General features: G+C 42.6%; 1 protein-coding gene across 3 annotated transcripts; it reads right to left on the bottom strand.

Annotated features, from left to right (window-relative positions):
• Positions 1-18,023: 18,023 nt before the first annotated feature.
• On the bottom strand, positions 18,024-87,311 carry nfatc2a (nuclear factor of activated T cells 2a). 3 transcript variants are annotated; one of them, XM_035382683.1, is made up of 11 exons: positions 86,821-87,311; positions 84,009-84,996; positions 80,323-80,491; positions 73,045-73,247; positions 72,382-72,554; positions 67,737-67,877; positions 56,185-56,240; positions 55,462-55,594; positions 54,351-55,007; positions 26,744-26,874; positions 18,024-18,120 (listed from the first exon to the last, which is right to left on the bottom strand). In XM_035382683.1, exons 1-10 carry the CDS (start codon positions 86,963-86,965, stop codon positions 26,744-26,746), a joined length of 2,796 nt encoding a protein of 931 aa, XP_035238574.1. In that variant the 5' UTR covers positions 86,966-87,311; the 3' UTR covers positions 18,024-18,120. The 3 variants fall into 3 exon arrangements, with proteins under 3 accessions (XP_035238574.1, XP_035238575.1, XP_035238576.1); XM_035382684.1 differs by lacking the exons at positions 18,024-18,120; positions 26,744-26,874 and adding an exon at positions 29,665-29,773; XM_035382685.1 differs by lacking the exons at positions 18,024-18,120; positions 26,744-26,874 and adding an exon at positions 39,090-44,001 and having other exon boundaries at positions 86,821-87,310.
• Between the last annotated feature and the right edge of the window lie 14,084 nt (positions 87,312-101,395).

Raw genomic sequence — 101,395 nt, forward strand, 5'->3', positions numbered from 1 at the left:
GTGTACAGAAGGGACAACTTGTACCAGAATGATTTTTCCATTGCATGTGATGACCTGCTTTACTGGCATTGACACTTCTCCTTGTCCTCATGTTGAGAGACAGCAACAACAGACTCCAAATGGAAATGCAACACCTAGAATCAACTGGAACCTTTTGTTAGCTTTCTTGTGCATGAACTAATGATGAAATTCTCCAATTACTTTTGGTCCCCCCAAAATGGGGGTACAACGAATAAAAAGAGTTGTAATTCCTACATGTTTCACCTGATATTACATTACATTAAAGCCATTGAGCAGACACTCAAAAGCAACATACACAACATTCTATAAATAACATGTACATTAGATTATTTTACACTGCTGGATATATACTGAAGCAATGCAGGTTAAGTACCATGCTCAAGGGTACAACGGCAGAACAAAATGCACTCAGACTTGATGCAGAAAACAACAGGTCACCATTTCTGAAGGTAGACATTGGAAAGTGTGTGAATGAAACCTGAAATAAAATCCAGGAAGTTTAGTTTGGTGCCATTAATTCATATTTGGGGCCTCCAATATTGATATTACTTTGTGTCATTTTGATTGTTTCCATCTATCCGGAGGAGAAACTGCCAGGCAGAAACTTATTTTTCCAGCATAACCAGGTATTTTCTTTATGAATATGCTCATGGAGGAGAGTAGAGGACCATCTGTGGAAGTGAACAGAATCGTCTGCTACCACTGTCACGGCTAAGCTACATGCTTTTGATAGACATAAACTTTCGCCCTTTCCATCTCTGTAGACACATGCAGTCAGTGGTGTTAATTATGCCATGCGCCAATTAGAAGCTTGTTTACACATTATTTAATAGTGTGCAAACAGTTCGCTTAGTCCTGCTACAGTCTTGTGCGTCAATACATTAATATGCATGCCGACCGGTTGGTTTGAGACCGTTCCAGTTCCATTGTTAGTTATTGTTAGCTGGACTCACCTCTGTCATTGAGTCCACGTACTGTACTGTATCAGGGTTCATTTAAGACAAAACATTTCTGGTGTTCACTTGCTTAAAACTTTAGGTTTTGATGACTTACAGCTTATAAAACTGTGATTAATACCAGGAGATTCTGTTATTACTTAGAAGTACTACTGTGCAAATGTTTGCCACAGTGACCACACAAAAACAGGAGCATGGTACTCAACTGTTTCCTCAAAAAACAAAGACCTAGGCCTAAACGGAATCAACATTTGTCTTAAACCTTGACTTACAAATAAACTTGACAAACAAAAAAATTATTTTTTTTCCTCTTTATGAAAAAAAAAAACTTTTACTGACAGGTCAATTCAAGAGTTCAAGCTCTCATTAAAATTAGCTTGCTGAATTATGGTGACAGCTTGAACTCTTGAATTGACCTGTCAGTAAAAGTTTTCCACCTCATGGGGATGAGCATGTCCAATTTCTGCCCCAGTCTGGAACAGCCAATCATCTGCGGCAGCAGCTGCATTCATGGGCGAATCACACTGCGGGAGAGTTGAGACATCCACGGTTTCCTCCGAAACACTGCTGTGGCGACAGCAGACCTCACACAGAGCGGAGTGCGAGAAAGACCTTTCATGTGTGGCTTTAGCATGCAGTCCAAGGGTACCGCATCGATCAGGCACCTAAACACAGACCCCTAACTGACCAGACCCTCCCGTACTCTGGGCAATCGCCAATTTCACGTTGTCCTATGGAGCTACCAGCCACAGTCGGCACTGGCATGGTCCGGATTTGATCCAAGACCGTGAAGCTCATCAACCGCATGAGCTATCGAGCAACCCCTGTCAGTCAAAGTTAAAGGCAAATGTCAACAAGATGTGTGGCGCTGTCTGTAGGACAGCTGACACTTAAGCAATGTATCAAAACCACCTCCCCCCTAACTGACTAACGCAAAAAATAAAAAGAGAGGACAGACTGTCCGCACTCCTTTCAAAAAAGTTTAAAAAGGGTCCTGAGACTGCGGTTTGGGGCAACGGCTGACGGCAGCGCTCGGTGTCTCGGACTGGTCCGGCGCGCCGATAATTGCCCGCCCGAGCGGGTGACCGCGTGGCTCTAAGGTCTGTTTTCCGAACCGCCTCCTCCCGGAGAGGCTGCTCCCCGCGGGCGAGACAGAAGCGGGTTCCTTATTCTCTGGCGGATAAGACCGGCGCCGGGCGACCCCAGTAGATGGGTTCGCTCGGGGAAAACACGTCAAAGAGTGTCCCTTTGAAGGATGTCATCCTTTGTGGTTCAAAGGGGGAGCGTCTGGGGCTGACAATTGCACGGATTTTATCTGCGCTTCACAGAAGCGCCTGCCATACAAAGGAAGCAGTGGCACAGGCTTTTTATACTAGCCTATGGTAGACATGCCGTCATGAAACTATTACAACTGATAATAGACTCAGATACATACAGTGAGCATTTCATTTGAATAATCACACAAATGTAAGTACTGTCATTACAGAAAAGATTGTTCAAAGGAAAAAAGTTCTTGAAAAAATCCTTGTTTTATAAAAACTTGAATTTTAAAAGTCTTACCTCCTAGAAACACGTGAAAATGTTTACATAATAGATTGCTTTTTTTATTACGCATGGAATTTTTTTTACGGTGCATATTTTAGAAATCCCCGAGAGTCCAGGCATTCTTGTGAGGGAGAGGAAAACGTGATCCGTTTATAACCGAAATTAATTATCCCTGCTATGCATGTGCGTTTGGAGAATTGACACAATTAAACGGATTATGCCTTTGTGCTGTATATTTTCAGTAGCTAAATGTGAAAGCATACCTTTCAATGGGACAATAATTAACAAGTCACTGTATAAAGTAGGTATGGCCACATGGGGATGCGTCACAGCAGGCTGTAATCATTTTCCGATGCTCATAATGAGTTGGATACTTCCTAAATACTCCCCAAGGTTCCTCTCATATTCCCTTACGCCCTCTAAACAAACAGACCAAGCAAATCCAAATCAAACCGACATTTGCAATTCAAATGCCGCCTCATCTACGGTGTCTCTGTTGTTGATGGAGGGGAGGGGGCCGTTTCTGACAGCCGTGTCATTCAGGTGTAGCATTTGGTTAATTAGGCATCTGCCTTTTGAGGAATTAGGAAAAACAAAGCCGTAATAAAATCACAGTAGAGAGGGTGAGCACGCTTTGGACTCGACTGCAGAATGATAACCGTAGGGCTGACAATGAGGCACACGGCGCATTTTGCCTTTTAAATAAGATATACTTTCTGAATGACACAACCGGATGAAGTCGGCACTTACCCTGAAGACACGAACACAAAATGAATAATTCAAAAAGCAGGGTTTATTCACACCTCAATATTAAACAGCATGGTTTACATTCAGAACGCATACTGGACAAACGCCCATTTTTTACTCGACTTGGATATACAATGGATATTACTCTTGCAATGTCCATATATTTCCAGGTTAATCTAACAATCCAGAAGGCCAAGACTTGAGAAAAAATATGTTTTCAGAATTCAGTATTATTTTTTATTTTGCTCATGTCTCTTGCTTGTGACTCCAGCTGAAAGGTTCAGCCTCATTTAGTTCATGTAATAGACTGAATCTGAGGCAGCAGGAAATGAATTTGACAGAGAGGACAAAGTGGACATTAAATATTCTAGTCATGCCTCCACTGAAGCCATCAACGAAAACAGGAAATGGGGATAAACGGATTACAACTTGAGGGGGCTTTGTGATATTTAGATAACCTGCAGTTCCATGCTCCCAAAAATAACTGCACAGACTTCTCTTATGTACTGTGATGAGGAGTGAAATTGTGGATAGGGGCTGCCACCCACACCGGCCACTCCTCAGGCTACTTCCTGTCTCACTCAACAGCTTCCTGCTCAAACACAACTGACAGTGCTTTGGCTCATGAGAATCTGATTAAAGCACTATCTGTGAGAACAGTACATTTTTTTGTGCAAGAACCTGTTTTGGATATTGATCTTAATCAGTGCAACTTCCTGATGTTAAGACCAACTTGCAGATCCACTCTTTTTGCTGTACCCAGCCAGAGCTGCAGTCCAACAGATTAGAGAGAGACCCCGACAGTTCATAATCTGCAAAGAGCTGGCTTTCATTTTCCAATTAAATGCCAAGGGCATCTACAGAGGGAACCATGTTTGCCGTCTGTGTGACACTATTGTTAATATGTCCCTATCCCAAGCAACTGCTAACACAGAAAATAACATAATGACATGAACAGGCTATTCAGACCAACAATGCCTGCCATTAAAGGGAACCTAGTGCTCACAGTTTACCTACAAACTAGATAGCATCCAGCACTGTATCATGTCTGGTCTTGAAAACCCCTAGAGTTTCTGCTTCTAGTATTTGACCTGGCAAGTTCTTCCACACAGTGACTACTCTCTGAGAAGAAATACCTCCTGATGTCTGTGCAGAACCTACCTTTTGCTAATTTACATTTATGCCTCCTCATTCTAAAGACAGATCTCAACCTGATGAACCTCTTGTAGTTTATTTTTTTAATCCCTTTTATGAATTTAAAAGCTTCAATCAAATCGCCCCTAAGTCTCCTTTTACTGAGCTTGAAGAGATCTTAGTATCTTAAGACTTTACTCATAACTAAATTTGCTGCTGTCCCATTTGGTCAGAATGTATTTTCCTTTGCCTTGCTGTTTATACACATCACAAGTTTTTCACACTTTTTATCAGTGAAGACTAGTATTTAGTATTAGTATTCCTACTTGCTACGTTTAAAATTGCATGTCTCAGTCTGTCCTGGATCAGAAGCGTCAACAGCCATATTTACTAAGGATTTGCAGGACTTTTATAGACACTAACGAGACAAATAATGTTTTTCCATATTTACTAAGGTGCTGCACCAGAGGTTTGCACTGGTAAAGCAAGAGAAATGTGGCTTCCTTAAAATTTGTGTGTTTAGGTTAATGCATATTTATTTTAGGGCATTCTGATGTTGGACCACAAAAATAATATGGAAGGAGAGAATGGAAATGTATAAATATGACCTTTGACGGCTGATTTATCATGGGTGATGGTCATTGTGGCAAAGGTAGGCCTAATTGGATCTGTTACTTAACATCTGGGAAAAGCGGGTGTTAAATTTCCAGCACAAGATCAGCATGGCCATTCTTCACATTACCATTTCCATTGTACAGGATGCCTGGGTTGCCATTTGGTTTTTAGAAAAGAAAAATTTACATTTTTGGCTCTACTAGAACTAGTTGTTTCAGTTTAATTCTACAAACTTTTCCGGTGCTGTGCTGTTATGGCTTGGCTTCAGATGAAGCCACCATATGGGGCAGTGTTTGAACAAAGAAGCACCCAAACTGGATGAAAGCAATGACTTAAGGCCATTTATTTCTAACACAAAATACACAGGACACAGTCAACCACACAGTACATCCCTAAATTGAGGACTAGAAATAACAAAAATGACAAAAATGAGCCAGAGAGGTCCTGCAAGATCTCTGCTGAAGACACAGGGGCCTCTGCCTATATATCAGGCCTGCATCAGGAAATGGGAAAGAGCTAAGTTGCATGCCAAGCCACTGAACCTTAAAGGTGCTTGTTGCATGAGTGCTAGGAGCAGGATAACACAGCCCACGCATGCACGCGTGCACGCACACACATACACACACACTGCACAGGCCAGGGCTCTGTGCTGAGAAGGCAAACTTTGTGGAGTCTGATGGGAAATACTCTAATTACCTGAGTTAATGTGATGAATTTTGATGAGGATGAAAATCTTAAATTAGCAGGGAAAGTATATAATTTTATAAGTGTATAATTTCCCCATATTTATAACATACCTACGCCAGTAACTCTCCAAAGCACATAGGAAACCTTTTGACTTTATGCAAATGGATTTCAATATCCCATGTTCCACTCTCCCTGCAGCTTTGCTTTATATTATATTAATATTATAATATTATTTCCTATGATGAGCAGACATGCACATATATATATGCGAGTATGTCACACACACACACACACACACACACACACACACACATATATACACAGATTGTGAGCGTGTGTATAAGTATACACATTTATACATAATGCTTATGTACATGTCCATTAACAATTATTTTCACGGTATACTTCATAAAAACTTTCTAATTATCATGTAGATTTATGGCTTCCTGTTGAGGACTTAATGCTGAATGGACACAGTAATTTCACCATTAATCAGGGCCTGAAGTTTCAAAAATGTATGTTTAACATTGCAATCAGGCAAGCGATGAAATCATGAGGTAACCATAACAACAATGTAGTGTATGCAATGAGTTACTTGTGTTGTGCAGGTTGGAGGAAGGTTTAGATATGTATTGAACATACACACACACACACATACACGCAAAACAATTAGTATGTTAAACATAGGTAAATACCACCATACAGACAACACAGCTATACCTACAACTATACCCCAAAACGAAATACAAAAACAAAGAAGATGGCTAATGAGGCTCAGAGGGCTATTGTGCAGTCTGACCGCAGTGGGAAGCTCATTCCATCAACAGTGAGACAGAACAGACAAGGAGGCGTCCCCTAACAGTGCACGCACATGGGGGGTGGGGGGATGGCATGCGTCCAGATGTAGCGGAACAGAGGTCCGGATGGATTGTAGGGTCTGATGATCTTTAGAAGATATAACAGACCAGTTCCCTTCGCTGCTTGAGAGGCTAACACCAAGGTTTTCAATTTGATATGATCCGAGTGTGAGGATTTGACAACAATATTTATGAAAAAAAAAAAAAAACTTGACGTGAGAATGTGCATACTCTCCTCATACTTTACCGTTTCAGAGAGATTGAGTCTAGTTGGGGACTAGTACTGGTGACGGAAAAAATCAGGCATAAGAGAATTCAACATTTGATTATTTTGCTCTTCTTACTGTGTGATGGCCTAATGTTTGACTCCAATGAAGCAAATTATTGTTTGTCTGTTTTAATTGTCCACATTTAATTAATTCTTTCCTCACTGCGTGGCGCAGCTATGAAATTACTGCAGATCATTCCTCCACAAAATATAGACAGATAATTATGCCAGCTAACTTGATGGACAGATAATTATGTCAGCCCCCCGATCTATGCTGATTTCATCTGGATGCTGTGATTTATCATGAGAAACAGGTGTACATGGTATTCGGTACAGTAAATCTGAGAACCGAATTCTGTATGGAGAAAAGCAGAAACATGTGAACGCATATGTTTAGTGCGGATTCTACACAAACTTGAGACATGCGGCCCCAGATCTCTTTTTATTCACTATATTCCGGAAGAAAAGACGTGTTCCAATTGCACCGAGGAACCAGGAATTAAAAGTCTAGCATGATAGCAACGATAACCGTATATAACCCAGCAGAGAGGTCTTAAACAGAGGAGGCGCTAAAATTCAATAATTATTTTTAACACAACCAAAGTTGAAAGGAAGACAGCTGCAATTTTTTCCTTTTGTATTTGAAAATTAATTTTTATTCTCGAATGCCTTCTATTTTTTTTACAATTCAAATAACATTCAAATGTCCAATCGTTTCTCAGCCCTAGTGCAGAGTGGAAGTGCCTACAGTGCAATGTACAATTTGCGCCTATGTCACCCAGGGTAAGGCAGGGTTCAGTTGGACAGGGATCCGCGTATCGTCACTCTTGGATGACTCCTGGTGGCTGATAAGGGCATTCATTGACTGCATGTCCAAGCCTCATATGGCGCAAAAAGAAGTAGCCGTCTGTCGGACAGCACGTGTTTTGGAGGAGAACCGTGGATGTCCAGCTCTCCTGAGTTGGCAGGGTGCTCTGCGCATGGAATGCGGCTGCAGTTGCAGGCAGTTGGACCTTCCAGATCTGAGTGGGAATTGGACATATGCAGCCCAGAGCTGGGTGGCAAATTCAATTTAGAAAATAATAGGCTAATAATGAATAAAAAATGATTGAAATAAATAAGTCCTTTCCCCTTCAGTTGGTTGAGCGGGAATTGGATATATACAGCCCTGAATTGGGTGGCAAATTTAATTTCAAAAATAATATGCTGATAATAAATAAGAAATGATTCAAATAAATAAGTCCTTTCCTCGTCAGTTGGGGAGCTCACAGAGACTGATGCCCTGAACCTTCCTTCTCCACTACCCACCGGGTCCTGCTTTGCCAGTTGGCTCTGCATTTCTTCTTTGAGTTTGTATTGTCCTCACTGCTCCCCTGCAGAGACCACGTCACCTCATTTAAGACACTCCCAATGACTTTGTTGTGCCGCTTTCCTCATGTCATTTAGGCCTACATGACAACTATATTTGAAATGTTTACCTATGAACGTGTGTGCGTGTGTGTGTGTGTAACCGGATTTAACACAGAGCATAGAATGCAGTCAGAAAAAGTGTGTTCTTGTGTAGGTTCAGTAAAAGCCAGCCTGGTCTCTGCCATGCTACAGTCACCATGATTAATTCCCAGTCAGACCAATAAAAACTGTCTTTAATTTCCCAGGATGGCTTTGTCCCAGGTGTGTCAGTCACTTTTCATCCCAAAGCACTAATGACTGGTTTGGGACTTGGCCATAGATTACCCCCTTGACTTTATATGACATGTAGCAGATAAGTGAGATGAAGTAAGTCCGTTTAAATTTCATTTCATTTTCAGTGTCACACACCTTGGTGCAGTCTAAACGTTTTCACTAATTGGAACAAAATCAGTTTCACAAGCACAATACAAGCGGCGCACAAGGCCTTATAAAATAAATTATACTACTGCATAGTTAAACATGAAATCATATTTGAAAATTAGAAATGTTTTGTGACATGAATCCTAATTAATTGTCCAGTATGGTCTCGTTACATAAAAAACCCCTGAAGATCCTGCTTTTCTTATAGAAACTGCTGCAATGCCTGCAAATGTGTGTGTTAATTGAGGAGGCTTTGATCTAAAAATGGAAAACGGTATCTTTGAATCTGGAACACTATGGTCATTGTAAACTGGATCAAAGGCTACACAGACAGCCGCTAATGGGAATATTTGACTGTTGAACATTAAAGCCAGTATCCCGTACTTCACAGAAAAATGCACGATGATTAACAACCCTGGCCTCAATACTCTCCTAATCACAGTACACTTTTCACTTTATCTACGGTAAGCTCAAGCCAAGAAAGGAAGCAGCTCCCGTTTTCATGAGCTGAAGGCCAGCAAATTCAGCAAGGGCTTACCAACCAACAACCAGTTCACACCTGTGCTAGCAGGTGAGGTGACAACCTGGAATCAAAGGTTGCCATTTAATTAGACAATCAGCCGCAAGGTTGCGCGAGAGTCAGTGCCTTCCAGGACCGGTACTGCCCGTCCGCCATTCGGAGCTATAAATAAATGAAATTCTAAGTTTAAACCGTTTCTATGGACACGGCTTTGTTGCCATGTGAAGGAGCTGAAAGAACTGTTGGGAGGAGCTGCTGCATGTGACAATAATGTGCAGTACAAGCAGGGACAAACAGCTGTGCGCGTTTGGCTGTCCTAGCCCTACTCCGCCAACCACACGCTGGTTAAAGAGCTCTTCTTGAAAACAGGGCCGATGATAGATAATTAGCCACCATTTCAGTGGTAAAAAGAATAACTAATTTTAAAAAAGACAATGAGCAGATACAGCCTAGCCAGTATCTGTAAAACTTTAATGAGGAAAAATGTGTTTTAACAGTTGCATGAAGCTGTGACTTGGAAGTCAAAATCTTTCATTTCCTTATTCTCTTTTTTCTTTGCAAAGACCAATTAAGTGTTTCCAGTCATCTGAGAATCCCAACATTAACATGAGCTTGGGAAAAAAGATATTAAAAAAGAATCGACTTAATTTACCGTGTGAATGACTGCACCACCCAACGCAAGTCTGTCAACCAATCAATATGACCCGGGCGCTAAGGGCTTGGTCAATTGATTTAACATTCAATTTCCATTGATGTGGATCCTTTTGCTTTCTACTTATCCTATGATTAACACCTGTGCCCTGTTCAGAGAGGGCTATTGATTCCATCAAATGAAGTTTTCCCCCAGGAACCAGTCATGAGTTGAAATCAAGGGCACAGTTCTTCCACATGCAGCCCAGCACGCAGTGCAGTCTTTAGTTACAGGGACAGTACACAATGCAGTCTCTTCCGAAAATTCAAAGGTACACTTTTCATTGATCTTGGAATTACCCTACTGATGATCTGTTAAGTTGTGTCTGCCCTCAAATACCTGCTCTTATTTCACCAATAGACCACTTTCAGTCAAATATGTGTATAATCGCATAACCAGACATTTTAGTCTTTCAAAAATAATAAATAATAAATATGCAAACTTATCACCATTTAACGTTGTACTGCAGTCATTCCTTTTCACTCCAGTCCCTGTCAGGAAAGATCCAGTAAATTGCAAACACTAGGCCTACATGCAGGCCAGCTGAACTGAATACATATTCAACTGAGAAATACTGATAAGGTAGGTAAGATCCTTGATAAATAATGGATCTGTTATCTCACTCATAATTATATGTCATTCCAATTAACCCTTTTGAAAGATAAAGGTAACATGTGAATTAGTGAAACAGGTCTGTTCTATGCATGAGATTTTCCAAACCATTTAGATTACAGTTAGCTTCTATAATGAGTTTTAAATTGGAGTGTTCCATTTCCTATGCATATAAATTTAGAAGGAGAACACCTGACAATTATGACAACTATGCACTGACTGAGAAGCTATTATGCACTGACACAGGCTATTAAGCAATAGACTTCTGCTATTATGCGCCCTTAACTAAATTATAGTCATGAAATCTGCTTCAAATAAATATATCCATCCATCCATCCATTATCTATACCCGCTTATCCTGGTCAGGGTCACGGGGGGTGCTGGAGCCTATCCCAGTGTGTACTGGGCGAGAGGCAGGAAGACACCCTGGACAGGTCTGCCAATCTATCGCAGGGCACACACACCATTCACTCACACACTCCTACCTATGGGCAATTCAGAGTCTCCAATCGGCCTACCTGCATGTCTTTGGACTGTGGGAGGAAACCGAAGTACCTGGAGGAAACCCGCGCGGACACGGGGAGAACACGCAAACTCCACACAGAAAGGCCCCAAGCCGAGATTCGAACCCACGACCTTCCTGCTGTGAGGCAACAGTGCTATCAACTGCACCACCGTGCTGCTCAAATAAATATAAAAATTACCAATTAATTTATAATTCAGAGGTAAATTAAAACTAAATTAAATTTAAACTATGGGGGAAATATTAAACAATTGATAAACAATTAAAAAATACACTGATCAAATTCAGGATCAACTCTTTGAGCCCGAAGGTGATTTTGATGTTTTTCACCATCCACAGGTTTTACAAATGAAACACAGGTTTATGCAACAGATAACCCTTCAGGTAGCCCCTTATTTTGTTCACAAGACTTGTCCCTATCAATAAATGTCAAGCTTAGCCTGGATATTATATAGATTAGTTGGTAGGCCCTATTATTTGAGAAAAAAAAAAACATTTTTTCTTACTAAAAATGTGTTTACTGGAGTATATCCCCAAAACTAGAAGTATCAGTTCAGGTATATCATCTTACATTATAAAAATAGGTTTATTGGAGTAACAATATCATAGAGCCGTGTCAATAGGACATACCATTGCTTTATAATGTATAGAAATATCAGCATAGTTCCTGGTGGAAATATGCTCAGAGAATTGAAATAAAAAAATAATCAATAACTATACTTTCAAACAATAACTATGTTTAACAATAATAAATTATAAAATAAAAATAAATTACCATTACAGACAACCATATGATAAAAACAAAAAAACAAACAAAAAAAAGAATAATTATTCATATAACTACTAATTATTATTTTTCCATAAACTGAATGATCAGACTAAAAGCTATTGAAGCAGGTGATAAACTACAAAAGTGAGGGGTGGGGACAGGTTGTCAATTCATCGCAGTTTATCTAGCATTTCATGGGGAAAATGTGGCATGTTCTGCCATAGGCTGTCTGTTTGCAGTGAGGTCTCCACAATTATGGCAACTGTCAGATTTTCAATGATTAACGATCTGAGCTATTCATCCCCTACTGCAGGCTAGCCTGCCGCATGCACAGATTCAAATCAGTCTGGCAGGTGGGATGCTTCTGTGCAATTTACTGCTTCTGTACACATTAGAAAACCAGTTTACTCTGAGAGGGGCATTAATCTAGGTGCTTGCCAGAGTGTGAAAAGAAAGCCTCAGTTCAGTGTGCTAGTTTCAAACACATTCGTTCCAGATTGAAGTCTGGCTGTTGCAAGTACTGATTCATCCTTGAACATGGTACTTATGTAACTCAAAAAGGTAACACCTCAGTGCCAGTTGTTTCAGTGACTGATAAATGACAATGGCACAGTGAATAAAGTTCAATGTGCCAAATCCTCGCTGTTTTCTGGCAATGGACTCAACACCTGATATGAGTGTTCTCTGTTCTCTTTCATCAGTGCAAACCAGTGCCAGTGGAAACCAGTGTCACACAAAAAATAAAGTTCATAATGGATTTTTAAAAAACCATATCGCAACAAGATTTGAAAGGGTCTCATTTGGTAGCCAGGTGTGCTTGGTAGACTTGTGGAATGTCTGTGGAGTAGTTTCCATAGCCACAAACATAATTGTTGAGTTGAGCTCTTATAGTGTGTTTTGGATTTTCTGACAGATTTATTTTCTCCCCCAGGTTAGAATGCTTAATTGTAACTGCAGTCCCATCCCATTGGAGCATCATGGTCAATTCGAAGGGGTACCCATTCAACAGAGGTGATGCATTTGAGTGACACGGTGGTGAGTACCATGCAGACTAAAGGTGAGAGTATGCATGATAAGGTGACCTCAGCTGAAATTGAACCATAGCCGAACATGGCGCAGCATACAAATGTGTGCATACACACTGCAGCTCTGAACTGTTTGCTTAGTGACACTCGATGCCAGTGGGTGGCACAGATTTGGTCGTGATAACCATGGGAAACACGGAAGTGACAACACTTGCCACACCCAAACAGAAAACAAAAATGGCCATGGAGCAGACACTTTGACAGATGGACGTTGACAATTTCAAAGTCCCTTTAGTTTATTCAGCGCTGCTGAAAGAGCAAGAAAGAAAGAGGAAATGGTATGTTCGTCAGCTCAGGCAGACGAGGAGGTGGGATGCAGCCAACACAGCCACCCATGTGACATTTTTACATCTCATTTACGCTGGCCACAGCAGGGATGTGCACAATGCAGTGGCCAAAGTCAACATGGAGTTTCTGCATCTTTCATTTTGTAAGAGCTAGCCATATTTATTTATTCAGCAAGTATATTCCCCACTTAACCTTCCCTTCCTGGATCACAATTTTGAATTCAATTCAATTTCACTTGTATAGCGCTTCTTACAGAGTATTGTTACAAAGACGCTTTACAGAGTAGCAAAAAGAAAAAAGGAAAGAAAGAGCAAAAAGACCAAACAGAGCAAAACACCAGGCCTGAACCCCCAAACAGCAAACACAAGAGGTAAAAGAACTCCCAGTGGAGAGAGATATTGATTGATATTAAGGTGAGAAACCTGCAGACCTTGCTGCTTTCCAGAAGAAGGACTAAACATCATTGTGCGATCTCCTTAGAGAATGGAGTATCTTCTGAAAGTTGTACCACCATCTAACCAACGTAATCTAACCAACATTTCTTTTAGTTTTTTTGTGATTGTGCATGGTCTAAATATTTTTTTTTCCTCTAAGTGTTTAAGAGAAGGATCCTAATGACTACTAATGGACAAATAAGACCGGAATCTCTTAACAAAGAGATGCAGAAACCACTAATGGGTGGGGTGGCGCTCAGCGGTTATGGGTCATCAGTATGCGAAACGGCACGCTGTCCCTCAAAGCAATCTGCGCAAGGCAGGAATAGGTACAGGGAAATTTCCCATTGCTCTCAATGCTTTCCTTCTTGGCTGCCCATGTCATCGATGCCTAAGCGGATTGGTTAATTTACAAATGAAATTACAACCAGCACTCAAATCGGTTTAGTCACAAAGCGGATGATTTGCAAGTTGAGGAATCAACGCAATGTCATGTGTAGTTTTCCTTTGATACATATAGACTGGCTTCCCTTTTGCTTGCATTCAATTGACAGATATTTCTTTGTAAGAAATGTTGTATTTTGTGAAGATAATATTTATCAAAAACCAGAGGGCACACATGAAGAAGTCACCGAAAAGAAGCTTCAGAAAAGGGAAAAACAAGCCTGGGCACCGTTTCCTGTGGTACCCAGATATTTTAACACAATAAAGATCTAACTTCTGTGGCTTGTCTGCATGAGCGAAGACACAATCTGGGCACAGATGTTTTGGGCTGACAAACAAAAACAACCAATTTCATCCCCATTAATACATCTGGCATGATCTAGCTAGTTTTTTTTTTTTTTGGCTTAAATCTCCCAGCCAGAGGCACAACATAATAGCACTTAATAATATGCTATTTTTCCCATCAGCAAGGAAAGACTATCGCATGTCCATGGCGGATCCCGGATCAGAAAGGCCATCATTATGGCCCGGTGCCTCCCCACGAGCGTGGTTCTCCTCATGGCATGAGCGGATCTTCACCGTGTGTGCGGCTCCTCACCGTGTGTACGCTAAGGGCTGTGCGATATGGCGATCTTAGATCACGAACAGTTACAATTTCTCCCTTGTCTGCCTTTAAAGAGATCCACAAAATATACTTTCAACTTGTGTCTTCTTAATTGTCATTTAAATGCATGTGCACTGATTTATACATGTATCCATAGTTGTGGATACATATTTTCCCTTCTGCAAAAATATCTCATACTTTGTATATAAAAACCAAATAATGCACAATTTCCGTGCATATCTTTTACAATAAGACATTCTCAAATGTAAAACTGGCTTGTGAAGTGTTGAAACAGCATTTGTGGATCGAGAGACACGTGTGGATTCAGTGGCGTAAGTTTGTGAGTTTCCTTTGTTGATTTTGAAACTTTTTTTCTCAGTTTCCTCACACTCCAATTCACACACAAATATCTACCAATCAACACACAAATAGCTGGCTGTCATTTCAATGACAATTTACAAGACACAAGCTGAAATATTTGTTTGGTGATAGTAAAACACATTTGTGACTTGTCTGTTATTTATGGATCACGCAATATTGAGACTCATCTCTCTTCATAGAAATGGGTCGTTTCGAACAAAACGTTCCGTTTTGATTGGAGTACACTGGTGCTTATACAGTCAAAGGTTTGCAGAAGGCTACTTAGTTCATTATTATGATTATTATTATGATTCCTATTTGCCATGACAAGCGATTTAGGGCCTAGTCATATTTCAGAGCCCTATTAGTCTCACTACTGATTTCATTCTCGACTGGAAGCTGCACTTTTTGAAACTGGTTAATTTATTAAATCTCTGACTCCTGAATTCCTGCCATTTCAGACTTTTCTGTTGTTTTTCACTGGTGCCAGCAACTTTTGCCGAAGCTCCACCACATTTACTATTTAGTCACGGCACACGCAAATAACTGCTAAAGCGGGAATAACGGTTAACCCTCATCTGACTCCAGTGTTCCCGCAGGTTTGGGAGACACAGGTGGAGCATCATAGGCCTAAATTAAACATGTTTATAGCAGCTTAATATTTTTTGGAAGCTCATTTATATTTCATTCAAATGCAGTCGCTCATTTCACATGCAAGCCCCACATAATAAACATTAATGAAAGTTACCCTGAACACCCCCCCCCCCCCCCCCCCCCCCCCCCCGCAGGGCTGCCATCCGCAGCCAGCACTGCCTCTGTTCAGATTCCATATCAGACCATGGGGCCCATCTACATACTGGAACCTAGTGTTTCAGCTGGCTGAACTGCTGTACCCATCAACCCCTGCAGTTAGCATTTTGAGATCATTAGAAAAATACTGCTGTTGTAATTTTAGGGAGATCGGTAGATTTGGACTGAAGAGAAAGGCATTACAACGCAGACGACGGAATGTTGTAAATGACTACATTAGCAGCCAGATCAGGTGGCATGTAATGAAAGTTCCCACGCAGTAGTCAGAGCGAGTCGCAGAACCAGCCCTGGGAGCTCGCGCTGGTAGATGAAGGTTTGCCGGCACTGCGGGGGTTTGAGGGCACTGCGATAATTCAGCGGCATGAAAACAAAGTGATGGAGGCGCTGCCAAGTCTTCAAAAAAAGCTGTAATCACACAGCACTGTGCTCATTACGCAGTCTGAGCAAACAAGCCAAAACCAAACTCCAGGGAAACCACTTCCCATCTAAGCCTTGTTCTGGCCATCCGAGTGTGATGCTTTGCATTATAACAGCACTGTACATTAATTTTTGAATAAATAGCCCTAACAAATCTTTTTAAATGGCATGTCTTGGTATTGAGCTTTTTTTTTTTTTTTTTAAATAAACCCAAAAAATCCAGTCAAATGTTCAAGATATACTGTATACACATTTCAAAACAATTGTGTCTGTTTTATCTTTGCACATTGAATACGCCATCACCATACTGCTATGATATCGTTTTGGTGACCTGCGTTGCGGTATATCACTAAAAATTCATAAATGAAGACTGAAGAGAAAGCAACCCTTGGACACAGTTGGACATTTTCTTCCTCCACGTCTTCCTCTGTGCGTCTTGCTATTCAAGATCCAGAGGCTCCTGAATGAAGGGCAGTCTGCTTTATAATTATGACTGCATGGCTTCACTAATAGCTAATGTCATCGCGGTGCTAATGACTACGTGCCGGTGGTTTCTGGGCGCTCTCCGATCATTACCGCGGTAATGAACGCGCCGGGCTTCCGCCGCGCTCCCCCCCGGCTGCCGGCGCGGACGCACAGGTGGCCGAGCGCCCGTGGAGGGGACGGAGCGGGGCGGGAGCGCGGCTCGCGTTCTCCCATCTATTTTCCCGTCAGGAGTCCGCAGTGTGGACAAAGGCCCGTAATCCAGCGGAAGGGAAGGCATTGCATTACAGCTCAACGCTCTCAGTCCCCGCAGTTTGCACCACTCCTCCGATTCATCCCAGTTTCCACAACGCGGGCGCTGGTGACCTTCAGCGTTCGCACAGAACAGGGAAAAATGCCCCTTCCGGGACACACAGAGGTGGCCAGCTCTTCAAATATACACACTTCCACTTTTTAAAAAAAAATCTCTATACCACCTGCAAATCAACCAAAGCCTCCACCATTTTGATTGTAGTTCACAGATACCATTCATTTTGGAGTTACTTGGGATTTTAAAAAGACACAATTTACATTTGCCCATCCCTGAACACACATGTGTCTGGGTGCGACTGAATCTTGAGTACAGCTGGTGAAACATTAAATCTGTAAGTCTGTAGGTCTCATTGCAGGCCAGACTCACACCGCAAAGTCTTTGGCTGCATGTACAGAATTTTGAATCACATGCTGGATCGATTCAGCCCGGTTTGTTGTTGGTTGGTGAGGGAGACGCAGGGAAGTACGCGCTTTCTGAAGATGATCCAGGTGTGAGGGAGAGGTTGTTAGCGGGAAATTGATGTCTTACAGCCACACGTTCGTTTTCTGAGACACAGATTCATCAGTGCTTAATTAAGCGGCTGACGAGTCCCTCAGCATTACGAAGATGGGCTCCCCGGTCAATAAGTCACTTCGCCCGTCTTTTCAACGCCAGGTGATCCCTGGGAAATTCTGGCCTTGGAGGTGGGGCAGACGTCACAATCTGTGACAGCAGCTACAAAAGGTCACATTTCCATGATGGAGCATTGCAATGTGAGGTGAAACTCAAACCTGTATTGTCATGAATCGTACAAGACTGAAATGGTTCAAATAGAAAACTTTAAAGGGATATGCACTTTTTCCAAGTGACATCATCAACGCATCGCCATTTTGCTTAATTTTTGCAGTCACCTTGCACTTGGGACATGTGTTTTGTGAAAAATGTGGTTTGTGTTTACTCAGTTTCCCTGTCTTATGTTACAAAATTATTTCAGATCTTTACAGAAAATGTAAGACAAATATGCATTAATAGGGGAAATCAGGAAGGGAGAAAGTACTTGTCCATGGTACTGTAGCCTGGAAACATTAGGGAGGCTGTTGGCAGAGGCAGTTGGTAGAGTTGGTAGTGCTGTTAACAAATTCAGATAGGTGGCTTTATTATTATTATTTTATCCAATGTATGTTAGTATTAATATAGCTGAATAGCTAGCTAGTTGATCTACTGGTGTGTTTGCTATGTCTTATATTAACTACCTAACAAATAAGCTATCTAGCTAACATTATATTCACAATCAAAATTAGGTCTAAAAAAAAAAAATTCTTCATGTTTTGCAAGGAGCAAGGCTCCTCTGAAAGAGACCTGCTCTGAGTGGGACTTCCCTGCATAGTTAATAAAGGGAGGTTTAGGTCAGTGGACGGTGGAATGATATTAAAATCTGTCAACAGTCCAATTAGCCTTACTATATTATGAATATGCAACGAAAGACAGTTGACCAGGCAGAATCCAGAACCAGAACTAACAACTTTATGAGAGAATACATGATGATACATGATTGCCAATTAGTGAGCTCCAGTCAGGACAGCCAAGTCACTATCTATCTTCACACACAGTGAAAACTCACCTGTTTACACTGCATATTGGTTCAACAAATCCTGAACCTTGATAGCTGAGGATGTATTATGGATAGGCACCATCTTTGCTCTTAGCCTAACCTTGTATCCCGTTTTTGGAAATTTATCTGATTAGAGATCAACAGCATCTGCTAAATGACAATGCAAATACATGAGTGGTTTTATGTGGCTTGCTAGACACTGTTTTGAGCATTTTAATATTATCAATCTGCAGCATTGACAAAAATACATAATTGCATCTGATGCAGATACGTTCATGTCAAGTTACAGAATACATCAAGGCTTTCCTTTTCGTTAATGCTATGAACCTTTCAAGGCCAGAGTTTCAAGGCCGGCCATTGCCTAGATCGATCCCCTTTCTCTGAATGGGAATTCTTCTCCTCCATATTGTCCCTGTCTGTATCACACAGGCAGCAGCCCAACACTAATGAATCAGGGCTTTCAGATATCTGTGGGCCCCCACATATGGCTCTTGGTTCCTGCAAGGGAAGCTCACGTCGCTAAGCAACAGCAATGTAATCAGTTGAGTCTGTTAGTACCTGATCCAAACCATTGGAGCCATGCATAGTCTTTCATCAACAGAGGTACCATATATTCCAGTGTTTCTTGTGTTTTTTCCAAAATATAGCAGTGGATATTACAACCATTGTCCATCACTAAAATGTCAAATTCAGTGAAAAATACTTCTGCATGAATGAATGTAATCCAACTGAGGACTGGGGTGGGGAAAAGTACATTTTAAGTGGAAATGTGACACCTGTGCTTTGGTAGAACGTTTTGGAAGTACATATATACTGGAGAAAGCAAAAAATGATGAGACAGTCATAACACAGACGGGGGTGAGAATATCCCCCAAATCATTTGCGGGAACATCATTCAGCTACACTACACTTTTTACACAACAGGACCCTCTTTATATTTAAGACCTACAGTATGTCAATAGATAAGCACACTGACATTTGGAAGGAAACTGAATGAGTCAGTGTCCTTTACTTGAAATGAAAGAGCAAGACCAGAAACAGCAAGATATTAAATACATGTATACAGTATGACTTTTTCTCTTTTAAAAATGGGTTACTGCCATTTTCGGTATTATTCAAATTGATTTCTTAACCTTAAACATCTTCATAAGGTTCAAAACTACAGTTAGAGTGTGTTTTGAAATGAACTAAATCAAATATCTTCCGAATGGAATTCAATTATACTGTTCCCCCACTTACGATTTATACAGCTCACATTTTTACATATTATCAATTTATACAGCTGGATCTTTACTAAACCAATTCAACTTAGATGCCATGGTTTTCCCATCAGGGATGTGAAGTGTCAGCCTCTACATTAGAAGCCAAGTTCCTCGGACACGCCACACTGCTGCCCAGTGAACGGAAAGCAGAATTTAATGATGCGACTCTCCCTGAATATTAGCTACTTACTGTGATGCCTGGATGAGGTTTCATGTCTGGAGGCAAAGAGCTTGATTACGCATTCAAAATGGAATGATGAAATGGGACAGCCTGCCTTGTTCATCATAAACAGGAGGAAAATCTGTCAATTTTGTTTTGTTTCTTTTTTCTAATCAAAGACATTGGAGATTTCAAAGGGATGATTCCAGTGCATAGCAATTTTACTAGTCTTACTAGTACCACAATAGTGTTCTAAGGGCAGGGGTAAATTTGGGATTTTGGAGGTGGGGGAGGCCTAACTCTACAGTACGTATATATAACATTAAATATTTTGTTGCATGTGGATGGGACGACATTTTACAAATGCTACTAGTTACGATTACTCCAAGAGAAATGTATACATTTATCTCCACATCGTAAATTTGAATATTTTCCATGCAAATATGCAGAATGTGTGATATTATCCCATTTTATGTACAATAAGATTACAATAAAGCATTCCACCATCAGAAAAATGTTGCCAATGTTCTAGCTTCATGGTATACCAGGGAAACAAACATAACATGACTGAGCTCATGCTACAGTATGTTAAATGTCCACATTAGAGAACAGCGCAAACCTCTTGAAAGACACTCAATTTAATTGTGAGTGGTATGAATTATAACAAAGGCCACTATGAGCCACTACGCTAACACCGTCCAGAGTACATGAACAACTGGCCTTATACTAACTATTTAGGGCCCAATACAAATATACTGAGCATTATTATCAAAGGCTAACAGTTGTCTCTAACAACCAATGTGAATACAACCATATCAAAAATATGACAACGCAAATAATTAAAACGTTACAAGCAGTAATATGCATCTTCGCTGTGTTCGTGTGTATTCTGGCTAGACTTCATCATTTAAGCATTTTAGCTAGGTTATTGACAAAACATTCAAATTTTATGGGTGCTTGTGTGACATTTCTCATCTAAAAATAAAAGATTATAACCGGTGAGCTGGGTTGGGATATCAGCAGTAAGGGCAAAGAGAAGAACCCAGCTGCAGCCTAGAGCTCCTGAATTTTACTGCCACAACCCATAGCACATGCCTTCATTACAGGGCAGAGAGACCTAATAAATATTAGTGTTTCAGCATGGTAATACTGGGAGCATCCTCTTGCTATGGGAGGCTGGCAGATCTGTGGTTGAGGGTGTCCAAGCCTGCAGTAACTCCTACTTCCTTTTGTGTGTGTGTTGCACATTGAGGAGAAGGGAATACTGGTGCGCAGAGTCGGGTGGCAAGTATCTTCAAAATAATTTGGTCTCGTCAAGATTGAGGACGACCCCAACGCTGGAAGAAATTGAACCGTACTTCTGGTCTAGGTAGCCATTTTGTGAAATAGGCCCATTCAAGGCAAAGAAAGAACAGAGGCATTCCGTGTGGTTTAAGCCATTGTTGCTACAGTGACAAACACAAGGTACCTTCAGGTATTTGAGTCACAAACTGGAGGGTAAAGGTATTGCAGATTTCAAGAAGTTCTCTAGTTGTTTCCTACCCAGTTTTGCATGTTAGAAGAGTTGGTCAGTCCTCTGATACAACAGCAGAAAACAAACTACAGATACCGCAGACATCATGGTTGGGAAAACGGCTACTGATAATTCTGATATTTTTAATTCTGCCATTCATAGGTAAACAAACGTTTGTCAAACTGGGGAAGTAGCTAGTGAAATGTAATAGCAGATACATGCATAATGATGCAAAATCATAATCAATGAGCAGGGCTTGTCATAACAACAAGTTTAATTATAATGTTGTGTGTGTGTTTTCAAAGTGCCGCTGCATAGACCCCAACCTTTTGTTGTTGTCTTCCACTTCAGCCCAACATCAAAGCTCTACTGCACTTCTACAAGGGCCCACCACAGCCGACAACACGCACACACCAGGCAGACTGTACCCCACAACACGCACACACCAGGCAGACTGTACCCCACAACACGCACACACCAGGCAGACTGTACCCCACAACACGCACACACCAGGCAGACTGTACCCCACAACACGCACACACCAGGCAGACTGTACCCCACAACACGCACACACCAGGCAGACTGTACCCCACAACACGCACACACCAGGCAGACTGTACCCCACAACACGCACACACCAGGCAGACTGTACCCCACAACACGCACACACCAGGCAGACTGTACCCCACAACACGCACACACCAGGCAGACTGTACCCCACAACACGCACACACCAGGCAGACTGTACCCCAATGCACCGCCCCCCACTGTAGTCGGCCGATGGTCACCTCAGTGTATTTCCAGCTTTAAATCCAATAAAGCCATGTAACTGTTATGCACATTTAATTTCAGCTTGTGTAAACAATGCGTCAAACAATAAAACTGCGACGGGTCATGTCCACATTGTTAATATTGGCCTTTTCTTTGGTGCTTAATCTCATGGTCCAGGAATTTCAGTTCCATAATAATTTTTTTCCATGAAGAAAATAAGCTTGACATTCCTGTTGAAATCCTTGAAGCATCCTGAGAATACAAGTAGTCAATCAGCCTTATTCTTTGTCGTCTGCTCATAAATGGTATATGCTTGTGGGCTGAGAAAATCAATAAATTATTATTCTGTAAGAGTGCATCTGGCGCAGATTCAATAAACATTTGTCCTTAAGTTGTTTTTTCCTCTTCAGCTTGAGCTCATTTTTATGATTGCAGAGGTCGTCAAACTGTACATTTAAAGTAAAACCTACTGCTTAAAATTTCTGTATGAAAACATAAAAATTCAAAACAAATACAGATTCAGTCTATGCCCTATTGACCTGCCTTCTGCACAATCTGTGGATGTCTAAGCAGGTTTTAAATCAGAAGTACAAATTACCAATGAGAAGTTGGAGGTTACTTAATTAGCTTAATAATGTCTTGATCTGACATTTGCCATCCAGGTCCAGAGTTATGCACCCCTGGCCTAGATCTAAGATGCAAAGCAGTTACACACCCACACGCAATCACTAAGGATCCTGACGTCGCCAATCACCACGGATGCGTGGTTAACAAATGTTTCAGTTTAGTACAATTACAAATGATTTTCACAGTACTCAAGTATCATTACAGCCAACTGACATATTATGAATGGACCAAACAAAGTGCTGTGCAATCAATCACCAGAAGGAAACAGACGTCAATACACTCCTCGGCTACCACCTGCTAATCATATAACACTAATATCTTTCTTTTTCTTTTTAATTGCCCAGGCAATTGTATATAAACAAATCTGATTAAAGATTTACATAAAGCATTCTGCAAGCAAAACCTGGACCTGTAATTCTCCTATCCAAAAATGGTATGAATAGGATGAAATTTTATCTAAACCGTATGAACAATAAAGCTTACTGAAACAACCAGGATGACCCAGTTCAGCTCACAAAGTGATTCCAGATCTGGGTCTTAAATTCAACATTTAGAAATACTGAACATAATTAGAAAAGTTCACAGACCAACATTATCATGCATTTCTTGAGCGCACCAGAGTTAGTGTCAATCCCAACAGGGTAGTCAGGAGATTAACTAAGTGCAACTGTGATACCATGCAAGGTTGAGATGCATGTCTCTCGCACAACCATTTCACAGGCCAGAATACATCGCAAAATCACTATCTGGTCAAAATTGAGCCTATATCTAAATCACATTTCAGTAGATCAAATCAGCCACTCACCTAAATTTCAAAATTCAAATCGTTGCATAAATGACATTTTGTTAAATATTGGTACTAGTTGTTCTTCTACTGACTGAAATGTGTCTTTTCTTCTTCTGTGGTTGATGCCTCTGGTCACTGGTCAGTGTGACCATCTGATGTAGTATTGCTTTAGTTTTGTACTGCTTCCTGAAACAGATGGCTCCAAAGATCCATTGATACATGTTAATGTTAATTTGGGCTTTCAATCAATAAATTTAATCAAATTTGTTAACAAAAAATCGGGTAGCACACCAATTAAAACTAAATATAATTTATTACCTAGAAATGATGGTGTCCTGTGATTGACAGACTTTAATTAATTCCCTGGGATTGATGGTCAGTGACCAGCGGTGGGTGCCTGTGACTGATGCCCTGTTACTTATGGTCTGTGATTGATACCGTTACTGACTGATGAGTGCTTGATGTCCTATTACTGACAGTCTATGACTGATGCCGTTTCTGATTGGTGTGTGATTGATGCCCAGTTACTGACAGGTGTGGGACTGACACCCTACTGATAGGTGAGTGACTGGTGCCATGTTGATGGGTGTGTGATTGACACCCTGTGTTAACGCAGACCCATCTTTGCCTGGTTTTCACAGATGCCCTGCTGCCGTAAACACATATTTCCAGGATAACTGTGGAAATCATTCCCTGCTTCTTTCTCACCGAAACAAGGGAAGGCATTTATTCAGCTCCGCCTCTTTGAAAGTTTCCATTAGCGTGTATCCAAGCAACTCCGCTCGACTGCTTCCGACCACCTAAGAACAGATGTTTGACTTCAGTCGCTCCGTTTCTCCGTGACCGCTCTGCTCGTCGTTAAGACCCGTGGCGCCGATCCAGAGGCTTCAAAGCGGCGGGAACCTTCTTGCCGCGTGTTTTCCCAGAGAAGTGAAGGCGCTGAGCCTCCCACACTCCCCTTCATCTCCGTCCTGTTTGCCTGCGCGCAGAGCTACTTCGCATTCTGCTGATCTGCCGTCCTTCCTCGGCCGTGGCCCGGCTTCGGCGTATTTTGCTAATTATAAAATGGAAAAGTGTGGAAAAACCCACACACCGGCGTAAAAGGGAAAACAATCCAAAGAGGAGGCTGCAGCAGAATTTTAATTTATTATAAATTCAAACAGCGAGCGTTTTGGTCTTAGACCTTCATCAACGTCTAAATGTGGAAAGAAGATTCAAATTATAAAATGTAAAGCACACACTCAGATAGTATTTTCACAAGCTCCCCTGAAGCTAATGAATTAGTGACAGCTAATTACAGAAAAAAGCCACAGTGTCTTCTTTTGGCCCATGACTCCATTTGACCAGTAAAGGCAGTTTAATTAGGTTTCAGTGTTTTTTTTTTTTTTTTGGATGATCACTAATTGAAAATGAAATTAATTTGCACTCATCTTCTAATTAACCCATGCCAATCATTACGAGGGCCAGGTTTACATTTAAAGGAGGCATAACAGTAGGCTAATCATGTTAAGGTGATTGTAAAGTGGCTGAAAATAGTTGAAATAAACATTAATTGATCATTACACATCAACCAAATATTCATTTAAAATAATGTCAATAACTGTAATAACACACATTCGAAATTCTTATCAGGCATAAAATCTGTATTGAAAAAAAATATCAAGACTGTACTGGCGTGGTGGGAAGCGCCCTGCACCCCCCCCCACCCCACCCCACCCCACCCCGACCCCAACTCCTCCCAAACTGTACCACCCACAAGTAATCGAACACACAAGGCTAGCCTGGCTACATCTTTCTATCGAGAATGGAGGAGGGCTTCATGGCCGCAGTAAGTGTATCAGATAACAAAACAAATTCTTATTGCGAAAAATAGCTACCTAGCATAATAGCTACAGAGAATAACAGATTTACTGGAGTTGGAGGTAGAAATTCTACTATCGCCATCTACAGTAACCAACCTGTAATTTCACTTCACTCAGCTTGGCACTCAATATCAGCCTGTCATCAAGCATTGATGAACTAGTGTTGATCACTCACCTCAGATCCGTGCTACCCCAGCCCAAACCCCCATGCCCCCTCACCGAAACTAAGCTAGCTATCCAGAAAAGGCAGCTCAGGTTGTCCATAAAAATCTGATGAAAAGAGATACAGTACAGTGGAAGCTACATCAAACATATACAGCAGAATCCACTTAATTGCATAACGGATTACCGCATAATCTGGGTATCCTCACAGAATTGCCAAATCCCAAACCATTTCCCATTCATTCCATTGTAAAGAGATTGTACATTTGCAGAAACCATTAAAACCATAAACCATATTTTGGATATTTGCATTGAATTATGCAGCACGTGTGTCCATATATAGGCTAGCACAATGCTGAGTATGCTAATGGCCAGGTCTAGGTCTGGTGGAAGTGGTAGTGGCAGAGAAAGAAGACCAGAGACACAATAAAGCTGGCACTTAAGCAAAATAAATGTAGAAATAAACACTCAGTAATATTGTCAATTACACAGTATATTGGTACATCAATTCTATCAGTGGGTCAGTTAGTCAAGTTAATTAGTCAGTCATGTTAGTAAGAGGTTCTATCTGATATTTGTGTTAAATAGCTAAATAAGGATTTCTATTTTATTAGATCAGTCAATGTCTTTTACTTTAACAGCCTATTTTAAACTTGTTTTTCTCCTAGATTTATTTCCTTTTTCAGGTGATCAGTTAAGTACTTTTTCTTTTCTTTCAGGTGAATAGGTAAGTAACTTTTTAACACTTAAACACATGTAAATGAATCCTTCTGATTAACCTTTTTCTTCCCTTAAATGTAAGATAAATATGGGACTGAAAATTCACCTCACTAATCAATACACATCGAACAAACATTTAACAATCAACAATAAAATAATTTCATCATAAAAAAAATAAAAGGAAAAATGTCATTTCAGTGGTGTATCCTTACGTTTCTGTTAACTCCGTTCAATGTACAGTCCTGTGTACAGATCTGTAGATACTGTTTACTTACCTACCGCACTGGCAGTGAGGTATCAGGTTCAAGCAGTTTAGCCTTGGGTTCCTGGGTGTAGCTCGCCATCTTGCCTTCCTCTGCTGTCGTGTCGGTCTTATCCAGCGCGCCATTTAGAGGCCGAACAACGTCTGGTTCCAGAAAAAGTTTGATCAACTCTAATATCAGCAACCATAACCTCACCTGCATAACAGGTCATACACAAATATAAACAACCATATCAATATGCAACTAAAATATCGGTATTCAGTAAAACCATACATTATGTAGATCGGAATGGCGTCATGACGGTATCGATAACTCTTCCTAGCCGTACCATGTCATTGAGGCTATAGCACAACATAACACGATAGAAATAAATTACGCCGTGAAATTATTTTCATTTATAAACGTAACCATTAACCGTTTATTTCGTGTTCTATATTCTTTTAGGCTACATATTGACCGTCTTCGTCGCCACCCATGCGGTCAACTAATTAAAAGAAATAAAATCAAAACTCACAGATTCGTCTTGTGTGTTCTATGGTGTTTCATTGTTGTTTGGTTCAATGTTGTAGTCACTTCTATTACTTATTTTAGAATATATTGTTTTTTCGATCGCTTCAAAGTTTTTCATGCCGCTTGTCTTCAATACCATTACGTCTGATCTACATCCATCACGTTCAGAACTGAGAAGATGCGTCTTAAAGGGATATATTCAACTTTAGTTTTTTTTTCTTCATTGAACTGAATGAATGAATTTATATGGGCATAATTTTAATAATAGTCCAAATAATTTACTATCAGTGTTACAGTAATTGTATATATTTAACCTATATATTTATTTCCTCAATATAATATTTTAACATGGGTTACACTCTGGTTAGCTATAATTCTGAAAGTTTCATGGTTTTGTGAAATGGTCAGCACTGGGTGTTTGCACTGATTGTCCCAGTGTAGCCATAGCTTTTCAAAAACGCCACCCATTTCTTCTGAATTGCATAATTTTTAGGAAACTGCAAAAATAACACCATAACTTTACCCTCAACCTCATCCTGTATGTTTCTGCTACCAGGGTGCTCTGTAGTAATTGAACTCCACCCATTCAATCTGCACATAGGAACAGATGGAAATGTGTTGACTGATATAAGTTGATATTGCTATGCAATTGATTTCCTGTTCTGTTGTTGATGCTTAATACATACCATAATAACCCCATACAGTGTAGTCTGAAGCCATTTCACGTATTTACTTTTACAGTCACTTTAACTTTTGAGCTGAATTCATAAGGTCACCAGATGGAGGGGTGCTGATAGCTTTCACAATGGGAACTTTGTGGCAGTGGAGCTGTAATCAGCCCTGCTCAGCTAGCCTAAAATTAATAAATAAAGTTTAACACTCCAATTTAACCTTGCATTTATCAAATAAGTTTGCACTGATAATGCCAACAATATAAAAAAAGTTAACATGAGGATTGAAACTTTCCTTCTTACATGAGGTGTGCACCGTTAGTCAGAAACCCATTACATCCCAATGTGAGTTTTCTCTATCCTACAATCTTCAGTAAAAGGCAGGCATCAGTATGGTGAAGTGGATTAGTGGATAGTCTTGTAAATAGAAAGGTGAGATCTTGAATCCCAAGTTTTGCAATGCCATTGCATCTTTAAGCAAGACAGTTTAACTGAAGTTGCCAGTAAAATTCCCAGCTGTAATGGTAGGCAGTGCAAATGCAATGGATGAGATTGACCACTCAGCAGATAATACTTCACACATTTCACACATATTACTGAAATTATGGAGTGATATATTCGGTCAGGTGGCTCACCCTGTTAAAACAAAGGACTCCAATAACCCTTATGGTCACTTACCTCCCTCTCTCCTTCAGCTGATGTGTGGTTAGCATTCTGGCGCAAAAAATGGCTGCCATGCATCACCCAGGTGGGTGCTACACATTGGTGGTGGCTGAGGAGAGTTTTCCCTCTCATCACTGTGAAGCGCTTTGAGTGGCATCGATTGGCCGTGATGATTCGCAGGCAGGAGAGGAGAAATTTAGGTGTGGGCAGTGCGCTTGTGCTGATGGCCCACGCACTGTGCTCCTCGGGCGCATTGACTGCGCAGCTCAGCCGGTCGACTGCAAAGCTGAGAGAGGCAGCGGCTGGCAGCGCACTCACTCTCCTTCTGGCCCTCTCCCAAACAGAGGGAGTGCGTTGCAACAAAGACGCGATGCACCCTTAAATACCCTGAAATGTTTCCTCCATTTCTTACCTTGTTTCTATTCCTTGATTCCTTCTGAACACATCACAAGGAAACCAGGAAGAGAAGGAGGGAAGGAGACAATGAAACGAGAACAGAGTAAAGTTTTCATAGGAATTCAGGAATATTTGCTCACTCCATTATCATTTTGAGCTGACATTACTCATTTGTGGATTTGAAATTGAAACCCACAGCACATATGCTTCCTAAGTCCATTACACTTGACCCCAAATTAAACTGCAAACATCGCTTTGTAGCAATTCCATGATATGGCCTAAACAATACTTAAAATGTGCTATGACAAATCAGATTTTGTTCAGAGCAGCGGTGGAGCTCTGAATCAGCTGGTGCAACACATTTCCTCCATCCAAGCTCCAGTCAGCAGATAGTTAGCAAGATAACATTGGTGTTCCAATGCTTTTAAAAGCTTACACTTGCACCCTTTTACAGCACTGATAAGTAGGCTTATGGCAAACTGTACGGTGATGTTACTCTCATGTTGTAGTTGTGCTGCGAGGTAGACAAATGAATTAGAAGTTGTACAGCACAGCTTCATAATAATTTGCTCTATAGATACTTTCTGGAATCAGAAAGCTAGTTTTAGGAGGAATTTCTTTTCCCAAAACTGGGAAACCGGCTGTAACAAGTCCCAATGAACCACACAGGCACGGAGGTATATGCTGCACATGGTTTATTACATGCACAGACCACAATACTGTCACTGTCGTTGTTGTTGCTGTTGTCGTTGTTGTCGTTGATGCTGTCCGTGTCCGTGTGCATCTGTCCTCCCCAGTCTCACTGCAGGCAGCACATATAAATGTTAGAACTAGTCACGTAACTGCCCACAGCTGCGACTGCCGGCTGGCTAAACCACTCCCCCATCTCTCCGCCTGCAGCCGGCACCACAACCATGCTGCCCCCTCATACCGCCATTGTTGAAGAAACTTACAATTCTTCCCATTTTTGTATCTTTTTCATAAATCATTGAAGTTTGCACAATCCCAGGTTGCACAAATCTACCTAATCATAACAATCAGATTAATTTGGTTGTTTTTGGATTTTTTTCCTTTGCCATCACTATTCTGTAGCCTGTAACTGCATATGTGCAAAGCGGTCAGTTGATAGATTTTCAGCAATCTCAGACAAGCTTTCACACAAGGATGAATGTCGCAAACAAAAAAAGGAACAATGGTCATTAATTTGTCACTGGGAGACAGTTAGATTGAAAGCAGGAGACGGAGAAGAGTGGCACCCTTGTCAGTTTCCGTTTGTCTGCGGCTGAAGACTTCTGCTGTGCTAAGTGCAACTGAAATATGAGCGATTGTCTGTGCCTCGAGGGCATCTCCTTTAATGTGGGCTACTTAGTTCTTGCGGCTTATCCCTGTTGACACTACTTGTCTGTTAGCTGAGATTTCTCAGAAGAGAAGTCGGGTAGCCCCTGGCAAGCACAATAAAGGTGCGATCAACGCCTGGAGATTGATTAGACGGGAGCAAAAGAACAAAAGAGACCACTCTGAATAACAGGCAGGGAGTAACGGGCGTCGTGATGGTAACCACACGACAACCGCTGCTGTTCCTTCCCCGTGTACGCGCGCACCAAGAACCAGAGGCTCTGTGGCAGTTGTAAGTTTAGGCTGCGTACTTCCGATGGCGCTTAAGAGGGTCTCATGGTGTCTCAGAGTCTGCAGGGGTGACCAAACTGACAGTCGCAATGACGTGTCACAATTTTCTCACTATGAGCCATTTCAAGAGCATGGGAGCTGTCACGTCACCCAGTAAGAGCGAACACTAGGCCTATTAATAAGATACCTATCTTAAAATATCCACGTTTGTATTATGCTGTACACAAAGTTATTTTTTAGATGCGTATGGGGGTTCATGGGGACAGTAATTAATTTGTTTGAGACAGAGAGGAGAAAAAAAGTTTTTGAAAAGGTGAAAATGTTACGTACACCCTTTGAGTCATGAGCTCAGATTTTATTTTTTTTAAAAGCCCCAAAATAAATCTAAAGTGTTTTGCTGGATTTATGGTAGATAGAGCCATATAAACACAAATTTATGTCAATAAACTTTATAGTTAAGTGAAAATATTATTTGTTGTTCATTTTAGTGCCATTTACTAGTTTGCATTCACAGTGACAGCTAGCTATTATTATCCAGAATTTACCATTCACCATTAGCCAGCAAGTTATTGTAGTTCTTGCTAGCTTTTAGCGTGAAATCCTAAAGTGAAATTTTGAAAGAATGGAGCATAAGCAAGGTATAACCCCCTTAAAATACCATAAGTTTTAGGGCAAGGGTACAACGGATGCAAGTATAGCCTCATGACATGTGGACACATCTGTATGAAATTACAGTTTAGGTTAATGGTTCTGGACTAGGATTTAGGATTAAGATTAGGGTTATGGTTAAAATTTTGGGTTATGGTTTAGAGCCGTGGGAATTATAGTTTAATTATTGGTAGTGCCACCTACCACAAAGGCTTAAGAAGATATTGATGCAGTTGTCTTGAGTTTCATAGAGTATCGATAACGCATTGATAAAAGAACACACATTTAAACTCAGAAATTGCAGTGCAAGGACACTAGAGGCCATTTTGCTGCAATTACAATTACTTGTTGCACACCTGATCTGGATAGCATTATAATGAAATTACATAACGCTGTTAATTTAATGAATAAACAAAGTTGTCCACTGTTACAATTTATTTCCCTGGAAAGTGTATTGGTTTAAACAAAGACACCATGTACTATAATCACCATACTGGTATCCAAATATGTTCCAATTTACCAGTAAACACTGTTCTTATGGAGGGATGTCTTCCCCCATCTTACCCTAACAATAATAACAAACATTATTATGAATGGTAATACATTATTATTATTATTATTGTTGTTGTTGTTGTTGTTGTTGTTGTATGGTGTTGGTTAACATGTTTAAAAAGGCAAAACTGAGCAGGATATGGCTCTCCCTCTTGTCTGTCGGCTTGTCAGCTCAAAAATGGTGCGTTGTAGCTCAACGGTTTAGAATATCTGCTTCTGTGAGAAGCAAAAGGTCACTCGACTGCAATGCCTAACCACATTATTATTCAAACGATGAGAGCAGAATGCATTATGTAAAATGAAAAATGCTATAACGGCATACCGTGTGAGGTGGGGGTTGAAACATTTTAAGTGGGAGTTCCGCTCTCGAACTCCCATTACGAGGAAAGCACGGCGGTGAGTAGGAGCAACTTCAGAAGCAGATGCGAACTTTAACCTCACAGGAAATAGGACTTGATTTAACTTTAACGGGTCCAGGTTTAAGCAGATCCAGCATCATTTATTTACAGGAATAATCGATATACAGTACGGTTCCAAGCCCTGAAAGAAGAGGCATCGCTTCGATGTAACCATCTATACTTTTTGTTTATTAACATAAACTTATTAATAGCCTACTGTCAACAGAACGCTGAAAAGATGCCCCATTGATCGCATCCATTTGGGGTTTTTTAATCGTGTTATTAGTGCATATTATAATTTTATCTTTAACCACATTGAATAATTTATGATGTAATACATGAATAGTCCAATTATTTTACACTGATATATGCCATATACTGCCAGCTGCCACTATGTATGTTTGTTCCACGGATTTAAATGAGTAGGCCATGACAACATCTCCCTCTAGTGGACACCCAGGGAGCAAAAGCCCAAATCTAGACGTCAAGAGGTGTGTAAATCTAGTTCAGAAATGTTTTGACATTAAACGGACAATTCATCTCAGGTTTTACCCGGATATAGCCAGGTTACGTACTAGTCAGATCGAAAACGTTCACTTTCCAACCAAATGTGTTTGGGTTTTAACCTGAACGATGATACATGAACGGCGTACCAGTAACGTAGTATTTGGTCAATGCCTTTTACTTGTGGTAGTGATACAATGCCACTACAATTAATTATATATTTATTGGAAGCGTAACATAATATGCATTGGCCAATTCATTGTGCATGGAATAACTACACATTGTTATAATGCTCATTTCTGTAGAGCAGTGGTTCTTAACCTGGGTTCGGTCGAACCCTAGGGGTTCGGTGAGTCGGTCTCAGGGGTTCGGTGGAGCCTCCGCCGCAGAGGTCCACCCCTCAGTCTAGTCTGCAGTTAGTTAGTTTTTTTACTAAAGAAGGGTTCGGTGAATGAGCATATGAAACTGGTGGGGTTCGGTGCCTCCAACAAGGTTAAGAACCACTGCTATAGAGTATTCTCGTTTGCTCCTGGGGAGCCTATAGCTTTCACAATATTGCCAAATTCTGGGAGAAACAAAATACAACAGATTCTAGAATGTGCTGGGATCAAGATTCCAGTCCTTGTCAGTTGTTGTAATGAAATATTTCCCGGCCCCTGTCAACAGAGTTGTTGATCACTCTCCTTCCCCCATTCATTTAAAAAACATTTTTTCTAAATTTTTCCCCAATAAATGTTTTTTCTTCTTTTTTCTTTTTTTCACCTGTGCTTGCTATTTGGGGGTTCAGTCCTGGCTTTTTTTCTCTTTCTGCTTCTCCGTAAAGCATCTTCATGACAGTTTTCCTTAAAAAGTGCTATACAAATAAATTTGACTAAATTCCCATTATCAAAATCAAGTACAATGGAAACAATAGAAGCTGGTTCCAGCTAGATGCTATCTTAAGCTGTTAGCTAGAATTACCACCAATGATTCCACTACCCATATTATCTTGGTTCTTCTAGGTTGCAGCTGATTCTTGCCATAAAGAAATAGCCTCTGTGAACGAAGTACCACGAGCAATATCATTTGGCTTAGGCATGTTCAGTATGGATAAACAAAGCAAGCCACACTAAAACAAACAAGGATTTTTGTTGCAGGTTGCAGAAAGGGCATGGTTGCAGAAATGGCAGAGAAAACTATTCCATGAATGCAGAGGCCCACAGAACGCAAATCTTGATTTACCTAAATGGGATTGTTACCTCACATGGCCAGAAGATGGCACACTACAACAACGTTAGCAAATACATATTAGCCAGCTGCTGGAAGCAGGAGCAGCGGGCTGTTCCGTCAGCGCACTTGTTAGCTCTTCTGCTTCCAAGTTTCCTGGAAGTCTGAGTGAAGGCTGTGAAAAGTGATGATATTTTAGGCGTCTTAAATTAATCACAACTTAAGACAATAGTGACTAAGTCCAAGTTTGGCTTCAGTAAGTAGCATAGCAGTTTGTGTGTTTATCCAATGATAAGTTATGGAAGGGTTGAAATCGCTTTTTTTGTGATAATGGCCTTGTTGATAAAGGCTCTGTGTTAAAGATGTAAAAAAAAAAAAATTCCCAGACAAAGTGCCACATGTATTTAACTGATGTCACCAACATATTCACTTATAGATATCATTCATAGAAATTTCCATGCATTCCATGCAATGCAACAAGTAAAATTATTTTGCGAAGACACGGACATGATGTATTTTTTTAACGAAGGTAAATGCGAGGATCATAAAAAAAAAAAAAATTTCAACATTTGAACAATGGTGCCTATTCAGTAGCACCTGTGGTCAATGAATGAAATATCTGTGACATCTGGGTTGCCAATAAATATGATTAGTCTTGTATAGTGATAGACCACCATCTTATAGTTCTTTACAAAAGCCAGTTGTCATGGATACATCAGCATGTGTACGTACACACACACTTTGTTGTTTTTGGAAACGAAAGGCTCAGTCAGCTCTACAGATTCACAGTCACCATAGCATGTGAGAAATATGGCTTTGGAACGGCCCATTCCTTTTAGATAAAAGCGGGCATGGTGATTCAAATGAGGTCATTTAACCTCTTAGCTCATTTAAACACTCATTTAAACTGTCAATTAAAATGCAACTTCCTCCATTTTATGCCCTGGGACCTTATCTGTTTTAATGCCATACCTCCTCCCGAAGATGCCCCGGACATTTTTGATCAGGCATCCAGAACAGACTGGGTGGCAGCCGGCACTGGAAGATCTAAAGCTATGACCACTCTACCCACATCCTCTGAAGACTGATGAGCAGTGAGTCATGGATTAGCTTCTGTGGCTTTTCACAATTTATGAAAGGCAGTGAGGAGATGAATAAAGCTTGACAACTGTTATTTTACTTTTACTAAAGTAACAGAAATCCAATTTTTCGTGTTTTCATTTTCTGAAGCTGAGTCGTAAAAGGCTACTTTTCAATAGAAAAATAATGTACAGGTTACTCTTCAGTTACTTGTTTCTATAATACAAGTAAAAACAAAATAACAGTGAAACAATATTATGGGTGGAGATTATACTGATTATACTACAAATAGTTTATCTCAATCTTGGTGGAAAACATTCTCACACAATTTGACTTCAGTGACATAAATAATTGACTTTACACGACACGTCAAGTGTGTACCTCTGCTGAAGAAAGTCTGCCCAGAAAATGCTCAGGAAACTGACTAACGTCTCTGAGAGACTGATGTTGTTCTTTCGACGCCGTGTCTGCTCACAAACAATCGCAACGTTATTCAACACCAACAAACCATTACTGTTGCATTTTTTTCCCCTGAGTAGTATTCGCAAGAAACCAGTGGCAATCTCGGGTTATGCTTCAGATGGCAAGCAGCAAACACTCAAATGAGACGCTTAAGCAACGGGTTGTAGCTCGAAAAAGTGTTTCCCCAGCAAAGTCCGGAGCGCGGTTAAGTGGAAGCTCTCCTCTTTCGCACAGTGTCCGTTTCACCAGCTCTCCATCGAGTTTGGCCTCAGTGTAAACAGTTTCTCTAGACATCCTGTGGAAACCAGAGCCACTTCACTCATGTCTGACAGCGGGTTGCCAGCACCTCTGAAACCCTCTTTTCCACCTTATTACCGTACAACTACTGGCTATACAGGATTATTAAAAAGGCAATTAACTCATGCAGTCATGCAGAATAAAGAATCGGCGCACTCAAACACCCATTATGGACAAACACATGGCTAGCTCATTGTGCATTTAGCATCCACTTCTCTTTGTCAAAGCTAATCTGAAGCAGATTTCTCACTGACACAGTGAATGAACCACTCTGGAGTTTTACTGAAATCGGTTTTGCACAGAGATGGATTGTCACAGTATTACACATATTTACACTTGACGCTTGTTTAAAATATCATTGTCCCTGCAGCACTCCCAAAATATTTGCAGATTTTGGAAAGGAGATTTCTCAGTCAGGCTTCTCATTTGCTATTAAGCAAACGCATGTTTTAGAAAGTGAGATAAGCAGAAAGAAAAGAGGAGGGAGAAATTAAATGATTGCAGAGACGATTTGTACTGAGCAGTAATTCTCCACTCTGATTTATAAAATATAATGTGGGCATTCATGGGAGTATGACTAAGCATAAAAGTTTGGCAGAAAGTACAGTCTCAAAGCAACATGTCTCATAGTTTGGATATTGTTGAAGGAACTAAGAATTGCCTGGAATGGGAAAACAGCATAGATGTTATTTAAAATAAATTAAATCTGTACCAGAATTCTGGGTCAGAGATGGAAGGGAGTTCTATGTTCTGTTACCATAGCAGATTTGCGTCAAGAATTTTACCCTGGTGGTGCCAATGTAGTAAAAACAGCTTTGTCTATGAAAAACAGCCTATTTCCTCTTTGTGAGAATTGTCAAGTGAATAAAACCTCCAAAGGGAATACACACCAAATATTATATAGACTGCTTTATTTGCATTTGTTGCAGCTTTTGTTTGTGTTGATCAGATTAACCTACAGGGTCCAAGTTAAACTGTGCGGTCCCTCCCTTCACTTGGGACTGTACTTCCCTCTAGGGTTTTCAACACACTTGTTCCTGGTTATGGTTATACACTTTGTTGTACGTCGCTCTGGATAAGAGCATCTGCCAAATGCCTGTAATGTAATGTAATGCAATGACCGATTGTTTGTCACCCTGCAGAGCTACAGCGCACAGGTAGTATACCTATGAACAAGTGCTTTGGCCATTTGCGAGGCTAAAAAGTACATAATTCATGTTCTTTACAGTTAAACTGCTATTGTTGTGCATGCTGGGCTGTAACATTAGTGTTAAATGCCCAGTTCCTTCTATTCAGCCCCCAGGCCCCAAATGCATATCTTGGATTATGTTGGTCAGGGAAGACACGGTGATGATTTATGGACCTGGGACCTATATTCCATTGATGGGAGGAACAGTAATGTACAACAGTGTATTGTACTTGGGGAAAAAACACACATTTTACAATAAAACACCTAACCTCAACACCATCAAACACCTTAGAGATGAAATGGAATGCTAACCGTGAGCCAGGCATTACCACCCAACATCAGTGCCCAACCTCACTAATGCTCTTGTGGCTGAATGAAGGTGAATCCACAGCCATGGTCCAAATTCTAGTGAAAAGCCTTCCCAGAAGAGTGGGGGCTGTTATAGCAGCAGAGGGGGGACCAACTCCATATTAATGCCCATGGTTTTGGAATGAGATGTTCAACAAGCACACATGGGTGTGTTATACGTTCAAATTAAACATTTTTTCCACCAAAGACATGTTGCACAGAGATTAATAATATTCCAATCAATGATCAAAGTTTTAAACACTACCATCTTTGTTCTTTGGCTTCAGTGGGCAGCCTGTGTGCCACATACGATTTGACTTTATTGCCCTCCCAGGAATAAAGGTCACGTGACTCACTGCATATCTGCGCAATGAGGGAGAAAAATCTTCATGTGACCAGCTTTTTCTCTCTTTTTTATAAACAGTGATGTAATATCTGAAGACTTCCTGAACACAGAGCTCATTCACAAAGTCCTCCTGCAGCCACTAAAGTTAGGCTCTAAACAAGCCATCTCCTAGCAACCGGGATTCATGACAGCCTCGTTGTTGTTATTTGTTTGAGGGAGGGGGAGGGGCAGGAGAGTGAAAGGAGCCTATGGCTTTGGCTAAAACTGATGACATTTGCTTTCTATCAGTTCTTTTATGCAACCCAGAAAGGGAAAGATATAGAAAGCAAATGTCTCTATCTGCAACCTCGCCCCCCAACCAAGGCACAGGGGAGAGCAATGACTCACTAATTGCTGACGTATGCCAAGGTCTGTTTTCTTAAACACGAAAGCCATGTGCGGTCCAAACAGTGAACGGACTCCGCTGTATGAACGACATGCTGCGTGCCAATGCAGGGGTCAGTGCACCAAGTCAACGCCCCAAAGTCTGACCATCACAAACAGCAGTTGGCATGGAAACATGGCACATATAGCATGCTAAACACTGCATTAGCCACACGCTGAAAGCTAATTGCTGTGTTGTTTCCCAAGGAGAGAGGACTCAGCGGACTCAGGCTACACAGATCAGGGGTTCAATCTAATCACTTATTTTATCCATCCATGTCTCCTCCATCCTCACCTGACCTGGAAATCGATCGAGATCCACCATCTTTAAGGACATTCCAGTATGTTAAATGCTCCTTGCAGGAGTGGGTCAGGCCACCGGAGAATGCTTCAGCAAGGATCCACAAGTGCATCCTTTGTTTTTTTTATTATGTAGCTCATCTGATCCTTCTAATTTACAGGAAAATGGGTGGAATAAGGCCAAACATGGGAAAATATCCCTATATATTTGCTTCAACATGGCATAATATAATTTGCCTAGATGGAAATGCATATTTTCTTTTCGGAAATAACCATTTTTTGGATCAGTATTTATTTGTGACTTTCAATCATAATGCAAACATGCAGGATAAAAATGTAATGAAACTGGACTAGGCAATCAAGCAACTTGCTGCGAAATATCCGAGATGCAAAAACAGCATGCTGGACCAGTGCTTGCCTTGCATTTTAACAGGTGCAATATTTATGAATGACAGAGACCATTTTGTTTATAATGTAATGCAACAAAAATAAATCAATAATCCACATTTTTGATTTTTTCCAATTTATTGCTAAATTTATAGATACAAGTTTTGTTTCTGGAAAAACAGCAACATAGCAACAAGAACAATGGTAAGTGTAAAAAGCAATACATAAACTTTGAAGAAAATAATGAGTTAAGATCCTTGCATGTTATTTGGTAAAAAAAAAAAAAAAACTAAAACAAAAAGCATGATCCCTTTTCATTTGAGCAACATATCACTAATACTTTCATAATATATTAATATTACAGTAGTAGAGTACAATGTTTCTACAGATTTATAGCTTTGGCTTTTTAATATATTAATATGGCCTTGGGTTATCAAAAGGATGGCAGATAACAACTGATGCAGTTCATAATATCAAAATCAAATAATATCGAATATTTCTTCTACTTTTAAAAAAGGGACAGGAATGTTTTTATTTTTTATTTTTTACAAGATTAAGCAGTTGTCTATTTACAGTAAGGGGAAATACATTTTGAAAACGGTCTACATTCAGCCTGGGGTTGAAATATTAAAGTCAATGCTGTATACATTGTGGCAGTAACTCAAAGGAAAGACACTATTTGTTTTTAATCAAGGACTTTGAGATGCACATGTATTTTTCAAACTGCCAGTTTACAATGCACTTCCAAATATAAAAAACCATTAATGCAGGAGATTGAAAAATTGGAATCCTTGACTTCAGTCTCTTGATATAGGCGAGAGCTTGATAATAATCAATCTAATAAACAAAGGTACAGCCACACTTAAAAAGGAAAAAAAATGTTTCTCAGATAAGATTAAAAATGATATATATAATTTATATACAACCAATATATTATAGAAAGTGTACTTTAGAAAGAATGAAAATACCTGCTTCCAAACAATTTCAGCAGATTTTAAAACCTTATTCAAATTTACTTGTGTTCTACCAACCAAAAGTCTCGGACCTCATTGCATAAGGCTATAGTATCATGAAGGCGTTAACATTGTATCCATATATCAAAATCAACTGACAGTGCAAAGGACATCATTACCTGGAAATATGGTGGTAATAACACCATATATTCAGAACAGCAAACTAATTGGCACAGGAAATTTAGAAAGTATTAGCATACAAATGCATTTATTACACACAGGCAACACTGTACATATTTAGACGAATTAAATTTAATCGGTTAAAGGCAAAGAGTCAGCGGAAACTAGGCTACCAGTTATCACTATTATTCCAGTTATGATTGTCATCGGGGTAAAATATTTATGTTTTTATAGAAAACCGCACGTCTTCCTCTGGGCCGTTTTCAAGAGTCATTTTTGGGTGCAAAGCTGTTTCACTGGTAAGCTAAACCATCTCAACTTAAACCTGGTCAAGGCGGATCTCGCTGGCTTTTGTTCTAGCCAGGCTGAACACCCAATTAAACGGACCATCAGAGCCGGCCCTAGGGTTTCGGTGGCCCTAAACAAGAAAACTGTTGTGGTCCCAAAGTGCCCCAACAGAAATCAATAAATCACATTTATTTAAAAAATTGAAATGTGTGGCCCAGGGATGTTCGTGGCCCTAAACGACTGCATAGTGTCTATGCCAGCGAGCGGCTCCGCTGACCATAGCCTTGATTGAGCCAATGTAGGATTCACTCCTAGTGGTTTACAGAGAGCCGACAAACCTGCTGCTGAGCACCACCAAGAAAAGGAAAGGAAATCAGATATTCACCGAGCGCAAAAAGGGCCAATACCCATGCTTCGTAAAAACACACTTATGAATTTGGGTTACAAACTGAGAATTAGCAGTCAGATTTTTTTTTTCTACGATCACCTAATAAAAGCAAAGGACGGATAAAGTTGTCCTGAACATTGATATGAGGCCTTAGCGAGCCAAACTGCAGCACGTAAGAATTTTATGATACACATCGCACTAGTTACAAGAAGGCAAAACAGCCACGCACAGACTTGAGAAAGACATTATTCAGGAGCAATGTTTGAAACAATATTAAAAAATAAATTAAGATTTTTTTTTATAAAAACGTATTACAATCTTTGGTAGTCCTCTTTCTTCAAAACTAATCTTCAACAGCTCATCATAAATGTTCTTAAAATCTAAATAAAAAGTAATGCATTCAATGCATGATAAGGAAAAAATTCAAAAGCCATTCAAAAGAGCAAACATGGTAGATATTCACGATAAAGCAATTTAACAAAATATGGTTCCGTCTTATTAAAGCACTATATATTTTTGGTATTCATTTTGCACTTGTTAGAAACGATATATAATTTGTCATGATATAACATGACCACAAGGTAGCAGGATTGCTGCTAGATACTGTACAACCAACACAACATATTTAACAATTCTCAGCATCAATTTGCCGTTAGAAACAGGAATGTGGAGTGTGATTAGGAAATGAGCTAATCTACGTTGGAAAGTTTGGTTATCTAATTCCCGCGACAGTTCTGTGTCGCTCCAGTTAATTGGAAAGGTAGGTCTCCAAACAGAAGGATCTGGCGAGCCAATCAGAAGCATCTTCAGATCCAACTGCATACCCTGCCAAACCGTAGTCCTCTCCTACTGCCAGTGCAACATTGCAATCAATACACAACAGCGTCGCAGTGACACCGAAAGAATGCTGCGCTTTAGCTGGGGAGACCGACTACAATCACAATGTCTAAGATGTCAAAGCTGAGGCAACTGAGATAATCCAAGGACACTGGACGTTTCATTTAAGCATAAATCAAATGTACACCTGAGCTTAAAACTATTTGTGGGCCATGGAACACTCTCCTCGTAACAGATATCTACAGGGACAGGTTTCATACGTTGAATCTGAATTATTGCAGTTCAATGGTGCAATTGTAATGAGCTAACCCCTTAAGAACCTCATGCCAATTTAGCGCACGTCTGCAATTCAATACCCTACATATAATGCTAAAGTGTAAACAAAAAATGGCAAAGGTTTACTCCTGCCATCTCTCCTTGCTGAATGTTGCTGAAGAAAAGCTTGAAGTATTTATTTTTTTCTGCTTGTCAGAGCGCTTTATGAAAACATAATAGGAAAAACAAAATCAGCTTGACCCTTTCACACGCCATAAATGTCCCAGAGTATTTAGCAAGCACTAAACGAGGCATAACCAAACTAAATCCCATACAATGCGAAGCCACATCAATTCCATGGCAGGGACAAAAAACCATCAATAGGCCTACACCTGCAGTAACTTGACTTGCTCAGCGATAAAAGAATTTTGACCTTTATGACAGTCAATTCGCTGAGTAATATGCAGCGTGCGGAGTACGATGGCGAAGCTTTTCCCCTCAACAATTCCCCTAGCCTGCATTTCCGAGCTGGTAATCAGGGCCCTGAGTGGGTCGATTATCTACTTAGCTCTTCTTCACTCAGTCCATTAACAACAGTGTTCATCCGCACGTCAGATTCTTTTAACTCCATTTCACAAAAGTTATGGCTGAGGTCTCTGACATTTCAGCCAGGCCACGATTCAGTGTTTATTTTTCATCATGTCATCGTGTCATGCTCCCTTAACAGTAAGCTCAACTGGATAGCTTCTTGTGTCAGAATCATTATTCTCTCAACTAGCTGATGAATTTGAAAAGTTAAGAACTATAGCAGGACAAAAGTATGCATCTCAAGTCATTTTAATAGTGAATATTAATGAAACTGCATTATGATATAGCTGAGGGGGCCATGAGCATTTGACAAAAACAATGGGAGTGGAATCATCATGATCAGAAAATTGTATGTCATGTCTTAAAGGGGAGGGTTGGTGATTAAATGGGTAATAAACACTAAATCCCATTTTGTTGAGTATCACATCTGCATTTGATACATCACATTAGTCCGACTGTAAAAAAAACTAAAAATAAAAAATAAAATAAAAACTAATTAAGCCCTGCCACTGCATTTAGTGCAAAACAAGAGTCATGCACTGCCACCCAAAGGGTGAAGAGTTTCGTTTGGTATCGCCTGGAGCCGAACACACATCCGTGATGTAGAAGCATGTGTGTATCTACTTAAGCAATCTAACAGCCCATCTCCACCCCTCTTCTTGACTGGTGGGTAAGTATTATGCATTCAAGTCGACTGCAAAAATTACCCAGCTGATTTCAAACCGCCTGCGGTTGAGTGACAGAGAGGACGTGCGACGATTAAAAGTAACTTGCTTTTCTTTTTTTGACAGGCCTGTTTATGATACATTCTGGTTCTATTGCCCCTCCCACCTTCCCCCTCCCCTCTGTGCTCTTAATCTTGACCAAGTGGCCAAAATTGGGTTTCGTTTCTGAAGCTCATTTCCTGGTTCAGTGACGTTGCTCACTAGCTCACTAGCACCAGTGCGGCTGGCTCTAGTATAGGTGTCTCAGCCACCTGTTTCAATGTAAGGCAATGGTAATAATACGTAAGATTTTGTGGACAAATCAGGGCCAGGTTGTGTCACTGCATCTTGCAGTGACATAAGGGTCCCCCTTTTACTGCACAGTCTCTGGCTCCAATTTGTACAACATGGTGCCGCCAAAAACTGCACTTCCACAGTTTTCACAAAGCCCATGGAAAGTCAATGGGTGATGTCACAGTGACTTGGTCCATTTTTTTTCCTTTGGTCTCAACCCCAATTAGAATCTTTTAAAACAGCGAAGTGGGCGGAGACAGGCCATGAGCTGGTGTGGCTATACACAATACACGCTGAATTCTGTTAAGCTGGCCGATGCTGTACACTTTCTTGTTTACCCCAGATAGCATGGCTTAACTGCCAAGATGGTTTTAATGAGTGATTCACCCTAAGCTCTTTCCTTTAACAAGGTAAGAAGCTTGAGAACACAGCAGTCCGACTTACAAATTCATTTCACTTGTCTGTGGCCCGCGAGTCTATTGAACAAGGCATCTTTGTGTTTGTTTTCATCACAGTTTAAAAACGGCATAAAGGCTTTGGTCCACGAGGCATCGAGGCAGAGGGGGCGTGGCTATAAAGCGAGGCAGGTGCCGAGGGGCTAGCAGGTCTTTGGCGCTTGCGGCGGAAGCTCGGGCCAAGCTGAGCGCGGCCGGAGCTGAAGAAGAGGAGGGGGCGGGTCGGGGCGGGCGGGGCGGGCGTGGCGGCTCCGAGGCTCGTCCCTTTATGTCTGGCCCTGGACGTGAACTCCGGTCAAATCCTGCCGTATGATTTCGTTAACTGTGGAACCAAAGAGAAGATACGACAGGCGTCAGAACAGGACAACGGCACGCGGCGGCAAACTGACCAGCCAGCGAAGTCGTCAACTGTCATCACACAAATGACATCCAATCATCTGGCAGATGCTCTTGTTTGCAAAACAAAATAGCCAACATAAGCCAGATCTCATTTTCCTCTTTAAATGCCCCCAGGGCATCATCTCATATATAGGCTTTTATTAATTTTTTAAATACATTTAAACACTGTGTTGATTTCAGTGCACACAGTGGCATTAAGTTCTGCCAGTAAGTGTGAGTCCAATTACTGCAGTGTGTTCCTCACTTAAGACTGAATGTATTCAGATCTTGTTCAGCGCAAACAAATAACACGCTTCTTCCATAACTTGTCAATTCAAGCAGACATGAACATCATAAGTTTTGATACTAATGTACTTTTATGTGGACTGTTGAACCATTAATAGTAATTCTGTTTAGTGTCATCCCGTTTGTTTCCCTGGTTTCAAGTTGGTAAGAAGTTGCATAACTGAATGGTGACTGGCCTCTTGTGACGGCACGTTGCCCTGATGCCAACCATCCACCAGGGGGCAGAGCACTGTCACTCTGTTCGCTTGTCGTAGCTGCCAAATCATTAGGTAGCACTTCCTGTTGTTCTGTGCCAGGAGTGACAGAAAGGTATAAATGGAAACTTTTATGGCCACATCGTTCTTTAAATAGAAGCAGGAGTGGGGGGCGGGGGCACTCGGATTAAAAAGGTCTTAAACGTTTGCCTATTTACGTACCAGACTAAACACAGATGAATCACTGTGTCTTTAAGTCGTCTAAAGTGAAAAACTGTATGAATGCCCCACTTGACACACGGTAGGGAAAGACAGCACCATCTGGACCCACAATGTTTGTAGAATCTTAGCAAATAAATGAGTTTTGTTTTTTTTTTTTTTTGTTTTTTTTTACATTTTTATTATTTAATGCAACATGTGATTTGATATTTCCTTGTTTGGCTCATCAAGTAGCAAATACTTCTTTGTGAAGGTTTGCTAAGAAATAAACTTAGCAAACTGGTTAAACCTGGATTGTAGAACCAGGATTTCCTCCATACATGATGCATTTCAAGTGTCACAGTATTCCAACCACCAACAGTGAAGTCATGATTTTGGCTATTGAAATGTAATTTCTTTCCAACACACTTCATGGGGCCAGCCCATTAAAGAGCAAATATGATTGGTTATACTGCAATGAACTGTATATGGAGACTGAAACAAAGGCAAGAGAGACCAATAGCTGCTATTAAATTAAATGTAATTCCACATAATTTTTTTTGAAAGGTTATTATTTTAAGAATGGGTCTGGTAAAAGTGTTCGGAGGACGGCCTTTCATATGTGGCTTTGACATTCAGTCCACTGGCACCCGATCGACCAGCGGGGGGCGCTAGGAGTGTCGAAACGTAGACCTCTAACCGACTGAACCGTTCCGTATCCTGGGTGATGCAATCAACAACTGCGCATCGCCCTATGGAGCTACTGGCCACAGGCGGCACTGGCACGACCATGTGATTCATCCTTACACCACAGCGCGGCGTGAATTTACAGCACGCCCTTTACTGAATGAGCCCCCCTCCCCAGCAGCCCTGGCAAGGATCAGCCTCCAGCCCCTCTGGGGCGCGCGCTCCGATGCCATCCTGTTCTGGGCCGCTTTGGGAAGAGCGATGACCTCAGCGGAACGGAATGCCCAGAATGTGGAACATGTCACAGGTCCAAGTACTGCCCCCCCCCTCCCCCAACCCCTCCCCAGCTCCGCTTCCTCTGAGAGACTGTTTATCAGCATACACTGGCACTGGGAAGCGGGCGAGGGCACGCTGGCGCCAACGATGCGCTGTACCCGGAGCGATCTTAGTTTGGGGAGGGGGAGGGGGGTGACGCCACCCACCGACTCTTTTGGATGTTCTAAGCTTTGCAAAAAGTGGGGATACCCCGAACACAGGGGAACTGTGTGCCCTGTGCAAATATGAATTAGGCAGACGTGTTCCATACTCTCATACATGTCACTATAGCACATGCTTGGGCAGGAAGTTCAGTTTTATGAACTTTAGGGGGAACCACCTTGCCTTAGCCCAGGTGACTAATCAAAACTGGGCTTGTAACTGTGAGGTTGCAGGTTCTATTCCCACATGGGGCACTGCTGTGACACCTTTGAGCAAGGTACTCAACCTGAAAAGCTTCAGTAAAATATCCAGCTTTTTAATGGAATATACAAGTATGTTAAAAAAATGTACAGTGAGGAAAGGAGTGAGAGCTTAATACTCAATGGAACCGGGTGGAGATGATACTGTATTTTTCTAAGGTCTTATAATGTTCCAATTCAACAACGACCTGATGAATACATAGAAACAGCCCTCCACCGTTTAATTACACTGTATTATTAACAGCACTTCCATAGTCTCACTATGGGTCGGACCTTTTAAGGTTTCCCTGATAAGATGCATATATTAACCACCAAGTTAACTAACTACATTATAATACATGAGCATAATGATTCACTGTGGTCTGATTTACAGCAGAGCTTTGGTAGCAACAAACTGGGTTTCATCCAAAGAACCAAATTTGTTGTCACACAAAATCACAACTTCGATATCTGGGCTTGAAACATGAAAAGTTTGAAGGATTGAGAGATGAATTATGCATCATTATTTGGTTTTATGTTAAATATGTCATGGATTTATTCATCACATGAGCATTGTGATGACATTATAGAACATTGTTATATGTTATATTGTTATTTTTGTTTACATGCTATATTTGTACTGTATATGCATACCCTGTTTATTGACAAAGGAAGTAAGCTATGTATCCATCAATACATACATGTTAATACAGACGTACTGATTGCATAACGTTTCTGCTTGACTTTTTCAGGTGAGCGATCGCAACATGCGACCGACTGCCCGGGAGGCTATTTAAAGCTCTGACCTACATACTGTGACAAAGGAAAGGGTGCTGCCGCGTTCAAAGCGCGCTACGCGAAAACAGGCCGACAAGCGCACATGCTGTCCAGGCCCTCTCTCGTCTCAAAACAAGCGAAGCCGCGACTGTCGCGGATCGCCCGTGGAACTGCGCCCGTCTGACGAGCGTCAGTCACGCTGTAAAAATGCCCGATGAGCGTCTTTGACATGCCAAGGGCTGCGCTTTTACCCAGCCGCTTGGGGTCAGTGCAATTTTTCCGTTCTGAACCGAGCCGGTTAATGGTGAAATTCGCATTCGTGTTTTGTAAAATGTCACACCTTCGTTTCACAGAGGTGTGGCTGTCCCCTTTCAATGATTTTCTAGTGAATGTAACATGCTTTTTCATGCTACCGTTCAGGACTGGGAAAATCGCTATTTAACCACAATATCGATAAGATACTATTTAATTTAGTGAAGGACCCTCAATGAAGGCAAATTTGTACAGATTTTTTTAACCCAAGAACCTTACGAGGAGAACCTTCGAAGGTTCGACATGTCTCTTCGAATAAAGAGAGATGCCGGAGATGAAGGCTGTAGTTCAGTTTTCGAACACTCTTCCAAACGCATGCGGATGTGAGTGGCTATGGGCCCTCGGCTCAGGACTCCCTCTGACTCAGCACTTGCTTGATCGGAAGCAGATGGCTGAGGTAAATTAACCCTGGAAAGTTCCTTGCCCAAAAAAGGGAAAATGGAATGACCTGAAAAGGCTCACCAGGACACTTCTAAATTTCTATGGTGCACACAAACATTTCGGCAAGTGCCTTCATCCTGTGTGTGCTGGGTATTTTTGGGATTCAGCAGCAAATATTGCCGATTGTTTCTTGAGCTGAATGCGTTTCTTGCCACTATTCAGTTTACACCCAGGCACCCTGCTAAAGGGGTTTGGACTGAGCCCAGCGATATCTATCAGGCAGCCAATGCCCAAGGATTTCCCTTTGCAATTAAAATACAAATATGGTACCGTGAGTCACCAACAAACGTTGTGAGCTTGTATAGGAGATGCTCCTGCTGGAGCTGGCAATTCAACCCAATTCATCCACTGGCCTGACCAAAACTTCATAGAACCAGTATCTTTGCAGATAGCAGGAAGCCAAAACTGAGAAACTGTGAAAATTTAGATGCTTTGGAGAGCGTGCAGGATTTTAAACTACTGCCTTAGCAACAGATAAAAGCATGCCCAATGTGTCGTTCGGGGTTTTAGGGCTCAATCAAGGCCTTATCGGCTATAGAACATTCAGTTTCACTGGGGTGTCTGCCCTGTTGCCGTAGCGCCCGGCCAGTGAAGGGTTGGCAAGAGAGTCGGCCCAGGAAACAGTCTGCACAATAGGCGCGTGTCTCGCACTCTTGTCCTCGTACCAGGGGGAGTCTGTTGCTTGGCTACAACCACGGCATTGGGGGGGGGGGGGGGGGGCTGCCTACCCCCAGGAAGAGTGCCCTCAGCTGACTGCCAAAGGGGAATGAAATAAAACCCACAAGGAGAGCGGCTGTGTCAAACAGGAAGTGGACCGCGCCGCAAGTCTGGCGGGGTGGTCTCAGCAAGCCCTCCTCAGCTCACACACAGATGAGGGGTGCTCAGACCCAATCTCCGCATTTTCTCACGTCTTATTCCTGAGCAGCGTTTTCACATCAGAAGCCAAGGCTGGGAGAGCTCTTCAAAGAGCTCAGCCCAATGAAACGACGCGCGCGATCACGCGAGAGCACGGCCTCGCCGCGCGCCGCGACCAAAGACGCCCGGCGGCCTGCCGCTGGATGAGCTGCTGTTGCACTTTTGCGATCTGCTCGGCAAATAGAATTTTAAAAAAAAAAAGAAAAGAAAAGAAAAACCGCAAGTGACCCAGGACTAATGTAAGCGCGAACGCCGTTTCCCCGCAGCTGCGTGCCTTATCCGACCCGATCTCTCGCCTGCCCACTGGAATAATCTCGCTTTCTGCACAGCCCCCGGGTTTCAACTGAGCATCGCCGAAGCACGAACTCGCAAGCGCGGGGCGGAGGGCTGAGGCGCCTGCGCTTCACCTGAATTCTTAACTCTCATCGTGAAAGCTCTGAGATCAATCTGGTTGGTTTGAAACTCGTTCACTGAGGTGAAACGGTTAGCGACAACGTGACTCGCAAAGTAAAACCACGTTCGAAATTAGCAGGTTTTGGATTCGTCGGAATTTACTCATCTGCCCTTATCGTGTTTCCTTGAAAATTCTCCTTATTGCTTGACTTCTGTCAGCTTCTGTGGGCGTAACTTTAACACTGCAAAAGAAAGAAACAAAATGGGGAATTTTCTAAAATTTCTTCCTAAATTTGAATTGAAAGCTTTGAAACTGGTAGCCCTTGTCAGCCTGTGAGAGAAGCAGGTTTCAGAAACCCCACACCAGATCTGTTCACAGTTCACAGATCCTTTAGATCACTTGGCAGACTGGCTTGCCTTCCCTGTTACACAAATGCATATCATATAAAAGTCATATCTCCACTCTACCTGCAACAATTTTCTTTGGTTTTACAAACCTATGCGACGTCAACACAGAGTTGATTGTTGATTAGCTGAAAACTTTGAAATTCATCGTCTATCAATAAATTAATTGACATTTTAGAAAAAAGCTTGGTAAGGTAACAAAAGATGCATCGTATTGACAGTTTAAAACTGAAAATCTTGGCAAAAAAAAAAAGTTGGCATCCCTGGACAAGCTAAAAAAAAAAATGCTACTACAAACTAAAATACCGTCACAAACATCCAGCTTACAGCATATTATCAGTGCTTAAAATTGCCTTAGTGGTTAGAGTGCTTATCTCTGTTGTTGGTACAGTAATGAAGTTGCAGCAACTGTTTACAAACCCCAACAAAATATGTAGGCTAATGATATGTGTGGCACCATATTTACAGACGGACTGGCCTGGCAATGTTCAGGCTGAGAGGAGTGTAAGAGCTTCAGTGTCAATCAGAAAAAGTGCCGCCTTATTGGAGATTTCATTCCACCAGTATTTAAAAAGAAAGCAAGTTGCCGTGATAGAGTGGTATCACTCCCGATTGCCCTGCTCTTGCATCTCACTTTTCCCCCTTACTGAAATTTTATGCAATATGTTGTAAATATGTGGTACTTTTTGGAAGATGACATACTATATATTTTCAGAGCAATGCATTTTTATAAAAATATACTGCAGTACCTGAAAGTGGCAATAATTTGCATATTTGTTCATACGCTGTGAAGTGTTTCGTTATTTTAATTAATTTCTGTTTTAATGATTCGTTCCCCTTCTTTTCCCAAATTTGGAATGCCAAATCACGCCCTCACTGCAGAAACGATCTGGGGGAGAGAAGACAAGCACGTGCTCCTAAGCACCATTATTATTACCCTGCAGTGTGCAAGCTGGGCTCGTGCGGGCGTCAGTTGAAGGAAGATGCTTCACGTGCAGCTAGGCAGATAAACTTGCAGGTTCCTTAATCAACCTGCAGGAGTCGCTAGTGAGCGATGAGACTGTCATCCCCACCGGCTGGCTATAAACCTCCCATCCCTGAGTGATGATAGAGCCAACGGTACATTGTCCTGTGGGGGTGCTGTCACAGTCGGCACTGATGCCTAGACCATGGGTATAGAATGGTGCAGTAATAGGGTGTGTCATACAGCAGCTAGTGCATCCATAGGCACTTTTAATTCAAGGGAGGTTTATGCTCTTATAATGGAAACAGTATTGCTTTATAATGAAATTATTCTTTAAAAAAAATTTTTTTAAAAAGCTTACTGAAGATAACTTAAGCAATATCACATGAGAGGGTGTGCTGTTATACCAAAATCTAGCTAGCTAATGAAGTAATCTTTTTCAAATTCAAGGGACTTATCTAATATAAATGATATGAACTGATCGTGGTCAGTGATGTGGTCCTAATGATGCTATACTGTGTCATCAGCACAATATATTGAATACTATATTGATATAATTATAATATTATATCTGTTGTTTTTCATAAAGCAACCAGCACTTGTGTTTTTCTCAAGTTGGAAGGTACTCCAAGTTTGTCTTACTGAACCTGAATGGCCAAAGCAAAGGGAATACCCCAATTAAGGTATCAAATCAAATCTTTATTAGATTTTCCAGAAGCGCATGAAAATGTAGTTGGTGTACAAAAAGGGAACAAGTAGCCCACCAATCAGGAAAAGGCAACACAGCAGAGGCCCCATGGGGGCCTAAAGGATCTAGAGTTTTAGAGGGGGGATGAAAGGGGCCCCACACAGCGTGGTTCCCCCGGTAACTGGACATTAATTCAGCAACGGCAACACTGTTGCTGTTTATCGAGGGAAACCCCGTTAGGCAATCCACAAGAAATTCATCTCGGCTCTGTTTCTACGACTCGGATTCACTTTTTCCACTGAATACCGCCCCCTCCGCATCCCCCGCACCCCCGCCCCTGCTGCTATCTACAGGAGATCAGACAGGGCTTGGAGGAGAACAGCTGCAAGCAGAAGGAATTTCTGCTGCCAGATTGGCAGAATCCTCGGCATGGAAAAACAAATTCTATCGCGGGTTCCCCCCACAGAATCGAGGGGCTCAAGGCCAAGGGGAGATCCCGGAGCCAAGGATAACAAACAAAAAGGCTTTCCCCGACTCTCCCAGGCAGACTGTTCCACTCTTTGACAATGGTTGCCATAGAACTTGTTTTGAGACCATAACAGTGTCAACATATCCAGGCAGTCAGGAGAGCTGCTGCTTTCTGCAGACAAGAAGGCCTCATTTCCTGCCCTGTCACCAGGCCAAGAACCCACCCCCTCTCACCAACCCTGCACCCCCCACACCCAAAACCCCTGTCCCTCCCTCCTTCCATCTGGGTGTACCAAGAAGGTGGTCCCAAACCCTCTGCCCAAGACATTTTTCTCGCGTTCAGCAGGCCGGGGTTTTGTCAACAGACATGCCCCCGCCCCTGGGCCACGCCCTGGTCTGATTTGACGCTGGCCGTCATGTGACAGCCAAGGTGCCACCGTACGAGGCTCCCTGAAATGCGCACCATCTCAGAACAACAAAGCCGCCTTCAGCAGTTCCAGGATAAGGAAGCGGGGTTAGCGGTATTGCGGCTCGCGGGTCCAGCCCGGGCTGTAATCCGCACCGGAAACCCCGGATCGACGGTGCAAAGAGCAAATGCTTCAGCGCTGACCGATTTCCTGCGATGTTTGCCTTGAGTGGGGCGCACAGGGCCAGCACCCCCCCACCCCCCCCGGCACCGCCCGGCGCTCAGATCCTTGGTCTCATGTGCGTCCTGAGGTCTTCACAGAGAGCGAAAGGGAGCGTGCGACGCTTCCTGGTATTGTTGTTTCGCATGAAGCCTTCATCCTCTGCTGCGGCATCGTCCCAAAGCGACATGTCTGCCATTAACACGTCTCAGCTAGAAGAAAGCTCGGAGTGTTCCGGAACTCACAGGACACAGCTGCCTTCTGTGACACCACAGACTGAGTGTTTACCAAATGCCTGACCCCCCCCCCCCCCCCCCCCCCCTCCCCCATCGCACCGACAATTATTTCTCCTTTGAAACATGCCGTAATAGCACTGTCTTGAGATTGGCAGAATAAAGAATGGCTTTTTATTTAGTTATGATAATCAGATTGGGAGAATCTCATATGGTCTATGCTCTCCAAGAAGCACAAGGGTTACATCAAGAAGGATGTGATGATGAACCTACAAAGCCAACGCACGTCAGGTAAAGAACAGAACCCTATGCTGACACACTGCTTCAGCTTTAGTATAGTGCCACAGGGTGACATCTATTAAGCCCACACACATGGGCTCATTGGGGTAAATCCATCCTGGGAATTAAATTAAAGCCTGAATTCTATCACATAATGCGGTTTCAGATGAGCCAAGAAGGAAGAGATTCAAAAATGACTTCCTTCCTTTTTTTGAGTGCTGCAGCAGCAGATTGTCAAAAACTGTACCTGAGTTTCTCGCCCACATTGAAAAAAACACATCCTCAAAACAAACAGTGAAATATGACATTGTATAGGCATATTTGTTTTCGTAAAATAATTAAATGAATCCTTCAGGGGTAATTCTACGCCAAAAAGAGCAATTTTCTGTCTAGACAGCAATTTTCTCATTTCTCAACCAGTCTGCTGCCATTTTTAGGAGAGAGTGTATTTTCTAATACCAAAGGGACAATCTGTTTTCTGAATAGACTTTTTAAACAGTTTTATGAATGAACTTACATGTTTTTCAACCCAGAGCTGTGGTTTAAAGCATTTTAAAACATTGCAATAAAAAAAGCGCGTAAGGACATAGCAAATCTTGAGGCAAATTTTGTTGTTCCAAATCAACAGTTCATCCCTGGACTTCAAATGGACAAACTAAGTGAAATCTAATTTGTGTTCATTCTCTGCTATTTGAGTCAAATTAAGAGCAAAGCAAGGGATATTAGCGGAAACCTCCGGAAACAGTGATCACTGTTAATCTGGTTCTAACAGCGGCAGATTGCTGTCCATCAGCCTGCTCATATGAACGAGCAGCTGGACGAACTGAAATTACGACATGTGATTTAACGGGGTACACAACTGAGCTGACTGCAGAACAGGATGTTTAAATCAAGCGCTCTGCCCGTCGTGGAGGACCAATCAGGACGGATCTGAGAACGCAACGAGCAACAATATGGGTAAACAAGGCCAAACATCTTCTTAGCCATTCAGGTTTTCAAAAAGGACCTCATGAAAATACCGCCTGCATGTCTAGACAATGTTCACAAAAAATACCTTGCAATTATTTTTTTTTTCACATGTAACATAAAGTTTTAATTTTGCCATTTTCTAGAGTTACGTATACTCGCCTTCTGAAATTTCACAATATAAAAATAGGAAATATAGGCTAGGGTGGTTTATGCTTAAAGCTGTAGCTGACTTAACATTCACCCTAATGTGTGACTGATCACTGTCAATACGTAGCTCTCCAGTGAATACATGTTCCACCAGGTTTGAAAAACATCCTATGAGGAACCAGTTCTTTTTAATTTAAATTGAGATCTACATAACATTGAGTACCTGAGACCTAACACTGTCAGTAGGTCACCTAAAATTACCATTTAACATGTTCATCTGATCTAACCTGAAGTTGCTGAGGATTATTATTAGAAAAACCAAAATAGGAAAATAAATAGGAAAAACTTAATGAGTGTTTGCAAAGAAAATTGCTCAGTTATATAAATAATTTTACTTCAGCTACTGCACTGTATTTACCAGACAAGAAAAAAAGTTGTATTTTTGCTTCACAACTGATTCAGCACCTGTTTTTCTGCATGTTAAACATGCCAAACACTGATGCGATACAAAAAGCTATGAGACTTGTTGTATATAAATGAGATGCATGAGATGGAGGCACAGAGGCTTCACTCACCATCATCCAGGTAGGCCTGGTCCAGGTTCTCCTGCTTCACTGTGACCCGGGCAGGCACCCCGCCCACCCTCTGGTCCTCCGGGGGCGGAGACCGGCTCTTGGCCCCCTTTTGGGCGTAGGGCTGCTGCTGGATGACAGTGGGGTAGTGCTGGGCAGGGGCCGGGGAGCGGGCGGAGGGCGCCCCCTGCTGGGGGTAGTACATATGGTGGTCAGACATGGGAGGGGGGGCGGCGCCCCGGAGGAGGTGGTTGGTGGGGGAGAACTGGATGATGGAGGGGTGGCCCCCGGGGGAGGAGGTGGGCGGCCCCGCGGGGGACCCTGTGTGGACCAGCACGGAGCGGTGGGGGTCGGGCACGGGGATGGCCCCGCTCGGCTGGGGGTAGAGCGCGGGGCTGGCGCTCGGGCCCCGGGGGCCCCGGGGGTACACGATGGCGGGGCTCTGCTGCTGGAAGCGAGGTTCGGGGCCCACCAGGCCCGGGAGCGCCTGCTGACAGGGCGCCATGGCGCCCACCAGGCAGCTGTCGGGGTTCAGCAGGGCGCGGGGGCCGTGGGGGGCGTGGTAGTACTGCTGGGGCGACACCCCCAGGACCTGGGGCATGGGGAAGCCCATCTGGCCCGCCTCGTAGTCGTCCACGGGTTCAGTTTTAATGGAAGGAACTGGGGAAAATGCAAAAAAGCATCCAGGATTAGCAGCCATGCCACAGTCTAGCATAACACACAGAATGGGGCAATAGTGTCATGTAACCACACAGAAGGTGGGACTGTAAATACGACACTGCAGATTTGACTCCCAAGGGGAACATTATACTGCTTAGGCAGAACTTCTTCAGCATGTATCCAGCTCCACAGATGGCACAAATGCAGTGATTGCTAGTGTAGCTGCATTAAAACGTCATTTATTTGTCTTATGCTTTTTGAGTTACATACAGATCTGTATGTGTGTTTGTATGTGTGTGTGTGACTGTTTGTGTGTGAGTGCTTTTGTGGGGTCATGGACTTATATGCACACGAGCGGGTGAGTGAGTGAGTGAGTGAGTGATAGTGATAGTGAGAGTGAGAGTGAGAGTGAGAGTGAGAGTAAGAGTGTGTGTGTGTGTGTGTGTGTCTGTACCTGCCAGAGGAGTGTAGGTGAAGTGTTGGGGTTGGCTGCGCTTCCTCTTCCCGTTGATCACATAGAAGTTAACTTTGGCCGAGTGGCAGATGGAGGGGTCTCGATACGATGGGATCTCCACAAACAACATGCTCTGAAAGGCACAGTCTTCACATCAGTGCTTCACATCACACATGTTGCCATGTTCTTTGCCAGGCTGATGTTCCCATTTAGTTACTGCAACTAACAGAGTTCAGTCTGTTACAGTAACTGAATACAATAAATACAGCTGGTAATACTCAATTCAAATTCATTTAAAAGACAACACATGAATATTCATGCAAATCAGGGATATAAAAATCTAAAAAGACACTGCAACTCACTCCAGGACTGGAAATAAAGATCCATGATGTCAATTATTATTTGTAAGGCAAATTATTGGTAATATTATTTGAGAGCAGCCTTAGGCGAAACTTTTGAAACAGGGGGCACCAGTCACACATCGACTACTGGTCCAACGGATCACATATAGGCAATGAACATGCTCCATATATCCAAAACAAACAGGATCAGAGGTTTTATCTTGTCACAAAAAAAAACCAACAAAACAAAAACAATGCCAAGGCGTATGCTAGCACCATCGGCAGCACAATCAGCACAGTGTAGTGAACACAACAAGCACAGTGATTAATCCGGGGGCCTCCTTATTCATGAATGGGCTGCAGGCATCGCAGCAACACTTACAGATTGGCTTTTGTCTTTGTCAACCGTAGCCTCCGCCTCCCAGATCTGCTGTCCATCTGTGAACACAAAGAGGGCCGGGTTTCGATAAGGGTTAATTATTCACATCGGACAATAATGTCTGTGTTTGTACCCCACCCCCCTCCAAAAAGGGCCGTGGACGGAGCGGACGTCCTCTCTCGGTCGAGTAACCGATGCGAGGGGAATTACCGGCCACCGAGAGCACACAGCGTAAAAATAGAGTGAGCATTCTTGGGAGATGTAGAAAAGAAAAAAAACCTTGGGTGCATGTGGAAAGGCGCAGTTTCAGATTTCTTATTTACAAATTCCTGAATGTACTCCGGCCTGAGAGGGGATTTGCGACCATGTGTCTCTTTCTTAGCAACTTTAAATGCTTCTCATGGAGGCTGCTATAATTGCGCTCTGGCTTTCTTTAACTTCACTGGCGAGCTGCAGCTGTGCCGTTTGAAGGCACGCATACACGCAGATTCGCTTTTCCCCATCTGACTGGACAGGGTTGCGGCATGAATTCTAAGCGAAGCTCGAGGGACTGTGGTTTGTTGCATGTCCGACAGCAGCCCTTGATATACACCCGTAATTCATTGCGTTCTCCTCGACACATTGTCATTGTTATGATGTTTATATATGATTATTGGTTGCACATGCACTGTTTTTTTTTTTTTTTTGACCGCTGACTTTTGCCCCACCCACTCTTTAGTGCCAATAAAGCAGTGGTTGCTAGGCAGCTGGTGTAAAAGGAAGTGCACCCCAGCTGTGATTATTTGACAGCCAGGATATTAAAGGTTTTTAAAAAGGTCATTATTATAAATACAGAATTCTACTACAGACTCCATGAAATTTATTTTGGCTGAATTTTGGAAGGTGAATTTTAGTTACTATATTCCACGGTGTGGAAACTTCATGGTGTTCTTGCCTTGCCAAATAAGGTGCCACTGACCCTAGTGAACTCAAACTCATGTTTTTGTTGCTTTTTTATAGAACTGTGCTGTACATGCCTCGAGGATAGGGATTCCTTGAAAAATAGATTTGTATCTCGATGGGATCGCCTGGATAAATTAAACTGTTTTCTGTTTGAGGCAAATGTTGCGCAGGTGAAAAATGCATGTGAGTTTGTAAATCAGGTTGTATTTAAGCTTGTGGTGGCTTAAACAGATAGTTTGCATGGCCAAGATGGTATGCAAATGCCACATTCGGGTCTAGGAGTCTAATGAGAATTATGGAGCAGTATTCACAAGGATTCTGAGAGTGTTTTTAAAGCATGGATTCATGTCAGATTGAAAACCTAAAATCTTGCCCTTTTGGAACATTCAGGCATATTCATAAGGACCTTAGTAACTTCAAGTGAATTAAGAGTGAGCAAGAAATGAGACTTAAGAAGGAGCATGCTTTATGTAGTTACCAGAACAGCCATCTGCTGTTCTCAAACACACAATAAATGTTTTTTTATTTTCCATTAAAGTATACTCTCAACCAGATTCCTAAACTTAAGAGGAATCTGCACAATATTCTTAGATATTTGAAACTTAAGAGTTACTTTGAAGGCTAAGAGGACTTTTATGAGTACAATGCAGGAACTGAAACAAAGAACACAGTCCCTTCCATTAAATATCATGCCATGTGTGGGGCAGATGAAGAAAGTTTTCAGTTGGACTTCAAACTACTTCGGAAAAGTAACGGACAAACATTTCAACAGTTTCCTACGAAAATCAAGCCATGCCCCACACATTGATTGAAAAAAAGCATTGTGGGTAAAAAAAAACAGGATCAAGTAAAAGCTGTTGAAAAATGCATCCATTTTAAGCCAACACAACCACAGCCATTTTTCAACAGACTTTAATATTCAGATTCAAAAGGCTACTGAGCTCTGATGTCTGACATGCTTCTGGCTTAAGTGAAAACGTCACTTTGATGAGAAAAATCCCCTCAGGCTCCACCTAATCACGACTAGCGTGTGTAGGGCCTTGTTTGACTGGTAATGAATGACTGGGGCTTTTGAGGCAAAGAGGTGACTGAGAGCCCCAATTCAGTCTTGGGATGCTGCCAGAGGCGGGGCTGATGACAAAATTTATTCCAATGTGTATTTATTCCAACATTTTTTTTCTTTCTGTTTTTTTTTTTTTTTTTTTTAAACAAGCGCTTCTGTCTCAGAACTTCAGCAAACGGAGCCAGTTTGGAATGGCCTGACGTTAACAGCAAGCGGCTTCAGCCATAATTTGCCTCTGGCACTATAAACTAGGAAAACGAAGTCCTTGAAAATGACGTCAGACTGACAGGACAGGGCAGTTGTGTCACATGTCATGTGTGGTTGGCCACAAAACAACCCCCCTAAGCAACAGCGAAACGCGTACCATTGGCACCGGCTTCTGCTTTAACCCTCTAAAGTCCCTTCCAGGTCAGGACACATTTGGCTAAGTGCATCTCATTTGCATCCCCCAAACAATCATGTTCCAATAATACTCATGCGTGTTCACTGCGTTATGTAGTCCTGCTTCACATAAGCAGAGTTATTTCTGCTGCAGTTTGGCGTGTGGGCAGAGAGTCTGGTTCTTCGCGATTAGGGCACGGCGTGAACCCTCCCCTCGCTTATAACCTAAACTCTGTACCGACACAGGAGAGTCTATCTGTACTTGAAGATTTTATCTGCGCTCTGAGACCACATCCTCTTTACTGACGCCCTCCAGTACACCTACACTGGAGAACCTTCCAGGCCCTGGTCTCTCTGAGCTCAGCTCGGGGCTGAGAGTGAGGCTCCCCAATATATCAGCAGGTGTAAATTTAGTTCATTGGTCCTCTCGTCTGTCACTTACACCTTTCTCTGAGGTGCTATATGGATGCCAGTTTACAAAGAAACGTGGCACCCGACTGATGGTGGCAGATAAAGTGGAGCAAGTTTTAAGTTGTAACAGCTGCAGCACAAAGCAAAGAGAGAGAAAGTCCTGTGTGTGGGTGTGTGTGTATTGAACAATATGTGGAGTTGGTGATTTGGTTTTGATTGAAGGCATCCCAAATGCTGACAAACACAAACAAATCTTAACATCATGCAGTACCCTCTGGACAATCTTTGATTGGGAGCAAATTCATTCCACAGCAAGATAATGACCCCCAAGCACACTGCTAAGACGATCAAGCTGGTGTTCTCAGAACAATGGACTGGCCACTCCAATGGACTGGAGTCCAGCCCTCAATATCACTGATTGTGATTGGGATCACTTTGATCAAGAGAAGCAGAACATGTAACCAACTTCTAAGACTGAACTTTGGAGGTGTTTACACAAGAAGCATACTCCTGCACATGTCTTAGAAAAATCAAAGCAATGCCCCTGAAAAGAAAGGAAGCTGTAATAAAGGCAAAGAGTGGACACTAAATGCTGAAAGATTTGAGATCGTACACAGTTGTGGAGGTCTTTGTGTAATTTTGTGTTAAATATGTAAATATAAATATGCTGCATTATTTTCTGACACTGAAATATAAACTGCTTGCACTTAATAGCTGTTTTCACTGGAAAGTAAATAAAAGAAAGGGTGGGCTCTGACTTTTGTATAGTCCTGTATATAGAGAGACAGAGACAGAGAGAGAGAATTGAATGTACCAGACAATATTTGCTTTGCATGGTATTTGTAAGAAAATGTATTTAAGTAAAATGTGTGGAATAGCATATGTTACAGATGTGTTCATATATGTGTGGGTGGATTTACTGTATACAGCCCAACAGCGCAGCATTCTAACATCAAGGTGTGCAAACATAAGTGACCTTTCTCCCTCACGTGCTCTTATAGCAGCTCCAGGGAATGTTTCCCCCATTTCAAAACAGTGCCTGCAATAGAGTACGTTTCCCGGGGAACGGAGTAGTCAGTCAGCATGCGGCACTGACAGCACAAGAGCGGCCCGCTTCTGAATCAGGCTAGCATGCTCGCTGCTGACTGAGGAAAACTGGGTCTTGATGGGTCTCCTATCGATACTGGCCAAGGTCCAATGTTAGAGGACAGTGCACGGATCAGAGAAGGAGTTCTCTTTCCTGGCCACAGACTCAGGAGAGACTCAGGAAAACCCCAGGGCTACAGGGCAGGACTGTTTCAGAAAATACAATTGTAAACATTTTTATTTAAAAGCATACATTGCTTTACACTGGTCGCCAGCAGGAGGCACTTTAAATGCGCCCATCCATTTTTGGTGAAGAAAACTATATTGTTTGGATGATGGTTACTGGTGTGTGTGTATGCATAAAGGGTTCAAACACACAATGCTGGAATAGGCATTTTAAAGAAGAGATAGTTCACACTTTTTGGATGTGTAGGTTTCAATTGGCTTACATACCGCACACAAAAAATTGTCTGAGTCAATTGAAAATGGACGCTAAAACTGCCAAAGAGGGTCAAAGAAGCTCCAGAAAGTGAATGTTCCCACGAAGTTTACACAAAGTGCCATTCTGTTTCTCCCTCCTTCCCCTTCCCCGCCTCCCCCCCACAAGTTCATTTTGAAGAAAGGCATTAACTGAAGAATAAGATTTCCTTTCCGCACAAGATACGTACACATTTTTCTCTGGCATCTAAAAATACCCACACAAAACTATGCGCCATGCATTTTCCATTACAACATGCTGCCCAATTGTGTACAGACGTAATACAAGAAGGTTAGAGCATTTTTTTTAAACTGTCATTTTCTGACTGCAATCAGACAGGAAGGTGCCTGGTGTGCTTAAGTGTGGGCGTGTGTCGGGGGCAGCGCGGTGTGTCGGTTTCGGGCGACTAGATCTAAAATCCTGTCGCTGATCCAGACCTTCGTGCTGATCTATGAATTGTTGATTACTGTAAAAAAAATGGGGTTGTCGGGGGAGTTGTGGGATGTTATGTTTTGAAATGAAGGGGTAGATTTTGACTTAAAACTATGTTTTGCTTTTGACAACACTAGCCCAACTGAGTGTGCCTCAGCGCAGTACGTGTTTTATTTCACCTTCTCTACAGGCTGGCATACGGCTGTTCTGGTTTATTGTTGGATATGTCACTTACTATAAACGATAATCAACAGCAACGAGGGCCTTTCAGCTCTGGAGCCAGCCTGGAGCCGGGGCTCACCCCTGGAGCTGTTTTGGATCTGGGCCCAGAAATCCCACTACACTGGTAGGCAAAATGACCACAAACTATTCCACAGTGTACTATTATATACCTCTGTTTTACACAAACTACTGTACCACAGTGTACTACTATATACCTCTATTTTACACAAACTACTGTACCACAGTGTACTACTATATACCTCTATTTTACACAAACTACTATTCCACAGTGTACTACTATATACCTCTGTTTTACACAAACTACTGTACCACAGTGTACTACTATATACCTCTATTTTACACAAACTACTGTACCACAGTGTACTACTATATACCTCTATTTTACACAAACTACTGTACCACAGTGTACTACTATACACCTCTATTTTACACACACTGTACCATGGTCTACTACAATATACCTCTATTTTACACACACTGTACCATGGTCTACTACTACATACCTCTATTTTACTAACACTACTGTATCAGTCTACTACTATGTACCTCTATTTTACACACACTACTGTACCACAGTCTACTACTATATACCTATATTTTACACACACGATTGCATCACAAGTCAAATACTATATGCCTCTCTTTTACAAACAGTACTGTATCACAGTCAGCTATTATATACCTCTATTTTACACACACTAGCTATTAATTTAATTAATTTAAACCCGCTTGCTATTAATTGAAAGCATGCATTTTTTTCCAGACACAGTTCAGAGAGTTGACAATCAATGAGTTGACAATAAATAAAAAATGGAAATCAAGTATATTTGCATTTTTTAAAAAAGTTACATTTGTATTTATTTGCAGTACAAGCAAGGTTAAGGACAAAGCTTGACTGAATAAAGGCCAAGCCAATCTCTCAGTCAGTTTAATGTACATTTGATGAAGGGCTGGTGTAGTGGCTTTAACTGACTGTCAACACCAACTCTGCCCACTGATCTAAGTTTTTGTGCAGTGTTAAATTTCAGCAGCACACCCATGTGCTGCTTGTGAAAGGGCTTCCCAGAAAAATGCTTGTGTGTCAACCTGAAACCACGCATGGTAAAAGCACCACTTTTTTTTTTTTTTTTTTTTTTGCATTCGATCAACTGGAGAACAAAGAGACAATAACCGCCCACAGTTCAGCCTGCACCAGGGTGTCGTTCAGGGGAGGACGTCAAACGAAATCCGCCGCTTGCGTCGGTCGCAAGGCCCCTGTTTTTGTTTTTGTTTTTTGGACGCTAATGTGTGCGGGGAAACCCCTCTCCAGCTGAAAGTGGAGCGCGCCCGGCTGAAATGAGTCAGCCAAGGAGGGGGATTCCATAACCCTCGCCAGGATAAAGGGGGCTTTTTTTCCCCTGGCGAGTATTTCATGATGGGCTAGCTCTACCGACAGGTGGCTGCCGTTTCTTTGTTGGCGCCGGTGGCTGTTTTCGCTTTTTTATTCCCAAACGAATCCGGAGGGGCCTCTCTTTTCTCGCACCTTTAGCGCTGGTGCAGCGGAGGACCCCGAGCCCCGGGCTGGCCCCGGCTCCGGTCTCCGGGGTTCCGAGCTCCGGCGCGCGTAGAGCCACTTTCCAGGAAAGCGGGAGAACTCCGGCCAAAGGCAGCTGTGTCCCATTCAGAAGATTTCACAGCCGTGCCGTTCCAGAACTCTGTGTCATGCAGGGAAACCTTCCAAAACAATGGAAATCCCTTCTCTCTCTCTCTCGCCCTCTTTTTCCCCCGTTCGAACGGCCCCTAATTACCCAGCGACGTAACACAACAGTAGGGATATCCCAGATGCGGGAACGCGTCTACCTGCCTGGGGTTGGATGCAAGCCGGGGGGGCGGGGGGGAGGAGGGGGGTGCGCCCATCTGCCCCCCTGAAACAGCTGCACCTAGCGGCTAACGCCGCACGGCAGCGGAGACCAAAACCCCAGGGAACCCGGAGGGCTAGGGCGAGCAAACCAAGGAGGATCGCAAATATGCGACGTGCGAGAAATGCGCCCGTCCTAATGCCGACCGCTTCCAAGACCCGCCGAGGCACGAGCTCGAACCCGAGAGAAGACGCCAGGTCACTGCTGGTTCACCGTTGGAGAAGCAGTGTTGGAAAAAAAAAAACCGGAGGAAAAGGCTCCAAACCTGGGCCCGCGGAGACAAAGCAGGATTTATAAGACCGATAAATCACAAGTTTCTTCACAATGACGGGAACACATTCGACCTGTGGAACAATTTAGTGAGTCAGCGACGGGAAGCGGTCTCCCCTGTCTCATTCAGGTGTTTGGGACCGATCGCCTTTGTAATTGTGAATGCCGGCTCATAGAACTCGACGAAGTTTCCATACACAAGTGTTCCCAAATCCTTATAAACCAGGGCCCGTCTCCTCTTCCTTAAACACACATTACAGGCCTCCCACCCTTGCCAGCTCTTCAGAGTGGCTGACACTCTAAGAGTTAGGGGAGTCCAATCGTACCCAAAAAAGGCCAGTGCTTTTGTTGTGAGCCCAGCTCTAGAACACCCAATTCAACTCATGAATGACTGTGTTCAAGCAAGGCCTTGATTAGCTGAAAGATGTTTTGGTGCTGGGTAAGAAGGTAATTCTCAGATAAGACTGGATACCCCAGTTCTAATGGTCCGATGATCATTTTCTCATCTTGGTTTTTAAAAGAAATTACTGTCAGAAACTTAGCTCACACCATGTCCTCAAAATGCCACTTCCTGTCACCCCGGCAAAGAGGCCTCATCAATCAGACATTTCAGAACTCCCCTGCTTTTCTTCACCACTTCATTACGCTTTGCCACTTGGAGACGAGTGCTGTAGGCTCAAAGCTTCTCAGATTTACTCTAGTTCACTTCCTGGTGATATTATTTCAGTATTAGTGTTCATTTTTTTATACTGCCACAGATAGATTTAATGTGCAGTAAAGGATATTCCAGATGGAGAGGTTTCTGAGGACCAGCCAGATTTACAATGGATGGTAAAGGGGCATTTGGGGGTTTGTGGTCTAAAGCAAGAAAATACACTTCAAGTACCTCCAAAGAAGCCATACCATGTTTTCAGAGGCTGCACATATGAATAGATTAATCTTATAGTTCATTCACAATTACATAGACAAATATCAGGTTTTATACAGTGATGTATGGGCACAAGCCCATACACCAGCATACACCAAGAAAATCGTAACTGAAAATATTTTTTTTTTTAATTTTGAGGAATAATCCATTAATATATATACACATACAACCTCTGGAGGCATAATGTCACTGTGCAAGCTGCTTTAGAGTTACTTGAAGTTTATTTTATTTGTTTAAACCACAAACCCCAAAATTGTCTTCATGTATATACAGTACAATATCCTTCATAACAGACAAAACTCTTAACTAAACAAAAAAATATACCCTGACTGAAATACCATTTTTAAAACCCTAGAAATGGAACCATCCGTTTAAGTGAGCAGAAATTCTGAGAATTGCGGAAATGCACTCCTATTCCAAGTAAGAATGAGAGCTATGTATCAATATTATTTATCCTTAAAAGTACTCCTACCTTGCCTTGTATCTGAGACCTCACAAGCTCTTAACCATTTAAGAGTAGCCGGAATGCCTGTATCTCCAAGGCAACAGTGCGAGGAACCCTTTCTGAAAGATGTACTATTGTTATTGGATGAGTTCATTAGAATTAAAACAAACAAACAAACAAACACACACACACACACACACACAGTTGATATACATCTACTTAAGGTATGGATATTTGCTAAATGGCACCAAACATATGGCAAATGAGGAAGCTGTAAGAGACTGAGAAATAGAATCACAGGGCTGGAAATTAAGAAAAGGGGGCAAAGAGGAGGGAGGGTTGTTGGGGCAGTAGGATATTAACACCCACAATGCTCTTTGAACCCCAGGGTTGCTTAATCTCCATCTTTAGATTAAACCAATCCTAAAGCACGCTCTACCAGGCCAGACACACCCCTGCCGGGACACGGATCTCAAGGGCAGATGCTTGGGCTAAACACTGATCTAGTGGTGAAGGGTATACTATGAGCAATTATTGGGGCAACGGCTGCAAAAATGGGGGAGGGGGACAGAACCATCCCAGGACTGTCCCATTGGGGAGCTGCCCAGAAGTTGGATGGCGTGGGGCGAAATGACGTGTATCACCCACTTTTGCAAAACCAACAACCTTCCTGTGTACCACCTCTCCCTAGAACAGCAAATTGTGGCTACAGGTATGACTCAAGCTTTCAAACAGCCCGGAGGATAGCAGCACCATCAACGGAAGTTCAGGCGACTGCTATCATGCTGTAAGCCATGTCTGTGAAGAAGGTGACTAAAATGTCAAATGATTTCTAGCTGTGAACAGGGTGATGGATGGTAAACCACCACATAACAGCCTACCTACATGCCAGTGAGACCCCTCCGTTCCGCTACCTCAGGACACCTGGCACCTCCCCCTCTTCGCACCTGCGCTTCCCGATCACGTCTCCTGTCTGTTCTGGCCCCACGATGGTGGAATGACCTTCCCGTGGAGGTCAGAACAGCTGAGACCCTGACCACCTTCAAGCGACAACTGAAGACTCACCTCTTCAGGCTGCACCTCTCCCCATCCCTCCCTACCACCCTGTAATCTCTAAATTGACTGTAAGCTTAGGGTTGTAACTAGGTAGCTGTTTCTTAGTTGACTTAGTTAATGCACTCGTGTCTTAACTACTGCTTGTATTTTTTGCATAGACTGCGTTGCTGCTGTTCTTGTTTGTGTTAGTGTTAATCAGATTAACCTACATGGTCCAAGTTGAACTATGCGGTTGTTCCCTGCACTTGGAATGGTACTTCTCTCTAGTACCATTTCGACACGCTTGTTCCTGGTTATGGTTATACACTTTGTTGTACGTCGCTCTGGATAAGAGCATCTGCCAAATGCCTGTAATGTAATGTAACATAAATCCCTGACTGTGCCACTTTACCTTTAATGAGTGAAACATTTCAAACGGGACAAAAAAGTATGTTTATCCAGTCATTTTACCCTCAGAGACTAACAATATCAACCATCCATCCATCCATAATCTACACCCGCTTATCCTGGGCAGGGTCACAGGAGGTGCTGGAGAGGCAGGAATACCTTGGACAGCCTCCTAATCTATCGCAGTGTGTGACAATATCATAATTTCACATAAAAAACTGAATTTTCCACTCCAGTCATGGACAAAGAGTACTACAGCTGGACTAAAGATAAAATATGTATGTTTTTTACACAGTATTTAGGAGCTATGATTAGAGGTATCTCTGCATGTGACACTCATGTGAGCTACATGTTTTTTTAGTTCAACCAAATCTGCCCTCCCACAACAAATGCAAATTTACTCTAAACGAACATGCAAATGCACCTCAAACAGATCCTAGAGCAGGAGATAGCAAATGTGCAAAAGTACAGACAGGGAACATTTCAGTTCAGCTTAATCATGTTGGCAGATATCGCACTCATTTCACTGCACCCACAGCATTTGTACCACAGGCAGGCATCTGCTATTGGTCACTTAAGAGACTGAGGTTGCCAAGACACCTTTAAGAGAGAGAGAGTGGCAATGAAAAAACAGGGAACTAAATAAGATGGAAAACAACCACTGGAAGATCTGAGATGGATACAAATCACAAAGATATGTCTGAGGAGAATGAGGCAAGTGTATGGATCTTCTGTTAAAAAAGGTCATGCAAAAAAAATGTATGAGAAAGCTGCATATATAAACCTGTATTTATGTCCTATTTATTACAGCACATTTGCTGTAGTGTATATATTACAGATTTGGGGGGGGGGGGGAGACTATATATACCAATGACATCAAACTTGCTGACTTCCTACATCTGATTTGCATAAGGTTTTTAAAGTGACAGCCCTTTCTCAAACACATCTTTTGGGACACACAGCAAAGGGTTCATTGTGCTCCCAATTTTGAAAAATTGAGAAGAAACAAACTTTAAAAAAACAGCCACGTTTTAAAATCTGGGATATGCCACAGCTGCTCTCCTACACATACAAAAGCAAATCTTAGCAACACAGTTTCAAGGCTGTTTCACATTACTGATACAGTCAGCTGCCAAGTATCCCACTGCTCTGCTACAAAGCTCTTTATGCCTTGTAGGCCGTCAGATTCGGCAACTAAAACCCACTCCTTTAATCCCAGTTGTCTCTAGTCAGGAACGCTTCGGGGAAAAACAAATCTAAAAAGTTTATAATATATTTGGGCTTCAGAGTTCTGAAAAAAGACATTGTATGCTCAGTGGCTGTGGTCATTTGGGGTGTGGTCTTGAGGACGGGGGATGACCACCCTGTGGTTGTAACTGAGATACAACGTGCTTAGATAGTGACACAATCATTAGGCCTCAGAGAAACGCACTTTTGACCCCCGTCTAGTTTGCTGCGGATACAGGGCACATATCTCTATGGAACGCTAAAGCGAAGACGATCCAAGTAGCTTGGTAGGGAGAAGGAGAACTCACCGTGCGTCTTCTCGGTGAAGACAACCTTGGAGTCGGACGTGAAGTTCTGGCCCGTGAGGATCATCTGTTGCCCACCCAGCGCTGAACAGCTGTCCACGTCCTGCTTCTCCACCATTGGGAGCTCATGTGCTGATCTCTGGGCTGTGGGTTTGGAAACAGGAATGGTTAGAAACGTCAAAATCCACAGAAACCAAGCACAGCTCTACGGGAACCAAAACACCCAGAGAAAACATTTAGCTGTACCAGCCATAACATTTGTGCACTGGGTTTGTGATTTTAATGGAAGACCACTGAATTGGTGTGCATTTAGTGTGTCCAAAAAAGACAATGTCTGGGGTTCACAAATACACAATCACACCAAGATCCCAGTTGTTCTTAACTGACACAATGAACTCTCCCGCTTCTCTACCAAAGTGCAACCGTCAACTCAGTGTCTTTCTACACTGAAATTTTTGGTTGGCTCTGCCATGCATTTATGAATTACATGAATGGGTCCTTGGACTGGCCTGGGATTGCTATGTCCAATCAAATGCTCTCCCTTGGTTTTATTCCTTAACCAAATTCAAAATTCCATTTGGATGTCATTGTGAACCAAAAACTGTTCTACCAACCAACTGCACCAATTACCCAATTAACTCATAGTTCCCACAGATGGTCCAGGTCAAACATTTGTGGTGTAGATTCATTTGGCGATGCTGACCTAGCTAAATGGAAGGTCAGTGCAGTTCTTAGTCAGAGGCCTAATGTGATAAATCAAAGTACGTGCACGGCTGTCCGGGGTTTTCCAGTCAGCTTCAGCTGTCCTGACAGCTTACGCTGCGCTTTCTGTCAATTCTGGGCTTCTCAGAAACCTTCTGCCAATGGAATCTCCGCAACACAAACTGCGCACATTCAGAGCCATTCTTTCAGACTGTCAGCACTGTGAAAACCGAACTTACAGGGAAATATGAATTTTTACATGTGATTAACTCACATATGGCAATGTTTCAGGCAATTAAATCCAAATGAACACATTTTTACAGCATGATTCTATTAAAGCAACTCCGACAGTTACAGTCTGATCCTGGAGTAAAATTCAGCTTTCCACAAAAGAAATGGCAGTATTAGACTGTGCCGAAGACCTTTGTGCCATTCTGACTTAGACGATCACATCCTGCAGTTGCACGGTTGCAGTTCTAAAAGTTGGTACTTTCACGATCCATCCAACCAGTGATCTTGATATAGCCTTTGTGAAACCTACGCTTAGGTGATAAAGATGTGCTTTTTTCTGAACTTTTATTTACCACTGCAATTTATGTTTGGTTTAACACTTTGAAGCAACCATATCAAGATTTCTGAGATCAAAGCACTGAGCATGTCAGAATACCGCCCCAAAAATGTGTCTTAAGTAGGCCACACGATCAGCAACAAGCCTGCAGTGAGCAGCATTAGCAGTAAGACGAGCCACAGTGGCTTGCAGCTTGTCTCACAGTGTGGACAAAATGTATCACAATTTATGGCTTGTATGAAGCGATAAAGACATAGATTCCTTTTGAGGTACAAACTGTTCAAACATTTTGTGAAAAAGATAAAAACATTTGGTTGTCCACAACATACCAGTCAAAAAACACAAAACAAGTTTACAGAGAAATAATTCAATTCAAGGAAAAACTGTCGCTATGCCACACAACACTGGCATGTATATGCAGTGTAATTGCCTTATACCTCAATTCAGAACTACTGTACATAACATTTATGAGCACACTGGCCACAGAGGAGACCAGAGAACGTGTAATTCGTGTAACGGAAATGAGCGAAAGCAACCTTTTCCCAGTCGCGCAACACTAGTAGCGCTGAGCAAAAACAAGAGCAGGCTGGCTTTCTCCTAATTTATGGTGATTATGCGAAGGCGCACGGCATACATTACATGTACAACAAACTCTATGGCCTCTCCGCGGAGTAGATACCGCTATGTTCGCCAAGCTACAGATTTCCTGAACAGACAGGTTTGGTTAGGAGCTTGCACAAAGGAATTAAAATTGATCAAACTAATTTCACCTCATATTCCTGTCGTGTTTTCAAAACGGCGGCACATATACGGAAAAAGATACTTCAAGGCATCTGAAAAGACCTTTCTCATCAAATAAAACAAAACAAAAAGGATGAAAATATCACCTAGTCATAAAATGAAAACTCTCATCTGCGGTAATGCTCTACAGCATCACGCAGTCCATATGGCATCATCGGCCAATGAAAACCTCCCAGAGCCGGCACATCCTCAAGAGTCACAGCATCGCAGCGTTCAATCCACCTCCGCCAGGGCGAACAGAACGCAGGCAAAACACGCGTGACCTTTGCGCAGGTTTCTTTTTTTGAAGCCCACGGCGGTCTGAGCCAGCAGAGCCGGCCCCTCGGTGAGCGCCGCGCCGGCGCAGCCGCGCCGCCTCTGCTTATCTCCCGCTTCGGCGCGCTCCGCCGCAGATGGTGCGGCGAGATTACCCCAACACAGGCCGCATTCATAACCGCGAACGAAAGTGACCCGGCCGAAAGGAGGCCCTGCCGTTCGGGCGGAGAGGGTGGCGCTACAGCCTCAAACTGCAGAAGGCGCGCCGGCAACGGGGGGGGGGGCGGCCTCCCAGTGCGGAAGGGCCACCATCCCACACCTCACAAACATGAAAGATACAGGCCGCCTGTCAAAGGTTGGGAGAGGTTCTGCCGTATGTTTACTTCACACCCTTTTTAAAGACTGAAGCGTCCCGACCAATATTTTTTGAAATGAGAGGTCGCCCCTGTCAATATCACAAACCTGCGTATTTACACAGGATCAAATACCGGGCTCCACTCTGTATAAGAAGCGCACAGGAAAGCCTGTGATGACACACCTAAAAACAAGTAAAGCACCTCCGGCAGTCTGTGCACACATAAAGAGGAGTCTGTGCGCATCTGAGAGGCCCGACTGTACCGCAGAAGGGTGCCCCCGCGCCTCCCACTGAATTTGAATATTGTTCCTTTTTTATTTATTTATTTTTATTTTTTTAACAGTGTTTGCCCTGTGAGTGACGTCAGGCTGACACCACACAGACGAAGCGCTGGCTGATAAAAAACCCATCCGGGAGACCGGTAAGCGCCGCGTTTCCCCACCGCGTCTAATCTGCTACAAAGAAAACACACGCACACGAGCCACGGGCCACGGGCCACGGCTATGGACTTTCCCCAGGAAGCTAGGATATTTCTCACTCTGCACACAGTCCTAAACCACCACGTATATATTTTGAAGCGGGGATATGGGAACTGTGTACCTTTCTTCAGACGTTACGCAACACTTATTACGGGACGGGAAAATATGCTTTCAAGCTGTACGCTAGGGTCAGTGATTAGATTAGAGCTCACTTTTCTCAGGTAGTGTTTTCATAAAACCCAGGGAACATGCTCGATCGGACATAAAACGTCTTTTAAAATCAAAAGCAGATCCAAAGGCCGCTGATGTGGTGTTTACCATGGCATGCCCAACTGAAGGTTTTACCTAAGATTCATTTACGCGGGGCCTCCAGTGGCGCAGCCCATACAGCGCTTTCCACATGCTCATCGCGAGCCGCGACGTTGGCAGTTCGAGCCCAACCGCCGACATTTGTCGCATGTCTCTCCCTCTCCCTCGTCCTAGTTCTTCCTGTCTCTCTACACTATCCTGTCTAATAAAAAAGCCCAAAACAAATATTAAAAAAAAAAAAGATTAAAAAAAGATTCATTTACAAACATGAACTGGCTTTTTACAGAAAGCTTAATTTTTTTCTTGCTGCAGTTAAATGGTAAAAATGATAAATTCTACCGAAATGTACAGGATGCTCTCACTAAAACCATAGAAACTACCCAGAAAATGACCTTGGAATGAACGGGGAGAGTTAGACTCATTGCCATCTTCAGCACAAAAGAGAAATAGTCAACTGTACTCCATAACTTCAATCACAGTGGTTTAATTACTCTTTTTACTTCTAATGTACTGATTTCCCCATTTCCTGTTTCACTTATTTCTATTTGTATTATTTTGTAAATGCAAGAGCGCATTAGTCATTAGCAAAGCACTTCTGGTTGCAAACCATTTCTGAGAAGTGCTACATGAATAATCATTATGACTTTTTTTTGTTTTTAATTCGGCATCTCCAATCCCACCTGAATTTGCCATGTTCAATTCGCAAACTATGTACAAGCTTGCTCAAAAACACGCCCCCCTCCCCCCACCCCCCGCCCCCCGCCCCCCGCCCCCCCAAAAGCTGGCATGGGAGAGTTGGTGGTCCTCCTCCAAAGCACACGGTGTCAGCTACCTGCTTGTGCTTCTCGAGCGATGAACACCACTATCCCTGCTGACGGAACCCCGCCTGTATATCCCCTGGGTGACCAGAAGCCAATTGTGCGCCGCCCCTGTGCTGCAGCCAGTCACCATCAACACTGGAGCGGGCCGGATTCGACCCAAGAGCACGTTTACCGATTGAGCCACCCAGCAGCCCCCTTCATTACTCTAACATTAATTCTTATTTTATTTTTACTATTATTATTAAGAACAGCATGCACTCCAGAGGAAAGAATACAAAGACATGCGCAGCACTTGGTAGGATTTGAAGCTCAATAGGTCAGTGCCATTTTGGGTGGGGTGGGAGGGGTAGTAACTTACAGCACTCAATGGGATGAGAGGCCACCTGCAGGGAAACGTGCTGCCCTCCAGGCTGGGGTATGTGAACACGGAACACCAGGCGCACACGCGTGTTCTTGCGCCCGATGTCCGTCTCCCCTTTCCTCAGCTCGATGTCAGCGTTGCGCAGCTTCAGAATCCCTGCGCAGTCAATCCTGCGAAGACACGCCCCACAGAGCACTCAACGTTTGATCAATTAACGCAATGCTTCTCCAGAGAAACGCTGTCGTCTGTTATTGGAAACATTACATACCATGCCACAGGTGTACAAGTTAATCAGTAAAATGGTAAAAATCCCTTTTAATAACATCTTGTTTATATATCAATACTTAGTAAGTTATATTTAATATATTCAGATCAAACAAACCATGCCAACCTTTTCTAATATTGCGCTTATTGTATTATTAAATATTTGTAAGGGATGAAATAAGTACAGCTCCTATAGATCTGCAATACCATACGGACATGTTCCTATCCTATTCACTAATGTGTTAAGCAGAAATTAATTTTAGGTGTTCGGTAAGGACATCAAATGTTAAGCAAATTGTTGAGCTGATACCCATTTGAGGAGGGGCCATGAAATGAATTGCTATGAGGTAAAGAGGTGTAAGAGGCTCAGAGGGCTTGTTAGCCCTGCTTCCTTACATGGCTTTCATGTTGTTCTTGGGCTCCAGGGGAATCTCCAGGACTTTGGTGCTGTTGATGATCTTCTCGTAGCTGGTGGTGGTGACGGTCTTGCCGGTGATGCGGTGGACCTGGTAGAAGGCGTGGGGCTTGAGGATCCTCTCGTCGGCCGTGCCGATGAAAATCTGAAGGCCCAGCGGCTCCTTGCCCCTGTAGCCATGCAGCTGGGGGGAGATTTGGAGAAAAGCCTCAATTGTAACATTTTTTAAAAAATTAAAAAATACTGTGTTCAGTGCAGTAACCAGCCAGCCAACCAACCCATTTTTTTCACTTCCCAATGTCACTGAAATAACAGAAGCCTCATCATTGGCCTATGCCTTTATACTCACACACTCTACTGTAGACATGCCTAAATGTAACTTCACAATCTAGTGAGGATTTATGCATAAAATGCAAGGGCGCTGCATAATGTTGCATTGCTGTTGTCAAGCATGACGTAACTCTCTACCACCTACGCTTGCACTGTGCTTGGCGAGGCTCTGTTTCAGGATTTGCATATTGGTTTTTGCTTAGCATAGTTCATTTTCATTACTGCTTTAGTGATGTCATAAATGTATATACACTCGCTGGTCTGGGAATGTTGTTCACCAGATCTGGCAATATTGCACATATAAATCATGTGAATTATGTTCTCCTGCATTGTAAGCAGTCCTGGATAAGGCGTCATGCACTGTAAATGAAATAACGATAAAACTATATACAGATATTTCCCCACAAATCAGGCTACAGTCAGGCCACAGTCACAAACTGGTTTTATGTGCAGTGAGAGAAAGCAATATTTTATGCATTTTTGCATTTAGTATAGAGGCAAATAGCAAGGTACTGGTTAAACCAATCATTGCTGCTCGGGCCTTTTGAAAGAAAAAAAAGAAAAAATCGATTCCCCAGTTTAGAGTCGTGATTGCATTGTCTAGTTGCGAGGCGAGAGGCGGGTTTATTTATGGCAGCATGCAGAAGTAAAAGCAATTATTTCTATAGCTGCACCCGACCATCAGCGACTCCCAAGGGAAGCCAGGTAGGATGGGCTGGAGGGGAACAGAAAGTGAATGTTCCCCACGCACACTAAGGGCGAGGTAAACATTAACAGCTGTGATGTGAGGGCAACTAGCACGTCAGTAGACCACTTTGGCGGAACAACGCAGGCAAACCTCCATCGTGTCCTTTCAAAATGCAGTGCCTTTAAAGAGGGCTGATTCAAACTAATGAGATCAGAGGATATTAACCACCAGAGAGTGGTTTCCTGTCGTAGATTCTGCTACAGCAGTTTTCAGTTTTCACTGCGATCGCCCATGCGATCGCTATCGCATAAATGGATGCAGTTTTGGGTGGCGCATATCTGCATATGGATATCTGTAGCAGTGGCAGCAATATAATAAACACAGTCGCATAACACACATGTACACTCGCATACACACACACACACACAGTTCAAAGCCTCCATCAGAAGGAAGTATGCAAAAGCCACAAGGCTTCGCAACAGAAAAGAGTTTGCACGAGCGTGTGGCTCAAAAAACAAGACAAAAGGGAAAAAAGGCCACCGAACTCATCAATTTTCAGAAAAACGTGGGAGTTTTCTTCTTTTTTTTTTTAGAAGTCTGTTTCACTTTTCTTCTCTGGCATGTACCATTCTATGCAGTTCAGTCGTATTCTGAGTTGTTTCTGTTTTAGAAAAAGTAGCGAGCAAATCAAACGCATCGACGCTGAGGCCAGAGTGGAATCGCTCAAGCGGTTAGCAATGTGGAAGACCCTGGATTGTGCTACCTTTCAGCCATCTCCACAGCGACTCACTTTACTGGCACCTGAGAAGGCTTATAGTATGAACATTTTTAATTACTATCTACAAGGAAGAAACACGTTCTTTAATCACTTTTTTATGTTGTCAAAGAGAATGGAAACCAGCAATAAACCCCTTCTCTTTTTTAGAATTTAATAAAGTCTAGTTTTGCCAAAGATACTTTAGATTTGCCAAGATAACTGACTCAGTAATTTAAATTGTAAGTTACGTTCCTATATTATTAAAGCCAAAGTTTAATAGCTAAAACATATTATCACAGAATGCCAGTGTCTCAATGATAGAAATGGGGTCATTCCTATGTTCCCAGGGTCCTATGTTCCCCAGATTTATATGGCACATAATGGGAACATGACAAAGGGTCCTATGTTCTCAGGGTCCTATGTTCCACAGCTCTACATGAAATCTTATCTGGGTTCAGTAAATAGAGACAGAGACAGTAAATCAATGATTTTCTGTCTTACTCCAGAAAACGATGTCAGCTAGGTCTATCAGCAAACATATGGCTTAGCTATGCTCAGAAGTCCTCAATAATAATAGTATTTTCCAAGAAATTATGAAAAATTGTTCACAACATTTCGTCAGGTGCAGTAGAACTTAGGACCCACTTAGGAACATAGACACGCTCCCATAGAAACATTGACCAGGATTCTTTGGAAATAAGACGGTGTAGTTTCCTTAGTGATAGCTGTAGCCTGTGTCACTCATAGTGTTAACCTGTTCACCTCAGCGTTGTTTCATTCTATTAGCCTAAGCTAAAGAAATGCCCATTGCTGATTGATATCTCGCAGATACTAGCTTAAAGATGGGTGTAATTAAACTGCTGGGTGTACCCTCTGACAGAAGGAGTAAAACCATCAGAAATAATGATCATCTTTGAATGATTCATATTTTGCTTTGTTGTCATTACATCACCAAATGGAACAGACAGAATGTGATTACAGACAGCCAAACAGAACATTTCTGCCATACTTCACTAGAGACTTTGGCTTTAAGTGTTTGGAAGCCCATTCCATAAAACATATCAACAGCTGTCAAGTACTTTAATATTAACTGCCTTGTGTTACATAACACAGTCGTAATGCTAATAAAGTTAAAAATAATAAAGTTAATGCTAAGGTTCTATGTAATGTTGCAATGCAAGAAACCATCCGAAATGGATAATATATTGCGTGCTTAGCGATGCAAAGCTCTCTTAAAATTAAACTAATCTTTCAAATGAAGAGACGCGCACTAATACATTACACAGATTGCATGTGCACATTGTTGCCAAAACTAAACCTAGGAAAGCACCGAAATATTTTTCACGGACAACCATCTTCTCTGCCTGTAATACTGGAGATTAGGGTTATTACTGCAGCTTATTCACCACCATACAAGTCTGTGGTGTTTGTCAGGATGTGGTAACTGTACATATATATTGTACATGTACGTCTGTGCACATGCACAAGTTTCAAATCCAACCCATTAGTTTCGTTATACGTCAAGGTCATCACCCTTTTTTCGCACAAAACATACTGCATTTTCTGGGAAAAATACGCTTCGAAATTGACTCGTTAATGCATTCCCCTGGAAATTGGATTCCATTCCGTAATGTGGCCATGAGCTCACAATGCAAAGCTTAGCAGCGAGACCCTTGAGTGCGGCACACGCAAATTCAAAGAAGGGCACAATGACACAATTCACTCAAAAGTTTGTTCATTAATGGCTCCCATTTACAACAATCAAAAGTAATTTGTATGGGGGAAAAAAGGGATGGGTTCTTTTTTTTTTGCAAGGGGATGAAGCGAAGCCAAAAAAATCCAATGAATCCTGAATTTGCACCGGGTCTCATCTGTGAGTTATGCTAAGTGGGTGGGTTTGACTGTGCTGCTAATCCAGGATGGGAAAAAACACACTCAAATATACTTCGCATCGTAATATAAAATACAAAAATAGCTCTTAAATAAACGTACTCTTAAATTACAATCAAAATGGTGGAGGTTTCTTTGCAGGCACAGAGGTATAAACCATGGTAAAAAAAAAAAAGAAAGAGAGCAACCACACAAAACGCACGCTTGAAAATACATATTTCAAACGCATGCATTTGAAGCACTGCCCACAACTGCTGACAGGCGGGCACAGCTGGGCAGCGGTGGCATCTCCTCAGCTCGTTTCCTGGTTGCCGAGACGACGAGGCAGCACCGGAGCTGATCAAGGTAACAGGCGCTTAGGGAGGGGAGGTAAATATGCACCAGGAGTGCTGGGAACAGAAGGCGGGGGCGCGCGTCGTTGTTGTTTTTTTATGTTGCAAGAGAAGCCGAAGTAAGACAACGAGTGAAGGGCTCACAACATCACTACTTATTTTTCACCAAAAAAAAGAGAGAAAAAATCTGCCACAGGCGCCTCTAGGAAGGAGAGACCTTCCTTTCCAGAGCTCCGGCGGCAGAACGCGGGGTTTAGGGTTCAGGCAGCCTACTAGCAGGGTAAACGCACTCCTGTTTCCCAGTGCCATCTGCGAACCTGGTTGCCATGGCGCTGTGGTGAGTCAGATTTTGAGTTGGGGAAAGAAATGCAGGAGAGGGAGGGTGGGGAGAAGGGGGGGGGGGGGGGTGGTTGGGCGCGTGTGGTGGTACCCTGCGCTGGCTGTCTCTTTGGCACAAAAACCAGGCCGGGCCACAGCATAGGCTAACAAACGACAAGGAGAGAAGCTGTGGCTTCTGTCGTTCAGACTGTGCCCAGCCAAATCTAAAGGACACTAAAAAGTGGTCAGAAATACAGTCACGCAGCTGTCCGTTTCAACACTGACAGACACAATATTTTATGAATAAAGAAACAGACCCCATAATTACAATTAAAACTGTCTTTACTTGTTCAAAATGTGTAAAATTAAGGATTTAAGTAGTTAAGAGGGTTTTACCAGGATAATCATTTGTAATGTGTACAAATGAAAATCATTTTAAAGGATGTGTACTGTAATTAAAAAACTTTCTTCATCTCAGTACATTAAGAATAACAGATGTATTACACAGATGCAGTTTTCAAAGTGTATATTCAGTGTACAGTATTTAACATATTGGAAGTCTTGCGGCTACAGTATGTTTCAATATGAGGTACTTTAAGTACCAAGCAATTCCAGGCTCGTAAGCCCAGGCGGACCTGGCTGCCCTGAACTGGTCTGAACCGCGAACAATCCACATTTTACAAGGACAAATTCCTTGCCTTCCGGAGGTTTCCGTTGTTTAATCGCTCGCTAAAGGGGGAAACCACGTGGCACGAGCGGCACGACCGCCCCTCTGAAAACAGAGCGCCGCTTTCAAACTGTCAAGACAAATATTTGTTGACGTGGCGGCGGTCGTCGACTCACTGCTTTCGCAGAGGTGTCTGTCCAACGGGAGGCGGCTGACCCCCCCCTCCCCCCAATCCGAAACAAGCCAAACAGAAACAACGGGCAGTTGTGTAATCATTAACAGCGGACACTTGCTCCATCGCGCTTGGTCAGGCAGCCGGCACATTCGTCTGTGTTTTAAAGCTGCCGGGTGGGATCTGTGCCGGGGGCTTACGGGCGGCGATGGTGCGTGACATGGTGAAAACCAAAACAGCGGAATCAAGGAACCCCCAGGGGCTGAAGCAAGTTCAGTCCTCCAGATTTGAGAGTGACACAGAGGAAAATAACCTCCTAAGACCTGGCAATTCATTTTTGTCCTGTGTAGGGGACATGAGCCTCTGGTCTTCACATGAAGAACCATATACGCAACTACGCCAAAACCTACACTAAAAGGGACATTCAATAAAATTAAAATTAAAATATATTTTTGAGAGTGTTCCCACTGCAACATATTTTTGTCAACCAAGACACTCGTTTCATGCTACAAAGACAAAAAAACTTTTTTCCTGCCAGGTCACAGAAGGATAAGACAGACCCTACACAAAGTGGGGATTGGTTTTAAGTGGACTGGAAGGGTCGGATCCTGATAAAATCACCTCCATAACAGGCCCTGCACCTGCTACTTCCCCTCCTCCTATACCACTGCAAGGGCAAGGCACTGTAAAAAGAATCTTGGGACATGGTGCTATAATCCATTTTCCCTTATCAGGAACAACAAATGTATTGTTAATATGGATAACTGTGCCATATCTCCAAAATCAAACAGGCCTACAGTGCGTAATGAATGGAGTGTAAATTCTCAGTCAGACATAGAAAGAATCTTAAATGCAGACTTTTCTAGTGTGTTCAGATACATTACACTGTATGTTCAAAACACAGTTTTATGTTGACTACTTTATACTCATTTCAAAGAAATTTACCATCAGTACAATAATCAGGGGTCCCCTTTTACCGAAGTATTTCTATTGTCAAGAAGTGGTTATTAAGAATCCAGGCTCATAACCAGATGGTCACAGCTTCAAGACCCTTTTAGGGCTTCAAATTCTTACTATTTAACCAAACATTCAACTGCATACTGTACCAACATCAAATAGTACAATCCTACCCATATACATTTTGAATAAGTATGTGTGCCAACTGCCAAGTAAAATAACGACAGCATAACCAAAACAGAGAACCTAGAAGATTCTAAACGGTCCAGAGAGAAAGGAGGGCTTATGAGGATTCATTCTCAAAGGTACATGTGTTATAAAACCAGACACTGAACTGAAGGGGTGCAGTGGAATTAGTTATGGGGCAGTTTTGCCGATTTACGCACAGACCATCCTGTCTGGCTAATTTCCAACCCATTTTCTTCATTGGCGGCCAGGCTTTTCATCCACAATTTAACTCCAACAGAGAACATTTGCTACAAAAATAGAACCCCGAACGTAAGCATTGCTTTTAGCCGTGCACAAAAATGAAAAAGTAAGCGGAAAGGAATATAATTTTTTCAAAATATATGTGCTGAAAAACATTCATAAAACATTTGAGTGAAAAGCGAGGTAATAAATTAAATAAAGCTTTATGTGCAACTCTGTACGTCCGTGAAAGTTTTATCTTTGAACTATAACGACTGCAGCCGATAGTTCTTTCACTTCAGAGCTAATGCTCTCAATAAAGGAAGCTGCACGAACACCCTTCCACTGTCATAAGATGCAAAGCCATTCTCGGCATCTTTAAGCTAAACCTCGCTTCCTCCCTCCCTTACTCTCTGGGGATCAGTCACAAGATCAGTCTCCTGGGATTGCCTGACATTTACAGGGTAGAGAACGGAGCAGGTGTGAACAGGTATGAGCATATATGAGCAGTCATCAACATATATTAGCGGGCATTAGAAGTTATGAGCATATATGACCAATTATGATCATACAGTATATGGGCAGGTATGAGAACAAATGAGCAGGGTGCTCTCGTACGTACACACACACACACATGCATGCAGACACGCGCATACACGCGCACACACACACATTTTTGTCACCCCCAGGGCTGGGCTGCCACGTGACCGCGTGACCGACGGGGGAAGACAAGCGCTCACCTGGACCACGGGGTGACCGCCGTTAGCGGCCTTGACCGCGCCCCGGCTGCCCTCGGTCTCGTAGTGGGCGCGGTGGTGGGGTTTGGGCTGCACGTCGATGTGGAGCTCGTACTGGTCAGTGCGCTTGGGCAAGGGCCACTCCAGAGGGGGCAGAGAGGCCACCGGAATGCTGACCAACAGGAAAGAAAGTTATTATTGATTAACGTTGCCAAACAAATGCCATAGTAATTGCTGCAACAATGCCAGGGGCCAGTATCACGACGCAGGTTTACAGAGTTTACTGGATAACTGCACCGAGTAAAACACAGAACCCTCCCAAATCTGGAACATGGACAGAAGTAAAACTTGCAGTTCTGGGTTTTACTCTGTGTGCACTCAGTAACTCAGTAATTTGGCTTCATGAGACAGACCCCAGGTGTCATTATTATAATTTATTATTATTATTATTCTTATTAGTAGTAGTAGTAGTAGTATTAGCAGTAGAAATAATAATAATAATAATGTTACATAGCATTTTTAGCAAAGATTTATGTGCTAAAATATATGAGGATATGTAACATGAGCAATGATAAAAATACATGACATAAGCACGAACAACAAGATGCACAACAAACATAATTTAAGATGTACACACACTAAAAGGTAGGGGTAGAATACATCTCAATGACAGCAAAAGCAGCATGACAGAGCTACCGTTTTTTATTAGATGTGAGTGTCTAGGCAAGTTTTAAATGGTTTGGCAGTGCATTGCCAAATAATGGCACAGCACAAAAAACACAGGTAACAACAAAGGGCCTGTTCGATCTACCCAACTTTCGTCCTTACAGAGATGACTAAGCTTGTCACAGTTTTAGTTCTAATTTGTCTCTCATGAAAACTTTAAGTGACATCAAACGCCTGATGGCATGAAGAAGGTGTGAAGAATTTCAGTTCAAAGTGCAGAAGTTCAGTGCAGAGCACGCTGTGGTTACACTGACTGCGGTCCACGTGTGCATCAATTGCAAGGTCCGTGTGCAACAGTGCAATGACAATCCAACAGAAGAGGACACAAGCACTTTTCACAGTCATCATCCTCAGATAACAGTATGCATTCAGTCCATTTTGTGTAACTTATTGACAACATTGCAAAAAATATATACAGCCCGAGTATTTGCAGGATAAGTTTGCAATTAATTTTTTCTTTTATCTTTCAATTTCTGAAAGGGACGGGTTTCCCCTATTTTTTTTCATACAGAAGGTTCACTTTTTCAGAAGATTTTTAGAAATCATGCTGGTTCAGTATAATGCTGACTAACCAACTAACCATAGTGCGGTTTGGCCCTGACTTCCATTTATTAATTTAAGGAAGTAAATCTTTTTTACTTAAGTTAAGTAAATCTTAAGTTACGTGACATGCTTGAGTTCAGTTTGCGTCATCTTAGCAAAACAACAATGATATAATAATTATTTGACAAGTCACGCCAAAAGGAGAAACTTCATACTTGGCACCGAACTAGAGTGAATTCAGGAATTAATTTCCTGTTAGATCAAAATTAGACTACAAGATCATTTGTGCCTCCTTGGCATTTTCCTTGTTAGTAGAGAACATCATGGGGCGAGAACGGAGATGTCCTTGAAATTCTCCGTTTGAGGATTCAGATGGCAACAAGATGCATGTCAGTGCGGTTAGCCTTGTGGTACTTGTGTGGCAGCATTTTGGCAACACAATTCAGAGGTGGTGAGTATACCATACTCTCACCAGCGACTGAAGCAAACATCACTCCCCTTTCATTCATTAAATCTTTGGATTTTGAGCATCTCTTATTGTAAGTGCTTTCAAAGAAATGTGATCTAGAGTGCAATTACTCTTTAAATCTCTGGATTTTGAGCTTCTTATTGTAAGAGCTTTCATTTCCAACAAAGTGATGTCATACTATGTGAAATGTTTAGAGGTGGATCCATAAAAGAATGTAAGAGAACAGTTTACCCTCAACAGCTGCCTATCAGCTGCCATCTTGCTAAAGCAAGATACCATGCTCAGCAGAATACCAGGATGAAACTTTAATTTACCCATCTTATGCTGTTCTGAAACATTGTTTTCAACTTTTCACAAATAGCAGCTGTTGGAGATTGCAACCAATAGTGGGTCTGTGAATTTGTGAATTTCTGTTATCACACATTATCAAATAGCCTTAGGAAACATGTACATACTGTAAACAATGGAAACAGCACATAAGTATAAACAAATTCAATTAAGGTAATCGGCAAAGCAGCCCCATCAATTTGAAATTGTTCAACCGTAACGGTTACATAGTTTCCCGTGAACACTCTCCAAGGAGAACACACACATATTCCCACCTATTTTCTCAACGGTCTGTGGTTCCTATAAATTCAACAGGTAAATGATGTCAGTGTTTCACAACCATTCATCCTGCTGCTGTGACATCATCTGTGCCACTCACTGTGCCACACGGAGCTGGAATGTCCAGGGCTGTGTTCGGAGAAAGGGCCCAGCTGTCATGCTCTCAGTTTTGCCACCGGATATCTTGCCTGTTTGTTCAGATTAGAACAAATTGACACCTAACCTCCTGGATTGTCTTCAGCTGCCTTTCAGTTTTTAAATAACGCAGTGTTAAACCTAATGGCCAGTCTTATTGTCACTGTCGAGTGGCATTTGGTGGGAGGAAGTATTTAAGCCGCTTTGATTTTAATGCCGTGTGGCTAGCTCTAGTGATCCTCTGAATGTAGGATGCATTAATATCATTACGTTAATGAAAGGTGCTGTAAATGCCATTACCCCAGTGAAAAGCCAACCTATTTCAAATTTTGCAGGTATAGCCTCCCTGTTAGCTTACGGACAGAATAAACTATGATCTTGTATTGTAGACAGATTGATTGATTATAGGCTATTCATGGCTAGCCTCTTGAAATTGTCTCAGACAACCTAGAGCAGAGCTGCCTAGCCCTGTTCCTAGTGATCTACCATCCTGTAGCTTTTCATTTTGACCATAATTAGGCACACCTGATTCTACTCACAACAACTCGGTGAGATCTCTTGCTTTTGAATGAGGTTGAATGAGGTTGAATGAGGAAACCATGGGGCTAGGCCTTGTCACGTGATGACGCTGTGATGCCACTGTGGTCGTCACATGGTCCTGATAGAAATCTCATTGATTGCCTGCTTCTATCAATAACCACAATGTCAGCTTTTGGCACAAAATTCGCGCCGGAGCAAGTTTGATGAATTTCTACAACTGCGCCTAAAACTGTCTCTGTGTTACTGAAACTATTACATTTTGTGGTGCTGTGTGTGTCAGCATTGTTCCCTGCTGGCTTGTACTGGCGCCGCTGTCTCTGTTATTTAATCTCAGCTTCAAAATGGCTCACGCATTCACTCCCTCTCTTTACACAACATAGGGAAATCCACACAGAGCACTAGAGGGTTCAGTGGTGAAAAGATTCTGAGCAGGTTATATTGCAACGCACAACGCTTGCTTGACAGCTGTCAGTGGCTTGGTGAGCAAGCATGCAAGAAACAGTATAAAAAATTTAAAAAAAGTGTTCTTTTCTACTTTTGAACAAGTAGTTTTGAACAAGTAGTACTCAAAACAGTTAGCATTAGCGTAGTATGTAGTATGGCAGTTATGACAGCCTCACAGTCAGACACTCGTCTCTGTGTTCTCTGTATTGTGCATTGTATTGTGTACCTGCAGATGCCAGGGACCAGCTGCTTGGGCCAGATGGGCGGGATGACAAAGAAGGACTCCGCCCCGGGCTGCTTGCTCTTCATGTCCTGGTCGCAGGAGAACAGGTAGCCCTCCGGTTGGCTGTCCAGGTACAGCGAGTAGGCGGGGCTGGCGGTCTTCACGATCTTGGTGGGGACCGACCCCGGCACGCCGCAGAAGCCGTTGAGGGAGTCGGGCACGCAGGGCACGCCGGGCACACCGGGTACGCCGGGTACGCTGGGGCAGGGGCCGGGGCCGTAGATCCCGCCCTGGCGCTCATCGTGGGCGGAGTGGGGGGAGGGGCTCCGGGAGCGGTGCCGGGCGGGGGCGAGGCCCGGGTTGCGGTACATGTCGTAGGTGCGCTTGCCCTGCGGGGAGGTGGAGCGCGATCCGGGGCGGGGCGACGGCGAGTGGGGCGCCAGGCAACCCTCGTCCGTCGCGCTGTCGTGGGGCGAGGCCCCCGGCGAGGTGCGGGGGGACGACGAGGAGCCGGCGTGAATGTTCTGAAAGCGGGGGCAGAGGTCGCCGGTCGTGGCCTGGCCGTTGCTAGGGGAGACGCAGGGGGAGGCCCAGGGGGAGTAGCTCTCCGAGTGCCAGCTGGTGGAGGAGTTGCTGCTGGCCGGGCTCAGGCACTGCGGCTCGCGGTACGCCAGGCTGTCCTGACCTGGCACGGCCAGAGTCCGGGGCCCGATGCCCAGGGGGTGCGTCTGGAGGGAGTCCTGCCCGTGGGTGTACAGCTCGCGGGACGGGGTGATCTTTATCCGGGGGCTCAGGGTTCCGGGGCCGCCCGCCCTGGGGTGCTCCAGGTACCTCTTGCCGTCCAGGTGCTCGTAACCCCCCAGGCCCTCCGGGGGCGGCTCGTCGTAGGGGGACGGGCAGGACTTGATCCCGTAGGGGGCGACTTCCTCGAGGGGGTAGGCCGCGCCCACGGGGGCGCCGACGGCTTTGTGCGAGGACAGACTCTGCTCATCTGCAGAGGAGCCAGGGGGACAGAGAGCAGAAAGAGTGCATCAGGGAATGCCACCACCAAAACTGCTAAAGCACACATGACAAAGCCTAGGAGAGAAGTCATTACATTACAGTACGGGCATTTCCCAGACACTCTTATCCAGAGCGACTTACACAGCTTTTACACAGCATTTACATTGCATCCTTTTACACAGTTGGATGTATACTGAGGCAATGCAGGTTAAGTACATTGCTCAAAGTTACAACAGCAGTGTCCTACCAGGGAATCAAACCTATGACCTTCAGGTTACAAGACCAACTCCTTACCCACTATACTACACTGCCGTGCAACAAGGGTGATCAGACTTACGGTCTCAATTATTACAATTATCGCAATTATTCTTAACTGTTCATTAGCCCATTAGCTCGTTTTTATTAAGTCACAAACTGCAGCTGTTGACTGCAACAAGAATCCATGACAACATGTTTGAAATGTTCCAGTATAGTGCACCAGCACTGGCATATACAGCTTTAAAAAAAATTTAAGCCAGAATAACTGGTTGGAACTAAAACCAGCAGTGCACCCCTGAGCTAAATTAAATTGTATACAAATTCTAATTTTTAAAATCGTGCAATATTTATAAAAATGCCTTTTTTCCAGCCATGAGATTGCATGCCAAATATTTATTCGCTATTTTTAGTAAACCCTTCATCGAAACATTTAACGATACCATATGTAAGTGACCACAATTTAATGCATTTCAATTGCATGAAAAATAAAATTATATCTGTCTGGTTACAAAGATGTTGCGGTTTTGCAATTGAGAGGCTTGAATTGAGTCCCTCGCCTGTACATTGATGTCTCATTACGGCCCGAAGACCATTTAAGTTTAGATTCCGTGAACCTTTTCAGACACATGAGTAATCTAGCAAACAAGAAACATATGCACATTATTTGAATGAATAAATACTCAATCTGACTGAAAAATGCATTTATAGGATCCGAAAAGCAAACAAATTCAGTATTTTAAACAAATCGCAGCGCTAAGTGGTACAAGCTGTATTCTGTGGCCCTAACGTGGACGCCCAGATTGGTATTTAACTCTACGGCCACACGTTCTCGCAATAACATTGCATATTTAACAGAAGATATCAACACTCTTCATTAATAAAGCTGCACATTTCTTGCCATTGATTAAACATCAAAGGTAAACTCAAAGAAAGGTATAGCCTATATTCAAGAAAACCATTGCTGTGAAAAAACGTACATAGTTACAGATAAGGAATTGTATTGATTACCGGAGAAACGTGCCATTAACACTGAAAATAAGTTTTTCTGACATTCTTTGGCATTTCTAAAAGTAATCCCTTTTCTTAAATATCTGACTGAACTTTTTAATGTAGGCTATAAGGCCTGCTTAAGTTTTATTGGATACACAAAATAGCATACAATGCTCAAAAACTGACAGGGATACAGCGAAAATGTGTGCATGGTGATACAACCAGGACTGAGCTCTCTTATGTTACGACGGAAATTGTCATCCAAGGTTTATTTTTATTTTTTTGGAATCAATCGTAAAAATGTTTCTAATGACTTAAGCGGAAGATTGTCAACATGATTGGGTGAAAAATGTTTGACCATAGCATGTCAGAACTAGTAGCCTACCTACAATTCAAACCAAACACTCAAAAATAGCCTACTCATATTCTATAGGATCTGAATGCAGAATCAGATTACATTTACGCATAAACCTATAGTGCTTAGGTAGCCTGTAGCCTACTGATAAGTCGAGACAAAGTTGAAATGTGTTCACCTCTGCTGTAACCACGCATTTACTGTACAAACCTTGATCTTCCGCGGGAAAATCGTTGCAAGGTGGATCGTACTCGAACAGGTAGTCGAAGTCCAGCTCATCTTGGCAGTTCACCTGGCTGAGTTCCTCCGCTAACTCTAAAGCGCTAGGGTCCTTATCTTCGTAAATGGAGGTCATCTGTCTTTCTTTTTAAGGTTTACGGTGGACTCACAATACGGCGGAAATTAACATAAATAGGAGCCAGAAATGTTTCACAGTGACCTTCATTCAAAGCGATTCAAATATATTTTCGCACAATTACTGCACTAAGGCGTTTCGTTGGCAAAGCGGATTAAGGGGAAATGGCTTGTACAGTTAACGTTTCAACAAGCGACCGCTGCATCAAAAAGCTGCTAAACTGACAGGAACACAATGCCGCTTCCTCCTTCAACTTAACCACATGGAGATAAGGCGTGTCTTTGTTCATAAAGTAAATAAATGCAGCAAGGTCCCAAACGCAGTGTGAACACGCCTCCTAATGATCAGTCATAGAACAACCGCATTTATAAGTAGCCTACACGTGTGAGCTTTCAACACGTTTTGCCACACAATACATCGCGCTAGTAATGATTTTTCTTTTATTTTTTGGATTCTACAGATGAGGACGAGTTAAACGGTAATGTACTACTGCCCCCGGGTGTTTGACAGAAAGCAATGAGCTAACAAGATGTGCAAACAGTGCATTAATCACCTTCGCACCAGTGTTTGTTTTCTAATGTGTAATTATAACAAGATGTCCATTTGTGTTTATTTTACACGTCAAACATCCGTATTACAGGCTACTGAACAGGTTGTCAAACTGTAATAATCATAATACTAATACCATTAATAATACTAATACTAATACTAATAATAATAATAATAATAATAATAATAATAGTTAACATATTTATGGAAAGTGTCTGGTGTAAGAGGCGAGGTTTGTATCGCAATTTTTATATAGAGGGGAAACGCTAACTTTTTTGAGGAAGCTCTTGGGCCCCAAAATAAATTGATTTAGTGCCCATGATAACCCTGTCAAGGAAATAGAGAGTCTCTTCAACATCTGACCGGAGAGAAATGGTACCTCCTGCTCTGGGAACGTCTGTCTCAAAATTCACAGACAAACTGGGGCGGAGCGACAGACAAACGCACACCCACCCAGTAGGCCTACCAACATGTAGCCTAAAAAAAATTTAACCAATTTTTCCCGACGCGACAGAGAAATATAACGGACAGCCCCATTATTCTCTCTTTGGCTAACCGAGCTGTATCAATATTGAAAATACAACGGCACTAATGAAGAACTATTTACGCATGACCGACTCATTTGCAAAATTGGGACTAACAAAAGTCAAATAAATAGGCTACCGTTGGTTAATGCATAACCTCATTCGTAGGCTTACTTTGCCAGCTTGTCACTTGGGCACATTAAAAGGTAAGACATTAAATGTTATAGACATCATACACGATGATGTCTATAACGAATAACTTAATTAGGTGTTAAACTCTACTCCTCATTCGCGCTACAGTTTAAGAAACCCACGTGGCGCTAAAACAAAAAAAAAATCTTTTAAATTTATGGTTAGTGTCCATCGGTTGGCAACAAAGCGTAATGCCGATATTTCTACTTTCTACAAATCAATATGAAACCATTTCACCGAACGAAAAACGTAAAAACGCCTTTAAAATGTGACGGCCTGTATCTGTCCTTAGCAGAGATCATAGAACAGTGGGCGTGGACTTTCAGCGAGTAACACGCGCACTTCACTCAATGAAGAGCATGAATCCGTTCCGCAGTCGTGTAAGCTTTATAGACTAACTTTCTATGTGGCGTCTCAGGAGCGGGATTTCAGCTTACATGTAAAATATGAAGTAGGCAACGTCTGACGTTTGTTCTTAAAACTGATAATCTCGTGCTGGAATACGACTCAAACCACGACCAATAGCAACATGATATAAAGTTGAAAACATGAAGTGAAATATAGCCTATTTTGGAAAATTAAACAGCCGACGCGACACCAGGATAGAAAGTGCTTCTTACATGCGCAAAACCAATCGATTTTAAAAAGCAGTTACACTCGGTAATGATGTTAATCAAAATCGCATAACACATAATCAAATCCACATTTTTCGCAAAAGTAATTCTTTCCAAGGAGGCCAGAAAAGCTATTTTAGTTGAAGCGATGTTTTTTAAATATATTTTGTTACTATGGTAGGACACTACCGTGTTATTAATCGCTCCTAGAATTCCCCAAGTTCTTAGGTGACTAGAAACGCCGCATTTTTATACTGACGATGACGTAAAACAAGACCTTACAAAAGATGCTGGTGTTCTCCCGCACGTAACTCCGTTACCCTGAAGGCACCCTTAAATAGTTAAAAGCTGTGCCTTTCCAAGCTTAGCGAGGCTACGTTACAAAAGCAACATTTATAATCAAGCAGTACCACTAGCTTGTACAAGTGAACAGAGTCTATGTATCCCTGTTAAAACTTGTAAATTATAATTTATGAGCACATTGACTACACACTGGCCATTAAACTAACTACCGTCGTAAAATGACATTGACATGAACATCGTTAAAAAGACATTAGAATCAAATGGGTTGATTACCAGATCATCAGATCACAAAACGTCATCACGCTGCATCCATACCTTGATCCATCGACCTCATGGTGTGGTATTGCGCCAGTCTCCAAGATTCTCTAAACATTTGGAAAAATTAAAATCAAATAAAAAATTAACAATAAAAAAGAAATATTCCTCTAACCATTGTAATAAAAAATGTTATATTGAATTTTGTGAAAAATTAAACTCAGAAATATAAGACAAAATACTCCTTAAATACGAAAAAGGCACGAGCTAAAATAGAACTGCTAGCTATGGCAATGGTATGAACTCTTTCCTCGCGCTGAGGATTGCTAGTTTCAAGAGCAGCTTCCTTCCCTGCTCTGAATGTTTATAATGGTCGAATGCTGTAAAATAACGGGATTCCCTCAGTGTTTCCTCCTGTTTATGCGCGTCGCCGTGGTAACCTGGAGCGGATCCATCTCGGAGACTCAGGGCTTTCCTGCAAAGCCCACACTCTGGAATCCATGACGTCACCAGCTTCTGCGCCAAGGCATTCTGCGGCTTCTCCCAGACAGTGGCACACAAGAACTTCATTGTAGGGATGAAAAATTACTGAAGGGGGAGAAAAGTGAAAACAGGACTTATGTTTAAATATATACATAAAAGTAGGCAACTGCCGAATTTTAATGTTTACAGGTATAAAACCACCCTGGCTTGTTAACCCGAATAACATAAGAGCATCTTTCATGATCTTACGGTTTTAAGTGAGAGGAAGAAAAATACTTTGATTCATTAGACTCATTTTTTCGCTCACGGAATATTTTGTAGATTTCAGAGTGTCCATCAATATTGTCCTTTTTCTAATGGAATCTCTTCTGATATAGTCGTTTGCGTGTATTGACTACGGCGAGATGGCCATAAGAAATTGGCGTACATAAAGAGAGTTGTAATGTAAACTGAAAAAGGCCATAAGGCTTTGCAAATGCACAAATAGCCTATGCACAGAACATAAGCCTTTGCCATCATACGGTAGCTTTATATGGACATTCTACGATTTCATTTTATTTTGGGTCCTAAGATGTGGCTGTGTACATCGCCAGTTGCAATTTTAAGCATATTTTGTGCGTTTCTGAGTGTTGTGGACCTGAGTGTTTTCCACGGTGTTGTGGACCAGTCTGTTTGTACAACTGAAAGAGATACCTGTGTATATTTAAATAATAGCTCATGCTAATTAACAAACCCAAACATTTGTATGTTTGTTTAGTTAAAATAAAACACCTACTATTTGGAATTGGAGAGGTTCTGAAATAGGCCTGTTGTCTTCAACATTTGGGACTATCAATAGACAATTTGAAATATTACTAATTTCATTGCTTTTACCTACCTCTTTACAGAGGAGACATAAATTGGAGTATAGGCACACATTTGTAATTTATAGAAAATAAGAAAAATGATTTGTGGTAGTACAGTGAAATGTGGATTACACACCTGGATATTGCACTGATCTATGACCTGTTTCTCACAGAAGGCATGAAATATCAGGAAGACCATGAATCGTAACATCTGACATATGAACACACAAGGCTGACACACTAACTGCCCCTACTCTGCACCCACAAACTATAAGCGCTTGACATTGCAGTATCAACAATGTGCTACTGGAGCACTTTGAACGAAGGCCACCAGCGAGATGTCTTTAATCTATGAAACAATAACCCACTGTAGCTGCAAATATCATTCTCCAGGGACTTTAGTGGTCTCCAGTAAAACTCCCGCGGTGCCATCTCACCCTGGGATTAACGTCAGCGTTTGTGCTCTTCAGAGGAACCCTCTCACGCATCCACCATGCACATTTTAAAATATTCTTAATTTTTTAATTACTATTTTTATACATTTTTATTTTTTTGTTGTTTTTGTTGTTGTTATTAACCATTTCAATTGATTGATTGATACTAGATGAGTACTATAAGCCCTTCTCGCCTGCACAATCAGTATGTAGCAGCTGTTGTGTCTTTCTGATTGCCTTGTGTGAATAAATAAAACAGATAAAAAATAAAGCCTGGTATTTTTTGCTGGAGGATGAGAATTAATTTTAAAAAATAAAAATTCCAGAGGTGTATCTTCCATTTTAGTCAATCACCCACAGAATAATTGAAAACTATTTGAAGATAATAGTTTAGAAAAACATGCAACCTAAACAAACTTGCTAGATGCGTTTTAGTTTGGGTCTTTGCACACAGTCTGAACGACTTCCTGCAGTAAATAGGCCGATATGCCATGTAATTTTAAAAGGGCACGACAGTCTACACTACGGTGATGTCTAAATCAGAATGATTCACTGGAAAGTATTTATACTATAGCCTAATCAAATCTGTGCTTTGGATTCGGACACGAAAATGACAGACAGTAGACTGGGGTTCTGGAGGAGTATCAGGTTAGTTACCAGTCTGCAATGACAGTAAACCACAGAATTCGGAACATAAGTCTCGGGCCGCTCGTCGAGAAGTCTCGTACGCCAGATGTTGCCTTACATTCCTACACTCTTACGGAACTCTTATGCAACCCCAAATTGTGAATGAGTAAATTAGTGCCGCGAGAGTTTGTGGAAGAGAAAAATGCACATGTCGAGACAGCCGAGTTTGCATTTCCGTTTTTACTAGAGGAGCGCTCTTTTTCCAAATCTGTACAGAATTTTTCCGACACCGTGAACACCGCGTTTAGACAACGCTGTCTAGGTTTAGGTTTTCCCAAGGGCAGTGTGTCTGAGCCTTTAGGACGGAACAGTGGAACTTCTGAAATAGAGATAGCCTAGAGAAAAGTCTTATCGTGTCATCGCGATGGAAATCTTTTTGGGCATGTTTTCGGAAGGACAGTAAACTTGGGTTACATTTTCTTGATAAATTAATGAAACACAGTAGCGAAGGTAGGCTGTGTGCCTTTTTTGCCTGCATAGATCTGGAGCATAAAACTAGGTGCGTCAGGCTAATGTGATCAATCAAGTGGAGAAATGTGAAAGACCTGCACACTGGTGTATAAAATGAAAGAAAAAATTGGAAAAGGAAGCTTCGGCAGAAATATACATTTAGTGCAAAAAGCTCGAAATTCAGAGCAAGAGAGCAAACAAACATTGAACTTTTCGGTCACCAACCTTCATCAGTATCTGGATGCGCAAAGAAAGGTTCATAAAATTAAATAAATAGGGCATAGGCCTACGTAATATTCCCTCCGCATATGCTTATGGAATTTGTTACGGCGGAAATGTCCATTTAGTAAAGCTAAGCGTACATCTACGCTTCCAGGTACTAAATTGCAGTACAGAATAGTTCAGGCACAGGTCATTTCTCTCACGTGACATGAATCTCTACAATATAACTGCCATGTGGTTGGTCCTTTTCTCTCTCTCAAAAAAAAAAAAATGTTATGTGATGTATTTTCTACTTACATTTCATTCTCACTTTATGGGGGGAAAATGCTAGTGGTTTACTTGATAAATGCCCTGTAACAGGGAAACTCAGACCTGGCCATCAAGGCCAGTAGTACTGCAGGTTTATATTCTTCCCCTCTAATCAGGCCCAAAAGACCAGGGACATCAGGTGGCTGGAATCAGTGACATCAATCAATTAGTCAATTAATTAACAATCAAGAAAAGAAAAACTGCAGTACTAGCTGTGCAGGTTCTAGAACTTCAGCACTGAAAATAGTAACTGTTCTGGAATGCAGCAACTATTAATGCAGATGGAATCAGTAGATATTGTAATAATAATAATAATAATAATAATAATAATAATAATAATAATGAAAAAGTGGAAAAACTTCCATGTAACCAGTTCCTAATTAGGCCTAATATCTCTAATACCCACACATAAAACTGGATTAATGTGCCACAAAAGTGGGATTCCTGTTTGTTTTTATTTTAATGGAGGGGGGAGGATTAAAGGTAACAGTCACTCAAGCGCCCGGCAACCTCCTGAATGATGTCATCCCAAAGCCACCCCACCCCCCCCCCACACACACACACGCACCCTGAGGTCACACCTATACAGTAGCCTTTGAAATAATTCCACAAATAGGCAGTAAGTGCGAGGCGGGGACGTGATACCTGCAGACACAGCCACGGAGCTGGGAGTGTTCTCAGAGCCAGTGCTAATGTCATCGCCAGGCAACAGCTTCGCAAACAGCCTCAAAACCCGATCTGTCGCCTTCACAGTCCAAGTGGGGAAAAGGAGGACGGACAAGTGCTCTCCAAAACAAGCCTCCGCTTCGCTTATAAACACTCGCGCTCAGTCTCTTACCGGCATGCCGGCGGCAACACCAAAGGCTTTTCGGCATCGCCGGGCCTGCCTTTTCCGTACTGCTGGGCGCGCCCTCAGAAAAAGCTGCACGCCGTCGCCGCGCTCAGGAATGACATCACCTTTTTTTGGGCGCACAGCGGGCGCACGGCTTCGGCTGGATGTTGCAGTCAGACCCTGACATCACGAGGTGGAGATTCGGCACGCCGACCACATCCTCTCACCGCCCATAAATGCCGTACCCACTGACTCTCTGCTTGGCATGCTCAATCAAGGGCATGGGGGTTTGGGTAGTAGCCTGAGGTGATGGTCTCCTTGATTAAACTCTGAAACTGTGGAAATCAGGCAAAAACAATCCCCAATCCTGAAAGAGCTGCCAAGACTCCAGCAGGGCCCATTTTTACAGGCCGGGAGGAGGCAGAACACATTGGGCCTCGTTCACGAAACACGCGTACGATCACATTCGATCGTAAACGGCGTGTACAGACTTTTCCAAGAACATTTCAACATTCATCATTTTTTATCATCTGTATTTGTTCATGGCTGTTTCCTTATGCAAATCACATGAACAGGATTGTGCATAAAATTTATGAACAGTCAGCCTTCATCATCTCATACACCTGGGATATGCACAAAAGCAGAGGTCTGCACGTGTCATGAATCTCATATTGTTTTTTCGTAGGAACGTTTTTAAGAACAAAAGTAAGAATAATTTAAGAAAAGTTTTGTGGAGGAAGCCCATTGTAGGAAACTGGGGTTCCCTGATTCAGCTCCAGTGTCTGGAGTGACAACAGTGAGAGATCACTTTGCTGAGAGAAAACAGAGACATGCTCCACCAATCATGGAGTATGTTGGTAAAGCCAAGTGAACAAGGGTGATGGTGCTTAGTGGATACTACTTCCAGGGTATCTACAGGTCAGGAGCATATCCACCAATCACCAATCTATTGGTTGTTACCAAAGTACTTTGTGGTGGTGGAAACTACAGCTTTTCAAACAATTTTTTTAAATCTCTGAATGCAAAAAAACAAATCAGCCCCTGGTGATGCAGTTTCACTCAAGTCATGAATCCACCCAGAATCCTCCAGGTGCGGCAGCAGAATGGAGCCGCGCAGGGGTCTCTGGGGGTCTGATGTGATCTAATAAGCCGTGCGGCAGGAGGGCCGGCCTGGGAGCTGAAAGGCTCGGACTGTGTTTCTCATCTGCCACCGGGGGCTTGGTGCTCACGGTCGACCAGCAGGCGTCCCCGCCCGTCCCTCATCACTAAGCCACGCCCCCCATTTCCACCTCAGGGTGAGGTTGAAATGACGAGTTTACAGTCCTCATGAAACCTTGCATTATGGGGAGAGGGAGAGAGAGAGAGACAGACAGCCAGACAGACAAACAGACAGAGAGACACACAGCCAGACAGACAAACAGACAGTCAGTCAGTCAGTCAGTCAGTCAGACAGACAGACAAAATGAAAGAGGCAGAGAGGGACAGACAAAGGGAAAGAATAATAGAGAAAGGGAGAGAGAAAATGAGAGAAAGTATGAGATGGAGAGAGTGAGCAGGAGAATGAGAACAATGGAGAGAGAGACAGAGAGGTAAAAAAGAGGGAGCAACACAGAGTGAGTGAGATAGTGAGAGAAGGAGAGAAAGGGAAAGGAGAGAGAATGAGAAAAGGAGAAGGAGCGAGATTGGGGACAGAGGGGATGAATCTACATTAACCACTAAACTTTTCCACATTGAGAGAGTGTCTGCTCTTGAGACGAAACGGGGGAAACAGCAGCACAGCAGTAAAAGTTTCAGGGACTCTCACACACCGCCCCACTCCCCCGCCCCCCCAGAAACAAAAATCCTCTCTCAGCAGTTTACGCTGAGGGGCCAGACATGACCAAAAATAAATCAGAAGCCTGGAAACAAGGAAGGGGTTCCCCAGCAGTGCGGTCGCTCGCAGTTTTCTTTGAACTGCGTTAGAGAGCCAAAATTTGAGTCAAGCAGCACAAAATCCAGGAACAACTGAAAACTGAAGTTTAGTAGGGCAAATAGGAGAAAGGCAAGCCAATGGCCCGGACATGACATTCTGTTCTGCGTCCATCTTCGAAAGCAACGCAAAACACTACATTTACCTAAGAACAAAGTTTTGTGGTGGCTGGACTGAATGGCACAATCTTTCCGGCATTTTCCTCACTGTATTTTTTTCCCTGTTACACTTCCTCCGTAACATTCAGTAATTTCTTATACTCTAATGAAGCCAGTTTGGTTTATAATGGTTTGCCGTACCATTATAGTTTTACACTCACAGTATATGTTACTGCTCTGTTGCTCCAGTCTCATTTTCTTCTGCTTTGTTGTGGAAACATTTCATGCATAACTATCTCAGAAATCACATCTCTGTGTCGTTCCAGAACACTATGACAACCCAACTGTGATTGGGCGTTGCTGTACAAAAATACACTACAACAAAGAAAGACCTAAGCCTGCAACATGGCTGACTTCTGTTTTGTGATTATTTTTGTCGACAGCGTGTTGCTATTTTTGTCCAAGCACGTGCACAGGAGTCCACTGGAGTGTGTGTGTGTGTAGGAGAAAGAGATGCTGAATAATAGCTTTGCAGAGCTTACTTAAACTCGGGGAGAAACTCCAGGCTTATAAAATGCATCGCGGTAATCCCTCTGCCATTGTCGGAGTCGGCTGTGCTCCGACATGCACGCAGAGTGGAGCCGGCGCCATGGTTTCGCTACCACAACAACGGCAACAGCAACCGCTCGGCACCGGGCCCGCCGAACGGCACCTACGGCTCGGCACCGTGCCCACCGGGCGTGTGCGCGAGGTGTTATTTAAAGATCACGGCCTGAAAAAGCAAGAGGTGGCAGGTCGTTCACTCTAATGAAAGCAGCCCATCCTTGTCCTGGCTAAAAATAGCTCTCAAACAGAGCGCCAGTACACACAGAGCACGTGTTCCTTTGAGCAGCCTGTCATCGGCCAAGTCCGATGTCTGTGCAGGAACATAAAAGAGCGTGTGGGAAGATGGCTTTTTTTGCCTTTTATTGAAGGGGAGGGGTGGTGGCTTATTAGCTGAGAAACACCATCTGTGTATGAGATGCAGACGGCAAACCCCGCATGTCTGCAAACAGAGTATATACCCTCAAGAGAATGGGGTACAGACAGGAGTGGGTACTCTTTTTGTCCTAACAACTATAGCGTGTGTGTGTGTGTGTGTGTGTGTGTGTATGTGTGTGTGTCTGTCATTATCTCATGGTACAGCCCATAACACATTGTTTCAATGACAACAATTTAGTCTGGTTACAAAGACAGCAAATTTTTTATTTGGGCCAAACACAGCCCAGTGAATTGGGAGCAGGGAGTGTTTATCGCTCAATGAGGGGAGCCCAGAGGGAGTTTTACCTGAGTCAGGCAGGAGGGAAGCCGCGTAGATGAGGAAGAGGATGCAGCTGAGCCAAGCGCGTCTGGGGGAGTCAGCACGCTGATTGGGCCAAGCGCGACGCAGATGGCGAGCGGCAGCAGAGGGATCATCTCAGCAGCCCGCAGGGAACGCAGCCTGTTCATCACAGCTGGGCATTACTGCGGTACAGCGTGTGCCAGCGTCATCATCATCATCACCACCATTACTGTTATCATCATCCACAGCACTGTTATAATTATCATCTTTATTATTATTTTTATTATTACGATCAAAATCATAAATCATAGATACCATCATCTCTAATTTCAGTCAAGTTGTTGATATTGTCATGTTCTTAATTTTCATTACTACCATTGCCATCACTTTTGAATAAAAACTACACTTTCTGCCCCCCTCCCCCTACCCTGAAAAGGCAGAACAGCCATTTGTTTTACAACAAGCCAGCGACACAAGACATCTCACCTGTTGGAGTATGATTTCTCCTCGGCCTACAGTCTCTGTTGAGCCCACTCAATCATCAGTCTCACCACACTCACACCATCCCCAGGTCGAGAAGGCCCTCGTGGCCCCAAATGGAAAGGGCCCGGGGGCAGCCTCGGTTGTGACCCCTCTCGCAGCCGTACTCGTAAGGAACAGTCGAGGCAAGAGCAGGTGTACGTGTTTGTCCTCTTTTAGGGATCGATTTCCCCTACCTCCACTGGGCACTGCTGTAGTGGTTGCTGGGATCACCCAGTATGAAATGTCATGGTGGTATGTGTGCATATCTCTCTACTCCAGTGTACTGCTGGGGCAATCGCAGGTTTAACCTCTCCTTTTCTACACAGGCCAGTTGCTGACCTCGGGCAGCGTTTCTATGCCTGCAGCACACAAACAGAATAGTTGCTCCATTCATCTTTCTTTTACAGTACACACATGGCTGGGTTGGGTCTAGGGCTTAAAATTCTTGGACAAGACTGGGATAACCTGTGTACCCGCCTTTCAGTTTGTTTTGTACACTGCTGGCATGGAGCGCTGCTTAATCCCTCTGGATTCTGTTGAGTTAACTGTACGAAAACACCATTCGGATAGCATCTGGGTCTATGGCACATTGGGTTGCGCTATGCCGTTGCGCTTGCGCAGCACGTGCACATATACAATACGGCTGCTAAGTCTCTCCAATTCACATAATTTTGAAAGACAAGAGAGCTCATATCTTCCAGCTATTGGTTTTCTTTTTTCGGCATCCGCCTTCTGGATGACCGTTTGTTGACAATGTCCCAAACCCTTTGATTTCACGCACACGGCATTTCACATGCAAGGAAAACGTCCAGAGGGGCCAGCTCTGTAACTGAGAACGAGAAAAAAAATACATTCAACTCAGCTCTTAGTATGTCGTTCCAACTCTGAGCAGACGCGTATTTGTTTGTGAGGAAACGATGCGTGACTATTCTACAACCGTCAAAACGGCGAACAGGCAAAACAGCTCACAAACAGAATTGTTTGCCAAGCGTTTTGGAAGAGACCAAAGGTTTATGAATATGTAGCCAAACGATTTAGTAGTATGATAGTAGCCTATGTTGACTGACTCTGGTATTGCACGTCTTCGTTTTGAGTTGGGTACACCTCTAACCTTTTCAATCGCTTGGCGTATTTTAAAACTCTGGAATGAAAAATGGACGCTGAACAGAAATTCTGGTTTGAAAACGAGCCTCCTTGTAGAGGCTCAGGATTCTACAGCTGCAGACTCGCAGCGGTATCTATAGGCTACAATACTGGCGAAGCTCCACAAAGCAGCTGAGCTGAAGGCTTTGTCGAGCGCTGAAGGAAGCCGTGGGGTAGAGGAATTAAAATGATTTATGCGCGTTGCAGTAATTCGGGGATGGAATTACAGTCTTTATGGGCCATATAAAAAAATACCTCCAGGCCAGGCATAAAGAAAATGTTTCTTTAACGGTATAAACTACTCGTTTGTACGATGGAATAATAAGTTTTAAAAAATATTGGACAGAATTCAACAGTATTGTATAGTGCTCCTGCCCATGTTTCGTTTAATAGCTTCTAAAGAGGACAGATTTCGACTCCAGTTGACATATTAAGTGGGAAAACTGCATTGCATAGTCAAGGAAAATCCATTTTTAATGACATGATTTACATTGACACGTTACATTAATGAGAATCTCATAAAAATACAGGACAAATTTATGAAATTAGGCATGCATTACTGTGAATTTAACGAAACAAAAAGTAAAATAAAAAAGGCTAATACAATGGTTAAACTGGGCGGGGTTGTGTCAGCAACAGCTCAACAGACGTACATTCATCTACTTCTGGATTGTGTGTAAGGGGTTGGATCAATATTTTCAGCTGGCAACCCTGTGATTCATGCCAATCAAATAGAGAAATCCTAAAGCCTAAACACATTTAGCAAAACATGGCAATTCAAAGGGCCACTTATGGTGTCTTCAGTTAGCTCTGAGCAGGAATATTCTTGTCCAGGATCATTTTTAATTCAATTTGAATAAAAAACATGGCTGTTTAATACACCCCTTATCCGCTGGTTTGAAAATTTAGCACTTCATCTACAAAAACTTAAATACTGAAGTCAATTAAGATACACGACAATGGTCATCATCTGTATGATGGAAGTTAAAGAACACTGATGGGGAATCAACCACTCGGGTCCTGCAGGTTCTCCATTCAAAACACCAGGAGAACCCAGGCCTTCCTCACAGAAGAGACTGCGCAGCTACTTACACAAGCCCTCGCCACCTGGCGTTTGTTCCACTGGAACATCTTGCTGGCCGGCCTACCAGCCTGTGCCATCAGGCCACTGCGGCTGGCCCACCAAGCCTTCGACCCGTACGAATTCACACATTCCGCACTACTTCTGGACACCCTACATTCCACAGGCAGCCCGCACTCAATTCAGATCTCTCACCCTGGCATACCAGGTTGCGAATGGTACTGCCACCTCCTATCTTCAGATAACGATTACGCCACACACTGCAACCAGCCTCCCCATTCGGCCTCTGACCCCGTTGGCTGTGCCATCCTTTTGAGCATCTGCCAGCCACTCCTCCGGCTCTTCTCTGCCCTCTTCAGCCAACGGTGGAACAACTTTCCCCCCAAACGATCAGGGAAGGCAGGTTCATTGGCCATTTTCTTCAAACACCTAAAAATCCATCTTTTCAGATTAGACCTAAATGTTTATTTTTTTTAAATGAATGTGTTTTCCCCTTATTTTGTAGGTCTTGAGGAAGACATCTTGATGCCAATAATATGATGACTGTTACCTTGCATATCTTTAACTCCTGTGGTGTTTTTGTTTACCATATAAAATTCACATTAGTAAATCACTGGGACTAAAAGCATGATAATTACAAAACAGAGCATGGAAACACAGTTAGTGTGGGATGTCTGTCTGTAGTCACTGATTATTAGATAATCTGCTTTTTAATATCTAAAACATACTTTTATGAAGTAGACTAGATATAACACTAAGTAAAAGTTAATGAGCGCCTGCCTTGGCTTCTCAGTTGAAACTGCTTAGCTGAGATTAGCATCTTAGTGCCCTCTTCTGGCTAAAAGTGGTTCACCTGCCTACTGGGTGTCAGGAGTGGCACAGGAAGTCAGTGAATAGTACTCTATGGCAACGTCTAAAAGCCACAGCAAAACAACAGCAGTCACCAATTTAGGCTCCCACATGCGGCATTATAGTCTCTCCCAGAATATGAACTCGACAACTGAAGTTCAAACTACTGCACACCCTCGCTTAAAGGGATAATTCACTTTCTCGAGAGTTTAAAAAAAATATTATTTCACTTTTAGTGTTCGATTTATTGGCTCAGTTTTTATGTGCGAGGAAGGCATTTCAGATATTTACAGAGGTTTCTGCTATCCTGCCGGCTTTACAATGGCTAGAGTGGGGTGTTCTGGGGTTCGCGGTCTAAATTACAAACTGGGCCAGTGGGGCCAATCAAAAACACACACAACCTAACTATCCACTTAATCATTCAGAAAACCTGCATAGTGGAAATCCAAACACTTGCGCTTCATTCTTGGTCTGTGTGGGCTTTGAACTCACTTTATGGCTTTGGCATTGTGAGTCCGCATTCTTTGTAGGTCAGGTGACCTGTGTGACCTGCAAATGCTGCACTCTCTCACACCGGGCTACTCGGCTGGAGTGGTTTCCCAGGACAGGCAGGCTAGCCTGCAGCTAGTTATCCAGCTCGCCGTGAACCACATATTACACCACCACAGGACTGCGGAGAGAAGTTCAATTGCCTGGACACAAAATGAAAAAAGAAAAATCTGATTTTAAGTGTCTGTCTGGAAGGAAG

This window comes from Anguilla anguilla, chromosome 11 (assembly GCF_013347855.1).
Source record: "Anguilla anguilla isolate fAngAng1 chromosome 11, fAngAng1.pri, whole genome shotgun sequence".
Lineage (NCBI taxonomy): Eukaryota > Metazoa > Chordata > Actinopteri > Anguilliformes > Anguillidae > Anguilla > Anguilla anguilla.

Excerpts from the sequence above, each read along its gene's own strand:
- nfatc2a (XM_035382683.1), bottom strand. The coding sequence starts at position 86,965 with ATGACCTCCATTTACGAAGATAAGGACCCTAGCGCTTTAGAGTTAGCG. Across the intron at positions 73,248-80,322 it reads GCGGTCACCCCGTGGTCCAG|CTGCATGGCTACAGGGGCAA; the intron begins GTGAGCGCTTGT and ends ATCTCCCCCCAG. Across the intron at positions 72,555-73,044 it reads AAGAACAACATGAAAGCCAT|GATTGACTGCGCAGGGATTC; the intron begins GTAAGGAAGCAG and ends GTGTCTTCGCAG.